At 43.0% G+C, this 144,179-nt stretch overlaps 1 protein-coding gene and 3 non-coding genes across 6 annotated transcripts; 3 read left to right on the plus strand and 1 right to left on the minus strand.

Moving 5' to 3' along the window:
* Positions 1-28,423: 28,423 nt before the first annotated feature.
* On the minus strand, positions 28,424-86,664 carry GUCY2D (guanylate cyclase 2D, retinal). Of its 3 annotated transcripts, none has more exons than XM_069767403.1 (19): positions 86,149-86,652; positions 84,742-85,466; positions 83,709-84,007; positions 83,255-83,606; positions 80,707-80,791; positions 79,035-79,128; positions 78,831-78,962; positions 76,811-76,891; positions 56,542-56,718; positions 43,883-44,039; positions 43,641-43,790; positions 43,411-43,559; positions 34,438-34,601; positions 34,127-34,319; positions 33,867-34,041; positions 31,619-31,717; positions 31,275-31,369; positions 31,105-31,190; positions 28,424-29,054 (listed from the first exon to the last, which is right to left on the minus strand). In XM_069767403.1, the coding sequence occupies exons 2-19, from the start codon at positions 85,400-85,402 to the stop codon at positions 28,955-28,957; spliced, it is 3,249 nt and encodes a 1,082-aa protein (XP_069623504.1). In that variant the 5' UTR covers positions 85,403-85,466; positions 86,149-86,652; the 3' UTR covers positions 28,424-28,954. The 3 variants fall into 3 exon arrangements, with proteins under 3 accessions (XP_069623504.1, XP_069623506.1, XP_069623505.1); XM_069767405.1 differs by having other exon boundaries at positions 28,435-29,054; positions 78,831-78,959; positions 86,149-86,664; XM_069767404.1 differs by lacking the exon at positions 86,149-86,652 and having other exon boundaries at positions 28,844-29,054; positions 84,742-85,510.
* Positions 86,665-127,638: 40,974 nt separating this feature from the next.
* Positions 127,639-127,720, plus strand: TRNAS-AGA (transfer RNA serine (anticodon AGA)). Its single transcript has one exon. It is a non-coding gene; the product is annotated as a tRNA-Ser (tRNA).
* A 7,003-nt stretch (positions 127,721-134,723) lies between these two features.
* Positions 134,724-134,797, plus strand: TRNAI-AAU (transfer RNA isoleucine (anticodon AAU)). The gene has a single exon. It is a non-coding gene; the product is annotated as a tRNA-Ile (tRNA).
* Positions 134,798-140,180: 5,383 nt separating this feature from the next.
* Positions 140,181-140,252, plus strand: TRNAQ-UUG (transfer RNA glutamine (anticodon UUG)). The gene has a single exon. It is a non-coding gene; the product is annotated as a tRNA-Gln (tRNA).
* Positions 140,253-144,179: the final 3,927 nt, after the last annotated feature.

Consider the following 144,179-nt stretch of genomic DNA (forward strand, 5'->3'; position numbering starts at 1 on the left):
GGATGCAGAGTGGCACCTCCGCACCGTGAGTCGGTGCGGAGGTCTTTTTGCACACTCTGCGTGGTTTTTTGTATTTTTTTGTGCTGACCGCAAATATACCTTTTCTATCCTCAGTCTGTTTAGTAAGTCTGGCCTCCCTTTGCTGAAACCTGTTTCATCTCTGTGTTTGTGACTTTCATCTTAACTCACAGTCAATATATGTGGGGGGCTGCCTTTTCCTTTGGGGAATTTCTCTGAGGCAAGATAGGCTTTATTTTCTATCTCTAGGGCTAGTTAGCTCTTAGGCTGTGAAGAGGCGTCTAGGTCGTGTTAGGTACGCTCCACGGCTATTTCTAGTTGTGTGACAGGATTAGGGGTTGCGGTCAGCAGAGTTCCTACTTCCCAGAGCTTGTCCTGTGTGAGTTTAACCATCAGGTCGTTCCTGGTGCTCTTAACCACCAGGTCCATAACAGTACAGCTGGCCCAAAGTATTAATGCATCTCAATAGAGGGATAAGAGAAGTTCTGAGACCATTTTTTTTTCTCTGCAGTGTTTTTTGTCTTTCTTTTCCCCTTAACCTCTGGGTGGTTCAGAACACAGGTGTAGATATGGACATTCAGGGTCTGTCCTCTTGTGTGGATCATCTCACGGTAAGGGTACAAAACATTCAAGATTTTGTGCTTCAGAATCCGATGTTAGAGCCTAGAATTCCAGTTCCTGATTTGTTTTCTGGGGATAGATCTAAATTCCTGAATTTCAAAAATAATTTTAAACTGTTTCTAGCTGTGAAACCCCGCTCCTCTGGTGACCCCGTTCAACAAGTAAAAATCATTATTCTTTGTTGTGTGGTGACCCTCAAGACTGGGCATTTTCCCTTGCGCCAGGAGATCCTGCATTGCGTGATGTTAATGCGTTTTTTCTGGCACTTGGATTGCTTTATGATGAACCAAATTCAGTGGATCAGGCAGAGAAAATCTTGCTGGCTTTGTGTCAGGGTCAGGATGAAGCGGAGGTGTACTGTCAGAAGTTTAGAAAGTGGTCTGTGCTTACTCAGTGGAATGAGTGTGCCCTGGCGGCAATTTTCAGAAAGGGTCTTTCTGAAGCCCTTAAGGATGTCATGGTGGGATTTCCAACGCCTGCTGGTCTGAATGAGTCTATGTCTTTGGCCATTCAGATCGATCGGCGCTTGCGTGAGCGCAAAGCTGTGCACCATTTGGCGGTATTCTCTGAGCATAGGCCTGAGCCTATGCAATGTGATAGGACTTTGACCAGAGCTGAACGGCAAGAACACAGACGTCGGAATGGGCTATGTTTTTACTGTGGTGAGTCCACTCATGCTATCTCCGATTGTCCTAAGCGCACTAAGCGGTTCGCTAGGTCTGCCACCATTGGTACGGTGTTATGAAAGGCAATTCAGTACTACAATGGACATAGCGGTTAGAGCACATACAGTGATCTGACAATAACCCAAAATCATAGAACGAGCTCTGAGACATGGGAACTCTGCAGACCGCAATCCCTAATCCTCTCCAAACAACACTAGAGGCAGCCGTGGATTGCGCCTAACTCTGCCTATGCAACTCGGCACAGCCTGAGAAACTAACTAGCCTGAAGATAGAAAATAAGCCTACCTTGCCTCAGAGAAATACCCCAAAGGAAAAGGCAGCCCCCCACATATAATGACTGTGAGTTAAGATGAAAAGACAAACGTAGAGATGAAATAGATTCAGCAAAGTGAGGCCCGACTTTCTTAACAGATCGAGGATAGAAAAGGTAACTTTGTGGTCTACACAAAACCCTAAAGAAAACCACGCAAAGGGGGCAAAAAGACCCTCCGTACCGAACTAACGGCACGGAGGTACACCCTTTGCGTCCCAGAGCTTCCAGCAACAAATTAGACAAGCTGGACAGAAAAAATAGCAAACAAATTGCAAAGAAGAACTTAGCTATGCAGAGCAGCAGGCCACAGGAATGATCCAGGGAAAAGCAAGTCCAACACTGGAACATTGACAGGAAGCCAGGATCAAAGCATTAGGTGGAGTTAAGTAGAGAAGCACCTAACGACCTCACCAGATCACCTGAGGGAGGAAACTCAGAAGCCGCAGTACCACTTCCCTCCACCAACAGAAGCTCACAGAGAGAATCAGCCGAAGTATCACTTGTGACCACAGGAGGGAGCTCTGCCACAGAATTCACAACAGTACCCCCCCCTTGAGGAGGGGTCGCTGAACCCTCACCAGAGCCCCCAGGCCGACCAGGATGAGCCACATGAAAGGCACGAACAAGATCGGGAGCATGGACATCAGAGGCAAAAACCCAGGAATTATCTTCCTGAGCATAACCCTTCCATTTAACCAGATACTGGAGTTTCCGTCTAGAAACACGAGAATCCAAAATCTTCTCCACAATATACTCCAATTCCCCCTCCACCAAAACCGGGGCAGGAGGATCAACAGATGGAACCATAGGTGCCACGTATCTCCGTAACAATGACCTATGGAATACGTTATGTATGGAAAAAGAATCTGGAAGGGTCAGACGAAAAGACACAGGATTAAGAACCTCAGAAATCCTATACGGACCAATGAAACGAGGTTTAAACTTAGGAGAGGAAACCTTCATAGGAATATGACGAGAAGATAACCAAACCAGATCCCCAACACGAAGTCGGGGACCCACACGGCGTCTGCGAATAGCGAAACGTTGAGCCTTCTCCTGGGACAAGGTCAAATTGTCCACTACATGAGTCCAAATCTGCTGCAACCTGTCCACCACAGTATCCACACCAGGACAGTCCGAAGACTCAACCTGTCCTGAAGAGAAACGAGGATGGAAAGCCGAGGAAAAAGACAAGTCAATGCCCAACCTACCACAAAAGGCTCGCCAAAACCTAGAAACAAACTGGGAACCTCTGTCAGAAACGATATTCTCTGGAATGCCATGTAAACGAACCACATGCTGGAAGAACAATGGCACCAAATCAGAGGAGGAAGGCAATTTAGACAAGGGTACCAGATGGACCATCTTAGAAAAGCGATCACAGACCACCCAAATGACTGACATCTTTTGAGAAACGGGAAGATCAGAAATAAAATCCATAGAGATATGTGTCCAAGGCCTCTTCGGGACCGGCAAGGGCAAAAGCAACCCACTGGCACGAGAACAGCAGGGCTTAGCCTGAGCACAAATCCCACAGTACTGCACAAAAACACGCACATCCCGCGACAGAGACGGCCACCAAAAGGATCTAGCCACCAACTCTCTGGTACCAAAGATTCCAGGGTGACCAGCCAACACCGAACAATGAACCTCAGAGATAACTTTATTGGTCCACCTATCAGGGACAAACAGTCTCTCCGCTGGACAACGATCAGGTTTATTAGCCTGAAATTTTTGCAGCACCCGCCGCAAATCAGGGGAGATGGCATACACAATTACTCCTTCCTTGAGGATACCCGCCGGCTCAGACAAACCCGGAGAGTCGGGCACAAAACTCCTAGACAGAGCATCCGCCTTCACATTTTTAGAGTCCGGAAGGTACGAAATCACAAAGTCAAAACGGGCAAAAAACAGCGACCACCGAGCCTGTCTAGGATTCAACCGCTTAGCAGACTCAAGATAAGTCAAGTTCTTATGATCAGTCAATACCACCACGCGATGCTTAGCTCCTTCAAGCCAATGACGCCACTCCTCGAATGCCCACTTCATGGCCAGCAACTCTCGGTTGCCCACATCATAATTTCGCTCAGCAGGCGAAAACTTCCTGGAAAAAAAAAGCGCATGGTTTCATCACTGAGCAATCAGAACCTCTCTGCGACAAAACAGCCCCTGCTCCAATCTCAGAAGCATCAACCTCGACCTGGAACGGAAGAGAAACATCTGGTTGACACAACACAGGGGCAGAAGAAAAACGACGCTTCAAGTCTTGAAAAGCTTCCACAGCAGCAGAAGACCAATTGACCAAATCAGCACCCTTCTTGGTCAAATCGGTCAATGGTTTGGCAATACTAGAAAAATTGCAGATGAAGCGACGATAAAAATTAGCAAAGCCCAGGAACTTTTGCAGACTTTTCAGAGATGTCGGCTGAGTCCAATCATGGATGGCTTGGACCTTAACAGGATCCATCTCGATAGTAGAAGGGGAAAAGATGAACCCCAAAAATGAAACCTTCTGCACACCAAAGAGACACTTTGATCCCTTCACAAACAAAGAATTAGCACGCAGGATCTGAAAAACTGTTCTGACCTGCTTCACATGAGACTCCCAATCATCCGAGAAAATCAAATTGTCATCCAAGTACACAATCAGGAATTTATCCAGGTACTCTAGGAAGATGTCATGCATAAAGGACTGAAACACTGATGGAGCATTGGCAAGTCCGAATGGCATCACTAGATACTCAAAATGACCCTCGGGCGTATTAAATGCAGTTTTCCATTCATCTCCTTGCCTGATTCGCACCAGATTATAGGCACCACGAAGATCTATCTTGGTGAACCAACTAGCCCCCTTAATCCGAGCAAACAAATCAGATAACAATGGCAAGGGGTACTGAAATTTAACCGTGATCATATTTAGAAGGCGGTAATCTATACAAGGTCTCAGCGAACCATCCTTCTTGGCTACAAAAAAGAACCCTGCTCCTAATGGTGACGATGACGGGCGAATATGCCCCTTCTCCAGGGATTCCTTCACATAACTGCGTATAGCGGCGTGCTCAGGCACGGATAAATTAAACAGTCGGCCTTTTGGGAATTTACTACCAGGAATCAAATTGATAGCACAATCACAATCCCTATGCGGAGGTAGGGCATCGGACTTGGGCTCATCAAATACATCCCGGTAATCAGACAAGAACTCTGGAACCTCAGAAGGGGTGGATGACGAAATTGACAGAAATGGAACATCACCATGTACCCCCTGACAACCCCAGCTGGACACCGACATGGATTTCCAATCTAATACTGGATTATGGGCTTGTAGCCATGGCAACCCCAACACGACCACATCATGCAGATTATGCAACACCAGAAAGCGAATAACCTCCTGATGTGCAGGAGCCATGCACATGGTCAGCTGGGTCCAGTATTGAGGCTTATTCTTGGCCAAAGGCGTGGCATCAATACCTCTCAATGGAATAGGACACTGCAAGGGCTCTAATAGAAACCCACAACGCTTAGCATACTCCAAGTCCATCAAATTCAGGGCAGCGCCTGAATCCACAAATGCCATGACAGAATACGATGACAAAGAGCAGATCAAGGTAACGGACAGAAGAAATTTTGACTGTACCGTACCAATGGTGGCAGACCTAGCGAACCGCTTAGTGCGCTTAGGACAATCAGAGATAGCATGAGTGGAATCACCACAGTAGAAACACAGCCCATTCAGACGTCTGTGTTCTTGCCGTTTAACTCTGGTCAAAGTCCTATCGCACTGCATAGGCTCAGGTTTAAGCTCAGGTAATACCGCCAAATGGTGCACAGATTTACGCTCACGCAAGCGTCGACCGATCTGAATGGCCAAAGACATAGACTCATTCAAACCAGCAGGCGTAGGAAATCCCACCATGACATCCTTAAGGGCTTCAGAGAGACCCTTTCTGAACATAGCTGCCAGCGCAGATTCATTCCATTGAGTGAGCACGGACCACTTTCTAAATTTCTGACAATATACAGTGGGGCAAAAAAGTATTTAGTCAGTCAGCAATAGTGCAAGTTCCACCACTTAAAAAGATGAGAGGCGTCTGTAATTTACATCATAGGTAGACCTCAACTATGGGAGACAAACTGAGAAAAAAAAATCCAGAAAATCACATTGTCTGTTTTTTTAACAATTTATTTGCATATTATGGTGGAAAATAAGTATTTGGTCAGAAACAAACAATCAAGATTTCTGGCTCTCACAGACCTGTAACTTCTTCTTTAAGAGTCTCCTCTTTCCTCCACTCATTACCTGTAGTAATGGCACCTGTTTAAACTTGTTAGCAGTATAAAAAGACATCTGTGCACACCCTCAAATAGTCTGACTCCAAACTCCACTATGGTGAAGACCAAAGAGCTGTCAAAGGACACCAGAAACAAAATTGTAGCCCTGCATAAGGCTGGGAAGACTGAATCTGCAATAGCCAACCAGCTTGGAGTGAAGAAATCAACAGTGGGAGCAATAATTAGAAAATGGAAGACATACAAGACCACTGATAATCTCCCTCGATCTGGGGCTCCACGCAAAATCCCACCCCGTGGGGTCAGAATGATCACAAGAACTGTGAGCAAAAATCCCAGAAGCACGCGGGGGGACCTAGTGAATGAACTGCAGAGAGCTGGGACCAATGTAACAAGGCCTACCATAAGTAACACACTATGCCACCATGGACTCAGATCCTGCAGTGCCAGACGTGTCCCACTGCTTAAGCCAGTACATGTCCGGGCCCGTCTGAAGTTTGCTAGAGAGCATTTGGATGATCCAGAGGAGTTTTGGGAGAATGTCCTATGGTCTGATGAAACCAAACTGGAACTGTTTGGTAGAAACACAACTTGTCGTGTTTGGAGGAAAAAGAATACTGAGTTGCATCCATCAAACACCATACCTACTGTAAAGCATGGTGGTGGAAACATCATGCTTTGGGGCTGTTTCTCTGCAAAGGGGCCAGGACGACTGATCCGGGTACATGAAGGAATGAATGGGGCCATGTATCGTGAGATTTTGAGTGCAAACCTCCTTCCATCAGCAAGGGCATTGAAGATGAAACGTGGCTGGGTCTTTCAACATGACAATGAGCCAAAGCACACCGCCAGGGCAACGAAGGAGTGGCTTCGTAAGAAGCATTTCAAGGTCCTGGAGTGGCCTAGCCAGTCTCCAGATCTCAACCCTATAGAAAACCTTTGGAGGGAGTTGAAAGTCCGTGTTGCCAAGCGAAAAGCCAAAAACATCACTGCTCTAGAGGAGATCTGCATGGAGGAATGGGCCAACATATCAACAACAGTGTGTGGCAACCTTGTGAAGACTTACAGAAAACGTTTGACCTCTGTCATTGCCAACAAAGGATATATTACAAAGTATTGAGATGAAATTTTGTTTCTGACCAAATACTTATTTTCCACCATAATATGCAAATAAAATATAAAAAAAACAGACAATGTGATTTTCTGGATTTTTTTTTCTCAGTTTGTCTCCCATAGTTGAGGTCTACCTATGATGTAAATTACAGACGCCTCTCATCTTTTTAAGTGGTGGAACTTGCACTATTGCTGACTGACTAAATACTTTTTTGCCCCACTGTACCTCTATCTCATCCTGACCCTGACAAAGAGCCAGCAAATTTTTCTCTGCCTGATCCACTGAATTAGGTTCATCGTACAGCAATCCGAGCGCCAGGAAAAACGCATCGATATTACTCAATGCAGGATCTCCTGGCGCAAGAGAAAATGTCCAGTCCTGAGGGTCGCCGCGCAAAAAAGAAATAACAATCAAAACCTGTTGAACTGGATCACCAGAGGAGCGAGGTTTCAAGGCCAGAAATAATTTACAATTATTTTTGAAACTCAGAAACTTAGTTCTATCTCCAAAAAACAAATCAGGAATAGGAATTCTTGGTTCCAACATAGCTTTCTGATCAATAGTGTCTTGAATCTTTTGTACTCTTGCCGAGAGCTGATCCACAAATGAAGACAGACTTCTAATGTCCATCGCTACACCTGTGTACTGAACCACCCAAATGTCTAGGGGAAAAAAAAGGCAAAACACAGTGCAAAGAAAAAAAAATGGTCTCAGAACTTCTTTTTTCCCTCTATTGAGAATCATTAGTACTTTTGGCTTCCTGTACTGTTATGAAAGGCAATTCAGTACTACAATGGACATAGCGGTTAGAGCACATACAGTGATCTGACAATAACCCAAAATCATAGAACGAGCTCTGAGACGTGGGAACTCTGCAGACCGCAATCCCTAATCCTCTCCAAACAACACTAGAGGCAGCCGTGGATTGCGCCTAACTCTGCCTATGCAACTCGGCACAGCCTGAGAAACTAACTAGCCTGAATATAGAAAATAAGCCTACCTTGCCTCAGAGAAATACCCCAAAGGAAAAGGCAGCCCCCCACATATAATGACTGTGAGTAAGATGAAAAGACAAACGTAGAGATGAAATAGATTCAGCAAAGTGAGGCCCGACTTTCTTAACAGATCGAGGATAGAAAAGGTAACTTTGCGGTCTACACAAAACCCTAAAGAAAACCACGCAAAGGGGGCAAAAAGACCCTCCGTACCGAACTAACGGCACGGAGGTACACCCTTTGCGTCCCAGAGCTTCCAGCAACAAATTAGACAAGCTGGACAGAAAAAATAGCAAACAAATAGCAAAGAAGAACTTAGCTATGCAGAGCAGCAGGCCACAGGAATGATCCAGGGAAAAGCAAGTCCAACACTGGAACATTGACAGGAAGCCAGGATCAAAGCATTAGGTGGAGTTAAGTAGAGAAGCACCTAACGACCTCACCAGATCACCTGAGGGAGGAAACTCAGAAGCCGCAGTGCCACTTCCCTCCACCAACAGAAGCTCACAGAGAGAATCAGCCGAAGTACCACTTGTGACCACAGGAGGGAGCTCTGCCACAGAATTCACAACAGTACGGTACAGTCGAAATTTCTTTTGTCCGTTACTCTGATTTGCTCTCTGTCGTCCTATTCTGTGATGGCATTTGTGGATTCAGGCGCTGCCCTGAATTTGATGGACTTGGAGTTTGCCAGGCGCTGTGGTTTTCTCTTGGAGCCCTTGCAGTATCCTATTCCATTGGGAGGAATTGATGCTACGCCTTTGGCCAAGAATAAGCCTCAATACTGGACTCAATTGACCATGTGCATGGCTCCTGCACATCAGGAGGATATTCGCTTTTTGGTGTTGCATAATCTGCATGATGTGGTCGTTTTGGGGTTGCCATGGCTACAGGTCCATAATCCAGTATTGGATTGGAAATCTATGTCTGTGTCCGGCTGGGGTTGTCAGGGGGTACATGGTGATGTTCCATTGCTGTCAATTTCGCCTTCCACTCCTTCTGAAGTCCCTGAGTTTTTGTCAGATTACCGGGATGTATTTGAAGAGCCCAAATCCGGTGCCTTACCTCCTCATAGGGATTGCGATTGTGCTATTAATTTGATTCCTGGTAGTAAGTTTCCTAAGGGCCGACTGTTTAATTTATCTGTGCCAGAGCACGCCGCTATGCGGAGTTATATAAAGGAATCCTTGGAGAAAGGTCATATTCGCCCGTCGTCATCACCGTTGGGAGCAGGGTTCTTTTTTGTGGCCAAGAAGGATGGCTCTTTGAGACCTTGTATTGATTACCGCCTTCTTAATAAGATCACAGTCAAATTTCAGTACCCTTTGCCGCTGCTGTCTGATTTGTTTGCTCGGATTAAGGGGGCTAGTCGGTTCACCAAGATAGATCTTCGAGGGGCGTATAATCTTGTGCGAATTAAACAGTGCGATGAATGGAAAACAGCATTTAATACGCCCGAGGGCCATTTTGAGTACCTGGTTATGCCATTCGGGCTTTGTAATGCTCCATCTGTGTTTCAGTCCTATATGCATGACATCTTCCGAGAGTACCTGGATAGATTCATGATTGTATATTTGGATGATATTTTGGTCTTTTCGAATGATTGGGAGTCTCATGTGAAGCAGGTCAGAATGGTGTTTCAGGTCCTTCTTGCGAATTCCTTATTTGTGAAGGAGTCGAAATGTCTCTTTGGGGTTCAGAAGGTTTCATTTTTGGGTTTCATTTTTTCCCCTTCTACTATCGAGATGGATCCTGTTAAAGTTCAGGCCATTTATGATTGGACTCAGCTGACATCTGTGAAGAGCCTGCAGAAGTTCCTGGGCTTTGCTAATTTTTACCGTCGCTTCATCGCTAATTTTTCTAGTGTTGTTAAACCATTGACTGATTTGACCAAGAAAGGTGCTGATGTGGTCAATTGGTCCTCGGCGGCTGTAGAGGCTTTTCAGGAGTTGAAGCGTCATTTTTCTTCCGCCCCTGTGTTGTTCCAGCCAGATATTTCGCTCCCGTTTCAGGTCGAGGTTGATGCTTCTGAGATTGGAGCAGGGTCTGTTTTGTCACAAAGAAGTTCTGATGGCTCGGTGATGAAATCATGTGCCTTCTTTTCCAGAAAATTCTTGCCTGCTGAGCGCAATTATGATGTTGGCAATCGAGAGTTGTTGGCCATGAAGTGGGCATTCGAGGAGTGGCGACATTGGCTTGAAGGAGCCAAGCATCGCGTGGTGGTCTTGACGGATCACAAGAATTTGACTTATCTCGAGTCTGCCAAACGGTTGAATCCTAGACAGGCTCGATGGTCGCTGTTTTTCTCCCGTTTTGATTTTGTGGTTTCGTACCTTCCGGGCTCTAAGAATGTGAAGGCTGATGCCCTGTCAAGGAGTTTTGTGCCTGACTCTCTGGGTGTTCCTGAGCCGGCGGGTATTCTCAAAGAGGGGGTAATTTTGTCTGCCATCTCCCCTGATTTGCGGCGCGTGCTGCAGAAGTTTCAGGCTGATAGACCTGACCGTTGTCCAGCGGAGAAACTGTTTGTCCCTAATAGATGGACTAGTAGAGTTATCTCTGAGGTTCATTGTTCGGTGTTGACGGGTCATCCTGGAATCTTTGGTACCAGAGATTTGGTGGCTAGATCCTTTTGGTGGCCTTCTTTGTCACGGGATGTGCGTTCTTTTGTGCAGTAATGTGGGATTTGTGCTCGGGCTAAGCCCTGCTGTTCTCGTGCCAGTGGGTTGCTTTTGCCCTTGCCGGTCCCGAAGAGGCCCTGGACGCATATTTCCATGGATTTTATTTCAGATCTCCCTGTCTCTCAAAGGATGTTGGTCATTTGGGTGGTTTGTGATCGCTTCTCTAAGATGGTCCATTTGGTACCCTTGTCTAAATTGCCTTCCTCCTCTAATTTGGTGCCATTGTTTTTCCAGCATGTGGTTCGTTTGCATGGCATTCCGGAGAACATCGTCTCGGACAGAGGTTCTCAGTTTGTTTCGAGGTTTTGGCGGTCCTTTTGTGCTAAGATGGGCATTGATTTGTCTTTTTCTTCGGCTTTCCATCCTCAGACAAATGGCCAAACCGAACGAACTAATCAGACTTTGGAAACATATCTGAGATGCTTTGTTTCTGCTGATCAGGATGATTGGGTGTCCTTCTTGCCTTTGGCTGAGTTCGCCCTTAATAATCGGGCCAGCTCGGCTACTTTGGTTTCGCCCTTTTTCTGTAATTCTGGTTTCCATCCTCGTTTCTCTTCAGGGCAGGTTGAGCCTTCGGACTGTCCTGGTGTGGATACGGTGGTGGACAGGTTGCAGCAGATTTGGACTCATGTGGTGGACAATTTGACATTGTCCCAGGAGAAGGCTCAACGTTTCGCTAACCGCCGGCGCTGTGTTGGTCCTTGTCTTCGTGTTGGGGATTTGGTTTGGTTGTCATCTCGTCATGTTCCTATGAAGGTTTCCTCTCCTAAGTTTAAGCCTCGTTTCATTGGGCCATATAAGATTTCTGAAGTTCTTAATCCTGTGTCATTTCGTTTGGACCTTCCAGCTTCTTTTGCCATCCATAATGTGTTCCATAGGTCGTTATTGCGGAGATACGTGGCGCCTATGGTTCCCTCCGTTGATCCTCCTGCCCCGGTGTTGGTCGAGGGGGAGTTGGAGTATGTGGTGGAGAAGATTTTGGATTCTCGTATTTCGAGACGGAAACTCCAGTACCTGGTCAAGTGGAAGGGTTATGGTCAGGAAGATAATTCCTGGGTTTTTGCCTCTGATGTTCATGCTGCCGATCTAGTTCGTGCCTTTCATTTGGCTCGTCCTGATCGGCCTGGGGGCTCTGGTGAGGGTTCGGTGACCCCTCCTCAAGGGGGGTACTGTTGTGAATTCTGTTTTCGAACTCCCTCCTGTGGTCATGAATGGTACTTCGGCGAGTTCTGTCCATGAACTCCCTCTGGTGGCTGTGAGTGGAGCTGCTGCTTCTGAGGTTCCTTCCACAGGTGACGTAGTTTATTCTTTGGCTGGCTGTTCTATTTAACTCCACTCAGATCGTTACTCCATGCCAGCTGGCAATGTTCTTGTACTGGTTCAGTTCGCTCTTGGATCTTTCTGGTGACCTGTCTACTCCAGCAGAAGCTAAGTCCCTGCTAGCTAATTATTTGTTCATTGTTTCCTTGTCCAGTTGGCTATCATGATTTTGTCTTGCTAGCTGGAAGCTCTGGGATGCAGAGTGGCACCTCCGCACCGTGAGTCGGTGCGGAGGTCTTTTTGCACACTCTGCGTGGATTTTTGTAGTTTTTTGTGCTGACCGCAAATATACCTTTTCTATCCTCAGTCTGTTTAGTAAGTCTGGCCTCCCTTTGCTGAAACCTGTTTCATCTCTGTGTTTGTGACTTTCATCTTAACTCACAGTCAATATATGTGGGTGGCTGCCTTTTCCTTTGGGGAATTTATCTGAGGCAAGGTAGGCTTTATTTTCTATCTCTAGGGCTAGTTAGCTCTTAGGCTGTGAAGAGGCGTCTAGGTCGTGTTAGGTACGCTCCACGGCTATTTCTAGTTGTGTGACAGGATTAGGGGTTGCGGTCAGCAGAGCTCCGACTTCCCAGAGCTTGTCCTGTGTGAGTTTAACCATCAGGTCGTTCCTGGTGCTCTTAACCACCAGGTCCATAACAGGTAAGTGATGGAGTGACCGGCTTTGTGCTCCGTCACAACTGTTAACAGTATGGGTGTCTTGAGAACATTGATTCTGTTAACAACATAGCACACAAGGCAGCCCACAACAAGACCGGCCCTTCTGGCATTTGCCAGAATTGCCAAATGGCCAGTCCGGCCCTGCTTATGCTACTGTACAGTACCTCTAAGGCCGACATCACACTAGCCGTAAGTAAATATGGTCCATTTTTTGCAGCCGTAATACGCAGTAATTGTCCCAAAACACTGTTCCGTATTCAATGCAAGGATGCGATTTTTACGCACAAATTTATCCGTGTGTCATCTGTATGGCATCCGTATGGCTTCCGTACAGCGATTTTTTTCTCGCAGGCTTGCAAAATGGACATATCATGGATCCATCGGCTCAAATATTCTAAAAATCATATATAGTCTATATACAGTTAGGGCCAGAAATATTTGGACAGTGACACAATTTTCACGAGTTGGGCTCTGCATGCCACCACATTGGATTTGAAATGAAACCTCTACAACAGAATTCAAGTGCAGATTGTAACGTTTAATTTGAAGGGTTGAACAAAAATATCTGATAGAAAATGTAGGAATTGTACACATTTCTTTACAAACACTCCACATTTTAGGAGGTCAAAAGTAATTGGACAAATAAACATAACCCAAACAAAATATTTTTATATTCAATATTTTGTTGCAAATCCTTTGGAGGCAATCACTGCCTTAAGTCTGGAACCCATGGACATCACCAAACGCTGGGTTTCTTCCTTCTTAATGCTTTGCCAGGCCTTTACAGCCGCAGCCTTCAGGTCTTGCTTGTTTGTGGGTCTTTCCATCTTAAGTCTGGATTTGAGCAAGTGAAATGCATGCTCAATTGGGTTTAGATCTGGAGATTGACTTGGCCATTGCAGAATGTTCCACTTTTTGGCACTCATGAACTCCTGGGTAGCTTTGGCTGTATGCTTGGGGTCATTGTCCATCTGTACTATGAAGCGCCGTCCAATCAACTTTGCAGCATTTGGCTGAATCTGGGCTGAAAGTATATCCCGGTACACTTCAGAATTCATCCGGCTACTCTTGTCTGCTCTTATGTCATCAATAAACACAAGTGACCCAGTGCCATTGAAAGCCATGCATGCCCATGCCATCACGTTGCCTCCACCATGTTTTACAGAGGATGTGGTGTGCCTTGGATCATGTGCCGTTCCCTTTCTTCTCCAAACTTTTTTCTTCCCATCATTCTGGTACAGGTTGATCTTTGTCTCATCTGTCCATAGAATACTTTTCCAGAACTGAGCTGGCTTCTTGAGGTGTTTTTCTGCAAATTTAACTCTGGCCTGTCTATTTTTGGTATTGATGAATGGTTTGCATCTAGATGTGAACCCTTTGTATTTACTGTCATGGAGTCTTCTCTTTACTGTTGACTTAGAGACAGATACACCTACTTCACTGAGAGTGTTCTGGACTTCAGTTGATGTTGTGAACGGGTTCTTCTTCACTAAATTAAGTATGCGGCGATCATCCACCACTGTTGTCATCCGTGGACGCCCAGGCCTTTTTGAGTTCCCAAGCTCACCAGTCAATTCCTTTTTTCTCAGAATGTACCCAACTGTTGATTTTGCTACTCCAAGCATGTCTGCTATCTCTCTGATGGATTTTTTCTTTTTTTTCAGCCTCAGGATGTTCTGCTTCACCTCAATTGAGAGTTCCTTTGACCGCATGTTGTCTGCTCACAGCAACAGCTTCCAAATGCAAAACCACACACCTGGAATCCACCCCTGACCTTTTAACTACTTCATTGATTACAGGTTAACGAGGGAGACGCCTTCAGAGTTAATTGCAGCCCTTAGAGTCCATTGTCCAATTACTTTTGGTCCCTTGAAAAAGAGGACACTATGCATTACAGAGCTATGATTCCTAAACCCTTTCTCCGATTTGGATGTGGAAACTATCATATTGCAGCTGGGAGTGTGCACTTTCAGCCCATATTATATATATAATTGTATTTCTGAACATGTTTTTGTAAACAGCTAAAATAACAAAACTTGTGTCAATGTCCAAATATTTCTGGCCCTAACTGTATACAGTATATATATGTCAGTGAGACACATATATATTTCATACAGCGCTAGATAGCAGAAAAGCCGGTAATTCAATTGCGGCTTTTGCTATCTCCTTAACAAACCCGACAGGATATGACATGGTTTACATACAGTAAATACAGTAAACCATCTCATATCCCTTCTTTTATTACATATTCCTCTTTAGTAATGTAAGAAGTGACTTTGTGTCAAATGTGGCGTCTCTAGCTATTAAATTAACGGGTTAAATCCTGGAAAAATTGTCGTTAGCTCTCGCGCAATTTTCTCCGCCAGAGTGGGAAAGCCAGTGACTGAGGGCAGAGACTAATAGCCTGGAGAGGGTCCATGGTTATTGCCCCTGCCCCCCCCCCCCCCGGCTAAAAACATCTGCCCCCAGCCACCCCAGAAAAGGCACATCTGGAAGATGCGCCTATTCTGGCACTTGGCCACTCTCTTCCCATTCCCGTGTAGCGGTGGGATATGGGGTAATGAAGGGTTGTCACCTTGCTATTGTAAGTAAGTATTGGGGTAATGAATGTCACCTTGCTATTGTAAGGTGACATTAAGCCAGGTTAATAATGGAGAGGAGTCAATTATGACACCTATCCATTATTAATCCAATAGTACGAAATGGTTAATAAGACACATTATTAAAATGTATTTTAATGACCCCTTCAGATGGAATTACAGCGTGGAACAAGACTGTAACGACGGAAGGTATGGAATATTGTTGTTTGTTTTTTTAACTTTGTTTCAGGTGACAAGGGTCTTCAGGTGGATTAAGAGTATAATAAAATATTACAACACCCTGTGTCTTTATTTCATTAAAATACTTTTTAATAATGTGTGTGTGTTTTATTATCCATTTCGTACTATTGGATTAATAATGGATAGGTGTCATAATTGACACTTCTCAATTATTAACCTGGCTTAATGTCACCTTACAATAGCAAGGTGACATTAACCCTTCATTATCCCATATGAGATGGTTTACTGTATTTACTGTATGTAAACCATGTCTTAAATCCTGCTGAGTTTGTGAAGGCGATAGGAAAAGCCAGCAATTGAATTATCGGCTTGTCTGCTATCTAGCGCTGAATTAAATATATATATATATATATATATATATATACATATATATATATATGTGTGTGTCTCAAATATAAATATATATATATATATGTGTCTCATTTATATATATATATATATATATATATATATATATATACCTATACTATGTGTACACATTTATTCTACGTTTTCTATTCTATTCTGTCAGTGTGATTTTACTGTACATCGCACTGAATTACCGGCTTTTCTCTCTAACAGCGCTGCGTATTTCTCGCAAGTCACACGCATGGTCCGTGTATAATCCATAATTTTCTCGCCCCACAGACTTTCATTGGCGTATTTTTTGCGCAATACGCTGACAAACACAGCATGCTGCGATTTTCTACGCCCGTAACATACTGTATATTACGGATGCGTAATATACGGCAGATAAGAGCTGCCCCATAGAGAATCATTGGGCTGTGTGCAATGCGTATTGTCTGGATGTATTTCCTGCACTCATACGTTCGTAAAACTCGCTAGTGTGATGCTGGCCTAAGGGTGAGAGCAATGACAAAATTTAAAAGTGACCAAAACAACAGCCATAAATGATGAGAACACAGAAATGGTCTGTGGTCATCCCCTGAAGAACCGCTCCTTTATAGGGGTTGTCTTCCTAATTGCCGATCATTTCTACCTGTTGTCTGTTCCATTTGCACAACAGCAGGTTAGATTGATTCACAATCAGTGTTGCTTTATAACTGGACAGTTTGATTTCACAGAAATGTGATTGGCTTTGGAGTTGCATTGTGCTGTTTAAGTGTTCCCTTTATTTTTTTGAGCAGTATATATGGAAGTAGGTTGCAGGATGCAGTAATGGATAGGAGGCATCATAACAAGCGTTAAAATTAACTTTACTATAACAGGTGTATACTTCACGCAGGGAGGAGAAAGGATATAGACAGGTGGTATTAACACTTTCGTTACGCCGATGGAGAGAGTGAGGGCAAAGGGTATAAACAATGGTCAACAGTAGTAAACTTATCAGTTTGGCAGCTTCAGAGTGAGGAATCTCAGATGTGCATGGTGGTGCCGACACAGTCAGCAACGGGCGGAAACGGTTCTCCGGTCACAATCTTTGTAAGGAGCAGCTGGAACTATGTAGTGCTGTCCAGCTCTGTCATGGTGCTCAGAGGACGGAGTAACCAAATTCCCCTGCTGCACTCTGCGTTTTTCTCTCAAGTCTGCCTGCCGTTTCACGCGCTCTGCCATTTTTATCCCCACTCCGCCCCCTGCTGTCCACTGCAAAGGTCTGTCAGGGTCTCTAAACTTTACCCCAGACACAAAGGTGACTGTACCGACAGTTCCGGCCCTGGCATGAAAAAGGTACCCCCGTTCCGGGCCCTCCTCTTACACTCCCCGTCTCCTTTTGTTCACTATTCCACTGGCGAAAGTTCTGGTAGTTTGTGTTGCCAGCCTGCTGAGCCTTGGATGACTTGTTGCCAAATAAATTGGTCCTGATTATATCTATTGGGGGGTCCCTCTCGGAGCGCCTTAAGTCAGAAGGGGTAGTTGAATCAGGTTGAGTAGTTGATTTGGGATAAATAGACGATGGCATGGAGGGGCCCATTTCCACAGGAATTAACATTTCGGGAGCTTTAGAAGCTTCAGGAATCTGTCCTACTTCCGAATCTGCAGGCGACTCTTCATCTTCACAATCAACAACAGGTGAAGGGGGAATTTCAGGAGCTCTTTTCTCTTCTTCGATTTGATCGGGATCTCTTGACATACAAGGGCATAGCATATTTCGATGGACTACTCGAGTGGGAGCATCCTACTCTCCTTCAGGTTGGATTTCATAGACGGGCCCTTCCGAGCTGATTCTTCGCTTTAATAGATACAGGGTCTATTCCCACCAGTCCTCCACTCCACCCCCTGCTGTACAGTGCAAAGGTCGGTCTGGGTCTCTATGCTTTCCCCCAGACAACAAAGGTGACATTCCCGACAATTCCGACCCCGGCGTGAAAAAGGTACCCCCAATCCGGGCCGTCTTCTTACATATTTATAATTATACAGATGGAGGAAAGACTTTAATTGTTTGCCTAAATTGATCCTAAAAAAGTCTAAACCACAACGAAGGCAATCATAGAGGTTGTCCCATGTTAAAGTGAACCTGTCAGAATTGTGCACAGTAACCTACAGACAATGTCAGGTCACTGATTGCAATGATACCTGGTGATGAAATCGGTTTTGTGGTTGTTGTTTAATCTTTATTTTCTGTTTCGAGTTAATGAAATGCTTGTGCTCTGGGGCGGCCTGTGGGGGCCTTCATGTGGTGCCCTGCTTAGGTATTCACCAGTATGGCTTCTGCCAGGTCACTGATCTCTCACTGACCTGCCCCCTAATTTACATAGTGAATATTATATATATATATATATATATATATATATTGGAAAAAAAAATCACTTGCAGCAGGTATATAATTATTTTATTTTATGCTATATATAAATTCATTAAAAAAAAAATATATATATATATATGTATCTCAAAATTGCACTGGCAGCACCTGCGCTGTAGCAGCTGTCAGCGACACCATCTTGCTGGAGGAAAAAAAATTGCCTCCTTCAAGATGGCGCTGCCGGTGCCTGCGCAATAGCAGCTATCGATGATCGCCAATAAATGCCAATGCTCAGGCGCCAATGGCGCCATATTGCTAGAGAAAAAAAAATGTCTCCACTATGATCGCGCCGGCCACACCTACGCAGTAGCATCTATAGGCGATCCGATAGATGCTACTGCACAGGGGCCGGCAACGCAATCTGGTGCCATTTTGAGACACTTTTTTAAAAAAATGAATTTGTTTATAGCATTAAATAAAATAATTATATGCACATTTTACATCTGATAATGCTGCAGCGCAGGCGCCGACGCCTGCCTGCTTTTTTTCTAATATATATATATAGTATGCAAAATAATGGGCAGGTCATAGGTACAAGGTACCTATTTAGATATCTGTCTCGGTCCATGTCGAATTCAATATCTACTAATAAAGGGGCATGAAGAGAGGGATTGAATGTGTCCAAAAATCAATATCCTATTGGACACAAAAGATAGTTCATATTAACTCCTTTCCAACATATGCCATAATAGTACGCGCATGTTGGATTCCCCCGCGCACATGGCAGCTGATCTATACAGCTTACATGTGCCTGTAATGGAATCACGATCCACCGGCGGTTGTTAACTAGTTTAATGCCACAGTGGCATTTACCTCACACTTTCAGGAAGCGCATCACTAATCACGCCCATCGGTGACCCGTCATATGATCGTGGGTCACTGATGGGTCAGCTTAGCAACCAGAGGTCTGCAGCAAACCTCTGTGGTTCTCATAGCCAGATTGCTATCAGCGCCATCTTGCGACGCTAGGTGGGGAATAGAGCTGGTGTGACAGAGGCTTCAGACCTTAAAATAGCTCTTCGGCCTCATTTGCATATCACTTCAAAGCTGATTTCTCAGTAATGGAGGAGCAGACTGGCCATGTTAAGGTATTGCTGGACTTGTCTTTGAAAGAGCTACATGTGCATATAGTTTGGGGGTGAAATCCTGCCGACAGATTTTCTTTAACAACGTGAGACTCAATTAACTATTCAGTTTTATTTTTTGTGTGTCTCTTAAGCTTTTTATTTCTATGAATATACAATCATGAAAAGAAGAAATGTCCAGCTTCACCGAATCCGTAAAAAATCATGTCATGATTAAGGGAGCTTAGTCTCCAGAAACGCGTTGAGATTCACACCCATATGGTTCGTGCTGAAGTCTGTATCCTCCATGTTTATAGTTTGTGAATAAAGAAAATTCTTTTTTACGGATTCGGTGAAGCTGGACATTTCTTCTTTTTTTGATTCTACACGCCTGGACACAGCGGGTCCGTGCTCCCGAAGATTGGCTTATGCATCACGGGTGAGCTGGCTTATTTTTCCTCATATACAATCATGGCCAAAAATGTTTGCACCCTTCACATTTTCTCCCAGAGAATTCTTGCAATTACACATTTTGTATACACCTGTTTATTTCCGTTCTGGGTATTGGAACAACACAAACAAAACAGAGGAAAAAAAAGTAAATTGGACATAATGTCACACAAAACCCCCAAAATGCGGCTGACAAAATTGTTGGCACCTTTTCAAAATTGTGGGTAAACAACTTTGTTTCAAGCTTGCGATGCTCATTCAAACTTAATTGTGGCAAGTAACATGTGTTGACAATATGAAAATTACTCCTGAACCAGGTTAAAAGGGGAGAACTTGACTCAATGTTTGCATTGTCAGTCTGTGTGTGCCACACTAAGCATGGAGGAAAAAAAAAATTGTCTGAGTACTTAAACCAGGGATTCAAGCTTCAGGAGGCTAATTTGCATATTCCAGGTGCCTTCTGGGAGAAGCGAAGTCTCCCTAAGCTAGAAGATCGTTGGGTACAGCCGGGACCAGCTGCTTCGCAAGCATCACCAAACCAGGGATTCAAGCTTCAGGAGGCTAATTTGCATATTCCAGGTGCCTTCTGGGAGAAGCGAAGTCTCCCTAAGCTAGAAGATCGTTGGGTACAGCCGGGACCAGCTGCTTCGAAAGCATCACCAAACCAGGGATTCAAGCTTCAGGAGGCTAATTTGCATATTCCAGGTGCCTTCTGGGAGAAGCGAAGTCTCCCTAAGCTAGAAGATCGTTGGGTACAGCCGGGACCAGCTGCTTCGAAAGCATCACCAAACCAGGGATTCAAGCTTCAGGAGGCTAATTTGCATATTCCAGGTGCCTTCTGGGAGAAGCGAAGTCTCCCTAAGCTAGAAGATCGTTGGGTACAGCCGGGACCAGCTGCTTCGCAAGCATCACCAAACCAGGGATTCAAGCTTCAGGAGGCTAATTTGCATATTCCAGGTGCCTTCTGGGAGAAGCGAAGTCTCCCTAAGCTAGAAGATCGTTGGGTACAGCCGGGACCAGCTGCTTCGAAAGCATCACCAAACCAGGGATTCAAGCTTCAGGAGGCTAATTTGCATATTCCAGGTGCCTTCTGGGAGAAGCGAAGTCTCCCTAAGCTAGAAGATCGTTGGGTACAGCCGGGACCAGCTGCTTCGAAAGCATCACCAAACCGCGCGCCTTATGGCGCGCGAATTTTTGCCTGTAGGACATTATTGCAAGAGAGCTTGGCTGAGTAGATTACACAAGAAGGAAAACACACAGCAAGTCAGCAGGATCTAGGAGCAACATGGCAGATGTGACAACCTACATGGTGAGCTGCAGCATGTGCTACATGTTCACAGATCGACCAGAAGAAGAATCCAATTTCACCTGTCAGAAGTGTAGACTAGTGGCCCTTTTAGAAGAAAAGGTGCGGGGTCTGGAAGAAAGAATAGCAACTTTGAAACTCATCAAAGAGAATGAAGACTTTCTAGACAGAACAGAAGCATCTCTACTGGTCACAGAAGGTGAAAAAAGTGTCAGAGAACCTCCAAAAGCAGATGAGTGGAAGCATGTGACCAAAAGAAGCAAGAAGACCATGGAGAAATCACCAACCACACAACTGAAGAACCGATATCAAATCTTTGTAGAGGATGAAGATGGCACACCTAAGAATGAAGCAATACCAGCAAGCAAAAAAGAAAAGGGCACACAGCAACAAGTGACAGCAAAAAGTACAGCCAAGAAGCAATGAAGAGTGGTGGTGGTGGGAGACTCACTACTGAGAGGCACAGAAGCAGCCATCTGCAGACCGGACATAACTGCAAGAGAAGTATGCTGCCTTCCAGGTGCGATGATCAAGGATGTGACCGATAGGATACCAAAGCTCTTCAGCTCCAAGGACGTCCACCCATTTCTTCTGATACATGTTGGCACCAATGACACGGCAAGGAAGGACCTACCGACAATCTGCAAGGACTTTGAAGAGTTGGGGAAGAAAGTAAGGGAACTGGATGCACAGGTAGTTTTTTCTTCTATCCTTCCAGTAGACGGGCATGGCACCAGGAGATGGAACAGGATCCTTGATGCAAACAACTGGCTAAGACGATGGTGCAGACAACAAGGATTCGGATTCCTGGACCACGGTGTGAATTACTGGTATGATGGACTCCTCGCCAGAGACGGACTACACCTCAACAAACCTGGGAAACACACATTCGCCAGAAGACTCGCTACACTCATCAGGAGGGCGTTAAACTAGAAGAAGAGGGGACGGGAAGAAAAACATTAGACTCGAACAAAGACGACCCAGGAAAACATACTCTGAAGGGAGGTAAGAACATTTCTAAAACAATCCACAGTGAGGAGATTGGAACAAAACAAAATCCTCTAAACTGCATGCTCGCAAACGCCAGAAGCCTGACAAACAAGATGGAAGAACTAGAAGCAGAAATATCTACAGGTAACTTTGACATAGTGGGAATAACCGAGACATGGTTAGATGAAAGCTATGACTGGGCAGTCAACTTACAGGGTTACAGTCTGTTTAGAAAGGATCGTAAAAATCGGAGAGGAGGAGGGGTTTGTCTCTATGTAAAGTCTTGTCTAAAGTCCACTTTAAGGGAGGATATTAGCGAAGGGAATGAGGATGTCGAGTCCATATGGGTTGAAATTCATGGAGGGAAAAATGGTAACAAAATTCTCATTGGGGTCTGTTACAAACCCCCAAATATAACAGAAAGCATGGAAAGTCTACTTCTAAAGCAGATAGATGAAGCTGCAACCCATAATGAGGTCCTGGTTATGGGGGACTTTAACTACCCGGATATTAACTGGGAAACAGAAACCTGTGAAACCCATAAAGGCAACAGGTTTCTGCTAATAACCAAGAAAAATTATCTTTCACAATTGGTGCAGAATCCAACCAGAGGAGCAGCACTTTTAGACCTAATACTATCTAATAGACCTGACAGAATAACAAATCTGCAGGTGGTCGGGCATTTAGGAAATAGCGACCACAATATTGTGCAGTTTCACCTGTCTTTCACTAGGGGGACTTGTCAGGGAGTCACAAAAACATTGAACTTTAGGAAGGCAAAGTTTGAACAGCTTAGAGATGCCCTTAATCTGGCAGACTGGGACAATATCCTCAGAAATAAGAATACAGATAATAAATGGGAAATGTTTAAGAACATCCTAAATAGGCAGTGTAAGCGGTTTATACCTTGTGGGAATAAAAGGACTAGAAATAGGAAAAACCCAATGTGGCTAAACAAAGAAGTAAGACAGGCAATTAACAGTAAAAAGAAAGCATTTGCACTACTAAAGCAGGATGGCACCATTGAAGCTCTAAAAAACTATAGGGAGAAAAATACTTTATCTAAAAAACTAATTAAAGCTGCCAAAAAGGAAACAGAGAAGCACATTGCTAAGGAGAGCAAAACTAATCCCAAACTGTTCTTCAACTATATCAATAGTAAAAGAATAAAAACTGAAAATGTAGGCCCCTTAAAAAATAGTGAGGAAAGAATGGTTGTAGATGACGAGGAAAAAGCTAACATATTAAACACCTTCTTCTCCACGGTATTCACGGTGGAAAATGAAATGCTAGGTGAAATCCCAAGAAACAATGAAAACCCTATATTAAGGGTCACCAATCTAACCCAAGAAGAGGTGCGAAACCGGCTAAATAAGATTAAAATAGATAAATCTCCGGGTCCGGATGGCATACACCCACGAGTACTAAGAGAACTAAGTAATGTAATAGATAAACCATTATTTCTTATTTTTAGTGACTCTATAGCGACAGGGTCTGTTCCGCAGGACTGGCGCATAGCAAATGTGGTGCCAATATTCAAAAAGGGCTCTAAAAGTGAACCTGGAAATTATAGGCCAGTAAGTCTAACCTCTATTGTTGGTAAAATATTTGAAGGGTTTCTGAGGGATGTTATTCTGGATTATCTCAATGAGAATAACTGTTTAACTCCATATCAGCATGGGTTTATGAGAAATCGCTCCTGTCAAACCAATCTAATCAGTTTTTATGAAGAGGTAAGCTATAGACTGGACCACGGTGAGTCATTGGACGTGGTATATCTCGTTTTTTCCAAAGCGTTTGATACCGTGCCGCACAAGAGGTTGGTACACAAAATGAGAATGCTTGGTCTGGGGGAACATGTGTGTAAATGGGTTAGTAACTGGCTTAGTGATAGAAAGCAGAGGGTGGTTATAAATGGTATAGTCTCTAACTGGGTCGCTGTGACCAGTGGGGTACCGCAGGGGTCAGTATTGGGACCTGTTCTCTTCAACATATTCATTAATGATCTGGTAAAAGGTTTACACAGTAAAATATCGATATTTGCAGATGATACAAAACTATGTAAAGCAGTTAATACAAGAGAAGATAGTATTCTGCTACAGATGGATCTGGATAAGTTGGAAACTTGGGCTGAAAGGTGGCAGATGAGGTTTAACAATGATAAATGTAAGGTTATACACATGGGAAGAGGGAATCAATATCACCATTACACACTGAACGGGAAACCACTGGGTAAATCTGACAGGGAGAAGGACTTGGGGATCCTAGTTAATGATAAACTTACCTGGAGCAGCCAGTGCCAGGCAGCAGCTGCCAAGGCAAACAGGATCATGGGGTGCATTAAAAGAGGTCTGGATACACATGATGAGAGCATTATACTGCCTCTGTACAAATCCCTAGTTAGACCGCACATGGAGTACTGTGTCCAGTTTTGGGCACCGGTGCTCAGGAAGGATATAATGGAACTAGAGAGAGTACAAAGGAGGGCAACAAAATTAATAAAGGGGATGGGAGAACTACAATACCCAGATAGATTAGCAAAATTAGGATTATTTAGTCTAGAAAAAAGACGACTGAGGGGCGATCTAATAACCATGTATAAGTATATAAGGGGACAATACAAATATCTCGCTGAGGATCTGTTTATACCAAGGAAGGTGACGGGCACAAGGGGGCAGTCTTTGCGTCTGGAGGAGAGAAGGTTTTTCCACCAACATAGAAGAGGATTCTTTACTGTTAGGGCAGTGAGAATCTGGAATTGCTTGCCTGAGGAGGTGGTGATGGCGAACTCAGTCGAGGGGTTCAAGAGAAGCCTGGATGTCTTCCTGGAGCAGAACAATATTGTATCATACAATTATTAGGTTCTGTAGAAGGACGTAGATCTGGGTATTTATTATGATGGAATATAGGCTGAACTGGATGGACAAATGTCCTTTTTCGGCCTTACTAACTATGTTACTATGTTACTATGTTACTTGAGAACCAAAATTGTTGAAAAACATCAACAATCTCAAGGTTAGAAGTCCATCTCCAGAAATCTTGATGTTCCTTTGTCCACAGTGTGCAACATATTCAAAAAGTTTGTGCCTCATCCCATAGCACTGTGGATAATCTACGTGAATGTGGAAGGCAGAGAAAAATTGATATAAGGTTGCAACACAAGATGGTCCAGATGGCAGATAAGTGGCCACAATGAAGTTAAAAAAATAAAGCTGTCCTGCAGGCTCAGGATACATCAGCACAAACTATCTGTTGAAATTTCAATAAAAGGAGGAACCACTTCTGACACAGAGACATAAAAAGAGCTAGACTGCAGTACATGAATAAGACAAAATCCTTCTGAGAAAGCATCTTGCAGACAGATGGAACCAAGTTAAAGCTTTTTGGTAAATCATATCATTCTACTGTTTATCATAAAGCAGAATGAGGCCTTCAAAAAAAGAACACAGTACCTACAGTCAAAAATGGTGGAGGTTAAAATATGTTTGGGTTTGTTTTGCTGCCTCTGGTACTTGGTGCCATGAATTTGTGCAAGGCATCATGAAATCTGAAGATTGCTAAAGGATTTTGGGTCGCAATGTAGTGCCCAGTGCCAGAAATCTGAGTTTGCGTCTTAGGACATGGGTCTTCCAGCAGGAAAATGACCTCAAACATACTACAAAAAGCACCCAGAACTGGATGGAAACAAAGCACTGGAGAGTGCTGAAGTGGCCAGCAATGAACCCAGATCTAAATCCCATTGAACACCAGTGGAGAGATCTTAAAATTGCTGCTGGGAGAAGGCATTCTTCAAATATGAGAGATCTGGAGCCGTTTGCAAAAGAAGAATGCTCCAAAATTCCAGGTGAGAGATGTAAGAAACTTGATGATGGTTGTAGGAAATTATTGAGCGCAGCTATTTATTCCAAAGGGTGTGCAACCAAATATTAACTTGTGCCAACAATTTTGTCCAGCCCATTTTGGTTTTTTTTTATGAAATGATGTATAATCTGATTTTTTTCTCTGTTTTTTGTGTTGTTCAAATATACACAAAGGAAATAAACATGTGTATAACAAAACATGTGTAATTGCAATCATTTTATGGGAGAAATACTTCATTTTCTGGAACAATTTCAAAGGTGTCAACAATTTCGGCCATGACTGTAGGAAAAACGATAAACAAAACCTAAAATTTAATCAGCCTAGGCAGTTAGTAATTGATTCACTTATCTCCACTAATTAAATTAATTTGTTATGAATTTCCCCCCAAATTTTGATTTGTCTAATTCAAAATATTTTGGGATTGAATTCGTACAACTCCAACAATGTTATGGCCATTCGGCTGACATTTCGCTTAATTTTTTTTAACTGCTGAGAAGGAGTTGAAAAAATAAAATAATGCTTTTCTGTACTAGTCCCAGCCCTCAACTGCTCTTCCACAGAAGCTTCCCATGTGATCCCCCGTTCCTCTTAACTTACACCTCACTTTTTCTGCCACAGTAGCTCACTTCTGATTGATCTTTCCTTTGGTTTTCAGGTTGGTTTTCTGTCCTAATCTTTGATTGCTGGCTAGGCATTATTTCATCACATGGGACCTGACGCAAATCATTTTCATGCATCTTGTTTCATGTGAGCAAGTGAAAAAATCCACAACGAAGACTCATCCGAAAACAAAAAAAAAATGGATTCAAAGTGAGCTGCAGATGCTGGACAAGACCTAGGACTGGTAAGTATAATCTTTTAATATTTTTAACCCCTATCAGACCCTCTGTTTATTTTGGTTTGAGTGCATAAGTTCATCGCTCTATATTATATGTTTTCTTCCTTTGAGCACCATCCTCTTATACATTAGAGTACACCAGTTTTAACCGATTTGATATTTTGCTTTGGAGTCTGGAAAGACCCCCGAACTTAATAAATTTCTTTTGGGGGCAATACAGAACTAACTTTTTTCAGAGAAGATATGATCTACCAGCTGAATTAAGAAAATCAACCTGAAACAAATTTGGAGAGATCCACTCCTCATTAGTATTTAGGTTCAACCTTCGGAAAGTTTAAGCTATTTAGGTTTAGTTATGGATTACATCTAGCACCAGGGATTGTTTTGTTTTTTTTATAAAGTGATTCATTGTAGTTTGCCACTCGAGACTGTTAGTGGGTTTTATTTTATTAGAAAAAGAAGAAACTATATTATATAATTGATTTCACCATAAAGAAATGTAGAATTTGGAACAGGTACTGAAAAATTACTGTTAGAGTAAACAGTTTTGGGGTACATAAAAATAATAATAATAATAATAATGACCATGAAACAACCAAAAAATGTAATATACTGAATAAACCGTAGATATATATGAAATTAGAGGTTTCAATTATTACCTTTGACAAGAGTCAGATACTGAATATTATGCCCCAAAAGAGCTTTAGAACTAGCACTGAAACAGTCCATGAACCATTTTTTCCTGTAGACCCTGAAGACACAATGGAGATGTTTACATTTTGAAAAATTTAACCCGTAAAAACAAAGAATGAAAATCGCCTGATACTTATCATCTGTCCGGGAAGAATCAGGAACACCTACATACACATGATGGTTGTCCAGTCAAATTTAACAGGTGCAGACAACTTTAATCTAAAGCTCAGTCCGGTTGATTTTTCTTCCCTTCCCCTATATATTTTATATAGGGATATTCCAATGTTAACTTTATTATACAATATGGTTTCCATTACTCTTGGTGAAAAATTCTAGTTAAGTTAAAAAATGAAAATATAATTGAACATTCTACGTTTCCTTCTACATATCTGCCCCTGGACAGGTTTATTTACAAAGTCACGTACAGAATAATCCGAAGACCATCATTTTACAAACTTCAAGGTACGCCCAAAAAGTCTCAAAATCTTAATAAAATACAATCACTTTGTGGCCTCCAGCTCACGATCGTAATATAGTTATGTGCAAGTTACATAATACACCATCCTTTGAAATATATGGGCCCATAGTGTACCTCTAACATGGCTGTGATTTGTTTCTGGAGGCTGGAAACCCTTTTACATTTTTTAAGAAAACAAAAATGAACCATGTTTCATGATATCATTGACGTATTATGCAGGTTTTGCACCTAGAAGCTCTGCTTCAGGAAGAGAATACCCCCTTAAATGTGTTGTCTCATCAAGATGAGGACAGTCCATATGCCCAATTAAGATTTGAGAGCCCCATTACCCTTCTTGAGTCAAAACGGAGACTTCTGACAAGGAGCAGGTCTTGTTGTGCTGGACTCAAGCCATGGATGGCCGATCATCTCATGAATAAAGAAAACATGGTAATTTAAGTAATAATGAACAATATTGAAGAAGTTTTCCACTTTGATTCAATTGCTATACGTTTTATTAGATCCCCATGCATTAGTTCAATGTACCCATTGATGTCTCATAAACTCATCTTAAAAAGTCCTTCAGTATTATGAAAACTAAACTCAGTCCAGTGACTCCACGTACAGAATGCCGGGCGCTCAACGATCTTACAAAGAAATGTGGCTTAGATTATCTTCAAAGAGGAACATCTACATTGTTCTACTGAATGACTTCCATGTAGTGGGAAGGATGTCCTTCCTTTGAAGACATAGTCATTGGGCTGCTGAGAGCACCTTCACATTTGATAGACAGTAGAGGAATGCAGTTCGATAACCATGTTATCAGACAGGACTACTTGGGTCACATGTCTGACAAAGTCAACTTTGGATTCATGACTTGTATTTGATCAAGTCAAAGCATATGAGAAGATGTCATTGTTATGGTTTCCATAAAAAAAATAACTTTAACAAAGTCGCATTATGTTCATATGATTCTCCAAAGGCTTTTGTTGGTAGAGTCACGGACATAAGACAAGTCAATCACTTCATTTTTTGTTTGTTGACTATGTCTCTCTCCATCTCAAGCTTCTTTCTCCTGTTCTCGGGAATTTCATCAAGGCTGATTCCATGATTACCTGCCCTGTGAGGGTTAAAATTGAAAGAATAGCAGCATTAAAGCGTTAATATAAGGACCTGACTTCATCAAAGCTATGAGACAAATATACCACGGGACTTTTTAAATCATGGCTTCAATAGAATAAACCAGGATGTTCCCAAGACTACATATATACTTAAAGGGAACCTGACCCCCAAAATCGAACGTGAGCTAAGCCCACCGGCATCAGGGGCTTGACTACAGCATTCTGTAATGCTGTAGATAAGCCCCTGATGTATCCTGAAAGATGAGAAAAAGAGGTTTGATTATACTCAACAAGGGGGTTCTCTGCTGTGGTCCGGTCCGATGGGCGTCACGGTCCGGTCCGGGGCCTCCCATCTTCTTACGATGATGTCCTCTTCTTGTCTTCACGCTGCGGCTCCGGCGCAGGCGTACTTTGTCTGTCCTGTTGAGGGCAGAGCAAAGTACTGCAGTGCGCAGGCGTCGGAAGAGGTCAGAGAAGCCCAGCACCTGCGCACTGCAGTGCTTTGCTCTGCCCTCAACAGGGCAGACAAAGTCCGCCTGCACCGGAGCCGCAGCGTGAAGACAAGAAGAAGATGTCATCCTATGAAGATGGGAGGCCCCAGACAGGACCGCGACGCCCATCAGATCGGACCGCCCCCCAGGTGAGTATAATCTAACCTCTCTTTCTCATCTTTCAGGATACATTGGGAGCTTATCTACAGCATTCTGTAATGCTGTAGATAAGCCCCTGATGCCGGTGGGCTTAGCTCACCTTTGATTTTGGGGGTGACAGGTTTCCTTTAAGATATAGCATCGAACATTTAAAGTGCAGAAAGGTTTGATTAATCTGATGGCTAAACTCAAGATACAAAGGTTTTTCCAAAAAGTTGCTCACTAAGGTGCTGAGCACAGAAGAGAGAATCAATTTGAAGAACTCCGGTCCAGGCAGGTCAGTAATCTATGACCACTAGATGGGACGTTTGAGAATCTACTTACCTCTTGGGATTTCTAGCTCCCTTTTTAATTAGCTGCGCTAGCGCAACATCTTCATTGTGGTATGACACACACAAACAACATTGCACCAACATGACTAATCAAAAAAAAAGCTGGGAATGCCTAGACAGGAATGGAAGGAAATTTTCAGGCCTCTGAACCAGCAGCCAAAGATTATTGACCTAGCCGATGGAGCGGACTGCGAAACTCCAATCTATAATGCAGTGAGTTGGACTCGATATGGATTACTTATTTTAAGGAAAGTCCTTTAAATGTTTGATTCTAGAAAACTCCTATATGGTAAACTCTCTTAAGGCCTCTGTTTTACAGATCATAGAGACCTGCCTGTGGCTTTAATTCATCAATTCTTACCCGTCACATTCTCCATACATTTTACTGAAGAGGTGTAGTATATGGGAGATACATATAGAGTCAAGCCTTGCTTTCTTAGGCTGGGTTCACATTGCGTTATGGCGCTACATTTAACGGACTACGTTACACTGCGGCATAATGTGGTGTAGCGTAGTCCGTTAACGCTGCCATAGACTGCAATGTCGAACGCATCGCTAGCGCACGCCCCCAAAATGGGCATGCGCTAGCGATGTGCCATCATTTGAGTGATGGACCCAAGACACGGGCTGCAAGCTCCATCTGCGCTAGCGCTGTGCCAAATTCGGCACTTGCGTTAGCGCAGTCCGTTCAACGTATGCGTTGAACGGACTGCACTAACGCAATGTGAACCTAGCCTTAGCTTCCCTGTACCTTTCAAATCTACAATGAGTGAATAGAATTGGTTATTGAGGATCAATAGATGATTAAAATGTGAGTATCCCTCAAGAGTGAGTTCACACATTGCATTTTTACTAAAACGGTATAGAATCACACATGTAAGAAATGACTAAAATGTCTAACAAAAATGTCATCCCGAAGGCATCCTTTCAACAAATACTTGATATTCATTGAGTTTGCTCACAAACTCTCCCCACGGCACTCCAAAAAAAGTCACAAAAAATCATGTGAGAAGTAAGCCTTATTCAGAAGAGAGGTTGAGGATGAGGACCAATATAACCATACTTACCCTGGCCCGACATCAGGAGGTTTTGGTATAGGTTTATCATATCCTTCTCTTCCTACAAGCCAAAAGGTATCTTCTACACCTTTTCCCTACAAACCAACCAAAGTTTAATTGTTAATCGTATGAAAGTAACATGTAAGGATTGAGCTACCTAGGGAAGAATAACCATTTACCTTGAGTTCAGTTTTACCCCGTGTTTCAAACTTGTATCCTTCTTTTAATGAATTCAAGATGTTGACAGTGCTGAGATTGACATGAATACGGTACGCTAGAATGAATGGGACAAGAGTCAATATGTATTTCCATTACACCAAGATTCTATCAAGTACTGAAATCCCCTTTAACTTAAGATTTATTATTTGTTACATACTAAGGATTATACACTGCTGTGATGAAGGATATGAGCATTTAATAGATTAGCTTGTATGCATAAATCTTGAATCCATTGATTGTAATAACTGGAAAAACAAAGGGTTAACAAATCTTTACTGAATAATATTTCAAGATGAACACTCACGAAGCCCGGTGGATTCCATACGGGATGCTGTATTCACAGTATCACCAAAGAGGCAATATCTTGGCATTGTGAGCCCAACCACTCCAGCTACACATGGTCCTGTGAAGGAAACATTAATATTATTTTTATTATTGTTATTATTATTTTTTCAGCACCATCATATTCCACAGGCCTTTACAGACATTATCATCATTGTTCCCATTGGGTCTCACAATCTAAATTCTCTTTCGTATGTCTATTGAGATGGTGCAAGATTCTAAATATGAGTGTTAGACAACAGAAAGTCCCTATTTAAGAACTGAATTTATTCAAGTGGAATAGGAAAGATATATATCTTTGTACTGTGTTAGCCAGTAGATGCAAAAATACCTTTTAATGGCTAACTGAAAAGATGGTATCAAATTGAAAGCTTTCGAGACTTCCCAGGTCTCTTCATCCGGCATAGACTAATACAAAATCTGAAGAATCACTTATTTACACAGAACACAGCAGAGAGATAATGCAATAGATAAGAAAATAGACGTGAAGCAGAACTATCATTATGGGAGAGTGATAAACATAAATATTGTAACAGTTCATAGATAATGAGTGTGAATGTTTTATTGTCCTCTGATTGGGGTCTGGTTCTGTGTTGTGATCCCCCCACAAGGTCTGAGGAACAAATTCCTTAATTGATGTAAAAAGACATAAATTCATGCGACACATTCATTCCTGCACTGAGAGTGTCAAAGGTTATTCTATGTTTATACTCCCAGACTCTTCTGTCTCTCTGAGATTTGAAGTTACCTTTTAATACAAGTAATCTCATGTCCATGGTGCTGTGATCTGAGATGCAAAAATGTTTTGCCACAGGTAGATCCATTCTTTTTTCTCTTATTGTGTGGCAGTGAGAATTCATCCTTGTTCTAAGCTTTTGCCCTGTCTCCCCAACATACAGATCCCCAGTTGGACATTTAGTACAAATAATTAAGTACACCACATTAGAAGTGACACATCTGAAAGTACTTGTATTTTATACTCCCAGACTCTTCTGTCTCTCTGAGACTTGAAGTTACCTTTTAATATAAGTAATTTAATGTCCATGGTGCTGTGATCAGGGTCCATAGCACCATGGGCATGAAATTACTTGTATTGAAAGGTAACTTCAAATCTTAGAGAGACAGAAGAGTCTGGGAGTATAAACTTATGACAACCTTTAACACTCTCAGTGCAGGAATGAATGTGTCACATGGATTTATGTCTTTTTACATCAATTAAGGAATTTGCTTCTCGGATCTTGTGGGGGTATCACAACACAGAACCAGACCCCATAATGATAGTTCTGTTTCACGTCACTTGTCTTATCTATTGCATTATCTTTCTGCTGTTGTGTATAAATATGTGATTCTTCAGAATCTGCATTAGTCTATGCCTGATGAAGAGACCTGAGTAGTCTCGATTTGTTACCATTTTTTCAGTTAACCATTAAAAGGTATCAACCACTGAGGACTTTCAATTCTAAATAATTTTCAAGTGGAATTGAATTCTACTCAAATTTTACAAAAATCCATATTTTCAAGAATTTGCTCCTCGTGAATTCAGTAAGAAGATAGCTGCTATTTTGCTGAAACACAGAACGTAAGAAGTTAAAAAAATAAAAGAAATAATTTTAACCACTTGCTGTCTGATCACCTCCACAGCATGCTCTCCTCCATGGTTCTTGCCACCTCTTTTTACTGGGTACTACAGGCCTCTTTATGCTTGGCCAGAACTTTGGACTGTGTCTCTTCACATGAGCATCGTAAAATCACTGTGTCATCGTTACATCAAAACATCTGCCATGACCATATGACACATATTCTAGCTGAGGCTTCTGGCCACAATTAGACCCAGATTGTGTCTGAGCATGTGCAGGGACAATCCGGGTCTAATCGAGGCCAGTAGTCCCAGCCTAGAATGAAGATTCTTTGAGTTTCAGCATGAGGTGATGGTAAAAAGAGGTACTGAGGACCGTAGGGTGTATAGTGAATGGTTGAGGTGAACAGTGAGGGATTGTTTATTTTATTTTGTTTTTATTTAAATATTATATTTATTATGTTGTGGGTTCCCTCTACACCCCATAATATGTTAAGGAACATTCAATTTGCAGAGAATACATTTGAGAGTATCAAATTTCCTGGTAAAATATGGCAGTTTTAGCAAATTCAAATCTCGTCATATCCCCACTTCTCTACTGCCCATGATTATAATATGTTGAATCTCTGCTCACCAGAATGGAGCCCAATGCGTATTTTGACTGGCACTTCAGGCATATGCCTCATTTTAAATGACCCTACAGAGCTTAGGATATCCAGAGACATGTTGGAAATTTCAGCTGCATGACGTGTCCCATTTCTTTTAGGCAATCCAGATGCCACCATGTAGGCATCGCCAATGGTCTCCACCTTTTACAAGAGGGAGACAGAAATGACAATCTTAGAAATACCTCTATACTAGACAGTAAAAAAAAAGCTGAATCTTTCACCCCACCTTGTAGACATCGTGAGATCCAATGATGGCATCAAATAATGTGTATAGATCATTGAGAAGGTCCACAACTTCAATGGGATCACTCAGGGAGGAGATGGTTGTGAAACCTACAATGTCACTAAAGTAAATAGTGACTTGGTCAAAGTACTCTGGTTCTACCGGAGCACCTGTCTTCAGAGCTTCAGCTACAGATCTGAAAAATAAAAGTGCACCACAAAAGTAAAACAATGGATATTGCATATAAGCCTCAATAATATCATGTCAAATGGTTCATCTGTATTTGTTTTGTATATTGCATCAATGCCACTTACGGGGGAAGCATCTGAGTGAGAAGTTTGTCTGTTTTCTGTTTTTCTACCTCTAGTTCTTCTGTTCTTTCTCGGATCAGGTCCTCCAAGTTACTTGAGTACTGCTCTAGCATTCGAAGCATTGAGTCGATGATATTTGTTTTACGCCCACGGTTTATCGTTTTAAACTAAAGATGGTGACCCAAGAAGGAAAGTTTGAGAATAAAGGAAAAAAGAGCAAATAACACATTTGCTTTAACAAAGGTTAGTTCGATATTGGATAGAATGAGGTTATGTAAACATTTGAAGGGTTTCAATCGTATTTTTGTTACTTACATTTTGCACATATTTTAAATAATAATACAAGCAGGAAAGTACCATAAATAGTGATGAGCAAATCTGAAATTAGGAAATTTGATTTTCGTGAAACTTCTCAAATACATGTTATAATGCTCTGTGGTCTCTCTTGATCTTAGGGTTAATTAAAGGCAAGGAGAAAATAATCAAATAAATCAATACTCACATTGTCTGCACAGCTTCCCACTTGTTCCTTGGGTGCTCAGGTTTCATTTATACCCAACTGTTCTTCTTGACCAGAGTTTGTGGCTTCATGTCATCGTGGCTCAATGAATGTCATGATGTTAAGTGACGCCTAGTCAGTCTAGGCCTTATGTGACATCATGGCTGGTTTTCTTCCTGCCATGGGTCCTACATGTCTTAGCCCAACTCACATCATGATGTGGCATGAAGCCTAGACTGACTAGGTCCCATGAGACATCATTGATATTTGTCAGGCAACAACATCATGATGTTACAAGGCATTGTGGGCGCTAGAGGCACCAACAGGACCTGTGGCTTGAAGAAAACCAGAAGCCTAAGACTAAAGATTGATGTAAAACGACTAAGTGGGGGCCAGGTAAAGGCCACGGAAATATGATTATTATTTTTTTTACTTAACTCCTTCCCAACACTCTTAAATTTAGCAAAATGGTGGCCAATTACTATTTTAAAGATGTAAGCGAATTGTAAAAAATTTTGATCCTGGTAATTCCAAATTTTTGCTGAAATTCAAGGCAAATTTGATTATTTTTGAAGCGATTTGCTCATCTCTATCATTAAACCTGAACTTACTGGGTGACAAACTGGTAATGAGGAGAAAGTACCCAGCCTGCGGAGACATACATTTTATGTTGGAAAAGTAAGTGTGGCTGAAAGTTTTTCAACACAGCAAGTTTATCGGAAAAAGGGTTGGTTTCAGGTTTCATTCAGGGGTTTGGATGGTTGTAGAGAGTGTAATTTGGACAATAAACTCCAGAACATGGAGGATGCATAGGTAAAATGTGATGATGTGAGGACCAGAGATTAAATATGAGGTGGTATCAGAAGATTAGGGATGAGATGTATGAAGAGTACAGGTTGGGGACTGGAGATTACACATTGGAGGACACTGGTAAAATGGAAGGATTTATAACAGGTGGACATTTTGTGATGCGAGGGTAGTAGGAAGGCATGGGAAGATTGGCGCAGAGATGAACAGAGGATGCAGTTTTTAGACTGCTTGGCAATCAGTAGCCTGTGAAGGAACTGGTAGAGAAGAGATGCGGTAAAGCAACAAAGGGAGATATGAAATTGATTGGAGTGGTGTAAGAATATACAGTATAAGGCCACAAAGTTGATGTTGTAGTCTGGATGGGAGATGATGATGGCACATACAAGTCTGTTTGATGATTCAACGTAAATTCAAGATTTAAGAAATATTTTTCAGATGGAGAAGGCAGGAAGGTTGAGGCTTCTACGTGTGTTCTGAGCTATAGGCAGAGCAGAATCAAAGGTTATCCAGTAGAAAGTGTGGAATTATTTATGGATTTTTTGGATTATAAGGCACACATTTTTTTCCCCAAAGTTTGGTGGAAAAATGGGAGTGCATCTTATAATCTGAATGTAGCTTATTGGCTGCAGTGGAGAGGGGTCCCAGGATCGCTGCTGCAAGAAGCTTTTGGCAGCGACGGCAGAAGTAGGGCGATGCTGTGAGTCTCGGGCCGGTAGGAGGTGGTGCTCAGCAGTGCAGGGCCTCTGCCGACATTTTGTTAAAGCCCGGAGCTCCCTCAATTTCTATGCTTTTCAATGTAGTGGACTCACGGAAAATGGCTGCCTGCAGATTGAGATCTCAACACCAAGATCTCGTCTCTTGACATCTCAATTGCGCATGCGTCGGCTACGGCTGCCATTTTCCCAGAGGCTCAAGGCTTTCACAAAATGTCAGCGTAGCCCCCCCCGAGCCTTGGGCATTGCCCTACTCTTACAAGCCTGAGGCCTGCAGCATCTCCTTCCAGCTTTATGCAGGAGCCACCCTGCCACCTGGGACCCCGCTCCACCGTTGCCGCCCCCTAGGTAAGCTACAGTAAAAGTGGATTATAAGACGCACCACCATTTTATTCCAAAAATATCCTATTTTCCTCCCAAATTTTGGGGTGCATCTTAAAATCCTGTACATCTTATAATGCGCAAATTACGATATTTCTAGTAGTGAGATATAATGGCACGGGAAAGTTAATTGATTCAGTTTATACAAGAAGGAGAGCACTATTGGGCGTTTTGTAATCAAGGATTGCAGATAGGCGATATCAGGGCCTTACACACAAAAATTGTAGAGTTTGGCTCTAGTAAACAATATACCGGAGATGAATCTGTCGGAATTCAAATTTTGCCAGAAAATTTAATTTGCATTGAATTTATCCTGTGTGAATCAAATGAGTCTTATTATTCTCTGAGATAGTAATAATGGTAATGTGAAAAAAATGTTTTAAAAACATCCGGTTTCGGCGCTCCTCGCCGCATATAACACAGCGTCATGGGGGCTGCAGGCACGCTGCTGTCCATAGCAAGGCGCGGGAGCGCCGCTGATATCCACTACTCCGCAGGTAATGTGCGCCTCCACACTATCTAGGACACAGTAGCGCCAAAACGGCCTTTCATTTGTCCCTATACACATTGATTTATTTGGCCTTTTCCCCTTCCCCCCATAGGCTACAACATATATTGCATGCAGGCCAGCACCCTTGAGGACTCATAACCTTTACCTCAGCTATAGGTACCCCATTCCCTCTGATCTCTATATCTCAGTCTATAACATAGTGGGCTAGATCTCTTTTCTAACTATGATGCCATTCTTTGCAGCTGTAATCTTGGCACTGAGGGATATCTACCCTTTCCACTTCACTCCACTTCTTCTTGTGGATAAGGTAACCATATGTTTCCTGTTTTCATTTGCCAGAACTAGTCTACCTATGAGCCTATTACTGTATATAATGTATATATTATTCGTTTATTGGTTTATATGTTGTCTTTTACTCCTAGGATCACGGGATTTTTTCAAATAAGTACACCATCACTATACTACATTTGTGTATTATTTTTTAGTTTGTTATTTTGTCATTTGGTGATTTATGATTTTTTTGTTCTTTCAGCGATTCAATGAATAAGGCTCTGGTTGAGCCGAAACATTTGCTTTTTATACATATCGCTTCCAGCATTATATTTCTGTTTCGCTCCCCTATCCAAATTTATTTTGTGACTAATAAATATTTAAGCGTTAATCACACGTTGTCATTAGAGTGTGCGGTGTATACATATTTATTAGTATTCAGGATCTTCTGATCCATTACACCAGCACCTCGCAAATTCTGACTGAGTGCACGCCATTATTATATTTGTGACGTACCATTTTGGCGCTTTTGCACCGGTTTTTCCGTTACTCCCCTAGTCTCCCCTGCAGTATACATGTCTACTGACACGTTTGCCTACGATTTGGCAACCACCTCGAATATTTTATCCCAGGTGACTGGTTCTAACGAATTTTTGAGGACCCCCGCTCAGGAATTACGAACCAGGGATTATGAAAAAGAAAGACGCAAGCTGATCTCCTATGATCTGCATTGCACAACTCTGGCCGAATATCACAGGCAGAGTAAAATTCCCAGAGGGCTTAGGAGTAACCTTCGCCCAACCCTCTTTTCTGACAACCCTGATTACTGTGAGAAATACAAAAGAATACTGAATAAGTGCTCTCTGGATATAATATTACTCACCATAGAGTATCTACAAAAAACTATTGTGGAGACCAAACAGAATATACAGGCTATCGAAGCACAACTATCAACCGCTCTATCTTCTACGGAGTGGACCTCTCTCAAGAGCAAGACAGAGAAATCACTCACGGAACATCAGAAGTCTCTACAGGAACGCAAGAGACAAAAATTCCAACGTGACACGGAGGACTATTTGTTGAACAAAGTCTACAAATGGAACGATACTTCCGTCAATACAGGAACATGGCGCCGACCCCGAAACCAACGGAGATATGGATCATTCAGCTCAGGGAGCGATTCCTCCACGACCTCCGGCAGACAGCATTTTTTATCAAAGGGCCGCAAGGGAGGACAACCAACCGCAGACCCACCAGGAGATCAAGGGGAAAGAATGGCCACCCGCTCACAGGTGAGACACCGGATCTAGTTATTAACATCTCGGACTATCTCCTCTCCCCGGCTGAATTGACTGTCCTACAAAAGGGCTTATCATTCTGCCCCACCCCGGCATGGGACTCCTTCCAACTGGAGAAAGACCTCGAACGTTTTTTTCGGACTATAAGACTGAAAACACATTTTGGGCTATCAGATAATACTAGGGGGGAGGTGACACATGATCCTGTTAATATTGTGACTCCTAAACTCTCTATCACGTCTCTGGGCCTCCGTACACCTAGTAAGTATAATCCTCCACGCGTTTACCATGCAACAGAAACTTTTATTTCACTGGTGGACCGTGAGGTCAAACAATTCTCTCATGAACAACATCTGGGCTTCTATCCTGTCCACTCCAATCTTTCCTTGGTGGAGAAACAGGCTCTCTCATCTCTTCAAAACAATAAAAACATCACAATTAAGCCAGCTGATAAAGGGGGCGCCATAGTGGTGATGAACCACATGGATTATAAGAAGGAAGTCATTAGACAACTGTCCGACTCCAATACCTATGGCATTATCCAAAGGGACCCAGTGACCAACATCACCACTAGAATCAAGAGCGTCCTAAATGATTATCTTGATCGCCACACGATTGACCAAAAAACTGCTTCCTTTCTCATTAATCCCCATCCTATTACACCAGTTTTTTATATCTTACCCAAAATCCACAAGTCCCTCCAAAATCCACCAGGACGACCGATAGTCGCCTCAACTGACTCAGTTTTATCTCCACTCTCGGTTTTCCTTGAAAAAATACTGACACCTCTGGTGAAAAATACCAAATCATACCTCCTGGACACAGGACATTTTTTAAGGATCATACGAAATTTGAGTACTGTACCTACAGAGAGTATCTTAGTGACCTTAGACGTCAACAGTCTATATACCTCGATTACACACGACAAAGGGGTTGAAGCTACTAAATTTCTTCTCGAATCATCAGATATGTCTGCTGATTCTATACAATTTTGTCTAGACCTACTCGACATAGTACTACGGGAAAATTATTTTCTATTCGAGGACACATTCTATGTCCAGAGATGCGGCACTGCGATGGGCGCGAACGTAGCGCCGGCTTACGCTAATGCCTATATGAATTTCTTTGAAATCAATCATGTCTTTCCTAATGATCTCTTTTCACGATTTGCCTTGGGATATCATCGATATATCGATGATATCTTTTTCATCTGGACAGGTACATCTAATTCTATGCTTGAATTTTTTTCACAATTGAATTCTATCTATCCGGAGTTACAGTTTACACTACACCATAGTATGGAATCAGTCCCATTCTTGGACACACTGGTTGTGAAGGACATTGAAGGTAATCTTTCCACAGACCTTTACTGCAAGCCCACCGACAGTAATAGCCTCTTGCACTACTCAAGTTGCCACCCTAGGACTACGAAAAATAGCCTGCCACGCTCACAATTCGATAGAGTGTCACGTATCGTTTCCAACCCTGAAATTCGCAAAGAAAGATTGGATACCACGGCCCATAAATTCGAACAGAGACACTACCCACCCAAATTACTGGATTCTGAAAAGACCAGGGCTCTAAGTCCGCCTTCCCCTCAACCTCCTATGTACCCCAGGGATCGGATTCCCTTTGTACATACATTTCATCCGACAATGCCCAGGGTATACTCTATCATTAGGAAACACTGGCCACTGCTGTCTAAAGCATATCCTGAAATAGACTCATTTAAGGCACCCACCCTGATCTGTACCAAACGACCTTCTAATATCCGTGACAAATTAGTTAGAGCTGATGTGGGGAGCTCTAGGCCTACTTCAATACAGAGGACACTGACGACTCGCCGACAGGGGACATTCCCCTGTCTCAATTGTGCAGCTTGCTCTAACGTCATCAAATCTGACAGTATAACCCATCCTAGGACAGGCAAATCTTTTCTCATCAAAGGTTTTCACACATGTAATTCTAATTTTGTAGTGTATCTGGTGAAATGTCCGTGTGGTCTCCTCTATGTGGGGGAGACTACCCAACATGTGAGGGATCGCATTGCGAGCCATAAATCGACCATCCGTTGTAATAAAAATTGGCTCCCCATACCAGAACATTTCTCTAAATCGGGACACTCTGTGGCTCAACTCCGCTTCCAGGTTATAGAACATGTCCCCCGCCCCCGTAGGGGTGGCAATCATGTAAAACTACTCAAGTTAAGAGAGACATATTGGATCCATAAATTAGACACTCTAGCCCCTAAAGGTCTTAATAGAGACATAGATTGGCTCCTATGAATAATCTCTTATCCCATTGCTTTTACAGACCCGCTAGACTACTATCTGTGTAGGTGAGTTTCATATATAGCTCTTTTTTCCCTCCCCCCCTCCCACTCCTTTCCCCCCCCCCTCCCGTTCTTTCCCTCCCCAACCAACCCCTACCCCTCTTTTCCCCCCCTCCCTCCCCTTTCCCCCCCTCCCTCCCCTTTCCCCCCCCCCCCCCCCCCCGCCTCCCTTTGCTTTCTTCCCCCTCCACCCTCTGGTTTCTGTCTCTGGATTTCCCTGTTCCCTCTTAGCCATATACCCCGGGTCTAGTCTTCTCCACACTATGTCCTTATCCTCTGGACACTATTGATAATAGATATATATCCATTAGGGACTCCAGTACCTTAGCTCTTTCCCCTTATGATTTATCCTTTCATCATCTTACTTAGCTTCCCATGTTGTACTTTCACTCAGCCCTTTATGTAGCCCTCCTTCCTATTTCATACTGTTAAGTCTCACACACTGCAGCGTCCTGTGGCCACTACACAGCGCTCTCACAGCGCTACCGCTCTCCTCTGGGTTACCCTGACGACAGGATACACACAGGCACCTGCGCAGTGTGTCCCGGCCAGTCAGCGCCACGTCACTTCCGGTCCGGGACTTCCGGTTTCGGCGCTCCTCGCCGCATATAACACAGCGTCATGGGGGCTGCAGGCACGCTGCTGTCCATAGCAAGGCGCGGGAGCGCCGCTGATATCCACTACTCCGCAGGTAATGTGCGCCTCCACACTATCTAGGACACAGTAGCGCCAAAACGGCCTTTCATTTGTCCCTATACACATTGATTTATTTGGCCTTTTCCCCTTCCCCCCATAGGCTACAACATATATTGCATGCAGGCCAGCACCCTTGAGGACTCATAACCTTTACCTCAGCTATAGGTACCCCATTCCCTCTGATCTCTATATCTCAGTCTATAACATAGTGGGCTAGACCTCTTTTCTAACTATGATGCCATTCTTTGCAGCTGTAATCTTGGCACTGAGGGATATCTACCCTTTCCACTTCACTCCACTTCTTCTTGTGGAGAAGGTAACCATATGTTTCCTGTTTTCATTTGCCAGAACTAGTCTACCTATGAGCCTATTACTGTATATAATGTATATATTATTCGTTTATTGGTTTATATGTTGTCTTTTACTCCTAGGATCACGGGATTTTTTCAAATAAGTACACCATCACTATACTACATTTGTGTATTATTTTTTAGTTTGTTATTTTGTCATTTGGTGATTTATGATTTTTTTGTTCTTTCAGCGATTCAATGAATAAGGCTCTGGTTGAGCCGAAACGTTTGCTTTTTATACATATCGCTTCCAGCATTATATTTCTGTTTCGCTCCCCTATCCAAATTTATTTTGTGACTAATAAATATTTAAGCGTTAATCACACGTTGTCATTAGAGTGTGCGGTGTATACATATTTATTAAAAATAATACTGACCTCTCTACCACTGCAGTCACTATCTATCCCTCTGCACACCTCCCTCTAGCATAGCTTCAATTTTTAAGTGGACCGCTAAAGTCACAAGGGCTCCACATCTGTCAAACAGTAACGTTGGTGTCCAAGAGCGAGTTCAAAGAGACCAGAAACCTCCCGTGGGTAAGAAGGGCTATAGTCTGTTTTGTGGGGTGACCTTCAATAGATTGCATTTCTAGGACAAAACCTCAAGAAAGAAGCAGGCTGCATATGTATGATTTAGATTGGCAGTTTTCATCAAAACTTGATCCCTGAGCTTGTCATCTAACACTGGCGTTATTGAATGACATGGAAAATGAGGACGTTATGGGACATTGAAAAGTAAAGAAGGGGCTGGAGGGAGCTGCAAGAAGAACTGGATGGATTCAGTTGGTGAGTATAATTTTTTTTTTTAAACCTTCTCTATGCCCTCTTAAAGTCAGTGAAATGGTGGCAAGACATCTAGGTTCTCATGAAGTGAATCACGAAAACAACATTATATCATATGTATATACCACAAGTCTATATATCAAGTGGAGGGTCTGAGGCTGTGAAACACATCTTGCCACTAATACAAAATGTTTTCCACAAACAAGTGTCCGGCGGTGCTAGAAGTCCCTCATCAGGCGTCATTGTCCACAGTGAGATGTTTGTAGGCGGTATATATAACCCAATGATTGTCTTAGTGATCTCATGGGTGTTCACATTTCTATTCACTACTCACCTGATCAAAAATCTGATCTATGTTCGGTCTTCGATCTGGATGCTCACTCCAACACTGTTTCATTAGGTGAATACATTCAGGAGGGGCTTGGTCTAGAGATACCGATGGGCGGCAAAGTGGAGGAGGACGGCGTACCTTACGTATTATATCTGCAAGGAGAAAAATCTGTAAACATTTTTGGGAAAGATTGATGGAAGAGAAGAGGAAATGCAATATATTAGTGTTCTTACCCTCTGCAGTAAGTTCCAACATACAATAAGGTGTCCCTCGTATAATAACCTCCTGCATTATAATGGCAAAGCCATACACATCTCCACGATATGAACCTTTATGGCATGCAACTGGGTCACGTAAGAGTTCTGGGGCTGTCCAAAAAAGATCTAAAATGGTAACAAACTTTATGAAGTGATGAAAATACAAAACACTTGGGGTGTTAGAAAATATAGGACACATTTACATCTCAGAGTGTTACCTTCAGGTCTGGATTCAGCTCCAGTTAGTCTTTGAGCTTCATACAGTTCATTAACACCATGATCTGTCACTTTAAGGACAAATCTACCATCTACTACACAGTTTCTAGACTTCAGACGTCCATGAGCAACTTCCCGATGGTGAAGGAACTTCAAACCCTTCAATATAAAATAGTAAAACATGGACTCTAAGTGATATGTCTATTAAAACAAATAAAACCTCAAAGTACAGCCAGGTATGTATCTAGGGACCTACAAGAAAAAAAATCATTTTCAAAATAATTGAAAAAGTCCAAAAAATGCATAAGTGGTAGGGCTCCTTTCCAAAATTTTCTATGTGGCCCAGTATTTTTTAATTAAATGAGTTGTCCACTACTAGGACAACCCCTTCTAGAGCTAAATTTTTGGTCCTAATAAAATAAAAAACCTATACTCACCTCATGTGCCATCACAGCAGTGTCAGAAGAAGAAGACAGTTGCGCCAGCGCTGATTGGACCCCGGGCACTACGTGCCATAACACATGAAAGCTCCAGGACCACGAATGCTGACACCACTGGAACAGTGCAAGCATGGTAGGTGAGTATAGTTTTTTTATTTTATTGGGGCCAAACATTTTGTTCAAGAAGCAGTTGTCCTAGTAGTGGACAACCTCTTTGAGCAGGTTTGCACCAAGTATGTTAGCTATCGATAGGATAGGAGATCACTTGCTGAGTCCTGGAAATCCATCCATTTAGATTCATATTGAACCTGAGAACAGGGCTCTGCAGAGTCTCATCTGAACTAAGTAAAAGTCAAGCATGTGCACCTTTGCTCCATTAATTATCCATGGAAGAGTCAGAGATTGGATGGTTCTGGGCTCACAGTCACAATATTTGTGGTATGTCCTGATGACGGGGTCACCTGAACCCTGAAACGCGTAGAATAAACCACGTTGAAACCTCTACAATTTTTGAAATTCTTCTTGCGGCAGCACGGGGATGATCCTTTTTTCTCCTATCTAAGTGTGTGCTTCAATCAGGTCCTGCACTGACCTGTGGATCTGCAGCAGCCGCCATTAATATATGTCCTTCCTTCAATCTCACCAGGTGAGTAGTTCTCTTGGTGGGCAACTTTGTGTAACATTTGATAAGACCCTATTGGCGCTTTTGTGTCTCCCTCTTTTCACTGAATGTGCAGGATCTGTGAGGCAGCAGTGTGGACAGCAACAGCGACAGGTGGTGAAATCTTTGCCTGCATTGTAAGCAGAGCTGCTGAGACACATCTACAGCCCCGACTGTACACTGGCATCGTCATGTGTGGCCATTATACAGCATCATGTGGGGCCATTATACAGTTTGGAGTACTGTGTGGCCGTTATACAGTATTGAGCATCATGTGTGGCCATTATACAGTATTGAGCATCATGTGTGGCCATTATACAGTATTGAGCATCATGTGTGGCCATTATACAGTACGGAGCACTGTGTGGCCATTATACAGTATTGAGCATCATGTGTGGCCATTATACAGTATGGAGCACTGTGTGGCCATTATACAGTATTGAGCATCATGGGTGGCCATTATACAGTATTGAGCATCATGTGTGGCCATTATACAGTATGGAGCATCATGTGGGGCCATTATACTGTATGGAGGACTGTGTGGCCATTATACAGTATTGAACATCATGTGTGGCCATTACACAGTATTGAGCACTGTGTGGCCATTATACAGTATTGAGCATCATGTGTGGCCATTATACAGTATGTCACACTGTGTGGCCATTATACAGTATTGAGCATCATGTGTGGCCATTATCCAGTATGGAGCATCATGTGTGGCCATTATACAGTATGGGGCACTGTGTGGCCATTATACAGTATTGAACATCATGTATGGCCATTATACAGTATGGAGCACTGTGTGGCCACTATACAGTATTGAGCATCATGTGTGGCCATTACACAGTATGGAGCACTGTGTGGCCATTATACAGTATTGAGCATCATGTGTGGCCATTATACAGTATGTCACACTGTGTGGCCATTATACAGTATTGAGCATCATGTGTGGCCATTATACAGTATTGAGCACTTTCTGGCCATTATACAGTATGGAGCACTGTGTGGCCATTATACTGTATTGCGCATCATGTCTGGCCATTACACAATATGGAGCACTGTGTAGCCACTATACAGTATTGAGCATCATGTGTGGTCATACAGTGTGGAGCATCATGTGGGGCCATTATACAGTATAGAGCATCATGTGTGGCCATTATACAGTATGTAGCATCATGTGTGGCCATTATACAGTATGGAGCATAATGTGTGGCCATTATACAGTATTGAGCATCATGTGTGGCCATTATACAGTATGGAGCATCATGTGTGGCAATTATACAGTATTGAGCATCATGTGTGGCCATTATACAGTATGGAGCACTTTCTGGCCATTATACAGTATGGAGCACTGTGTGGCCATTATACTGTATTGCGCATCATGTCTGGCCATTACACAATATGGAGCACTGTGTAGCCACTATACAGTATTGAGCATCATGTGTGGTCATACAGTGTGGAGCATCATGTGGGGCCATTATACAGTATAGAGCATCATGTGTGGCCATTATACAGTATGTAGCATCATGTGTGGCCATTATACAGTATGGAGCATAATGTGTGGCCATTATACAGTATTGAGCATCATGTGTGGCCATTATACAGTATGGAGCATCATGTGTGGCAATTATACAGTATTGAGCATCATGTGTGGTCATACAGTGTGGAGCATCATGTGGGGCCATTATACAGTATAGAGCATCATGTGTGGCCATTATACAGTATGTAGCATCATGTGTGGCCATTATACAGTATGGAGCATAATGTGTGGCCATTATACAGTATTGAGCATCATGTGTGGCCATTATACAGTATGGAGTATCATGTGTGGCAATTATACAGTATTGAGCATCGTGTGTGGCCATTATACAGTATGGAGCATCATGTGTGGCAATTATACAGTATTGAGCATCGTGTGTGGCCATTATACAGTATGGAGCACTGTGTGGCCATATTTTGTTCTGTTTAAAATTATTGTTTATGAAACAGTGTGATCAGCAGTGCTAAACGGGTGTGTTTGGGGTGTGGATATGGGTGTGGCTAGTTGTGAAATGAGTGTGTCCATGGACGTGGCCTAAAATTTAATGCTGCGCGCCGCTACCTTTGTCCTTCTTTGCCTTCTTCAAAAGTTGGGAGGTATGCATTAAATACATATCTTCCTACTTGTTGGAGAGGGGTAAAGGGAACAATTGAGGAAGGCTGCGGAAGTATGCAGGACCTGAGGAGAATGTACTGCACATGAAGGCTGTATACAGGGGGTGATGAGACTGTACTGCACATGTATACTATAAACAAAGTATGAGGAGTGATGTCCTGCAGATTGAGGCAGCATATGTAGGCTGTGGAATATGTATTGCAGGTGGAGGCTGTAAACAAGGGGTGAGGAGTGATGTCCTTCAGATGGAGGTTGTATCTAGAGAAGTTGAAGAGCAATGTTCTGCAGGGTGGGATTTTATGTAGAGGGGACTGAGAGGAGTAAATCTGCAGCCACACTACATCAGAGTGACTAAGACGCAGCCACACAGCAGGACCCCTCATCATGCTTCCTGCTGGAGCCCTGCACTCGTGGCTGGGGAGAGGCCATTGCCTGTGGCTGTGACACCAGGTGAGGCTGATCAGTCATACACTAGTCATCAGCTTGATGAGTGCTGCTGTCAGATGACAACTGCTCTATGTTCATCTGGTTGTGTCACACTAGTGGCGCCACTGTACTGGTTATGTATGGAATGCGCAATGTGAAGCAGCTGTGATCTGCGTCTCTTAGGATGGGGGATGTGCTGATTGATTTTGATGAAATGTGTATAATTATTAGTGATGAGCGAGTATACTCGTTGCTGGGGTGATCTCCGAGTATTTGTTAGTTTTCGGAGATTTAGTTTTCGTTGACTCAGCTGCATGATTTACGGCTGCTAGCCAGCCTGAGTACATGTGGGTGTTGCCTGGTTGTTAGGGAATCCCCACATGTATTCAAGCTGGATAATAGCCGCAAATCATGCTGCTGAGGTGATGAAAACTTAATCTCCAAGCAGTTACAAATACTCGGAGACCACCCGAGCAACGAGCACACTCGCTCAGCACTAATAATTATACAAAAGGGGTGCATGTGGGGAATGTTATTATAATTTGTGGTGGGGAGTGATTAACCCCTTTTTTAATTTTCACAAGGGTTACAGGAGAAATTGCACTATGCAATATTTGCAATTTCTCTTGAGTATGCCAATACCCCATATGTTGAGGAAAACTACTAAACTACTTTTGAGAAACGGTGCAAAGCTCAGAAGGGACGAGGTGCCATATTGGAGTTCAGATTTTGCTGGAATATTTTGACGGTGCCATGTCACATTGGCAGAGCCCCTGAGGTGCCAGAACAACAGAAACCCCCTATATGTGACCTCATTTTACAAACTACACCCCCCAATGAATTCATCTGGGGGTGCAGGGATCATATTGACCCCACATGTGCCGCACAGAATTTTATACCATTAAGTGGTGAAGAAAGAATGAATTACATTTTTACTACTAAAATAAATGTTGTTTTAGAGCAAACTTTTTAATGTTTCTACGGGCCAATAGGAATTTTTTTTTACAAAAAACTGGGGTCCATTTTTTCCTGAGTGCGCCAATACCCTACATGTAATCGGGAAATACTTTTCAGGCACAGTGCAAAGCTCCGAAGGGAGGGAGCGTCATACTATCGTGCAGATTTTACTGTTATGGTTTGCAGAACCCCCCATAAGTGACCCCCATTTTACAAACTACACCTCTCAACGAATTCATCTAGGGGTGCAGTGATCATATTGACACCATGGGTATGTCAGAGAATTTTACACCATTAAGCAGTGAAGAAAAAAAAAGTACATATTTACCACCAAAATTTTGTTTTAGCCCCAGATTTTAAATTTTCACACAAGAACTGTGTAAAAATGGCACCATAATTTGTCCCACAATTTCTCCTGAATGTGCCCTTAATTGTTAGAAGAGCAGAATTCCCCCTTAACCCCTTCCCGACCTTTGACGCATACGCTGCGTCATGAAAGTCGGTGCCATTCCGACCCATTACGCAGCATATGCGTCATGGAAAGATCGCGTCCCTGCAGATCGGATGAAAGGGTTAACTCCCATTTCACCCGATCTGCAGGGACAGGGGGAGTGGTAGTTTAGCCCAGGGGGGGGTGGCTTCACCCCCTCGTGGCTACGATCGCTCTGATTGGCTGTTGAAAGTGAAACTGCCAATCAGAGCGATTTGTAATATTTCACCTAAAAAAATGGTGAAATATTACAATCCAGCCATGGCCGATGCTGCAATATCATCGGCCATGGCTGGACACACTAATGTGCACCCATCCCACCCCACCGATCGCCCCCCCAGCCCCCCGATCTGTGGTCCGCTCCCCTCGGTCCTGTGCTCCGCTCCCCCGTCCTCCTGTCCGCTCCCCCCGTGCTCCAATCACACCCCCCGTGCTCCAATCAAACCCCGCCGCACTCTGATCCCCCCCCGCGCACCGCGATCCTCCCCGCACAGCGATTCCCCCCCCGTGCTCCGATCCACCCGCCCGCACAGCGATCCCCCACTCCGTGCTCCAATCCACCCCCCCGTGTTCCGATCCACCCCCCCGTGCTCCGACGCCCCCCCCCCCCGTGCCCTGATCTCCCCCCCTTATACTTACCTGGCCTCCCGGGGACCGTCCGTCTTCTTTCCTGGGCGCCGCCATCTTCCAAAATGGCGGGCGCATGTGCAGTGCGCCCGCCGAATCTGCCGGCCGGCAGATTCGTTCCAGAGTGAATTTTGATCACTGAGATAGGTTATATCTCAGTGATCAAAATAAAAATAAAAAGTAAATGACCCCCCCCCTTTGTCACCCCCATAGGTAGGGACAATAAAAAAAATAATTTTTTTTTTTCCACTAAGGTTGGGGTAAGAACTAGGGTTAGGGTTAGGGTTAGGGTTAGGGGTAGGGTTAGGGGTAGGGTTAGGGTTAGGGTTAGGGTTTCGGTATGTGCACACGTATTCTGTTCCTCTGCGGATTTTTCCGCTGCGGATTTGATAAATCCGCAGTGCTAAACCGCTGCGGATTTATGGCGGATTTACCATGTTTTTTCGGCGCATTTCAATGCGGTTTTACAACAGTGATTTTCTATTTGAGCAGTTGTAAAACCGCTGCGGAATCCGCAGAAAGAAGTGACATGCTGCGGAATGTAAACCGCTGCGTTTCCGTGCAGTTTTTCTGCAGCATGTGTACAGCGATTTTTGTTTTCCATAGGTTTGCATTGAACTGTAAACTCATGGGAAACTGCTGCGGATCCGCAGCGTTTTCCACAGCGTGTGCACATACCTTTAGAATTAGGCTATGTGCACACGGTGCGGATTGGCCGCTGCGGATCCGCAGCAGAGTTCCATCAGGTTTACAGTACCATGTAAACATATGGAAAGCCAAATCCGCTGTGCCCATGGTGCGGAAAATACCGCGCGGGAACGCTGCGTTGTATTTTCCGCAGCATGTCAATTCTTTGTGCGGATTCCGCAGCGTTTTACACCTGTTCCTCAATAGGAATCCGCAGGTGAAATCCGGACAAAAAACACTGGAGATCCGCGGTAAATCCGCAGGTAAAACGCAGTGCCTTTTACCCGCGGATTTTTCAAAAATGGTGCTGAAAAATCTCATACGAATCCGCAACGTTGGCACATAGCCTTAGGGCTAGGGTTGGGTTGGAATTAGGGTTGTGGTTAGGGTTAGGGGTGTGTTGGGGTTACGGGTGTGTTGGGGTTAGGGTTGTGATTAGGGTTACGGCTACAGTTGGGAAAAGGGTTAGGGGTGTGTTGGAGTTAGAATTGAGGGGTTTCCACTGTTTAGGCACATCAGGGGGTCTCCAAACGCAACATGGCGCCATCATTGATTCCAGCCAATCTTGTATTCAAAAAGTCAAATGGTGCTCCCTCACTTCCGAGCCCCGACGTGTGCCCAAACAGTGGTTTACCCCCACATGTGGGGTACCAGCATACTCAGGACAAACTGCGCAACAATTACTGGGGTCCAATTTCTCCTGTTACCCTTGTGAAAATAAAGAAATGCTTGCTAAAACATCATTTTTGAGGAAAGAAAAATTATTTTTTATTTTCACGGCTCTGCGTTGTAAACGTCTGTGAAGCACTTGGGGGTTCAAAGTGCTCACCACATATCTAGATAAGTTCCTTGGGGGGTCTAGTTTCTAAAATGGGGTCACTTGTGGGGGGTTCCTACTGTTTAGGCACACCAGGTGCTCTGCAAACGCAATGTGATGCCCGCAGACCATTCCATCAAAGTCTGCATTTCAAAAGTCACTACTTCCCTTCTGAGCCCCGACGTGTGCCCAAACAGTGGTTTACCCCCACACATGGGGTATCAGCGTACTCAGGAGAAACTGGACAACAACTCTTGGGGTCCAATTTCTCCTGTAACCCTTGGGAAAATAAAAAATTCTGGGCTAAATAATTATTTTTGAGGAAAGAAAACGTATTTATTATTTTCACGGCTCTGCATTATAAACTTCTATGAAGCACTTGGGGGTTCAAAGTGCTCACCACACATCTAGATAAGTTCCTTTCGGGGTCTAGTTTCCAAAATGGGGTCACGTGTGGGGGGTTTCTACTGTTAAGCCACATCAGGGGCTCTGCAAACGCAACGTGACGCCCAGAGAGCATTCCATCAAAGTCTGCATTTCAAAACGTCACTACATCACTTCCGAGCCTCGGCATGTGCCCAAACAGTGGTTTACCCCCACATATGGGGTATCAGCGTACTCAGGAGAAACTGGACAACAACTTTTGGGGTCAAATTTCTCCTGTTACCCTTTGTAAAATAAAAAATTGCAGGCTAAAAGATCATTTTTGAGAAAATAATTTTTTTTTTTTATTTTCATGGCTCTGCGTTATAAACTTCTGTGAAGCACTTGGGGGTTCAAAGTCCTCACCACACATCTAGATTAGTTCCTTTGGGGGTCTAGTTTCCAAAATGGGGTCATTTCTGGGGGATCTCCAATGTTTAGGCACACAGGGGCTCTCCAAACGTGACATGGTGTCCGCTAATGATTGGAGCTAATTTTCCATTTAAAAAGCCAAATGGCGTGCCATCCCTTCCAAGCCCTGCCGTGCGCCCATACAGTGGTTTACCCCCACATATGGGGTATCAGCGTACTCAGGACAAACTGGACAACAATATTTGGGGTCCAATTTCTCCTATTATCCTTGGCAAAATAGGAAATTCCAGGCTAAAAAATCATTTTTGAGGAAAGAAAAATAATTTTTTATTTTCATGGCTCTGCGTTATAAACTTCTGTGAAGCACCTGGGGGTTTAAAGTGCTCAATATGCATCTAGATAAGTTCCTTGGGGGGTCTAGTTTCCAAAATGGGGTCACTTGTGGGGGAGCTCCAATGCATAGGCACACAGGGGCTCTCCAAACGCGACATGGTGTCCGCTAACAATTGGAGCTAATTTTCCATTCAAAAAGTCAAATGGCGCGCCTTCCCTTCCGAGCCCTGCCGTGTGCCCAAACAGTGGTTTACCCCCACATATGAGGTATCGGCGTACTCGGGAGAAATTGCCCAACAAATTTTATGATCCATTTTATCCTACTGCCCATGTGAAAATGAAAAAATTGAGGCTAAAAGAATTTTTTTGTGAAAAAAAAGTACTTTTTCATTTTTACAGATCAATTTGTGAAGCACCTGGGGGTTCAAAGTGCTCACTATGCATCTAGATAAGTTCCTTGGGGCATCTAGTTTCCAAAATGGGGTCACTTGTGGGGGAGCTCCAATTTTTAGGCACACGGGGGCTCTCCAAACGTGACATGGTGTCCGCTAAAGAGTGGAGCCAATTTTTGATTCAAAAAGTCAAATGGCGCTCCTTCCCTTCCAAGCCCTGCCGTGCGCCCAAACAGTGGTTTACCCCCACATATGAGGTATCAGCGTACTCAGAACAAATTGGACAACAACTTTCGTGGTTCAGTTTCTCCTTTTACCATTGGGAAAATAAAAAAATTGTTGTGACTAAAAAGTTAAATGTTCATTTTTTTCTTCCATGTTGCTTCTGCTGCTGTGAAGCACCTGAAGGGTTAATAAACTTCTTGAATGTGGTTTTGAGTACCTTGAGGGGTGCAGTTTTTAGAATGGTGTCACTTTGGGGTATTTTCAGCCATATAGACCCCTCAAACTGACTTCAAATGTGAGGTGGTCCCTAAAAAAAATGGTTTTGTAAATTTCGTTGTAAAAATGAGAAATCGCTGGTCAAATTTTAGCCCTTATAACTTCCTAACAAAAAAAAATTTTGTTTCCAAAATTGTGCTGATGTAAAGTAAACATGTGGGAAATGTTATTTATTAACTATTTTGTGTCACATATCTCTCTGGTTTAACAGAATAAAAATTCAAAATGTGAAAATTGCGAAATTTTCACAATTTTCGCCAAATTTCCGTTTTTATCACAAATAAACACAGAATTTATTGACCTAAATTTACCAATAACACGAAGCCCAATATGTCACGAAAAAACAATCTCAGAACCGCTAGGATCCGTTGAAGCGTTCCTGAGTTATTACCTCATAAAGGGACACTGGTCAGAATTGCAAAAAACGGCAAGGTCTTTAAGGTCAAAATAGGCTGGGTCATGAAGGGGTTAAGTGACACATTTTAGGAAATTATACGCCTTTAGGAATTTATCTACAGGTGAAGTGAAGCTTTTGACTCCATGGGTGTTTTCCAGGAACAGGCAGCAGTGAATGTTACCGAGTGAAATTTGCAAACTGCCGTTGTAGTGACCAGTATGATGTAGTGACTAGTTCATTGCAGTCACCAGTACGTTATGCCCAACTCATGCTTCTGGAGACACGCACCCGTATGTTAGGTGGGCTCTCATCACTACAGAAATGGCAAATATGTGGACGCTATATGTGGTTTAGGTACACTGTGGAGCTCAGAAGGGAGGGGAAGCATTTGGATGTGGGAGCCCAGAATTTGCGGAATTTGTTTTGAGAGATGAGGAGCAATTTTGCTTTAACAGAGTCTTTGCACTACCAGTAACAAGGAAGCCCCTATATTTCCGTTAACTGATGACAGACCCGAGGGAGGACTTGCTTTTTTGTGGATTGATTTGAAGCTTTCATTGGTAACATTTTACAAAACACTTGGGATCACATTTATCTATGCTAAGCACTTACTTTAGGGTTTCCATCTAAATCTCCAAGGGACCTGATTCAAATGAAACCCCCCAGGGATCGATTCACTATAATGAGGCAGCAGAGTTACTCTGGACTCCACCTGGCCTTTGTTCAGCATTATTCCTCTTTTCAGAAATGCACAAAACTGTGGCCGACACCACTTTTATGCAATCCTAAAAAGACGGACACCGCCGGATCAGAGTGCCTCCGTCTGGCTCATTATAAGGAATATGCCAGGGGTTTCAATCTGAATCACGTATTTCAGAGATTTACATGGAAACCGCAGGGTCAGCGCTCAAAGCAGAGCACAGGATAAATGTGAGCTGAGCTTTACTGCGATCTTTGGGAGGCAGAATTAATAAAACAACAGCATGTGAAGAATTGGTTTTATTTATTTTTCACGCCATTCCTCGTGCGGTATAAGTAATTAGGCAACTTTATTTTCAGGTCGATGTGATTACAGCGATACCAGATTTATATTGGGGTTTTATGTTTGGCTGCTGTCACACACTTAAACTGGCTTTTTATTGCAAAAACTAGTTTTTTGCATCACCTTATTTTGAGAGCTATAATTTTTCCATAGTTTGGCCCACAGAGTCATGTGAGGTCTTGTTTTTGACACTTTTATTGGTACCGTTTTCAGACACGTGACAGTTTTTGATCACTTTCTATTCCAGTTTTTGGGAGACAGAATGAACAAAAATCAGCAGGAATTGTTTTTTTGTTTTGTCTATTTTTTATGTTGTTCCACGTATGGTAAAATTGATAAGACAGCTTTATTGCTTAGGTCAGTACGATTACAGCGATACCTTATTTATATCGTTATTTTATTTTTTGGCGCTATTACACAATAATAATTATTTTTGCAACGCTTTATGCTGAGAGCTAAACCTTTTCTATTTTTCCGCTGGTGAATGTATGGCGGCTTGTTTTTTGCGGGACAAGATGACGTTTTCAGCGCTACCATTTTTATTTATATTTGTCTGTTTGATTGCGCTTTATTCCACTTTTTGTTCGGCGGGATGATGATAATGCATTGTTTTTTGCCTTGTTATTTATTTTATGGTGTTCACTAAAGGGGCTAACTAGTGGAACAGTTTCATAGGTCAGGTCGTTCCGGACGCGACAATACCAAATATGTGTAACTTTTATGGTTTATATTTTGTTTTTCATGAAAATATTTAATAATGGGTGCAATTTTTTTTAATTCTTTTATTTTTTTAACATTTTTACAATTTTTTCAAAACTTTTTTTCACTTTTTTACTTTGTTTCGCTATGGGACTTTTTGCAGGCTGATCTCTTTTAGCACTTGTATACTGCTGCACTGTATATAGACAACCTTGCTTCATCATGCTCTGAGCATGATAACTTCAATTTTTCGGGAATAACCTTTTTATTATTAAACTCTCATGGAGAGGGGAATGATTATTGTAAGGGGGTAGGTTACACTTATGGGGGTTGATGAATTATTATGCAACAGGAGATGTGTGATTTTAATCAGTAGTGATTACTGCAGGGTGGGGACATGTTATAACCTTGATGGGGTGAACATTGCTAGGGAACGTGAAATTATAATGAAAGGGATGATTTATTATTATACTATGGTTATTACTGCACGGATCTAGGTCATTTTGATGGGGGTTCCTCACATCATAGCGTCTTTCAATGTAAAATTGGAAATCAAGTACAAATTGCTTATTGTTAGTGGCTGCATTATGTTACTGAAATTGTGCAGCGATTAACAATAATAAAGCATTTGTGATTAAAGGGGTTGTCCACTACTAGGATAACCGCTTCTTAAACTAAATAAAGATGTCCAGCAGCCAATCAGCAGAGGCACCACTGTCTCCGCCTCCTGTCGAAATGAACATGAAGAGGAAGTTTGAGATCAGCAGTAGCCCAGACTTCGGCTTCATGTTCAGTTTGTCCGAAGGCGGAGACAGTGATGCCAGTGCTGATTGGGTGCTGGACATCATGTGTCATTTTACCGCCTTAGCCCTTGGACTGCAAATGCTAACACCGCTGAAACGGAGCCGACATGGGAGATGAGTACAGGTTTATTTATTTTATCAGGGCCGAACGTTTAGTTTAAGAAGGGGTTGTCCTAGTAGTGGACAACCTTTTTAATCTGTAACCAAGTACTACATGACACCCAATCCTAAAGATGAGCCACTAATGCGTCAGTGCGTTGGGCTTGCTCTGCAAGCAAAAAATTGCCATCTAGACTCTGAATGTCATGGCATAGATCTTACCATCGCAAACACAAATATAGTAGACAAGAGCTGTTGCTTGTTGGATGGTAAGTCCACACTGATGCTCTAAGAGTATCAAGCTTGAACACTCACAATATTTTCTTTGCCATGTCCCCACCTTAATAAGATCGAGAAGAAGTGAAGATTTGAACATCCAGTCGAGCTTCATATCCTGGTTCTGGATGAGATCCTCCAGGCTTCCTCGAGAGCAATGTTCTGCCACTACTCCAAGGACTCCCATGTCATTAAAGATACCCAAATAGAGATTCACATTTTCATGTCGTAGTTCACGAAGCTGAAAAAATATTAGAATAAGTATTCAAAGGAAAATTAAATTACAGTTTTATTAGATTTACTATAGATAATCTGCAATCTCTCATTCTGCTTCAGCTGCAGTGGAGCCTGCTCAGCGGAGACATCAGTCCCAGCATCTCGCTCAGCCTAATACTGTGCAAAGGGTTACTGCTGCCTTTCCAGATTCTGCTTTTGTAGCCAGCACTGGTCAGCAGTGTGCAGGATTTTCTGGGACTAAGTCCTGCATTGCACACACTGAGCATGCCCATGGGAGGACCTCTCATTGGAGGTCGGGAGCCACACGCTCAGGCCCTGTAGCAGCTCCTATTGGACCGCTAGGAAGGTCCTTGTCTGCTACAGCTATAAAAGGTTCGCATTGTGTTAGTATCAAACCAAAGTCTATGAGCTCAGCGTCAGTGTGTTCATGTCTGGATGTGGTTAGGGTTGGGCTGAAATAAGCCCCTAGAATACCAGCACCTCCATTGAGGAGTTGTTTGCCTGTTTCTCTGACTGCATGACCACAGTTTTGCTCTGTTTGGTAGCTTTGTACCTCTGTGAGGTTAACAGGGCACAGTATCTTGTTTCTAGCGAATCTGTGGAGTTGGCTTATACCGCCATGGGCGCGGGAGGCCTCCACATCATCCTGACTTGAACGCACAGACTCCTGACATCTATACTTTTCAGGTAATTACTTTACCCATTGAATTTAGACAGGCGAAATACCATATACCCCACCAGCATATATAGTGTTCTGTTCACTCCCCAGAGTTTTTCACAGCATACTGAATGCTAATACACTGGGTATTTATGCTTCTGGCTAGGTGGTCATACGCCCCTTCTGTTCTATATACCACCACCTGATATTCAGCTCTGTGCGCTAAGCACCAACTCTTGGTACCTTAAAATCCTTTAAGCATATTTCCACTCTCCAGACACACATGTGATTGATTTATTTAGCTGCTTCTCTTGGATTATCTGCGGTACCTCAGGACTGTGGTGCGCCTCCCCTGGTATCTGGAGGTTTCTGTTCTGAATAAATTTACTGTTTTAATTCGTACTTTCTCCTTCACTTCATTTTTTTCTCTTGGTACCCACCATTTGGAAATGTGTTTATACTCTATGTTGAAGTGACTCTAGCCATTGTTAAATATAGGACTATGGGAATAATTATACCGCCATTTGCCAGCAGCAGGTTCCTGTCCTGTACGGTGGACCCCGGGTTGCGAACGCACCTATTAATACATATATATATATACTCTGTGCGTTCCTCCAACCTTAACATATGATTTCTCCCAGAATTCAGGCAAATCAAAATTTTGGGAGGTTGCTACATGTGAATCCAACAAAATAGCGTTCAGCCCTCTCCTGCCCAAAGGCACAGGCCCTCCCAATTCTCCCATCTTTAGTCCCTTCATGGTGACTAGGCCTCAAAACATTATGGTATCACGCAAGTGGGTGATATTTTAACTTTTTGAGGCCTAGTCATGGGGCAAGGTCATGACATTTTGAGGGTTACTCAACATGGAGAGATCAAAGATGTCGCAACACGGTGGGAGTACACAATTTAAGACCGCAGCAGAGGACATATGTTTTTGATGCTCTCGGGTCTCGAAGTATAAGGCACATTCAATTCGCAGCTAACAAAGTGGATGAAAAACAAATTTGCTGACCAAATTTGAGCGGATTTATAAATCTCTATAAAATACAAAATACTGTAAGGTCCAATTTTTGCAAATTTTGCTTTCCAATTATCCATAGCTCCACACTGAAATTCAAAAGTCTAGTGTTGATGCCCACCTTTTCTGTTACTTTCCCTGCTACTAGGAATTTTTACACATCAGTGCAAAACATCCCTTACATGACTCTTGTTTCACGATAATCATGCAGTCAGGCTGCCAATCACCGAACAAATGAGCAAAGCAAAATGCTCGTTCATTGGGTTAAACTAGTTTTTGTGCTGCTCAAAAGTTCAAGGTTCTCGGCAGCACATTGTCACACTGAGCACTGAATGATCTATGACCAATAAAAGTGTCAGCTGCATAAGCCATTTTAACGACCGTCAACCAGAACTCTGACAGGCAGCAGTCGTTTCACATTGTGCAGTATAATCACATCGCACAGTGTAAACGTACCCCAATGAGAAAAGATATCATCACAGGAGGGTGGGACGTGTCATCAATGGAGCGAGTTGTTTTTAGTTTTTGTTTAATTTGGCTGTTGAAGCTTGCATGGGAATCAATTCCCAATATGCAGGATTTTCCTATAAATATTAGGAGATCAACTACTGGACTTATCCATGCATTGTTACACCACAGCTTAACCCCTTAACGAACTGAAGTATTTTTGTTTTTGTGTATTCGTTTTTTACTCCCCTTCTTCCCGAAGCCATAACTTTTTTACTTTTTTGGTCAAAATGGCCATGTGAGGGCTTGTTTTTTGCAGGATAAGTTGTTATTTTGAACGACATGATTGGTTTTAACATATCTTGTACTGGAAAATAGGAAAAAAATTCCAAGTGCGGTGAAATTGCAAAACAAGTGCAATTCCACAGCTTTTCTTTACCATCTTCGCTAAGTGCTAAAACTAACCTTCCATTATGATTCTCCAGGTCATTATGAGTTTATAGACCCCAAACATGTCAAGGTACTTTTTTTATTTAAGTGGTGAAAAAAATTCAAAGCGGAGATTCTTTTTTTTATTTTTTTTATATTTTTTATATTTTTTTTTACTTTTTGCATGCTTCAATATTCTCCATGGGAGGCACTCATAGCAAACTGGCTATGACTAAGATAGAGGTCTGACGGAGACCACTGGCTGTCATGCCAACCCATCGGTGACCCGCGATCATGTGACGGCGTCATGCATGGGCGGGATTTCTGGTGCGCTTGCCAGAAGCGCAAGTTAAATGCTGCTGTCAGAGATTAACAGTGACATTTAATGGGTTAACAGTCATGGGTAGATCACGATTCCACCAGCGGCTGTTGGAAGCACATGTCAGCTAGCACATGTCAGCTGTTCAAAATAGCTGACGTGCTGGGAAAGATGAGGGCTCAGCACCGGAGCTCATATCAAAGGGAGGGATTCTGACATGGGCTATTACACCCAACATTGGAAAGGGGTTAATGCAGCATAAAATATCTGCCCGGTCACAATGACTCACCCCGTCACCACCTTGGAAATTTCCATATTGCGTTTTTGTTTTTTGCTCCCCTTCTTTCCAGAGTCATAACTTTGTTTGTTCTTTTGATCGACATCACTGATTTGGCCAAATTACCAAATCGTGTACTGAGAAATGGGAAAAAAATTCCAAGTGCGGTGAAATTGCTAAAAAGTGCAATTCCAAAATTGTTTTTTGTTTTGTTTTTTACCATGTTCATGAAATACTAAAACTGACCTGTCAATATGATTCTCCCGGTCATTATGAGCATGCAGATATCAAACATGCATAGATTCTATTTTAATTAATAGGTGAAAAAAAATCCAAAATTTGTAAAAAAAAATTGCTCCATTTTTCAAGACATGTATCGTCCATTTTTCGGGATCTGGGGCAGGGTGAGGGCTTATATTTTGCGCACCGAGCTAACATTTTTATTGATACCATTTTGGGGTAGAGATGATGCTTTGATCGTCTGATATTGCATTTTATTGCAATGCTGCATAGACCAAAAAAACTTAATTCTGGCATTTTCATTTTTTTTCTCGTTACGCCGTTTACCGATCAGATTCATTCTTTTTATATTTTGATCGGGTCTTTCTGAGCTAAACAATACCAAATATGTGTATTTTTTTTTTACTTTTTTTATTGTATTATTTTGAATGGGGGGTGATTTGAACTTTTTTAAAAATGTTTTAAATATTCTTTAAAAACATTTTTTTTACTTTTTATTTGCTTCAATAATCTCCATAGGAGACTAGAAGCTGTGATCTTCTGATCACTTGTGCTGCTTGAGCCCCGCTATGTTATTAGTAATGCTCATTTGCTATGAACGCTGGCCACCAGGCAGCACTCAAAGCAGAACGGCAATAACAACCACAGGCATCTCCTGCAGACCCTGGGTTACCATGCCAACCTGCCGGCGCCCCGCGATCATGTGACAGGGGCGCCGATGGGCGGAGCTAGTGACACGCTTCCTGCACAGGCATGTTAAATGCCACTGTCAGAGATTTATAGTGTCCTTTAACATGTCAACAGCCATGGGTGGTTCATGATTCCACCCACGGCTGTTAGGGGAACATGACATCTGATCAGATCAACTGTTATGTGCCTGAAAACATACGGGCTCAGCGCCAGGGGAGGAGGCGACCTATGACGTACCTATACGTCATAGGTCGTAAATCGGTCAATTACCTGGGACCTCCATTCTCCATATAGGTAGAAACTGACTTCCAAGAGCCCTACCTATCAGTGTAAAACCCCTTACAAATTAAAGTGATTGTCTGCTTTTAATAAGCTCTATTAAGACATAACAGTCTAAAAAAAATGAATTCCACTGCATCAAAGAGAGGTTCCTGTGAATGAATTAGACCAACTGTATACTCATCTTGCATAGACGCTGTACATTGCTTCTCATAATTAAGTCACCATCAGAGGACCTATTCCATGATGAAAGGTTGTCCAAACCACACATAAAACTGTAGCACCTCCATAAAATGGCTAAAAATACCAAACACATTAATCACAAGTCCAGGTGTCTGTTAAAACTAGTTGTTGAGGGTGTGAATAACTTTTAGCACTAAATTTCACATATACTATAACTTAAAGGGATTCCGTCAGTAGGATCAACTCTAATACACCATCTACATGGGCATGCAGGTCTCAAAAAGCTGAAAAAAAAACTGAAAAAAACGATACCTTGCTATCTGTGATCCGATGTCTCATTCGTGAGAAATCCAGGTTTTTCTTAGTATGTAAATGAGCTGTTAAGATCTTTGGGATGGATATAGATCTCCCCGAGAATCTGCATCCAGAGCTTATTTTAAATGAAAGAGGACAGGAGACATTTACGTCAGGAGAGCAGACAGTCTGTCATTACATGTCTCACACTGTCCCCTTTTATCTAAAATTAGCTCTGGAGGCAGATTCTCAGGGAGATCTATCTCCAGCCCATAGATCTTAACAGTTCATTTACATATCTAAAAAAATGGATTTCTTGGGAATAAGACATCTGATTGCAGATGTCAAAGTATCATTTTACTTAACTTCCTATGACCTACATGGCCATATAGACGTCTTAGGAGGGTTGATAGTACTTACACATTCCCTTTAACACATTTTCACCCCAAGACTACAGTATATAGTATATGTATACACGAGACAGCTAGAGTTATACCAAATTGTTTCCGCATCACTGTTGGAAGTTTTTTGTGTATAGCTTCTCATCACTTACCACATTTGTACACTTTGAGGTACACATCATATCTACAATGGCTTGTGAAAGTATTCACTCCATTGGCTCCTACCTATTTTGTTATATTACAACTTGTGCTTAAATATATTAAAAATCCGATTTGTGTGTCAGTGAAGTGAGAAAAATTTAGCCATAAATTAAATTTGTGTGATCAAGTAACTAAAAATTGTCATGTGCATATGTATTGACCCCTTCTGCTAAGAAGCCCCTAAAAATATCTTGTGTAATCAATTCCCTTCATAAGTCCCATGCTTAATAACAGGAAATCGACCTGTGCGCAATCTAAGTGTCACATGTCTGTCAGTATATACACTTTACCCATTCTAAAAGGTCACAGAGGCTGCAACACCATTAACAAGAGGCTCCACTAACCAAACAACACCATGAAGACCAACAAGATCTCCAAACACCACGCTGAAGACCAAAGAGATCTCCAAACAACACCATGAAGACCAAGAAGATTTCCAAACAACACCATAAAGACCAATGGGATTTCCAAACAAGTCAAGGACAAAGTTTTTGAGAAGTACATGTCATGGAAGGGTTATAAAAAAAATCCCAATTTCTGATGATCCCTCGGAGCACCATCAAATTCATTATCATCAAATGGAAAGAACATGGTACCACCACAAACTGCCAAGAGAGGGCCACCCAAGTAAACTCTCAGCCCAGGCAAGGAAGGCATTAATCAGAGAGGAAGCACAGAGACCAAAGGTAACCCTGCAGGAGCTGCAGAGTTCCCAAGTAGAGACTGGAGTATCTGTTCATAAGACCATAATCAGCCGTACACTCCAAAGAGGTGACCTTTATGGAAGAATGGGCAGAAAAAAGTCTTTAATTACACACAAAAATTGTAAGGCTTGCTTTGAGTTTGCCAAAATACATGTGGGCGACTCCTCAAATGTATGGAGGAAGGTACTGTGGTCAGATGAGACCATAATTTACCTTTTTGGCACCAAGCTAAATGCTATATCTTGTGCCAAAAAACACAACTCATCATCCCAAAACACCGTTCCCACAGTGAAACATGCTGGTGGCAAAATCATGCTGTGGGGATGGTTTTCGGTAACAAGGACAGTGCAAATAGTCCGAGTCGACGGGATGATGGGTGGTGTGAAATACAGGGATATTTTCAGTTTGTCAGTGATTTAAGGCTGGAATGGAGGTTCACCTTCCAATAAGACAATGACCCAAAGTATACTGCTAAAGCAACACTCGAGTAGTTAAAGGGGAAAGGTGTAAATGTTTTGGAGTGGCCTAGTCAAAGCCTAGCCCTTAATCAAAAAGTTCACCAGAGTAATCCATTTAGCTTGAATGAGCTGGGGCAGTGTTGCCATGAGGAACTAGCAAAAATCCCAGCCGCAAGATTTGGAAAGCTCATAGAGACTCATCTAAAGCAACTTGCAGCTATACTTGCAGAAAAAGGAGGCTCCACAAATTACTGAATCTAGTGGGTGAATAGTTTGCACTGAAGTTTTCAGTTATTTTGTTCTGTTTGCTTCACAATAAAAAGAAAACCAAATGTTCACAGTTATTGGCATGTTCTTTACATGAACTGATGTAAACCATTAAAAAAACAGTGAAATTCCTGGTTGTGAGGTAGCAAAACACTACAAAATGTCAATGATGTCAATACTTTTGCAAGCCACTGTATAAGGATAACATAGGAAAACTGGGCCCCATGTTCTTCTCAAAGGGTCCCTTTAACTCAGATCTCTCAACTAATCTGTCATCAAATGTATATAGACACTTGATGGTAATAATAATAATAATAATCTTTATTTATATAGCGCCAACATATTCCGCAGCATTTTACAGTTAAACAGTTTCAAACACAACAGTCATAAGTAACAACGTTAACAATACAATAATTAAAGAGAAATAAGACGCCCCTGCTGGTGAGAGCTTACAATCTACAATGTGGTGGGGGAGATACAAAGTACAGGTGTGTATTTACAATGATGTATTTACAATGATGGCCGAGCCGTCTCCAGGGGGTGGGGGATAGATGGAGATAGTGAATGGGATACACACAAACATAAAATGACTTTGATTACTGAATGTGATAGGCCGCTCTGAACAAATGTGTTTTGAGCGAGCACCTAAAACTATGCAAATTGTGGATGGTCCTAATATCTTGGGGTAGAGCATTCCATAGGATTGGCGCAGCACGGGAGAAGTCTTGGAGTCGGGAGTGGGAGGTACGGATTAGTGCAGAGGTTAGTCGAAAGTCATTTGCAGAGCGCAGCGGTCGGTTAGGCCGATAGACAGAAATGAGGGAGGAGATGTATGGGGGTGTCGCACTGTGGAGAGCTTTGTGGGTGAGAACAAGTACTTTGAATTGTATCCTGTAATGAATGGGCAGCCAGTGTAACGACTGGTGAAGAGCGGACACGTCCGAGTAACGATTAGCCAGATGGACGACCCTGGCTGCCGCATTAAGGATGGACTGGAGAGGGGAAAGTCGAGTAAGGGGGAGGCCAATTAATAGAGCTTTACAGTAGTCCAGGCAGTAGTGGATCAGGGTGACAGTGAGGGTTTTTGTTGTTTCCATGGTGAGAAAAGGGCGGATTCTAGAGATGTTCTTTAGGTGTAAGTGGCATGAGCGGGTAAGAGATTGTATATGGGAGGTGAAGGAGAGATCGGAGTCAAACATAACACCCAGACAGCGCGCCTGCTGTCGGGGTGTTATTATGGTGCCACCCACGGAGAGGGAAATGTCAGATTTAGGGAGGTTAGTAGATGGCGGGTGCAGAAGAAGTTCAGTTTTGGAGAGGTTGAGTTTCAGATAGAGAGCAGACATGATGTTGGAGACTGCAGACAGACAGTCACTGGCGTTCTGTAGTACAGCGGGGGTAAAGTCAGGGGATAATGTGTATAGTTGTGTGTCATCAGCATAAAGATGGTACTGAAAGCCAAATCTGCTGATGGTCTGTCCAATTGGTGCCGTGTAGAGAGAGAAGAGAAGGGAGCCAAGGACTGAGCCCTGAGGTACCCCGACAGCGAGAGGAAGAGGAGATGAAGTGGAGCCAGAGAACAGAACATTGAAGGAGCGGTCAGAAAGGTAGGAGGAGAACCAGGAGAGAGCAGTGTCCTTAATGCTTAGTGACTGGAGCCTAGAGAGTAGGAGAGGGTGGTCAACAGTGTCGAAAGCTGCAGAAAGGTCGAGAAGAAGGAGCAGAGAGTGGTCACCCTTACGTTTTGCTGTCAGAAGGTCATTGGTCACTTTGATAAGTGCAGTTTCTGTCGAATGTAAGGGGCGGAAACCGGACTGTGAAGGGTCTAGGAGGGAGTGAAGGGGGAAATGCAGGGAGGGATGGGAGTCACTGAACTTGGTGATTGGGAGCGGATTTAATGATGGATATTGTCTATTTTCTCTATAAAGTGGGAGGCCAGGTCATCAGCACAAATGTCTGTGATAGGGGCTTGTGCTTTTGGCCTGAGGAGGGAGTGAAATGTGTCAAAAAGTTTCTTGGGGTTGTTGGATAGTGAGGAGATCAGGGTGGTGAAGTAGGTCTGTTTGGCGAGGTGAAGGGCGGAGTTATAGGTCCTTAGCATAAATTTGAAGTGTATGAAGTGTTCTGGTATGCGTGTTTTCCTCCATAAGCGTTCAGCACACCTAGAGCATCGCTGGAGAAATCGGGTTTGCGATGTGAGCTGTTATGACCTGGTGGTCAGGACAATAATGGACCTGGTGGTTAAGAGCACACGGAATGACCTGATAGTTACTGATAATAAAGGACGAGCTCTGGGACGTGGGAACTCTGCTGACCGCAATCCCTAATCCTATCAAACACACTAGAAATAGCCGTGGATTGCGCCTAACGCTCCCTATGCAACTCGGCACAGCCTAAGGAACTAGCTAGCCCTGAAGATAGAAAAATAAAGCCTACCTAGCCTCAGAGAAATTCCCCAAAGGAAAAGGCAGCCCCCCACATATAATGACTGTGAGTAAAGATGAAAATACAAACACAGAGATTAAATAGATTTAGCAAAGTGAGGCCCGACTTACTGAACAGACCGAGGATAGGAAAGGTTACTTTGCGGTCAGCACAAAAACCTACAAAAAGACCACGCAGAGGGCGCAAAAAGACCCTCCGCACCGACTCACGGTGTGGAGGCGCTCCCTCTGCGTCCCAGAGCTTCCAGCAAGCAAGACAACAATAAAAATAGCAAGCTGGACAGAAAAATAGCAAACCAAAGAAATACAAGCTGAAACTTAGCTTCTGCTGGGAAGACAGGTCACAAGAACGATCCAGGAGTGAACTAGACCAATACTGGAACATTGACAGGTGGCATGGAGCAAAGATCTAAGTGGAGTTAAATAGAGCAGCCAGCTAACGAATTAACCTCATCACCTGTGGAAGGAAACTCAGAAACACCCACCAGAGGAAGTCCATGGACAGAACCAGCCGAAGTACCATTCATGACCACAGGAGGGAGCCCGACAACAGAATTCACAACAGTACCCCCACCCCTTGAGGAGGGGTCACCGAACCCTCACCAGAGCCCCCAGGCCGACCAGGATGAGCCAAATGAAAGGCACGAACCAGATCGGCAGCATGAACATCAGAGGCAAAAACCCAGGAATTATCTTCCTGACCATAACCCTTCCACTTGACCAGGTACTGGAGTTTCCGTCTCGAAACACGAGAATCCAAAATCTTCCCCACCACATACTCCAACTCCCCCTCAACCAACACCGGGGCAGGAGGATCAACGGATGGAACCACAGGCGCCACGTATCTCCGCAACAACGACCTATGGAACACATTATGGATGGCAAAATAAGCAGGAAGGGCCAAACGAAATGACACAGGATTGATAACCTCAGAAATCCTATACGGACCAATGAAACGAGGCTTAAACTTAGGAGAGGAAACCTTCATAGGAACATAACGAGACGACAACCAAACCAAATCCCCAACACGAAGTCGGGGACCCACACAGCGCCGGCGGTTAGCGAAACATTGAGCCTTCTCCTGGGACAATGTCAAATTGTCCACCACATGAGTCCAAATCTGCTGCAACCTATCCACCACAGTATCTACACCAGGACAGTCCGAAGACTCAACCTGCCCTGAAGAAAAACGAGGATGGAAACCAGAATTGCAGAAAAACGGCGAAACCAAAGTAGCCGAGCTGGCTCGATTATTAAGGGCGAACTCAGCCATCGGCAAAAAGGACACCCAATCATCCTGATCAGCAGAAACAAAGCATCTCAGATATGTTTCCAAAGTTTGATTAGTTCGTTCGGTTTGGCCATTTGTCTGAGGATGGAAAGCCGAGGAAAAACACAAATCAATGCCCATCCTTGCACAAAAGGATCGACAAAACCTCAAAACAAACTGGGAACCTCTGTCAGAAACGATGTTCTCCGGAATACCATGTAAACGAACCACATGCTGGAAAAATAATGGCACCAAATCAGAGGAGGAAGGCAATTTAGACAAAGGTACCAGATGGACCATCTTAGAAAAGCGATCACAAACCACCCAAATGACCGACATCTTTTGAGAGACGGGGAGATCAGAAATAAAATCCATAGAAATATGCGTCCAGGGCCTCTTCGGGACCGGCAAGGGCAAAAGCAACCCACTGGCACGAGAACAGCAGGGCTTAGCCCGAGCACAAGTCCCACAGGACTGCACAAAAGAACGCACATCCCGTAACAAAGACGGCCACCAAAAGGATCTAGCCACCAAATCTCTGGTACCAAAGATTCCAGGATGCCCAGCCAACACTGAACAATGAATCTCAGAGATAACTCTACTAGTCCATCTATCAGGGACAAACAGTTTCTCCGCTGGGCAACGGTCAGGTCTATCAGCCTGAAATTTTTGCAGCACCCGCCGCAAATCAGGGGAGATGGCAGACAAAATTACCCCCTCTTTGAGAATACCCGCCGGCTCAGGAACACCCGGAGAGTCAGGCACAAAACTCCTTGACAGGGCATCAGCCTTCACATTCTTAGAGCCCGGAAGGTACGAAACCACAAAATCAAAACGGGAGAAAAATCACGACCATCGAGCCTGTCTCGGATTCAACCGTTTGGCAGACTCAAGATAAGTCAAATTCTTGTGATCTGTCAAGACCACCACGCGTTGCTTGGCTCCTTCAAGCCAATGACACCACTCCTCGAATGCCTACTTCATGGCCAACAACTCACGATTGCCAACATCATAATTACGCTCAGCAGGCGAAAACTTTCTAGAAAAGAAAGCACATGGCTTCATCACCGAGCCATCAGAACTTCTTTGCGACAAAACAGCCCCTGCTCCAATCTCAGAAGCATCAACCTCAACCTGAAACGGGACCGAAACATCTGGCTGGCACAACACAGGGGCAGAAGAAAAACGACGCTTCAACTCCTGAAAAGCCTCTACAGCTGCAGAAGACCAATTGACCACATCAGCACCCTTCTTGGTCAAATCAGTCAACGGTTTAGCAACAATAGAAAAATTAGCGATGAAGCGCCGATAAAAATTAGCAAAGCCCAGGAACTTTTGCAGGCTCTTCACAGATGTCGGCTGAGTCCAATCGTAAATGGCCTGGACTTTAACAGGGTCCATCTCGATAGTAGAAGGGGAAAAAATGAAACCCAAAAATGAAACCTTCTGAACTCCAAAGAGACACTTTGACCCCTTCACAAACAAGGAATTCGCACAAAGGACCTGGAACACCATTCTGACCTGCTTCACATGAGACTCCCAATCATCCGAAAAGACCAAAATATCATCCAAATACACAATCAGGAATTTATCCAGGTACTCTCGGAAGATGTCATGCATAAAGGACTGAAATACTGATGGAGCATTGGAAAGCCCGAATGGCATAACCAGGTACTCAAAATGGCCCTCGGGCGTATTAAATGCTGTTTTCCATTCATCGCCTTGTTTAATACGCACAAGATTATACGCCCCTCGAAGATCTATCTTGGTGAACCAACTAGCCCCTTTAATACGAGCAAACAAATCAGACAGCAACGGCAAAGGATACTGAAATTTGACTGTAATTTTTTTAAGAAGGCGGTAATCAATACAAGGTCTCAAAGAACCATCCTTCTTGGCCACAAAAAAAGAACCCTGCTCCTAACGGTGATGACGACGGGCGAATATGGCCTTTCTCCAAGGATTCCTTTATATAACTCCGCATAGCGGCGTGTTCTGGCACAGATAAATTGAACAATCGGCCCTTAGGAAACTTACTACCAGGAATCAAATTAATTGCACAATCGCAATCTCTATGAGGAGGTAGGGCACTGGCTTTGGGCTCATCAAATACATCCCGATAATCCGACAAAAACTCTGGAACTTCAGAAGGAGTGGAAGACGAAATAGGCAAAAATGGAACATCACCATGTACCCCCTGGCAACCCCAGCTGGACACAGACATAGATTTCCAGTCCAATACTGGATTATGAACCTGTAGCCATGGCAACCCCAAAACGACCACATCATGCAGATTATGCAACACCAGAAAGCGGATATCCTCCTGATGTGCAGGAGCCATGCACATGGTCAATTGGGTCCAGTATTGAGGCTTATTCTTGGCCAAAGGCGTAGCATCAATTCCTCTCAATGGAATAGGATACTGCAAGGGCTCCAAGAAAAAACCACACCGCCTAGTATACTCCAAGTCCATCAAATTCAGGGCAGCGCCTGAATCCACAAATGCCATAACAGAATAGGATGACAAAGAGCAAATCAAAGTAATGGACAATAGAAATTTAGACTGTACCGTACCAATGGTGGCAGACCTAGCGAACCGCTTAGTGCGCTTAGGACAATCGGAGATAGCATGAGTGGAATCACCACAGTAAAAACATAGCCCATTCCGACGTCTGTGTTCTTGCCGTTCAGCTCTGGTCAAAGTCCTATCACATTGCATAGGCTCAGGCCCATGCTCAGATAGTACCGCCAAATGGTGCACAGCTTTACGCTCACGCAAGCGTCGATCGATCTGAATGGCCAAGGTCATAGACTCATTCAGACCAGCAGGCATGGGAAATCCCACCATGACATCCTTAAGGGCTTCAGAGAGACCCTTTCTGAAGATTGCTGCCAGGGCACATTCATTCCACTGAGTGAGCACAGACCACTTTCTAAACTTCTGACAATATATCTCCGCTTCATCCTGACCCTGACACAGAGCCAGCAAGATTTTCTCTGCCTGATCCACTGAATTAGGTTCGTCATAAAGCAATCCAAGCGCCAGGAAAAACGCATCAACATCACGCAATGTCGGATCTCCTGGCGCAAGGGAAAATGCCCAGTCTTGAGGGTCACCACGTAACAAAGAAATAATGATCTTTACTTGTTGAACAGGGTCACCTGAGGAGCGAGGTTTCAAGGCAAGAAACAATTTACAATTATTTTTGAAATTCAAGAACTTAGATCTATCACCAAAAAACAAATCAGGAATTGGAATCCTAAGCTCTGACATCGGATTCTGAACCACAAAATCTTGAATGTTTTGTACCCTTGTAGTGAGATTATCCATCCAAGAGGACAGACCTTGAATGTCCATGTTTACACCTGTGTCCTGAACCACCCAGATGTAAAGGGGAAAAGAGAGACAAAACACACTGCAAAGAAAAAAAAATGGTCTCAGAACTTCTCTTATCCCTCTATTGAGATGCATTAGTACTTTTGGGCCACCTGTACTGTTATGACCTGGTGGTCAGGACAATAATGTGCCTGGTGGTTAAGAGCACACGGAATGACCTGATAGTTACTGATAATAAAGGACGAGCTCTGGGACGTGGGAACTCTGCTGACCGCAATCCCTAATCCTATCAAACACACTAGAAATAGCCGTGGATTGCGCCTAACGCTCCCTATGCAACTCGGCAGAGCCTAAGGAACTAGCTAGCCCTGAAGATAGAAAAATAAAGCCTACCTAGCCTCAGAGAAATTCCCCAAAGGAAAAGGCAGCCCCCCACATATAATGACTGTGAGTAAAGATGAAAATACAAACACAGAGATTAAATAGATTTAGCAAAGTGAGGCCCGACTTACTGAACAGACCGAGGATAGGAAAGGTTACTTTGCGGTCAGCACAAAAACCTACAAAAAGACCACACAGAGGGCACAAAAAGACCCTCCGCACCGACTCACGGTGCGGAGGCGCTCCCTCTGCGTCCCAGAGCTTCCAGCAAGCAAGACAACAATAAAAATAGCAAGCTGGACAGAAAAATAGCAAACCAAAGAAATACAAGCTGGAACTTAGCTTCTGCTGGCAAGACAGGTCACAAGAACGATCCAGGAGTGAACTAGACCAATACTGGAACATTGACAGGTGGCATGGAGCAAAGATCTAAGTGGAATTAAATAGAGCAGCCAGCTAACGAATTAACCTCGTCACCTGTGGAAGGAAACTCAGAAACACCCACCAGAGGAAGTCCATGGACAGAACCAGCCGAAGTACCATTCATGACCACAGGAGGGAGCCCGACAACAGAATTCACAACAGTGAGCCAGGGCTGTTTCACTCTGTGTTTGGAGGTTCTGAGGGTGAGGGGAGCCACTTGGTCAATGGTGCTTCTAAGAATGTCATTGATGTGATGTACAGCCAGATCAGGACAGTAAAAAGAAGAGATTGGGGACAATGATGAGTGTAAGGAGTCTGAAAGTGTATGAGGGTTAATGGCTTCTAGATTTCTGACTGAATGGTAGGTAGGAGGGTGCTGGGGTGAGCGAGGATTTGTGAGTGTGAAGGAGAGAATGTTGTGGTCAGAGAGGGGTGCAGTGAATTATCTAGGTAGGGGATTGAGCGAGCCGGGCGAAAACCAGGTCCAGGGTGTTACCGTCTTTGTGTGTTTCAGAGGTTGAGAGCTGTGAGAGGCCTAGAGAAAATGTTAGTGATAGAAGATGGGATGCAGATGTGGAAGTAGGGCTGTTAATGGGGATGTTGAAGTCTCCCAGGATAAGGGTTGGTAGTTCTGAGGACATGAAGTACGGCAGCCAGGCAGAGAAATGGTCCAGGAAGTGGGTGGGTGAGCCTGGGGGCCGGTATATGACCGCTACTCTGAGGGAGAGGGGACGAAAGAGCCTGATGATGTTGACTTCAAAAGAAGGGAATGAGAGTGATGGAACTGGGGGGATGACCTGGAAAGTGCATTGTGGGGACAGGAGTATGCCGACTCCACCACCAGGTCTGTTTGTCGGTCTCGGGGAATGGGAGAATTGTAAGCCACCATGGGAAATGGCAGCAGGAGAGACAGAGTCAGAATCCTGAATCCAGGTTTCTGTGAGGGCCAACAGATTCAGAGAGTTTTTCAGAAAGTAATTGTGTAGGAAAGGAAGCTTGTTGCATACAGACCGTGGGTTCCAAAGGGCACAATTAAAAGAAGAAGATGGAGTGCAAGTAATATTAGTGAGATTATTAAGGTTTCGATGTGAGGTAGGGTAGGGGTTGAGGTTGGGGGATGGTGGACCCTGAAATCAGTAGGAGCAGGAAGATAAAGAGCAAGTAGGTTTTGGAATTGTATGAAGATTTTTTGTGCAGTGTGTTTGGGCAATTACCCAGAACTTATGACATTCAATGGGCCCATTTAACTACTGAATTTGAAAATTTTTGTTGGCTAGTTTCTAGGCATTTCTGTCTGTTTTTCACTTTCCTAATTCTTCTTTTCATTCAAGTTTCTTTTAAAGAGTACCAGTTAAACAATGGGCAGAATGGATCAGACCCTGACTACTCAAATCATGAGCAGCATTGATCAGAACGCTTCCTGTCAAAACCATGAGCAGTATCAATCACAGTCTTGCTGTCCAAACCATGGTCAGCTTATATTAAAGACTGACTGCCTTAACAAGGGGCAACATGGATCTTAGCCTAGCTGCCCAATCCATGGGCAGCATGGATCAGAGACTGGCTGCCCAAACCATGGGCATTATGGATCAAAGCCTGCCTGCCCAAACTATGGGGAGCATGGATCAGAGATTGGCTGCCCAAACCATGGGCACCAAGGATCACAACCAGGCTGCCTAAGCCATGGGCAGAATGGATGAGAGCCTTGCTGACCAATCTATGGGCAGCATGGATCAGAGCCTAGCTACACAAGCCACGTGCAGCATGGATCAGAGACTGTCTGCCTAAACCATGGGCATCATGGATCACAGCCTGGCTGCCCTAGTTATGGGCAGAATGGATCAAAGCCTGTCTGACCAAACCATGGGCAGCATGGACCAGAGCCTGGCTGTCCAAGCCGTGACAGCATGGATCAGAGTCTGGCCACCCAAGCCATGGGCAGCGTGGATCAGAGACTGGCTATACAAACCATGGGCATCATGGATCACTGCCTGGCTGCCCAAAATATGGGCTGAATGGATTAGAGCCTAGTTGCCCAAGCCACGGGCAGAATGAATCAGACCGTTTCTGCCCAAATTATAGGCAACATGGATCAAAGCCTCAATGACGAACATAAAAAAAGATCATGCATCACTACTGTTTTAGGATTGATGGCTTTCAATAAGCTGACCCCCCAGCTGCCATTGCTGAAAATCTGGGGGACCTTTGCTATGACTGAGCAGAATTTAGGGACTCATAATCCTGTTGAAGATCCAGAATTTTTCAAAATGATTCCAAATAAAAAATAAACAGAATGGAAACCTGTGCTGCTTGTAAGTCATTGTATAGCGGCTAATGGCGGCAGAAGTGCACAAAGTCACATCGCTGCCCCTACTTTACTCACAGGTAGTCACATTAATTAGGAATTAATTTATTGTGTTTGCCTCTGCAAAAAAAAATTGAATAAAAGGCAAATTAAAAAGTCAAATGTACCCCAAAATGGCACTAGCAAAGACTGTCTCCCTGAAAAAACACAAATCTTCACACAGCTTCATCAATGGAAAAATGCAACATTACAAACCACTTTTTTTTGCGGGGGAGTAGTTTTTTATTTTTTGAAACAGTTAAAAATTATTCAGTTTTGTAATCACTATAATCATGCGTATGCAGTAAAATTTAAACTTGGACAACAATGGCGTAATTTTGTTTTTGATTGATTTACTCTGTTAAGACATTTTTATCTTATTTTTCAGCATATTTTGTGATAAAATAAATGGTAGCAATCCAAACAACAAATTTCCCTGCAAAACTCAAGCACCATGTCAAAGGAAAAAAAAAACAAATCTGTCTCTTGAAAGAAGGGTTTTACTCTTATTTTGGTCTGTACAGTTAGGTCTATATATATTTGGACAGAGACAACATTTTTCTAATTTTGGTTATATACATTACCACAATGAATTTTAAACAAGACAATTCTGGTGCAGTTGAAGTTCAGACTTTCAGCTTTCATTTGAGGGTATCCACCTTAAAATTGGATGAAGGGTTTAGGAGTTTCAGCTCCTTAACATGTGCCACCCTGTTTTAAAAGGGACCAAAAGTAATTGGACAGATTCAATAATTTTAAATAAAATATTCATTTTTAGTACTTGGTTGAAAACCCTTTGTTGGCAATAACTGCCTGAAGTCTTGAACTCATGGACATCACAAGACGCTGTGTTTCTTTCTTTTTGATGCTCTGCCAGGCCTTCACTACGGTGGTTTTCAGTTGCTGTTTGTTTGTGGGCCTTTCTGTCTGAAGTTTAGTCTTTAACAAGTGAAATGCTGCTCAATTGGGTTGAGATCAGGTGACTGACTTGGCCATTCAAGAATATTCCACTTCTTTGCTTTAATAAACTCCTGGGTTGCTTTGGCTTTATGTTTTAAGTCATTGTCCATCTGTAGTATGAAACGGCGACCAATCAGTTTGGCTGCATTTGGCTGGATCTGAGCACACACTATGGCTCTGAATACCTCAGAATTCATTCGGCTGCTTCTGTCCTGTGTCACATCATCAATAAACACTAGTGACCCAGTGCCACTGGCCGCCATGTATGCCCAAGCCATCACACTGCCTCCGCCGTGTTTTACAGATGATGTGGTATGCTTTGGATCATGAGCTGTACCACGCCTTCGCCATACTTTTCTCTTTCCATCACTCTGGTAGAGGTTGAGCTTGGCTTCATCTGTCCAAAGAATGTTCTTCCAGAACTGTGCTGGCTTTTTTAGATTTTTTTTAGCAAAGTCCAGTCTAGCGTTTTTATTCTTGATGGTTATGAGCGGCTGCACCGTGCAGTGAACCCTCTGTATTTACTTTCATGCAGTCTTCTCTTTATGGTAGATTTGGATATTGATACGCCGACCTCCTGGAGAGTGTTGGTCACTTGGTTGGCTGTTGTGAAGGGGTTTCTCTTCACCATGGAGATAATTCTGCGATCATCCACCACTGTTGTCTTCCGTGGGCGCCCAGGTCTTTTTGCATTGATGAGTTCACCAGTGCTTTCTTTCTTTCTCGGGATGTACCAAACTGTAGATTTTGCCACTCCTAATATTGTAGCAATTTCTCGGAAGGGTTTTTTCTGTTTTCGCAGCTTAAGGATGGCTTGTTTCACCTGCATGGAGAGCTCCTTTGACCGCATGTTTACTTCACAGCAAAACCTTCCAAATGCAGGCACCACACCTCAAATCAACTCCAGGCCTATCATCTGCTTAATTGAGAATGACATAATGAAGGGATTGCCCACACCTGTCCATGAAATAGCCTTGGAGTTAATTGTCCAATTACTTTTGGTCCCTTTAAAAACAGGGTGGCATATGTTAAGGAGCTGAAACTCCTAAACCCTTCATCCAATTTTAATGTGGATACCCTCAAATGACAGCTGAAAGTCTGATCTTCAACTGCATCTGAATTGTTTTGTTTAAAATTCATTGTGGTAATGTCTATAAGCAAAATTAGAAAAATGTTGTCACTGTCCAAATATATATGGACCCAACTGTAGCTTTTTTTTAATCCTCCATACCGTTCCAGAGATATAGGCCTTTTAATTTAGTGAGAATTCATTTGACTTTACAAGGGGGCGGAGCTCACGGGGTAATTATGCATAACATATTAAAGCCACACCCCCAGAAGGTATACACCCACTGGGTAAAGACCATAAAATTTTACACTTAATATTAAGGCCCTTATCTCTGGAACCATATGGTGGATTTTAAAAAAGAAAAAAGCTAAATACTCATGAAAGTAGCTGGAATAAAAGAGGAACAAAATCTGGCCTGTTTTGATTTTGTGACAGGACCTCATTAAATAACCATTACAATCAAAATACAGGTCAGTTTAGGAATTTATTAAGTGAAGTGACATAAAGTTTCAACAGACAGATATTATTGTGAAAAACATGGGAAGAAAGTTTTCATGAATTGTAGATTTATAGGATGATCTTATGGATTAGAGATGACCTAAAGGGGTCAAACTAATTGCCTTACGTTGTAAAGATAGAGGAATATTGAAAAGTTTTTCTACCTATTGACCACCCAAATTGATAAACCGTATCTATTACTCTACCATACGTAATTAAGATGCCTCAATATATTTTTGGTATGTGTTCGAAGAGACTGGATGACAACAAGGCCTACTTAGCAGAAGAGCCTAGCACAGGATTTAATGCTCTCAACCTTTCTACTCTAATTACTTTGGACTTATCTTCTGTCTTAGTAAAAGTCCTCATTCCAGGGTTAAAAACTCATCACAATATAAAGCTGTTCTCTTGTGGATTTAACACATATTGAACAATATGAGGGTCTTAAGAAAATGATCTCACACTCATTGAAACTAGAAAATGTAACAGACCACTTATTTACCTTACAGAAAACGTTCCTCGTGGATGGCCTGATGTCTCCTTGCTTCTCGCCAGGAAATCTTTTCAGCCATATCCAATCTCCCTGGAGAACAGTAGCATAAGCTGTCACTGGAAATATTAGTCACAAATCATGCCCACAAACAAAGAACATTAAGGTGAAAGTATTGAGATTGTGGATGAAAGAAAGAAGGTTCTAGAAAGCATACCAATACAGGCATGGTATAATCTTTGTGTTCCACTTCGATTTGTCATCCAATTTAAGCTCCCCTACACAATAGATAGCTGTTAGTCAAACAATGGTTTGGCCGACAGCTATCTTTCATGATTCCTCCATACACAGGAGACTACTTCAGTGACAGCTTATGTCACAGAGTAACAACTAATCAGAAGTCAAAACTAATCAGAGTTGAAACACTTCTCTCTTACAAAATCTTTGGAGAGTCTGAAAGCCACCATACACATTATATTGTCGGCTGATCCTATCAATATAGAATCCTATTGATTTTGGCATATTTGGACAACGTTAGTCTAATGTATATATGTAACCTTTACAATGAAGATCTGTTCAGTCATGGTTATGGAAGATATTACCATCCTTAGTCAAGGCCATTGAGTAACCTCAGGTCTCCAAATGCATATAGCATATAACAGATAGTAACTATTCAGTTTAATAAAAATACATCGATAAAACTTACTTCGATTTTACACTTTTCTTTAGCCATTACCAAAATAAGCCATGGTCAACTTTTCAAACGCGTGGCAGAAAAAGCAACACAAAATTGTAATGGTGCCAAAAAATACCTCTTCGTAGGGTGCTTTTACATTGTGTTTAAAGGGAACCTGTCACCTGAATTTGGCAGGACCGGTTTTGGGTCATATGGGCGGAGTTTTCGGGTGTTTGATTCACCCTTTCCTTACCCGCTGGCTGCATGCTGGCCGCAATATTGGATTGAGGTTCATTCTCTGTCCTTCGTAGTACACGCCTGCGCAAGGCAATCTTGCCTTGCGCAGGCGTGTACTAGAGGACAGAGACTGAACTTCAATCCAATATTGCGGCCAGCATGCAGCCAGCGGGTAAGGAAAGGGTGAATCAAACACCCAAAAACTCTGCCCATATGACCCAAAACCGGTCCCGCCAAATTCAGGTGACAGGTTCCCTTTAAGGACACGCTCAGTGGCCCTATTGGGACATACGTCCAAACACCATACAAAATGGGATTCTGATGTATGTGCTGACGTTTTCATAGACTGTAATGGTGCCAGCAGATTGAACATTCAGTCTGCTGCCCCCCTCCCTACAGTCTATGACCCCGTCGACATATATGAGCGAATTCTGTTTTGCGGTGTGTTGGAGCATATTTCCCGATGGGGCCACCGAGCTTGTCCCTAGATGCAATGTGAAGCACCCTTACCCTTGTTCTATCATCTATCTAGTTCTTATATTTTTGTTTTAGGTGTAGATAACAACTAAAGCTAAGTCATCGAATGTAAGAACTGTTTAATTGGAGCCTTTCTTGCAATTGGCATAGTCATGAAGAAGACATTAAATATGTTTCTACAATATTGAGAAACCTTAGGGATCTCAATAATTTTCATTAGAAATAACTCATAAATGGAAATAACGTAAAGTCATACATGATTATATTTTCCATTTTTTCTATCCTGTGAAAATGGACCCATTCTAATTCTCACGATACTTAACAGTGATAGTGCTTAAATTGTTTTAAATTTTTTTTTTCCATTTATTCTTTTATCTGTTCCAAATTATTACACATAACAATATCCAAATTCACCAACCTTTCTCTCACAAACTGAGGAATAATAATTGTTCAAGAAACGTAACTTTCGTCATTTAGATTTTGGTCCCATTTGGATATTAAATATTGAGATAATTACTCATTGACAAAACCTCAACTTGGGTGTAAAATATGAGAAACCTCAGTTCAATAAGAAGTCTAAAAATCTAAATAGATTAATGAAAGAAAATGATTACAGGTCGTGCCATGATGGCCAATGCTTACCTCATAGACTGCAACATTCGTTGTGTAAGGAGTAGCTGCGGCCTCACTTTTCCCAGATACAGAATGACGCGGGGTCCTTATTTCACTGACACTTTTTCCCAGTATACTGGACCTGCTGTCATCCCCTAACTTCTGTGAAGAAATAGGAAGTCTAGATTAAGATGTACTTTCGTCTTCTTCCCACCATGATTCACTAAGTTATACCTTTTTGCTCTGGGTGTAGATAAAAACCAAGTCATCCATGGTAAGAATAATTTTATTGGGACCTTTCAGGAGCTTGGCATGCTGGATCCTTTTCCTGCATGGAGAAAAAAATAGTCTTGGATCAGGCCTACACTGCAACATGTATTATGACTCTACAAAAAACCTACAAAAAAACTCTACAAAAAACCTTCATGTTATCGCAACTCTGATATTAGGTAACATTGAGGAGTGGTATCTCTATCTACCATCCCATCATGCACACATAGTGGTCGGCCACTTTTCAAGAGGTACACAGAGTGAATTTGACACTTGAATACTTGGTACAACCATCCACGACATCTCCACCATATATATTTTTTACAGCTAGTTCCGAGAACATTTTATATTACACCTATCTAAGTCTTTCTACTTAACGTAAAACTCAAGGGAGGAATCCAACCGATAGACCTCCCGCTAAGATCTACTAATGGACTTTATGGTCAAGAGTTGTAACCACAATACAACTCCTGTAAATAGCCATTCAGTCCTAGTCATCCACAGTACCATATTAATAAGATATCTTATATATACATTTGCTGGTTCCTTAACCAGTTCAACATCAGGCCAATTCCACCGCCCCACCCCCATTCCTGACCAGGCATAGTTTGTGTTCTTTTCGCACATGCGGTTTAGGGAGCTGTAAATAAAATTCTTATTTGGATATTCATATGATTTTTAAATCTTTTTTCATGCTACAGGAGGCTTCATTTTTCTGTCATTGTCATACTCTCTTTTTTTTTTATCTTTCTGTGCTTATCAGGAGATAATAGTGGGCTAATAAAAGAACATAATTGTCTGCTTTTCTTACGTTATTCTTTATTTTTTAATTACCATAAAAGATCACTAAAATACATTTAAAAATGTTTTCCCATTTCTATGGCAAATATTTTTATATTTTCAGATACACTTTTTTACAACAGGGTGGCTCTGGTATCGGTGATTTGGCAGAGGCTTTTTATTTATTTTCCTGATTTTTATTTCCTTTTTTATTTTACGTACTATGTCCCTCGAAAGGTCATAAAAAGCCTTTTGAGGGAAGGATTTCAATATGTAAATCCCTTTTTAACCTGATTTCTCTTGTAACTGGGGCTGGTACATTAGTCGCAGAGGTATCATAGAATGTTAAAGTTGGAAGGGACCTCCAGGGTCATTGTGCTCAATTCCCTGCTCAATTCAGGGGGTTGGTAGCGAAAATGCAGCCTCCTGGCTACATAGAAAAACTGACTGGGGCTTCCATGACCCAGCAGCAACTGCTTTCTCCTCCCTATTTTAGAACATCACTGCAGGGTAGAACAAGGACCGCCCAGAGGGTTATCATCTACTGGCGGTCTGGAAGTAATTCATTAGTTTGGGGCAATAACACTGATAAAGGTATTACCTCCGCTCCCTAAATATTTTGGACATATAATAACATATAATAAAAACCCAATTGGTGAAACTGTGCGAGTGACTACAGGGAAAAAAGGCATCAAGTTGTATAATGAGGCTTTGAAGCTTCAAATCTCAAAACATTACACAATCCTCCTACATCCCCAAGGCCTTCACCATGAACACAAGTCACATAAAATTAATTGACCCTGAAAATATTAAAGTTTGTTAATATTGTAAAACAGAGGTACGAAGGTATGCTTACCTAATATAGCAAGCAAGCGAAGCTCCTACAAGCACGAAACTTGTGATAAGTATGAACATCAGGAGAACAAAGGTAGGATCCACACCTGTAAATAGAAGGACAAATGAACCCTAAGGGAACAATTCACAGAAGCAATATCTGGGTGACCCAAACTGTAAGGAAAAGGCAGAGGAAACCTCAACTCATTATGTGAATAATCAGTTGAATCTTTTCTATGTTTGCTGGTCAACACTCTTGGTGTACCGTTACACTAAACGACTTACCAACGATCACGACCAGCGATACGACCTGGCCATGATCTTTGGTAAGTCGTTGTGTGGTCGCTGGGGAGCTGTCACACAGACAGCGCTCTCCAGCAACCAACAATCAGGGAAAAGACTTCGGCATCGTTGAAACTGTCTTCAACGATGCCGAAGTCCCCGGGTAACCAGGGTAAATATCGGGTTACTAAGCGCAGGGCCGCGCTTAGTAACCCGATATTTACCCTGGTTACCATTGTAAAAGTTAAAAAAAAAAAACAGTACATACTCACATTCCGATGTCTGTCACGTCCCCCGGCGTCAGCTTCACGCACTGACTGTGTCAGAATCGGCCGTAAAGCAGAGCACAGCGGTGACATCACCGCTGTGCTCTGCTTTACGGCTGGCGCTGACAGTCAGTGCAGGGAAGCTGACGCCGGGGGACGTGACAGACATCGGAATGTGAGTATGTACTGTTTTTTTTTTTTTTTTACTTTTACAATGGTAACGAGGGTAAATATTGGGTTACTAAGCGTGGCCCTGCGCTTAGTAACCCGATATTTACCCTGGTTACAAGTGAACACATTGCTGGATCGGCGTCACACACGCCGATCCAGCGATGACAGCAGGTGATCAGCGACCAAAAAAAGGTTCTGATCATTCCCCAGGGACCAACGATCTCCCAGCAGGGGCCTGATCGTTGGTCGCTGTCACTCATAACAAGATCATTAGCGGGATCGTTGCCACGTCACAAAAAGCGTGACGTTGCAACGATATCGTTAACAAAATCGTTGTATGAAGGTACCTTTGCTTGACAAAAGTAATTTGAGAATTTATGATGTAGGAAATGGTAAATATTGCACTGTACAGTCCGACCGCCCCATATCAGTCCCAGAGTAATCATTTGGCCAGTTTGTTTGGGTCCCAACCAAATGCGCACAAAACTTTTTGCCTGACGTGTTAACTAAATGTGAGCAGCCAAACACACTGAAGAGTTGGGGGAAACATCCTAGAACCTACCATATACTAATGGCTCATAAACTAAGAGAATGGGGTTTCTCGGCCCATTTGTCACTCAAGTCTTGGCGTTCAGTGCATGTGGCTCTCTCCAGAGAAGCTTACGGGAGATGTGAAATGATAGGCAGTAAGCACAAAATAACATCCACTTCCATGTGAATACCTGACCTTTTTCTCAATAGGATACATTCACATGATGTTTTAAGAGGATCTGGAAGGGGACTTTACCGGAAATACAGAAAGAAGAAGCTTCCTATTGATTCTAACAGTTAATGTTCAAAGTAACGTGCACTATGTGCACAATAGGAGCCTTTTCTCCTTTCAATTCATATTCAACTTATTTAAAGTCTATCTGAAATGGTTTTTGATGTAGATTTTGGAGCAGAATCGATTTCAAAATTCTTTCCCCCAAAAAACTCTGTGAATGTACTACTTGAGTGCTGATTGCTGGAGGTGGGGGTCCCGTAAGTAGAATTTCCATCTATCAGACATTTATTATATATTTTTTTTCAATATTTCACAATTGTGGCTCCTATGATTGGTTCAGTATGACAATGTTGTCGTTGTACAAATAAAATGTTGTGCACCCCTGCTCCAAAATAGTACACAATTAATTACATATATTCCAGCAGAAGTCCCATTTGGAGCTCACTTTGGAGATCCCATTAGATCTAAAGGTACCGTCACACTCAGCAACTTTTGAACGATAATGATAGCGATCCGTGACGTGTTGTGTTTGACACGCAGCAGCGATCTGGATCCTGCTGTGCCATCGCTGGTCGGAGCTAGAAGGCCAGAACTTTATTTTGTCGCTGGATCACCCACTGTCATCACTGGATCGGCATGTGTGACGCCGATCCAGCAATGTGTTCACTGGTAACCAGGGTAAACATCGGGTTACTAAGCGCAGGGCCGCGCTTAGTAACCCGATGTTTACCCTGGTTACCCGGGGACTTCGGCATCATTGGTCGCTGGAGAGCTGTCTGTGTGACAGCTCTCCAGCGACCACACAAGGACTTTCCAACGATCACGGCCAGGTCGTATCGCTGGTCGTGATCGTTGGAAAGTTGCTGAGTGTGACGGTACCTTAACTTTGGAGAACACCAGTGACCACTAGGATCTATTCCGTATGAATAATATATAACCTAGACGTGTAACTATAGGGAGTGTAGAGTTAGCAGTCTTACCAAGGCCCCAGGGCCTAAGGACACCCAACCGATAAGAAGAAGCCATTTTAATGAGCTGTGGGACCCAGAAGAAAAGCATAAATAGAATGTAACACAAGGTCATACCTCCAATGCAAATTGAGCTACCATCAAACCAACAATCAGAGTCAGTGCCAGGATGATGATTGTATGGAAATCTAATTTTCTTAATGAAATGTAGGTCTCCTGTGACTGGATTAATATTGTATACGGGAGAAAGTATTCTGCTCTCTCCATCTGTATCCAAAATGACATATGGTGTCTGTGACTCCCCATCTTCATCCAAGTTTAGAGGGTAACCAAAACCTTCCACTTGTAAATTTCCAACATGCCTTTCAATGGATGTTGCTGTCACTTTCTGTCCTGCTCGGTAAGTTCTTTCAATTAATCTGGCCATAAGGTAAACGGAGTTGTAGATGGTTGCAAAAAGTGGTGACACCTAAAAGGTAGGAAAACAAAACACAAATGTAAATTAAAATAGGACACTGTTGTTAAATTGAAAAAAGTACTATTGAATGATCTAAAAGCAAATATTAGTTACCTCCATGGGATCGATATCTCGTGGAATGTCATCATTGGCCTTCGCATCTTGAAAAGTATTATAAAAGTTGCCATTTTCAGAGGTAATGGTGACTGTGAGGACAGCATCATATGCACGTCGTAGATTAGAATTGTTGGTGAAGACGGGGAAAGGACGGTCATATGGAAGACTGTACAGAAGGGTGTCATAGGGAATAAAAACTGTTGAACCATCTGTCATGCGAAGTTCGTTAGCTATTTCTAGAATATGACGTTGCTCTTCTCCACCAATCAAGACGGAGTGCATGCACATGACCACCACTATGGAAGATAAAAGAGATTATTCTACTATTTTTATATATGTTGACTTGTATAATTTTTTTAAGGTTTCTCAAGGGCATTCCTTCAATTTTTTGGTAATCTTTTATAGTAGCGGGACACTAACTGTAATACTACCAAACTAAATAAAAAAAGTGTGGTTTGGACTGTTTTATAATATAAGAAAGTGGAGCAGTAGATTAAAAAAAAAAGGATGGCGAAGCAAATCAAAAGGAATATACATATGCATGTATGTTAATACAGTCCAGACAACATGTTGAATATGAGATTATAAAAACAGATATTGGAAAAACGATTGAGGATTCAAAGGTGGTCAACTAAACTGTTAAATATGATGGAGAGGCTAGGAAAATAAAATTGGGCTTGCTCGGCTTAGGAAATAGAAACCTTAGAGGTTTGTACAATGCAAATAATTGGCACACACATAATTTTTTCCTACTAAAGACTTTACAAAATGAATGTGGAACATTCAATATGTATAGAGGCAAGGAATTACATACATCTATATAGGAGAGGGTTATTTTCTGTTCAAGAAGTCAAACTATAGAATGTCCTATCCCAAGAGGTAGTAATGAGAGATACTATGTCAGCATTCAAAAAGGACTAAATACAGGTCTCAAAACAAATGGATGAACATCTTAAAGCTGACCAAGAATGGTTGAACTTGAAGAATGCGTCTTTTTTCAACTTATTACATATATAAAATCACAACTCACCTTTTACTCTTTTCCGCCTTTTAATCCTCTTTAATGCTTCCCTTGCTCCAATCGCCCCCTCTTCCATGGTAACAACTGGTCCAACAGGAAGGCCCCAGTTGCGGAGAGCATCAGCTAATTCCCTACCAGCATCAATCCAATGTTCTTGTGGGGCCATCACCACAGCTACTCCAGCCCATTGAAAGAAACTTAACACAGCATAAATTATGTGTACTGGATGTGGAAGGGGGCTCAGAACTCCAAGGCAAGACCAAGATAACATTGGTTTGTTCCAACCTTTTGCAAGGAGGCTCGCAGCAGAACAGTAGGCAGGGTTGGCTGGTCCAACAAAAGCAGCCACTGAATGTTCCATAAGAGCAAATGCCGCTAATGCACGAGGTGCAGAACATCCTTGGGTCAATAACGCATGGTCAAACCAAATACCAGACACAAGTCTATGGTCTGAGTGTAAGTCAGAGATTGCTAGACGAGCTGCAACATCAGGAAGAGCCTTTGCTATCAGTGGGTCACATGTCCAAGGACCCACTAAACCAATTCGAAAGGTGGCTGCCAAAATTGGGTTTGGTAAAATGATCAAAATGAGCAAGTATAAGACAGTTGAAGATGATAAGGTCCACCTTGGGTGGTTTGACAGGAAAAGTAGAGATCTTAGATGAGGCATGGTGTCAGCACAATCTCAAAGATGATTGGAAGTCATCGTAAGAGGTTGACGCGTAGATTCTTTGCTATTGGTTTCATGATTTGACAGATGAGAGATCAAAGAGGAAGAGTCAAGAAGAATCAAAGCAAAGAAATAAAAATAAGAAGGTTTAGTACATTATAGTAGAAATCTTCTAGGATTAGCAGTTATGGACCTGGAGAAGGCTGCATGATACTTAGATCCAGGGATTTTCCTTACAAAGGCCATAGAGAGGTCAAACGGGATTTGGACAACCTTATCATTGTCACATCTGTTTTTTAACCACAGCACAATTTCACTCGGCTTACCTTTATACATTTCTTGAATTTAAGAATAAATAATATAGAATCCTTACTAGACACATAAGGCCCAGCAACAAAAAATGAAAAACCTCTTTATTATTACAAAATATTCTGGTAATATGGAATACAGTGATGACTCTCCAAAAATAGTCAATGTTTTGCCCAAACAAGTTTAGCAATGGCTTTTTTTTTCTGAACACAACCCCTCTCAAAGACTATATTCCAGTGTAATTTTGGGTTGCGATCTCATAAATGATTTCACTACACATAATCTTCATCTATTAATTCCTTTTGGCATAAACGATGGAATCATAACAACTATAGCCATTTATTAGGAGCCTTTACACAAACAAATTTCAATTCTACCAAATATCCCCACACCATTTTCTAGATTTGGAATTGCAAGTTTTAGAAATATGCACTAACCTGGACATCCTGAGTTTTGATTGGAAAATTTGGCGTCTTAATTGTGTAGTTTGAAAGGTTGATTCCTAGAGATTCACAGATCTGAGCAGCGACAAGAAGATGGAGAGAGCCAGAAAGACACCTAATCCTGATCTTTAATCTGCTTTTTTTTCCTTACCCTATCTTCTACTTATCGGACAGTTCTTTTTCTTCTCTCTCCTCCTCCTAATCTCTCCTCATTCTCTATCTGCTGTCACATTCTCTTGTACTTCTACTCAGTTATTAAATTATGTGCTATCTTTTAGTCTTTAATATGACCTTGTCATATTCTGACATCTTGCAATGTGGCTTTCTGACCTTGGCTCCAAACGTTAATCCAAAAAATAAGTCGTTTGTTCATGCAAAAATTGCCTTTTCCCATTCATTCATGGATATTTTCCAACCAACAACTGGTCTAATAACGGAGAGACAAATATTCTTCCTTTTTCTTCATAGTTGAATGTCAGGGCTCTTTCTCCACCTGTCACACTAACCCCCTCTGTAGCGATTCTCTCAGAACTCATTAAGCTGATTAGCCAAAGCACTGTTGAAGGGGGGTAAAGATTAGGTCACCTCTTACTGTGTGTTAGAATAGCATCCGCCCTCGGAGGTCTGTAGCTTTTTATTATACAGAGGAGGAGTGAGAGATAGTTGTGTACTTTATACAATAGGTCAATATATTTTAGAGAAGAGAGAAGCTTATACCAAGAGAAGTCGAATGAGTGACGGTGTGACCATACAAATCTTTTAACCACATACAGCCCAATCGTTGGGTTTACTGGTTCTTATATAAGCATTGTATTAAGTAATCCATCCTCAAGATCTTATATATCAACTGTCCATGTGTCATAGCTGTAGGCAGTGCGGATGTAGCAGTCTCGCCCTCCTCAAGGATGCCCGAGGTCTTCACTGCTGCATAAGGAGATACCAGAATTATACAATTCACGTGATTGATAGGGTCACCATAACAGATTTTGCATCGGAAGCTTCTGTAAGAGAGGCTGACACTGAGACTTACAGACTGAAGACATTGTTCACGGGGTTTAGGGAAAAGTGCAACTTAGCTTCCAAATTGATACTCCCTAATGGAAATAAACCAAGTTTTATAGACGTAAAAACATGCTTTATCCTCCATACCCGGTTAATCTCTACATTTGTACCAGTGTGGTTAAGGTAATAGATTAGAAAACAATTTGTGTACTCCTGCATTGCTTCAAATTTTCAAAAACTTCTCTTAGAAATCAATTTGTGTCCTCCTGCGTTGCTTCAAATTTTCAAAAACTTCTCTTATACTATATTAATTTTTATTAATAATCCATGAAAGCTAGTTTGAATGTTTTTACTTTACATTTCTTTACTTTCATCAGTTTTGTAAGAACTTTTCAAACTTTGTTAGGTAGACAATTATTTAGGTACTGAACGTTTTGGCCTTTGAATTCAAGTAATGTATGTATTGTTTTTATCTTTTTCAGATTTCAATTGTTTGAAGAAAAAAAACTTACTGACCATTTCGATCTTGAACATCTCATAGTTTTAAGATTTTTCATTACATTTAAAGACATGGATATGAAAGACCAAGGGCAGACCATAGACCAGTGTTTCTCAACTCCAGTCCTCAAGTCCCCCCAAAAATGTCATGTTTTCAGGATTTCCTTAGTATTGCACAGCTGATGGAATTAATGCTTAATACTAAAGATATCCTGAAAACTTAACCTGTTTGTAGGTCTTGAGGACTGAAGTTGAGAAACGCAGCCATAGACAATTGTGGTGCTCAATCTTGAAAAGTTCAGATTTTCTCATTTCAAACAATCTCTTAGATTAGGTCATTGTAAGATTCTAGTATAGGGCTGGTTGCCCTAATACTCTTCTAACAATATGAATAAATTATGGCTGGAGATTCTGGAGATTCCCTCTAAAAAGATTACTACCAGTTTTCTATAAAAGTTGCTTGTTAGTAAAATGGTTAGTATTCAAACCATTTTATCATGAATATGAGAGGGCTTCAATTCCCCGAGAAATTGTAAAATTGCCACTGATGTGTCAGATGCAACAGACAGTCGCTCTGCATCTGGCTGCAGAAGGTCTCTGCGCTTGGCAATGCAGACTGTCTCTTAATCCTTCTGAATTTGGATGCTGCAGCAACCTCCCTCTGGCTCTAAATTACACACCTGGATCTGTGTGTGTATAGACTCTCATTCTGCTTCAGGGAGCCACGGGTGATATTCACATTTTCCCTTTGTTAAGGCTTGGAGTTATAGAAGTCAGCTTACTTCCTCTCTGGCATCTTGGAGGATGTTTGGTGTTACCTCTCTGGAGTCTGCTCAAGTTAAGTTTCTTCACCCTTGCTTGCCTCCCTTCTTGTCTTTAGTGTACAGTTGGGACTGACCATTGCTCATCCCACCTTCCCTATTCAGGACCTAACTCCAGGGATATACTGGGCTCAGGTTTCCTATTTGGCGATTGGTGTGGAACCAATATAGGGATGGTAGGTAAGCAGAATCCTATTAGATCTGCCTAGGGGTCTCCACTCCCAAATTTAGTAGTGTTTTGGCTTCCTTCCCCTCATCCCTTCATATTGCAATTTGTCCTCCCACACTGTACGTGACATTATCACCAGCCAAGCATATTAAGAATGAAAAATAAAAAAAAACTGACACGTGATTTTATTTGTTTGTGTTTTTTTCCCTTGGGCATGTTTTTTTCTCTTTATCCCTTGGTTATGGATCCAGTTGCAGCTATGCTGTCTGTTTCTGGAGGTGAATGACCTCTGCTACGAGGTACAGCAGCAGCAACAACGGCTGCAGGCCATTAATGTTGGGGGTCTCTGCAGGTACGCAGGTCCAGCTGGAACCCAAGCTTGCCCTCCCGGACAGGTTTTCAGGAGGTATAGACAAGTTTTTTTTGTGTTCAAGGAAGCTTGAAAACTGTATTTTAACCCCTTCACCCCGAAGCCTGTTTTCACCTACCTGATTAGGCCAATTTTTGCAATTCTGACCACTGTCAATTTATGAGGTCATAGCTCAGCCCACTGATTCTGAGACTATTTTCTCATGGTATATTGTACTATATGATAGTGGTAAAACTTCTTTGATATGACTTGAGTTTAATTGTTAAAAAAATGGAAATTTAGCAATTTTTTAATTTTAAATTTTTAAGCCCTTAAATCAGAGAGTCATATCGCACAAAATAGTTAATAACTAACATTTCCCACATGTCTACTTTACTGCAGCACAATTTTGGAAGCATGATTTTTTCTGGTTAGGAAGTTATAAGTGTTAAAAGTTGACCAGCGATTTCTCATTTTCCAACAAAATTTGCAACACCCTTTTTTTAGGGGCCACCTCACATTTGAAGTTTCTTTGAGAGGCTTATATGACAGAAAATACCAAAAAATGACAATCATTCTAAAAACTGCACCCCTCAAGGTACTCAAAACCACATTCAAGAAGTTTATTAACCCCTCAGGTGCTTCACAGGAATTTTTGGAATGTGGAAGAAAAAATAAACATTTACTTTTCTTTCACAAAAATTTTCATTTTTTTTTTTTACTTTGTGCTATTTCTCTTGAGCATGCCGATACCCCTTACGTGACACATGGCGGGGCTCTGAAGGGAAGGAGCGCTATTTCATTTTTTAATGTAAAATTTGCTGGTATAATTAGCAGTTGCCATATCATGTTTGGAGAACCTCTGATGTGACTAAACAGTGGAACCCCACACAAGTGGCCCCATTTTGGAAACTAGATTCTTTAGGGAAGTTATCTAGATGTGTATTGAGCACCTTGAATCCCCAGGTGCTTCTCAGAAATTTATAACGTTAAGCAGTGAAAAAAAATTACATTTTTCCCAGATAAATCTTTTTAGCTCCAAATTTTGCATTTTCATAAGAGTAGCAAGAGAAATGAGTCCATACAATTTGTTGTGCGATTTCTCCTGAGCATGCCTCAAATGTGGGGGAAAACTACTGTTTGGGCGCACGGCAGAATTTGGAAGGAAAGGAGCGCCATTTGACTTTTTGAATGTAAAATTTGCTAGAATAATTAGCAGTTGCAATGTCGCGTTTGGAGAGCCCTTGATGTGCCTAAACAGTGGAAACCCACCACAACTGACACTGTTTTGGAAACTACACCCCTTATGGAACTTATCTAGATGTGTATTGACCGCCTTTAACCCCCAGGTTCTTCACAGAAGTTTATAACGTTATGCCGTGAAAATAAAAAAAATCCAATTTTTCCCACAAAAATATTTTTTAGCTACAAATGTTGTATTTTCACAAGGGCAAAAGAAGAAAATGGACCCCAAAGTTTGTTGTGCAATTTCTCCTGAATTCACCAATACTTCATTTGTGATCAAAACTACTTTTGAGGCACAGTGCAAAGCTCAGAAGGGAAGTAGCACCATATTACAGTGCAGACTTTGCTGCACTTGTTTGAGGGTGCCATGGTACATTGGCAGAGCCCCTGAGGTGCCAGAACAGCAGAACCCCCCATAAGTGACTGCATATTATAAACTAAACCCCTCAATTAATTCATCTAGGGGTGCAGTGATTATATTCACACCACAGGTGTTAGGGTTGGCGGGACGCATCGAATATATTTATTAAGTGAGATTGGTGCGTTCGCAACCCGGGATCCACCGTGCAGGAAAGAACCTGCTGCTAAGTAAATGGCAGCATTATATGGCGGTATGAACCAGCTCTGTTAGCTTCACAGAGCAGCCGAGAAGGCAAGGCTCTGTGCCCTGTTAGACTTTCACAGAGGCACAGGCTAACTACCCAAATGAGAGCAGTCAGTGGTCATACATGCCCACAAAACTCCTCGCCGGAGGTGCCAGCATTCTAGGGGCTTATTTCAGCCGGGTCCCTGAACACACATAAACACAATCTCCTCGCCGGAGGTGCCAGCATTCTAGGGGCTTATATCAGCCAGGTCCCTGAATACACACAAACACAAACTCCTCGCTGGAGGTGCCAGCATTCTAGGGGCTTATTTCAGCCGGGTCCCTGAACACATGCAAACACATGACCACAATGGCGCAAAGCACAAAACATAAGAAGATACTAGCGCATGGCCGTGCGGCCATGCGAGCCTTAAATAGCTACAGCACGTATAGGACCTTTCAAAGAAGGACCAATGGAATTGCTGCAGTACCTGAGCATGTGACCCTAGATCTCCACTGAGAGATCTTGCCCTGGGCATCCTCAGTGTGCGAAGCAGAACTTAGTCCTAGCACCTACAGGACCTTCTGTGAGAAGGACCAATGGAAGTCGCTGCAGTACCTGAGCATGTGACCCTAGATCTCCACTGAGAGATCTTGTCCTGGGAATGCTCAGTGTGTGCAAAGTAGGACTTAGTCTCAGAAAAGCCTACTCGCCGTAGATCAGTGCAGGGTACAAAAGCAGAGCCAGGAGAGGCAGTAGTAACCCTCTGCACAGAATCAGTCTTAGTGAGACGCTGGGAGTGACACAACAACAGTTGTGTCACAGACTTTTATACCATTGGGCAGTGAAGAAAAAATAATTTTCATTTTTACCACCAACATTTTGTGTTAGCCGCAAGTTTTACATTTTCACACTGGGAAATGGGTTAAAATGGCACCAATATGTGTCCCACAATTTCTTCTGAATGTAGAAATACCCCATATGTGGATGTACAGCACTACTTTGCCATACGGAGAGACTCGGGAGGGACGGAGCGCTATTTGCTTCTTGGAGCGCAGATTGTCCTAGACTAGTTTGCGGATTCCATATAATGAGCACCTAAGTGCTAGAATTAGCAGAATCCCCCCTCGAGTGACTGCATTTTGGAAATTATACCCCTTGGGGAATTTATCTACAGATGTAGCAATGATTCTTACTCCATGGGTGTTTTCAACAAACAGGCAGCAATGGAATTTGCTGAGTGAAATTTGCAAACTGTCGTTGTAGTTACTAGTACGCTGTAGTGACCAGTACGTTATACCCAGCTCATGCTTCTGGAGACATGAACCTGAAAATTAGTTGGGTTCTCATCATTACAGAAAGGCCAAACATGTTTGTGCAAACTGGGGCTCAGAAGGGAGGGAGGGCGTTTGGACTTGAGAGCGGAGAATTTGCTGAATTTCTTTTGGGGAGCATGAAGCCATTTCGCTTTTCCAGAGCGTTTGTGCTACCAGAAACGTGGAAGCCAACTATATTTCCGTTAACAGGTGACGGGCCTGAGTGGGGACTTGCTTTTTTGTGGATTTAGTTGAAGTTTTCATTGGGAACATTTTACATAGCATTAGGGAACACATTTATCCGTCACTCTACGCTGAGCTCTTTGGGGTTTCCATCTAAATCTCTGAGTGGCGTGACAGATGAAACCCCCGAGGGATCCATTCACTATGGATTTACTCTGGACTCCATCTGGCCTCTGTTTAATGGTGTCCTTTTTAAAAGTGTACAAAACTGTGGCCAACAGCACTTTTGTGCAATCCTAAAAAGACGGACACCGCAGGATCACAGGTCCTATGGCACCCACAGTTCCTCCATCTGTCTCATTATAGGGAATCTTCCACAGCGGGTTCTGTCTGAATCATGTATTTCAGAGATTTACACAGAAACCCCGGTGTAAGCGCTCAGCGCAGAGTGCAGGATAAATGTGCGCCAAGCCATACTGCGATCTTTGAGAGGCAGAATGAAAAAATCAACAGCATGTGAAGAATTGATTTTATTTATTTTTTCCGCCATTCCTCATGCAGTATAAGTGATATGGCGACTTTATTCTTCGCGCGGTGCGATTACAGCGATACCAGATTTGTATCGGGTTCTTATGTTTGGCTGCTGTCACACGCTAAAAGACGCTTTTTATTGTGAAAAATAGTTTTTGTATCACCATATTTTGAGAGCAATAATTTTTTTCATAATACGGCCGACAGAATAATGTTGTCACTTGTTTTTTGCAGGACGAGCTGACGTTTTTATTGGTATCATTTTTGGGCACATTACTTTTTATCGCTTTCTGTTCTGATTTTTGGGATTACAGAATGAACAAAAAACAGCTATTCAGGAATATATTTTTCTTTTTTTATATACCGTTCCGCCTGTGGTAAAATTGATGACAGCTTTATTCTTTGTGTCAGTACGATTACAGCGATACCACAATTATAGCTTTTTTTAGGTTTTCACGCTTTTACACAATAAAAACTATTTTCTAGAACAAAATATTATTTTTGCATTGCTTTATTCTGAAAGCTATAACTTTTTTATTTCTCTGCTGATGGAGCTCTGTGGTGTCTTGTTTTTAGAAGAACAACATGACGTTTTCAGCGGTACCATTTTTATTTACAGCCGTAGTTTTGATTGCGTTTTATTGCACTTTTTGTTCGGCAGTATGATAATAAAGCATTGTATTTTGCCCCATTTTTTTTTTACAGTGTTCACTGAAGGGGTTAACTAGTGGGAGTTTTATAGAGCAGGTCGTTTCAGAAGCGGTGATACCAAATATGTGAAATATGTGTACTTTTATTGTTTTTTTATTTGCAGAAATAAATGTATTTATTGCAAAAAAAAATTTTTCTTTATGTAGAAATTTTAAAAAAATATTTTTACGCATTCTAATTTTTTTTTTTTACTTTTTTTACATTGTGCCATCCTGGGACATCACTATATAATGTCAGTTTGCTGATCTGACACTCTGCAGTGCTGAGTATCAGATCAGCGATTTGACAAGCAGAGAAGGAGGCATGCCAGCACCTGCACTCAGCAAGTGCTCACAAGCCATCTCCCTGCAGGACCCGGAAGAATTCCATGGCATTTTGGTGCTGGGGGTCTCCATAGAGACCATCAGGCCAATGCGATCGTATTGCGATGTCCTGATGAAGCGCGCAGGGAGCCCCCTCCCTGTGCGATGCTTCTCTATGTCGCTGTCACTACTGACAGCAGCATCAGAGGGGTTAAATGTCCGCGATCGGTGCTAGCACCGATCGTGTGCATCGCTAATGGGTATCAGCTGCCACATGCAGCTGACAACCGCACCCGATCACCGCAAAATTCGGCATGAGGCCACGCGATCGATGCTCTGTACTAGTACTGGTGTTTGCGGGAGCACAATTCCTGCAGAGCAGTATCAGTATGGCGCATGTCGAGATGGGGTTAATCTTCATCCTCGTTTCTCCATAAATGAGGAGGAAAGCGTTGGAATTGTGATCTCTCTGCTACAAGGAGATCCTCAATACTTGGATTTCTCCTTGCCTCAGGATTCGGTTTGTCTCCAGTCTGTGGAGGGATTTTTGGTAGCTCTAACCCTTATCCATGATTATCCTGACTGAGTCTCCTTGGCTGAGTCCAGATTGGTCGCCTTTAATAGGGATATCAGAGAGTGGAGACGTATAGCGCCGAATTCTGCAGATGAGCAACTGATACAAAATGGAATGACCCGGCTCTCAGAAGCCATTTTCTTCATGGCCTTACCCAAAGGTTGAAAGATACTCTGGCAGTGTATGAAACCCCTGATTCCTTGGAGGCTGCTATGTTGTTGGCTATATGTGTTGATAGATGACTTCAGGATAGGTGGGTTAGACCACCTTCTCCAGAGCCTCCTTTTCAGGGTATTGCCGTCTGACTGTGAACCAGCTCTGGGGAGGGTGGAGGAACCCATGCAGTTAGGGGGGTGCCTCTCCATCGTATATTTCCCTGGAGATTCGCAAAAAGAAGGGAGTGTGTTTTTTTTGTGAAAAAAGGGACATTTTAATGGGGCCTGTCCTTCGATGCCTAAGCAAAAGGAGACTCGTTTACCATTGGTATTCTGGAGTTGAATAAGCAAAGGGGGCATTTATCTTCAACCTGCAGTTCCTAGTTTGTCCTGAAAGCAAAGGTGGTGCTGGAGAGCAAAACCAAGATATTTATGTGTTGACAGTGGAGCTTGAGTCAGCATGGTTCATGCCGAGTTTGCTAGAACTCATGGGCTTGCCTGGTTTACATTAGAAAAAACAGCAAAATAAGGCAGAGATGCTTACCTGCCTAGGCCTCAAACAAATGCCATTTGTTTAGCGCTGGGCAGGCCCGCCTGATCTAATAGAAGGGTGTCACTACTAGGCTTGCCTGGATGCTGTGCATCTCCATTGTGTGAACGGCGCCGCATGCAAATCTTTTATGTGCAGCAATGTGCCAAGCAGCCACCCCCTCCATTAGTTTGGCAGGTCGAGAGTGGCTGCCTCATCGGTTATGCTGCACCTGTGTTTTTTCTATCTTAACCACTTCATGACCTGTGACACAGCGTATGCGTTATGAAAGTCGGTGCCAATCCGACCTGTGACGCATATGCTGTGTCACAGAAAGATCACGTCTCTGCAGATCGGGTGAAAGGGTTAACTCCAATTTCACCCGGCCTGCAGGGACAGGGGGAGTGGTAGTTTAGCCCAGGGGGGGTGGCTTCACCCCCCCGTGGCTACGATCGCTCCGATTGGCTGTTGAAAGTGAAACTGCCAATCAGAGCGATTTGTAATATTTCACCTAAAAAACTGGTGAAATATTACAATCCAGCCATGGCCGATGCTGCAATATCATCGGCCATGGCTAGAAACACTTATGTGCACCCACCCCACCCCACTGATCGCCCCCCCAGCCCCCCGATCTGTGGTCCGCTCCCCTCCGTCCTGTGCTCCGCTCCCCCGTCCTCCTGTCCGCTCCCCCCGTGCTCCAATCACACCCCCCGTGCTCCAATCAAACCCCCCTGCACTCCGATCCACCCCCCACACTGCGATCCCCCCCCCGTGCTCCGATCCACCCCCCCGCACAGCGATCCCCAACCCCGTGCTCCAATCCCCCACCCCGTGTTCCGATCCACCCCCCCGTACTCCAATCCACCCCCCCGTGTTCCGATCCACCCCCCCGTGCTCCGACGCCCCCCCCCCCCGTGCCCTGATCTCCCCCCCTTATACTTACCTAGCCTCCCGGGGTCCGTTCGTCTTCTTTCCTGGGCGCCGCCATCTTCCAAAATGGCGGGCGCATGTGCAGTGCGCCCGCCGAATCTGCCGGCCGGCAGATTCGTTCCAAAGTGAGTTTTGATCACTGAGATATAACCTATCTCAGTGATAAAAATAAAAAAAATAGTAAATGACCCCCCCACTTAGTCACCCCCATAGGTAGGGACAATAAAAAAAAATAAAGAATTATTTTTTTTTTTGTTCCACTAATGTTGGGGTAAGAACTAGGGTTAGGGTTAGGGGTAGGGTTAGGTATAGGGTTAGGGGTAGGGTTAGGGGTAGGGTTAGGGTTAGGGGTAGGGTTAGGAATGTGCACACGTATTCTGGTCCTCTGCAGATTTTTCCGCAGAGGATTTGATAAATCCGCAGTGCTAAACCGCTGTGGATTTATCGCAGATTTACCGCGGTTTTTCTGCACATTTCACTGCAGTTTTACAACTGCGATTTTCTATTGGAGCAGTTGTAAAACCGCTGCGGAATCCGCAGAAAGAAGTGACATGCTGCGGAATGTAAACCGCTTCGTTTCCGTGCAGTTTTTCTGCAGCATGTGTACAGCGATTTTTGTTTTCCATAGGTTTACATTGAACTGTAAACTCATGGGAAGCTGCTGCGGATCCGCAGCGTTTTCCGCAGCGTGTGCACATACCTTTAGAATTAGGCTATGTGCACACGGTGCGGATTTGGTTGCGGATCCGCAGCAGAGTTCCATCAGGTTTACAGTACCATGTAAACATATGGAAAGCCAAATCCGCTGTGCCCATGGTGCGGAAAATACCACGCGGAAACGCTGCGTTGTATTTTCCGCAGCATGTCAATTCTTTGTGCGGATTCCGCAGCGTTTTACACCTGTTCCTCAATAGAAGTCCGCAGGTGAAATCCACACAAAAAACACTGGCAATCCGCGGTAAATCCGCAGGTAAAACACAGTGCCTTTTACCCGCGGATTTTTCAAAAATGGTGCTGAAAAATCTTATACGAATCCGCAACGTTGGCACATAGCCTTAGGGTTAGGGTTGGAATTAGGGTTGTGGTTAGGGTTAGGGGTGTGTTGGGGTTAGGGTTGTGGTTAGGGGTGTGTTGGGGTTAGGGTTGTGATTAGGGTTACGGCTACAGTTGGGATAAGGGTTAGGGGTGTGTTGGAGTTAGAATTGAGGGGTTTCCACTGTTTAGGCACATCAGGGGGTCTTCAAACGCAACATGGCGCCACCATTGATTCCAGCCAATCTTGTATTCAAAAGGTCAAATGGTGCTCCCTCACTTCCGAGCCCCGACGTGTGCCCAAACAGTGGTTTACCCCCACATATGGGGTACCAGCATACTCAGGACAAACTGCGCAACAATTACTGGGGTCCAATTTCTCCTGTTACCCTTGAGAAAATAAAAAATTGCTTGCTAAAACATCATTTTTGAGGAAAGAAAAATGATTTTTTATTTTCACGGCTCTGCGTTGTAAACGTCTGTGAAGCACTTGGGGTTCAAAGTGCTCACCACATAACTAGATAAGTTCCTTGGGGGGTCTAGTTTCCAAAATGGGGTCACTTGTGGGGGGTTTCTACTGTTTAGGCACACCAGGGGCTCTGCAAACGCAACAAGACGTCCGCAGACCATTCCATCAAAGTCTGCATTTCAAAAGTCACTACTTCCATTCTGAGCCCCGACGTGTGCCCAAACAGTGGTTTACCCCCACACATGGGGTATCAGCGTACTCAGGAGAAACTGGACAACAACTTTTGGGGTCCAATTTCACCTGTAACCCTTGGGAAAATAAAAAATTCTGGGCTAAAAAATTATTTTTGAGGAAAGAAAACGTATTTATTATTTTCACGGCTCTGCGTTATAAACTTCTGTAAAGCACTTGGGGGTTGAAAGTGCTCACCACATATCTAGATAAGTTCCTTTGGGGGTCTAGTTTCCAAAATGGGGTCACTTGTGGGGGGTTTCTACTGTTTAGCCACATCAGGGGCTCTGCAAACGCAACATGACGCCCGCAGAGCATTCCATCAAAGTCTGCATTTCAAAACGTCACTACTTCACTTCCGAGCCCCAGCATGTGCCTAAACAGTGGTTTACCCCCACATATGGGGTATCAGCGTACTCAGGAGAAACTGGACAACAACTTTTGGGGTCAAATTTCTCCTATTACCATTGGCAAAATAGGAAATTCCAGGCTAAAAAATCATTTTTGAGAAAAGAAAAATTATTTTTGATTTTCATGGCTCTGCATTATAAACTTCTGTGAAGCACCTGGGGGTTTAAAGTGCTCAGTATGCATCTAGATAAGTTCCTTGGGGGGTCTAGTTTCCAAAATGGGGTCACTTGTGGGGGAGCTCCAATGTTTAGGCACACAGGGGCTCTCCAAACGCGACATGGTGTCCGCTAACAATTGGAGCTAATTTTCCATTCAAAAAGTCAAAAGGCGCGCCTTCTCTTCCGAGCCCTGCCGTGTGCCCAAACAGTGGTTTACCCCCCACATATGAGGTATCAGCGTACTCGGGAGAAATTGCTCAACAAATTTTAGGATCCATTTTATCCTATTGCCCATGTGAAAATGAAAAAATTGAGGCGAAAAGAAATTTTTTGTGAAAAAAAAGTACTTTTTCATTTTTACGGATCAATTTGTGAAGCACCTGGGGGTTTAAAGGGCTCACTAAGTTCCTTGGGGGGTCCAGTTTCCAAAATGGGGTCACTTGTGGGGGAGCTCCAATGTTTAGGCACACAGGGTCTCTCCAAACATGACATGGTGTCCGCTAAAGAGTGCAGCCAATTTTTCATTCAAAAAGTCAAATGGCGCTCCTTCCCTTCCAAGCCCTGCCGTGCGCCCAAACAGTGGTTTACCCCCACATATGCGGTATCAGCGTACTCAGGACAAATTGGACAACAACTTTCGTTGTTCAGTTTCTCCTTTTACCATTGGGAAAATAAAAAAATTGTTGCTGAAAAATCATTTTTGTGACTAAAAAGTTAAATGTTCATTTTTTCCTTCCATGTTGCTTCTGCTGCTGTGAAGTACCTGAAGGGTTAATAAACTTCTTGAATGTGGTTTTGTGCACCTTGAGGGGTGCAGTTTTTAGAATGGTGTCACTTTTGGGTATTTTCAGCCATATAGACCCCTCAAACTGACTTCAAATGTGAGGTGGTCCCTCAAAAAAATGGTTTTGTAAATTTCGTTGTAAAAATGAGAAATCACTGGTCAAATTTTAACCCTTATAACTTCCTAGCAAAAAAAAATTTTGTTTCCAAAATTGTGCTGATGTAAAGTAGACGTGTGGGAAATGTTATTTATTAACTATTTTGTGTCACAAAACTCTCTGGTTTAACAGAATAAAAATTCAAAATGTGAAAATTGCGAAATTTTCAAAATTTTCGCCAAATTTCCGTTTTTATCACAAATAAACACAGAATTTATTGACCTAAATTTACCAATAACACGAAGCCCAATATGTCACAAAAAACAATCTCAGAACCGCTAGGATCCATTGAAGCGTTCCTGAGTTATTACCTCATAAAGGGACACTGGTCAGAATTGCAAAAAAACGGCAAGGTCTTTAAGGTCAAAATAGGCTGGGTCATGAAGGGGTTAACCACATGGGTCCACTGCATCCTGATAGTGCATTTGTTTGAGGCCTAGGCAGGTAAGCATCTCTGCCTTATTTTGCTGTTTTTTTAATTTTTGGAGGATCTCTGAATCCTCTTTTTGTTCTCTTGCTATTTAGAATGAGGACTCATGAGCATGGGGACCCTTGTCGCGGGTCATGAGCTTCCGTATTTTGGCCAAAATGTCAACTAATACCTCACATATATTTTTTTATGTGTTTTTTGCACTTTTTTCCGGGGTGCCTTTAAGTGTTGTTTGTCATTTTGTATTTAACCCCTTAAGCCCCGAGGGTGGTTTGCACGTTAATGACCGGGCCAATTTTTACAATTCTGACCACTGTCCCTTTATGAGGTTATAACTCTGGAACGCTTTAACGGATACCGGTAATTCTGACATTGTTTTCTCGTGACATATTGTACTTCATGGTAGTGGTAAAATTTATTCGATATAACTTGCGTTTATTTGTGAAAAAAATGGAAATTTAGCAAAAATGTAGAAAATTTCGCAATTTTCCAACTTTAAATTTTTATGCCCTTAAATCACAGAGATATTTCATGCAAAATACTTAATAAGTAACATTTCCCACATGTCTACTTTACATCAGCACAATTTTGGAACCAAAATTTTTTTTTGTTAGGGAGTTATAAGGGTTAAAATTTGACCAGCAATTTCTCATTTTTACAACACCATTTTTTTTTAGGGACCACATCTCATTTGAAGTCATTTTGAGGGGTCTATATCATAGAAAATACCCAAGTGTGACACCATTCTAAAAACTGCACCCCCCAAGGTGCTCAAAACCACATTCAAGAAGTTTATTAACCCTTCAGTGGTTTCACAGGAATTTTTGGAATGTTTTAATAAAAATGAATATTTAACTTTTTTTCACACAAAATTTATTTCAGCTCCAATTTGTTTTATTTTACCAAGGGTAACAGGATAAAATGGATGACAAACGTTGTTGTACAATCTGTCCTGAGTACGCTGATACCCCATATGTGGGGGTAAACCACTGTTTTGGCGCATGTCAGAGCTCGGAAGGAAAGGAGCGCCATTTGACTTTTCAATGCAAAATTGACAGGAATTGAGATGGGACGCCATGTTGCGTTTGGAGAGCCCCTCATGTGCCTAAACATTGAAACCCCCCACAAGTGACACCATTTTGGAAAGTAGACACCCTAAGGAACTTATCTAGATGTGTGGTGACCACTTTGACCCACCAATTGCTTCAAAGAAGTTTATAATGCAGAGCCGTAAAAATAAAAAATCATATTTTTTCACAAAAATGATCTTTTCGCCCCCAATTTTTTATTTTCCCAAGAGTAAGAGAAGAAATTAGACCTCAAAAATTGTTGTCCAATTTGTCCTGAGTATGCTGATACCCTATATATGGGTGTAAACCATTGTTTGGGCGTATGGCAGAGCTCGGAAGGGAAGGAGCGCCATTTTACTTTTCAATGCAAAATTGACTGGAATTGAGATGGGATGCCATGTTGCGTTTGGAGAGCCCCTGATGTGCCTAAACATTGAAATCCCCACAAGTGACACCATTTTGGAAACTAGACCCCTTAAGGAACTTATCTAGATGTGTGGTGAGCACTTTGACCCAACAAGTGCTTCACAGAAGTTTATAATGCAGAGCCGTAAAAATAAAAAATCATATTTTTTCACAAAAATTATCTTTTCGCCCCCAATTTTTTATTTTCCCAAGGGTAAGAGAAGAAATTAGACCACAAAAGTTGTTGTGCAATTTGTCCTGAGTGCGACGATTCCCCATATGTGGGGGTAAACCACTGTTTGGGCGCATGACAGAGCTCGGAAGGAAAGGAGCGCCATTTGACTTTTCAATGCAAAATTGACTGGAATTGAGATGGGACGCCATGTTGCGTTTGGAGAGCCCCTGATGTGCCTAAACATTGGATACCCTCACAAGTGACACCATTTTGGAAAGTAGACCCCTTAAGGAACTTATCTAGATGTGTGGTGAGCACTTTGACCCAACAAGTGCTTCACAGAAGTTTATAATGCAGAGCCGTAAAAATAAAAAATCTTATTTTTTCACAAAAATGATCTTTTCGCCCCCAATTTTTTATTTTCCCAAGGGTAAGAGAAGAAATTAGACCACAAAAGTTGTTGTGCAATTTGTCCTGAGTGTGACGATACCCCATATGTGGGGGTAAACCACTTTTTGGGCGCATAGCAGAGCTCGGAAGGGAAGGAGCGCCATTTGACTTTTCAATGCAAAATTGACTGGAATTAAGATGGGACGCCATGTTGGTTTGGAGAGCCCCTGATGTGCCTAAACATTAAAACCCCCCACAAGTGACACCATTTTGGAAACTAGACCCCCTAAGGAACTTATCTAGATGTGTTTTGAGAGCTTTGAACCCCCAAGTGTTTCACTACAGTTTATAATGCAGAGCCGTGAAAATAATTTTTTTTTTTTTTCGCAAAAATTATTTTTTAGCCCCCAGTTTTGTATTTTCAAAGGGTAACAGAATAAATTGGACCCCAAAAGTTGTTGTCCAATTTGTCCTGAGTACGCTGATACCCAATATGTGGGGGAACCACTGTTTGGGCGCATGGCAGAGCTCGGAAGGGAAGGAGCGCCATTTGGAATGCAGACTTAGATGGATTGGTCTGCAGGAGTCACGTTGCATTTGCAGAGCCCCTGATGTACCCAAACAGTACAAACCCCCCACAAGTGACCCCATATTAGAAACTAGACCTCCAAAGGAACTTATCTAGATGTGTTGTGAGAACTTTGAACCCCTAAGTGTTTCACTACAGTTTATAACGCAGAGCCGTGAAAATAAAAATTCTTTTTTTTTTCACAAAAATGATTTTTTAGCCCCCAGCTTTGTATTTTTACACGGGTAACAGAATAAATTGGACCCCAAAAGTTGTTGTCCAATTTGTCCTGAGTACGCTGATACCCCATATGTGGGGGGGAACCACTGTTTGGGCGCATGGCAGAGCTCGGAAGGGAAGGAGCGCCATTTGGAATGCAGACTTAGATGGATTGGTCTGCAGGCGTCACGTTGCATTTGCAGAGCCCCTGATGTACCAAAATAGTATAAACCCCCCACAAGTGACCTCATATTGGAAACTAGACCTCCCAAGGAACTTATCTGGATGTGTTGTGAAAACTTTGAACCCCCAAGTGTTTCACTACAGTTTACAACGCAGAGCCGTGAAAATAAAAAATCCTTTTTTTTCCCCACAAAAATGATTTTTAGCCCCCCAAATTTTTATTTTCCCAAAGATAACAAGAGAACTTGGACCCAAAAAGTTGTTGTCCAATTTGTCTCGAGTACGCTGATACCCCATATGTTGGGGTAAACCCCTGTTTGGGCGCACGGGAGAGCTCGGAAGTGAAGGAGCACTGTTTTACTTTTTCAATGCAGAATTGGCTGGAATTGAGATCGGACGCCATGTCGCGTTTGGAGAGCCCCTGATGTGCCTAAACAGTGGAAACCCCCCAATTATAACTGAAACCCTAATCCAAACGCACCCCTAACTCTAATCCCAACTGTAACCCTAACCACACACCTAACCCTGACACACCCCTAATTCTAATCCCAACCCTAATCCCAACCGTAAATGTAATCCAAACCCTAACCCTAGCCCTAACCCTAACCCTAGCCCTAACCCTAGCCCTAACCCTAATGGGAAAATGGAAATAAATAAATTTTTTTTAATTTTATTATTTTTCCCTAAGGCTAGGTTCACATTGCGTTAGGGAAATCCGTTTAGCGCTAGCGGATTGCGCTAACGCAATGTCTTTTTAGGTGACGCGTTTAGGGGTCGCGTTAACGTCCCCGCTCTGGAAGATCGGGGATCGGACCTCGGGCGTGCCGCGGACGCGCCACAAAAGAACGGCACCTTGCTAGCGCGAGCCGAAAATGGCACGCTCTAGCGATGCGCTACATCCGAAAATCACATTGCTGTCAATGGGTGTGCTAACGGACCCGTTGCACGGCGTTAATTGTGACATTTTCGCCGTGCAACGCTGTCCGTTAGCGTTAACCCATTAACGCAATGTGAACCTAGCCTAACTAAGGGGGTGATGAAGGGGGGTTTGATTTACTTTTATAGCGTTTTTTATATCGGATTTTTATGATTGGCAGCCGTCACACACTAAAAGACGCTTTTTATAGCAAAAAAGTTTTTGCGTCTCCACATTTTGAGACCTATAATTTTTCCATATTTTGGTCCACAGAGTCATGTGAGGTCTTGTTTTTTGCGGGAAGAGTTGACGTTTTTATTGGTAACATTTTCGGACACGTGACAGTTTTTGATCGCTTTTTATTCCGATTTTTTGTGAGGCAGAATGACCAAAAACCAGCTATTCATGAATTTCTTTTGGGGGAGGCGTTTATACCGTTCCGCGTTTGGTAAAATTGATGAAGCAGTTTTATTCTTCGGGTCAGTACGATTACAGCGATACCTCATTTATATCTTTTTTTTATGTTTTGGCGCTTTTATACGATAAAAGCTATTTTATAGAAAAAATAATTATTTTGGCATCGCTATATTCTGAGGACTATAACTTTTTTTATTTTTTTGGTTATGATGCTATATGGTGGCTCGTTTTTTGCGGGACAAGATGACGTTTTCAGAGGTACCATGGTTATTTATATCCGTCTTTTTGATCGCGTGTTATTCCACTTTTTGTTCAGCATTATGATAATAAAGGGTTGTTTTTTGGCTCATTTTTTTTTTTTTCTTACGGTGTTCACTGAAGGGGTTAACTAGTGGGCCAGTTTTATAGGTTGGGTCGTTACAGACGCGGCGATACTAAATATGTGTACTTTTATTGTTTTTTGTTTTTTTTTTTAGATAAAGAAATGTATTTATGGGAATAATATTTTTTTTTTCTTCTTTATTTAGGATTTTTTTTTTTTTCTTTTTACACGTGTGGAAATTTTTTTTTTTTACTTTTTCGCTTTGTCCCAGGGGGGGACATTACAGATCACCGATCTGACAGTGTGCACAGCACTCTGTCAGATCGGTGATCTGACATACAGCCGGGCAGGATTAGAGCTGCAGATGCAGCCTGATCCTGACCCGGAAGTACTCCCTGCAGGACCCGGATGCAGCCCCGCGGCCATTTTGGATCCGGGGCCTGCAGGGAGAAGATGCTCGGTACACGGTGAGTACATCACCGTGTACCAATCGTCTCAGGGAAGCCCGCAGGGAGGCCCCTCCCTGCGCGATGCTTCCCTGCACCGCCGGCACACCGCGATCATCTTTGATTGCGGTGTGCTGGGGGTTAATGTGCTGGGAGCAGTCCGTGACCGCTCCTGGCACATAGTGCCGGATGTCAGCTGTGATAGGCAGCTGACACCCGGCCGTGATCGGCCGCGCTCCCCCCGTGAGCGCGGCCGATCGCATATGACGTACTATCCCGTCACTGGAAATTAAGTCCCAGGTCACCTTGACGGGATAGTACGTCATATGGGATTAAGGGGTTAATAAAGATAATACAGGGTGGAGCGCGGTAATTTGCTGATTTGGGAATGAAATAAAAAAATTATGATCATTAGAAAAATTTAATTTATATTTTAATTATACTGAACAGTAATGGAATTTTTAAATTACATGGTTTTAAATAGTGTATCTGGCAAATGTCGACCTTCGCTATCCACACACTGCTGCATACGTTTTCTGAAGTTTTCATGAACTCTAACAAGCATGTCCACTGGTATTCTGCCAATTTCAGCTTCAATATTGTTCCTTAGGTCTTCCAAGGTGTTGGGACGGTTGATATACACCTTAGACTTCAGGTAACCCCAAAGGAAAAAATCGCATGGGGCTAAATCTGGTGAGCGTGCTGGCCAGTTCACATCTCCCCTCAAAGAGATAAGCCGTCCAGGAAACATTTGCCTCAAACAATTTATGGTAACCCTCGCTGTGTGTGCAGTGGCACCATCCTGTTGGAACCATGTATCCTCTAGTTCCATTGCCTCAAGAGCCGGCTGAAAATAATCCTGTATCATAGACAAGTACCGTTCGGAGTTCACAGTTATGGCACGACCATTATCCTGAAAAAAGTAAGGACCAATGATGCCTACTCGTGATATGGCGCACCACACAGTGACGCGGTCCGAATGCAGAGGTCTCTCGTGAACTTCTCTGGGGTTTGTTTCACTCCAGTAACGCATATTTTGTTTGTTTACACACCCACTGAGGTAAAAATGTGCCTCATCAGAAAAAAACACAATTGCGTCACGGGGTATCGTTGCTAACATGTCTTCACAAGAGGTCCGCCGTGTCAAATAGTCCCATGCTGACAAATGTTGGACCACGCACATTTTATACGGGTGAAAATTCAGTTCATCATGAAGAATCCAGTGGAGAGAACGTCTTGAAATGCCAAGAGCAAATGATTGCTTCCGAGCAGAGCGTTTCGGAGATTGCAGTACTGCTGCTCTAACTCTCTCGATGTTTTGTGGTGTTGTAATCCTTCTCTCAGGTCCCCTTCGTACACATGACACATTCCCTGCTGTTCTGAATGCATTCACCCAATTTACAATTGATTGCCGTCCAGGAACACGTCCGCGTGGAGGAACAGCGAATTGTAAACGAAAAGCACGCTGCACTGCAATGATCGAGTGGGCATTTGAAAAATACGCTTCAACACAAAATGACCTCTCCTCACGTGTCCACTGCATGATGGCAACTGAAAGGCAGAGGAATACAAATCTCCCATCAGCCACTGTAAGCCACACCCACTCTCCCCTCTCTTCGACCGACAGTGCCGCCACAGCATGCAGTGCAAAAAAGCAAATTACCGCGCTCCACCCTGTACATTTTACATATTAGTATATGTTAGCTCAATTTGAATTCTATACCTGTATATCTAGCTTTTGGTTTATAAAGTAAAAACCACTAAACGTTTGTTTCCAGATGATGGACTTGAGTGGGGATTGTTTTTTTTGTGGGTTGAATTGAAGCTTTTATTGGTACTATTTTGGAGTACATAACACTGTGGATCACTTTTAAGACTAAGTTCATATTTATCCTTTGCTCTATGCATTAATTAATGATAATATACCTAGTCTTACCGTATATACTCGAGTATGAGCCGAGATTTTCAGCCCATTTTTGGGGGCTGAAAGTCCCCCTCTTGGCTTATACTCGAGTCATACCCAGGGGTCGGCAGGGGAGGGGGAGCGGGGGCTGTCTAATTATACTCACCTACTCCTGGAGCGGTCCCTGCATGTCCCTGTTTCTTCCAGCGCTGCAGCTTCTTCCTGTAGTGAGCGGTCACATGGTATCGCTCATTACAGTAATGAATATGCGGCTCCACCTCCCATAGGGGTGGAGCCGCATATTCATTACTGTAATGAGCGGTTACGGTGACCGCTCAATACAGGAAGAATATGCAGCGCCGGGAGAAGCAGGGACTGCACCGCGCCAGGGGCAGGTGAGTATACGGGGAGGGGAGCACTGTGCGATATTTACCTCTCCTCATTCCGATGCGGCTCCATCTTTAGCGTCCTCTGGCTGTGACGCTCAGGTCAGAGGGCGCGATGACGTCAATTCGCACCCTCTGCCTGAACGTCAGTGCTGAAGACAGAACCGCACCTGAATGAGGAGCAGGTGAATATTGAACGTGCCGGGGGCCTGAGCAAGGAGAGGTGAGTATGTGATTTTTTTTTTTTATCGCAGCCACAGGATATGGGGCAAGTGACTGTATGGATCGTCTTATGGGGCCATAACGTTTGTGCAGCAGTATAAGGGGGAAGTGACTGTATGGAGCATCTTATGGGGCCATAACGTTTGTGCAGCACTATAATGGGCAAGTGCCTATACGGAGCATCTTATGGGGCCATAACGTTTGTGCAGCACTATATGGGGCAAGTGTCTGTATGGAGCCTCTTATGGGGCCATAACGTTTGTGCAGCACTATATGGGGCAAGTGTCTGTATGGAGCATCTTATGGGGCCATAACGTTTGTGCAGCACTATATTTGGCAAATGTCTGTATGGAGCCTCTTATGGGGCCATAACGTTTGTGCAGCACTATATGGGGCAAGTGTCTGTATGGAGCATCTTATGGGGCCATAACGTTTGTGCAGTACTATATGGGGCAAGTGTCTGTACAGAGCATCTTATGGGGCCATAACGTTTGTGCAGCACTATATGGGGCAAGTGTCTGTATGGAGCATCTTATGGGGCCATAACATTTGTGCATCCTGAAAGATGAGAAAAAGAGGTTAGATTATACTCACCCTGTGACGGTCCCGCTGCAGTCCAGTCCGATGGGCGTCGCCTCTCTGACCTTTCCCAGCGCCTGCACACTGCAGTATTTTGCTCTGCCCTCAACAGGACAGATCAGTACGCCTGCATCGGAGCCGCAGCGTAAAGACAAGAAGAGGACGTCATCGTAAGAAGATGGGAGGCCCCAGACCGGACCGCGACGCCCAACAGATCGGACCGCCCACCCAGGTGAGTATAATCTAACTTTTTTTTCTCATCTTTCAGGATACATTGGGGGCTTATCTACAGTATTCCAGAATGCTGTAGATAAGCCCCTGATGTCAGTGGGCTTAGCTCACCTTCGATTTTGGGGGTGACAGGTTCCCTTTAAAAAGGAATTGAATACAGATGATCCGCTTGGAATAAAATTTCCTTTCTGCACTGATAGACTTGAATAGAAACCTGTATTTTCTTATACACAGTAGGAGCTCAATATTTAGTAATTAGGCAGGACAAGCTTTTACACTTAATGGCAAGGGCGTTACTCCTGTAAATAGTGTACAGAAACCTAGCTCAGCAGGTTCCACAATGTAATGGTTAAGGTACCTTCACACATAACGATATTGTTAACTATATCGTTGCTTTTTGTGACGTAGCAACGATATCGTTAATGAAATCGTTATGTGTGACAGCGACCAACGATCAGGCCCCTGCTGGGAGATCGTTGGTCGCTGAATAAAGTCCAGAACTTTATTTCGTCGCTGGACTCCTGCTGACATCGCTGGATCGGCGTGTGTGACACCGATCCAGCGATGTCTTCACTGGTAACCAGGGTAAACATCGGGTAACTAAGCGCAGGGCCGCGCTTAGTAACCCGATGTTTACCCCGGTTACCATCCTAAAAGTAAAAAAAACAAACACTACATACTTACCTAACGCTGTCTGTCCTCCAGCGCTGTGCTCTGCACTCCTCCTGTACTGGCTGTGAGCGTCGGTCAGCCGGAAAGCAGAGCGGTGACGTCACCGCTCTGCTTTCCGGCCGCTGTGCTCACAGACAGTACAGGAGGAGAGCAGAGCACAGCGCTGGAGGACAGACAGCGGTAGGTAAGTATGTAGTGTTTGTTTTTTTTTACTTTTAGGATGGTAACCAGGGTAAACATCGGGTTACTAAGCGCGGCCCTGCGCTTAGTAACCCGATGTTTACCCTGGTTACCGGCATCGTTGGTCGCTGGAGAGCTGTCGGTGTGACAGCTCTCCTGCGACCAAACAGCGACGCTGCAGCGATCCGGATCGTTGTCGGTATCGCTGCAGCGTCGCTTAATGTGAAGGGGCCTTTAGAGTGGTGGACTTTAAATACTTAAATCTGAGTTTGAATCTTGGTGGAGCTTTATTCAATTTCTCTTTTTAAGCCCTGAAAGTAAAGTCATAAGCATCTCTGCCTGTCACACAGGAGACCAGGGTTCAAATCCCTGGCATGGAGGAAACCTTTAATTTTCAAGTATGATGAACGCATTACAGTAAAAAAAAGAAAAGGAAAAAAAATTACAGCTGATATCACGGTGTGCCCTTTTATTCTAGCAATTTCAGAATGGTAGGTACTTTTATACACCTCAAAGTTTTGCTGTAAAGACCTGGTTAACCATTTATCATACATTTCCAATTTATATCACTGACAATATGATAATATTTAAATTACTTCATATACTTTCCTTTGAAGATCCTTGAAAAGCTACATAGAGTGTCAAATTGATTTATTTTTGATTTTCAAATGTTATGGAAGTGGTAAAGGTTTTATCCAACAATGCAATTAATTTAGTTTTAGGCATGACTTAATACTACAGAAGTAAATGGAGGCATACTCAATCTTTTAGTCACACAACCGCTGTAACTAATGGGTTGCAGTGGTCTTTTAACTTCTGAGTAAAATGGACATCACTTCAGAAGCCAGTGGAAATCTTCGGAGTGGCCTGTGCTGGATTCACAGGGTGCTGAAAGGCAAGTTTGCCTTAATTTATTTTAAAACCATCTATACCTAGAAAAAACTTTCAGTGTCCGTCTTTTACTTTAAAGAGAACTTGACACTTAATACATGCTGTCCAATTCGAGGACAACAGGTATCAGGCTCTGGCTGTATGATCTCAGCCATGTATGTTTTACTCTTAAACACTGTGGCGTTTCAGTGAAAAATGTACTTTTAATAGTTGCCGGGAAATGAACCATCCAATCATATCTCATAAATTTGATATCTACTTTCATAGAAGAACACAAGAGCTTGTAGAGTGAGCAAATTTCTGACCATACAGGTGGGTTCCTATGTCATGACTGCCAATATCTAAATTGTTTCATCCTTTGTAACTGTGTCCACAGATTGAGATCTTCACGAGTATGGCCTTTAATGAGGATGAACTCAAACAATATAGGAAATTATAATCTTACTCAGCCACAACGGAAAGCCCTGAGAGATTTGCAATCTCTGGATGATATTGTAATTATCCAGCATACAAGAGATGGAAAGTTGTGATCTGGCTAGTTCTTCTATATGAGAAGGAGTCTTTCAAACAGTTGAGAAACATATACACCCCTACCTCAGAACCTGATCAATGCCTATTTAAGGGAATTACATGAAATCCTTGAGACACCTGTAGACCAAGGCATCATTCCCAAGAACGTTCTTGATGGCCTTATGGCTAAGCATCCAGTGGTTCCCACTTTCTATTTTCTCCTGAGGGTGCACAAGGTCCTACATGATCCCCCAGAACGTCCAATTGTCTCTGGCAATGGAGGGCTGTGCAATTCCATTTTTGCAAGTTCACCGAGCACTATCTACATCTAATTGTGGAAACCCTGCCCTGCTATGTCAGAGACACAATGAACGTCCTGTTCAAGATAAATAGCATTTTTCTTGAACATGACATGTTTTTGGTCATGGCTGATGTGGAGATTCTCTACTCGACTATACGCCATGAGGTTGGATAAGAAGCAGTCCAGTTTTTTCTTATCAAGAGCAGTTTGGACCCTGTTATGTGTGACTTGGTCTTGGAGCTGCTGCAGTTCATATTAGCACAAAACTTCTTAAACCTTTAAAGACAGTTTTTTTCTACAAAAGCAAGGCATGCAATGGGCGCAGAGTGTGCTTCGTCATATGTGAACCTCTATCTAGAGTACTGAGAGAGGGAGGTTGTCTATGGAAGCACCCATGCCACTTCCCTTGTGCAGTGCTGGTACAGGTATATCGATGATGTGCTTATCATCTGGCAAGGGATGACCTGCTTATCATCTGGCAAGGTACAAAAACTGAATTGAGAGATTTTATGACATCTTTGAACCTCAACAGCTCTAACATCAGGCTCAAATATAGGTAACATCAGCAAATAATTTACTTTGCAGACATTTAGTTGATGGTATCAGATAATGGTCTGAAACAAATTGATGTCTTTAAAAAAATTTCTTCAGTTAACTCTCTGCTATACGCATTCTCAGCACATAATGCGTCAATAATGCAGGCGATTCCAACTGGCCAATTATTAAGGATTTGGAGGATCTCTTTCTCAGATGAAAATTTTGAGGAACAAGCAGAGAACCTCAGAGAAAGATATTTGTCTCAAGATTACAGTAAGATAACCATAAAAATGGATAATGTAGGGCAAAATTTACAGCTCAGTCCAAACTGCTTACAAGCACTTAAAAAAACACAGGATGAGAACACAGTAAGATTTATTTCCACATATAATTCACAATTGGAAGGTATTCAACATTTCCTAAATAAAAATTGGGGTGTTTTCAAGATGCACTCCACATTAGCCTTGACCCTACCAGTCAAATCTTTATTAACAGCAAGAAAGAATAAGGACATCAAGGATTTACTTGTCAGAAGACATTATGTGGCAAAAACAACCACGTTATTTAATGCCAAAAGACCAAGATGGGAATTTTTCCATGTGGATATGGTATGGCATGTAAAAGAATGGTGAGGGCATTTACATTTGACTCTGCTGATGGTGAAAAATAATTTTGCATTACTATGTTTCATACAGTTCCACACATGTTGTATACTATGCCACCTGTTCATATAATTTGATATATATAGGTCTAACCTCACGGGAACTGTGAATAAGGAGAAGGGAACATTTGAGGGACATTGTGGCAGCAAGAGAAGGAGATGATTCAACAATGCTCAAAACGATTCCGAAGCATTTCAGAACCTCTCATGGCTGTGATCCTTATAAAGCGCCATTAATTCCTCAACGCTTTACTGACATTATCGGCATTTATACCTTAATTTAATAAGCTGCAGGTGTATATTCTCCCATATCACCAGTAAACCACCATATATAACCATAAAAACTAAGGGTATATGCACACGAAGCGGTTCTCTGCCTCCTGAATTATATTAGTTATTATTATAGTGCCATTTATTGCATGGCGCTTTACATGTGAAAAAGGGTATGCATAACAAAAAACAAGTACAATAATTGAGAAGAAAAAAAGATACCAAGTGGTGCAGGAGAGAGGACCTTGGTCATGAGTTTTCAAAGTCTACAGGGGGTTCATGCAGCAGTATGATGGAACGAGGGTTAAGGTACCTTCACACATAACGATTTTGTTAACAATATCGTTGCAACATCATGCTTTTTGTGACGTAGCAATGATCCTGCTAACGATCTCGTTATGTGTGACAATGACCAACGATCAGGTCCCTGCTGGGAGATCGTTGGATACCCCACTCCACCCAAAGCACCCCCCCCTGTTATACGCATTGTGATTCCGCATCGTATTCATAGACGGGGTTATTTATCTTGTGGAGACAGAGCGTCTCCGCATGATAAATAGACATGCTGCTGTGGTCTGTAAAGACGCGCCGCATGTCCGGTTACGCAGAGCCGCTAGATGTGGCCCTGCACACATAGTGGAGACAGGATTTCATAAAATCCCCTCCACTATACTGTAACATCTGGACACTGCGGATTGGACACTGCGTCTGTATGCAGCGTCCAATCCGCAGCAAATACTGAACAAATCCTTAAAGTGGAAACATACCCCAATAGTCAGTTTACACAAGCCGACCGATGTTCTAATGTGCTCTGCCTTATCTGTAATTGACTGGGCAGTGCACATAGGCTGCCATTGTTCTTAGCAGCACTGCCGAGAATGATGATCTTTCGCGCAAAATTAAAGATCATTTCACCTGACAAATGATCAGTTTCCTCACTCATCAGGCGATCAGCAGTTGTCTACAATGTAAACTTATAGTGAATCCTAGAAATGCTGATTTACCATAATTGAGCAGTGTAAATAGACCATTAGATCAGGACAAAAAGCCCATAGTAGGGTCTGTATATACAACATTAAAAGATATGCTTTTTCCATAGACACCTCCAAAATCTTGTAGAATAGCTTCACAGAAGTTACCATATTTTTCGGACTATAAGATCCACAAGACACACCTAGGTTTTAGAGGAGGAAAATCGGAAAAAAAATTGAAGCAAAAAATATGGTCAATTCTGTACTAATATCCCCCATCCTGGTATATACTCTATATGCCCCAAATCCAGGTATACATGGCCCCCTTGTTATGAATAGGTAATTCAGAACCACAATGGACCTTGAAGTTCAGAGCACACAAAGTGACCTGACAATAACCAAAAAACATAGGACGAGCTCTGAGACGTGGGAACTCTGCTGACCGCAATCCCTAATCCTATCACACCACACTAGAGGTAGCCGTGGATTGCGCCTAACGCTCTTTATGCAACTCGGCACAGCCTGAGAAACTAGCTAGCCCTGAAGATAGAAAAATAAGCCTACCTTGCCTCAGAGAAATTCCCCAAAGGAAAAGGCAGCCCCCCACATATAATGACTGTGAGTTAAGGTGAAAATACAAACACAGAGATGAAATAGATTTAGCAAAGTGAGGCCCGACTTACTGAATAGACCGAGGATAGGAAAGATAGTTTTGTGGTCAACACAAAAACCTACAAACAACCACGCAGAGGGGCAAAAAGACCCTCCGCACCGACTAACGGTACGGAGGTGCTCCCTCTGCGTCTCAGAGCTTCCAGCAAGCAAGAAAAACCAATATAGCAAGCTGGACAGAAAATATAGCAAACAAAAGAAACACAAGCAGAACTTAGCTTATGCTGGGCAGACAGGCCACAGGAACGATCCAGGAGGAAGCAAGACCAATACTAGAACATTGACTGGAGGCCAGGATCAAAGCACTAGGTGGAGTTAAATAGAGCAGCACCTAACAACTTAACCTCATCACCTGAGGAAGGAAACTCAGAAGCCGCAGTACCACTCACATCCACCAACGGAAGCCCATAGACAGAATCAGCCGAAGTACCACTTGTGACCACAGGAGGGAGCTCGACCACAGAATTCACAACAGTACCCCCCCCCCTTGAGGAGGGGTCACCGAACCCTCACCAGAGCCCCCAGGCCGACCAGGATGAGCAATATGAAAGGCACGAACAAGATCGGCAGCATGGACATCAGAGGCAAAGACCCAGGAATTATCTTCCTGACCATAACCCTTATAATAATCTATCTATCTTTATTTTTTATATAGCGCTAACATATTCCGCAGCGCTTTACAGTTTTGCACACATTATCATCACTGTCCCCGATTGGGCTCACAATCTAGAATTCCTATCAGTATGTCTTTGGAATGTGGGAGGAAACCGGAGTGCCCGGAGGAAACCCACGCAAACACGGAGAGAACATACAAACTCTTTGCAGATGTTGTCCTGGGTGGGATTAGAACCCAGGACCCCAGCGCTGCAAGGCTGCAGTGCTAACCACTGCGCCACCGTGCTGCCCACGGTGGCGCAGTGGTACCGAACCCTTCCACTTAACCAGATACTGGAGTTTCCGTCTCGAAACACGAGAATCCAAAATCTTCTCCACTATATACTCCAACTCCCCCTCCACCAAAACCGGGGCAGGAGGATCAACAGATGGAACCATAGGTGCCACGTATCTCCGCAACAATGACCTATGGAATACGTTATGGATGGAAAAAGAATCTGGAAGGGTCAAACGAAAAGACACAGGATTAAGAACCTCAGAAATCCTATATGGACCAATGAAACGAGGCTTAAACTTAGGAGAGGAAATGAGATGACAACCAAACCAAATCCCCAACACGAAGTCGGGGACCCACACAGCGTCTGCGATTAGCGAAACGTTGAGCCTTCTCCTGGGACAAGGTCAAATTGTCCACTACATGAGTCCAAATCCGCTGCAACCTGTCCACTACAGTATCCACACCAGGACAGTCCGAAGACTCAACCTGCCCTGAAGAGAAACGAGGATGGAACCCAGAATTGCAGAAAAATGGCGAAACCAAGGTAGCCAAGCTGGCCCGATTATTAAGGGCGAACTCAGCCAACGGCAAAAAGGACACCCAATCATCCTGATCAGCAGAAACAAAACATCTCAGATATGTTTCCAAGGTCTGATTGGTTCGTTGAGTCTGGCCATTTGTCTGAGGATGGAAAGCCGAGGAAAAAGACAAGTCAATGCCCATCCTAGCACAAAAGGCTTGCCAAAACCTCGAAACAAACTGGGAACCTCTGTCAGAAACGATGTTCTCTGGAATGCCATGTACACGAACCACATGCTGGAAGAACAATGGCACCAAATCAGAGGAGGAAGGTAATTTAGACAAGGGTACCAAAAGGATCATCTTAGAGAAGCGATCACAAACTACCCAAATGACCGACATTTTTTGAGAGACGGGGAGATCCGAAATAAAATCCATAGAGATATGTGTCCAAGGCCTCTTCGGGACCGGCAAGGGCAAAAGCAACCCACTGGCACGAGAACAGCAGGGCTTAGCCCGAGCACAAATCCCACAGGACTGCACAAAAGAACGCACATCCCGCGACAGAGACGGCCACCAAAAGGATCTAGCCACTAAATCTCTGGTACCAAAGATTCCAGGATGACCAGCCAACACCGAACAATGAACCTCAGAGATAACTTTATTCGTCCACCTATCAGGGACAAACAGTTTCTCCGCTGGGCAACGATCAGGTTTATTAGCCTGAAATTGTTGCAGCACCCGCCGCAAATCAGGGGAGATGGCAGACAAAATTACCCCCTCTTTGAGAATACCCGCCGGCTCAGGCAAACCCAGAGAGTCGGGCACAAAACTCCTAGACAGGGCATCCGCCTTCACATTTTTAGAGCCCGGAAGGTACGAAACCACAAAGTCAAAACGGGAGAAAAACAGCGACCAACGAGCCTGTCTATGATTCAACCGTTTGGCAGACTCGAGATAAGTCAAGTTCTTGTGATCAGTCAAGACCACCACGCAATGCTTAGCTCCTTCAAGCCAATGATGCCACTCCTCGAATGCCCACTTCATGGCCAGCAACTCTCGATTGCCAACATCATAATTTCGCTCAGCAGGCGAAAACTTCCTGGAAAAGAAGGCGCATGGCTTCATCACCGAGCAATCAGAACCTCTTTGCGACAAAACAGCCCCCGCTCCAATTTCAGAAGCATCAACCTCGACCTGGAACGGAAGCGAAACATCTGGTTGACACAACACAGGGGCAGAAGAAAAACGACGCTTTAACTCTTGAAAAGCTTCCACAGCAGCAGAAGACCAATTGACCACATCAGCACCCTTCTTGGTCAAATCGGTCAATGGTTTAGCAATACTAGAAAAATTACAGATGAAGCGACGATAAAAATTAGCAAAGCCAAGGAACTTTTGCAGACTCTTCAGAGATGTCAGCTGAGTCCAATCATAAATGGCCTGGACCTTAACAGGGTCCATCTCGATAGTAGAAGGGGAAAAAATGAACCCCAAAAATGAAACCTTCTGAACACCAAAGAGACACTTTGATCCCTTCACAAACAAAGAATTAGCACGCAGGACCTGGAACACCATTCTGACCTGCTTCACATGAGACTCCCAATCATCCGAGAAGACCAAAATATCATCCAAGTATACAATCAGGAATTTATCCAGGTACTCTCGGAAGATGTCATGCATAAAGGACTGAAATACTGATGGAGCATTGGCAAGTCCGAATGGCATAACTAGGTACTCAAAATGGCCCTCGGGCGTATTAAATGCAGTTTTCCATTCATCGCCCCGTTTCCCGTTTAATACGCACAAGATTATATGCACCACGAAGATCTATCTTGGTGAACCAACTAGCCCCCTTAATCCGAGCAAACAAATCAGATAGCAGCGGCAAGGGGTACTGAAATTTGACCGTGATTTTATTTAGAAGGCGATAATCAATACAAGGTCTCAGCGAACCATCCTTCTTGGCCACAAAAAAGAACCCTGCTCCCAATGGCGATGACGACGGGCGAATATGACCCTTCTCCAAGGATTCTTTTACGTAACTCCGCATAGCGGCGTGCTCAGGTACAGATAAATTAAACAGTCTACCCTTAGGAAACTTACTACCAGGAATCAACTCGATAGCACAATCACAATCCCTATGTGGAGGTAGGGCATTGGACTTGGGCTCATCGAATACATCCCGGTAATCAGACAAGAACTCTGGGACCTCAGAAGGGGTGGATGATGAGATAGACAGAAATGGAACATCACCATGTACCCCCTGACAACCCCAGCTGGACACAGACATTGATTTCCAATCTAATACTGGGTTATGGACTTGTAGCCATGGCAACCCCAACACGACCACATCATGCAGATTATGCAACACCAGAAAGCGAATATCCTCCTGGTGCGCAGGAGCCATGCACATGGTCAGCTGGGTCCAATACTGAGGCTTATTCTTGGCCAAAGGCGTAGCATCAATTCCTCTCAATGTAATAAGACACTGCAAGGGCTCCAAGACAAACCCACAGCGCCTAGCAAACTCCAAGTCCATCAAATTCAGGGCAGCGCCTGAATCCACAAATGCCATGACAGAATAGGAAGACAAAGAGCAGATCAAAGTAACAGACAAAAGAAATTTCGACTGTACCGTACCAATGGTGGCAGACTTAGCAAACCGCTTAGTGCGCTTAGGACAATCGGAGATAGCATGAGTGGAATCACCACAGTAGAAACACAGCCCATTCTGACGTCTGTGTTCTTGCCGTTCAGCTCTGGTCAAAGTCCTATCGCACTGCATAGGCTCAGGTTTATGCTCAGATAATACCACCAAATGGTGCACAGATTTACGCTCACGCAAGCGTCGACCGATCTGAAGGCCAAAGACATAGACTCATTCAGACCAGCAGGCATAGGAAATCCCACCATGACATCCTTAAGGGCTTCAGAGAGACCCTTTCTGAAAATAGCTGCCAGCGCACATTCATTCCATTGAGTGAGCACGGACCACTTTCTTAACTTCTGACAATAAATCTCTATCTCATCCTGACCCTGACACAGAGCCAGCAAATTTTTCTCTGCCTGATCCACTGAATTAGGTTCATCGCACAGTAATCCGAGCGCCAGAAAAAACGCATCAATATTACATAATGCAGGATCTCCTGGCGCAAGGGAAAATGCCCAGTCTTGAGGGTCGCCACGTAATAAAGAAATAATGATCTTAACTTGTTGAACTGGGTCACCAGAGGAGCGAGGTTTCAACGCCAGAAACAGTTTGCAATTATTTTTGAAACTCAGAAATTTAGCTCTATCTCCAGAAAACAAATCAGGAATAGGAATTCTTGGTTTTAACATAGAATTCTGAGCCACAAAGTCTTGAATATTTTGTACTCTTGCAGTGAGATGATCCACACATGAAGACAGACCTTTAATGTCCATGACTACACCTGTGTCCTGAACCACCCAAATGTCTAGGGGAAAAAAAGGCAAAAAAAATGGCCTCAGAACTTCTTTTTTCCCTCAATTGAGAAGCATAGTACTTTGGGTCTCCAGTACTGTTATGAATAGGTAATTCAGAACCACAATGGACCTTGAAGTTCAGAGCACACAAAGTGACCTGACAATAACCAAAAAACATAGGACGAGCTCTGAGACGTGGGAACTCTGCTGACCGCAATCCCTAATCCTATCACACCACACTAGAGGTAGCCGGGGATTGCGCCTAACGCTCCCTATGCAACTCGGCACAGCCTGAGAAACTAGCTATCCCTGAAGATAGAAAAATAAGCCTACCTTGCCTCAGAGAAATTCCCCAAAGGAAAAGGCAGCCCCCCACATATAATGACTGTGAGTTAAGATGAAAATACAAACACAGAGATGAAATAGATTTAGCAAAGTGAGGCCCGACTTACTGATTAGACCGAGGATAGGAAAGATAGCTTTGCGGTCAACACAAAAACCTACAAACAACCACGCAGAGGGGCAAAAAGACCCTCTGCACCGACTAACGGTACGGAGGTGCTCCCTCTGCGTCTCAGAGCTTCCAGCAAGCAAGAAAAACCAATATAGCAAGCTGGACAGAAAATATAGCAAACAAAAGAAACACAAGCAGAACTTAGCTTATGCTGGGCAGACAGGCCACAGGAACGATCCAGGAGGAAGCAAGACCAATACTAGAACATTGACTGGAGGCCAGGATCAAAGCACTAGGTGGAGTTAAATAGAGCAGCACCTAACGACTTAACCTCATCACCTGAGGAAGGAAACTCAGAAGCCGCAGTACCACTCACATCCACCAACGGAAGCCCATAGACAGAATCAGCCGAAGTACCACTTGTGACCACAGGAGGGAGCTCGACCACAGAATTCACAACACCCCCTCATCCCTATCCTGGTATACATGGTTCCCTCTTCCCCACCCTGGTGTACATGGTTCTCTTATCCCCATCCTTGTATACATGGCCCCCTCATCTCCATTCTGGTATACAGTATATGGTTCTCTCATCCCCATCCTGGTATAGATCGTCCTCTAATCCCCATCCTGGTATACATGGTTCCCTCATCTCAGTCCTTGTATACATGGCCCCCTCATCCCCATCCTTGTATACATGGCCCCCTTATCCCCATCCTGGTATACATGGTTCTCTTATCCCCATCCTGGTATTTGTTGGTTCTCTTATCCACATCCTGGTATACATTGTACCCTCTTACACATCCAGGTATACATGGCTCCCCCATCCTTCTATACATGGCCCCCTCATCTCCATTCTGATATACATGGTTCTCTCATCCCCATCCTGGTATAGATCATCCTCTAATCCCCATCCTTGTATACATGGTTCCCTCTTTCCCATCCAGGTATACATGTTTCCCTCATCCCAGTCTTTGTATACATGGCCCCCTCATTCCCATCCTTGTATACATGGCCCCTTATGCCCATCTTGGTATGCATGGTTCTATCATCCCCATCCTTGTATACATTGTACTCTTATCCCCATCTTGGTATGCATGGTCCTCTCATCCACATCCTGGTATACATTGTACCCTCTTCCCCATCCAGGTATACATGGTAACCCCATCCTTCTATATATTGCCACTTCATCTCCATTCTAGTATGCATGGTCCTCTCATCCATATCCTGGTATTTATAACCCCTACCCACAACCTGGCATGCATCAGAAAAATAAACATAAACCATTCTACTTACCTTCCCTGTGCTCCTTGACAATGTCCTGTTGTGATGCCAGCAGCTGATTCATTCTTGTAAGCATCCCAGTGATGCCATGCGCTGCTTACAGGAATAGGACAGCTGCCAGAATACTTACTGCTCCCCATGCCAGGGACTATGGGCATGTGGAGCAGTAAATATCCATCTTCTTTAACCCCTTAGCGACCGCCGATACGCCTTTTAACGGCGGCCGCTAAGGATACTTAAAGCAAAAAAGTGAAAAAGTGAATAGCGCCCCCCAGAGTCGGATTTTCTCTGGGGTCTCGGCTGCCGGGGGTAGCCGAGACCCCAGAGAACATGATTCAGGGGGTTTTTAACCGACCCTGCATTTGCGATCTCCGGTAATTAACCGTTTACCGGCGATCGCAAAAAAAAAAAAATGCGATCTCTTTTTAATTTCTCTGTCCTCTGATGTGATCGCACATCAGAGGACAGAGAAAATGGGTCCAAGATAGCCCCCCGATACTTACCTACCTCCCCCGGTGCTCCTCGTGGCTCCCACAGCCACCATCTTCAAAATGGCAGGCGCATGCGCAGTGCGCCCGCCGGCCGGCACCGGGAGAATCTTTGGGGTCTCGGCTGCCGGGGGTAGCCGAGACCCCAATGAACATGATCGGGGTCGGTTTTACCGACCCCTGTTTTGCGATCGCCGGTAATTAAATGTTTACTGGCGACCGCAAAAAAAAAAAAAATCAAAGTATAATTCTCTGTCCTCTGATATAATCGCACATCAGAGGACAGAGAAATAGGGGGATTCGGGGACCCTATTATACTTAACGGTGTCCCTGGGTCCTCCTGCTGTTCCTCCTGGCCGCCGGCATCTTCTGGGCAAAAGAAAATGGCGGGCGCATGCGCAGTGCACCCGCCATCTATCGCCATCTGCCGGCCGACATGAGAAGAGCAGTTGGGGCTAAAATTAGGGTTAGGATTGGGTTAGGGCTAGGGTTAGGGCTAGGGTTAGGGCTAGGGTTAGGGCTAGGGTTAGGGCTAGGGTTAGAGCTAGGGTTAGGGCTACGGTTAGGGCTAGGGTTAGGGCTAAATTTAGGGTTAGGGTTGGGGCTAAATTCAGGGTTAGGGTTCTTTCACACTTACGTCGGTACGGGGCCGTCGCAATGCGTCGGGCCGACATACCGACGCACGTTGTGAAAATTGTGCACAACGTGGGCAGCGGATGTAGTTTTTCAACGCATCCGCTCCCCAATCTATGTCCTGGGGAGGAGGGGGCGGAGTACGGCCACGCATGCGCGGTCAGAAATGGCGGACGCGACGTACAAAAAAACGTTACATTGAACGTTTTTTGTGCCGACGGTCCGCCAAAACAAAACTGATCCAGTGCACAACTGACGCGACGTGTAGCCATCTGTCACGATCCGTCGGCAATACAAGTCTATGGGCAAAAAAACGCATCCTGCGGGCACATTTGGAGGATTCGTTTTTTGTCCAAAACGACAGATTGCGATGGATGCCAAACGACGCAAGTGTGAAAGTAGCCTTAGGGCTAGGGTTAGGGTTGGGGCTAAAGTTAGGGCTAGGGTTGGGGCTAAAGTTAGGGTTAGATTTGGGGTTAGGGTTTGGATTAGAGTTGGTATTAGGGTTAGGGTTGGCATTAGGGTTACGCTTGGGATTAGGGTTAGGTTTGGGATTAGGATTAAGGTTAGGGTTGTGATTAGGGGTGTATTGGGATTAGGGTTAGGTTTGAGGTTAGGGTTGAGATTAGGATTAGGGGTGTGTTGGATTTAGGGTTTTGATTAGGGTTATGGTTAGGGTTGACATTAGGGTTGTTTTGGGGTAAGGGTTGTGATTATCGTTAGGGTTAGTGATTAGGATTATGGATCGGGTTGGGATTAGGGTTAGAGGTGTGTTGGGGTTAGGGTTGGAGCTAGAATTGGGGGGTTTCCACTGTTTAGTTACATCAGAGGGTCTCCAAACACAACAGCCAATTTTGCACTCAAAAAGTCAAATGGTGCTCCCTCCCTTCTGAGCTCTGCCGTGCGCCCAAACAGTGGGTTACCCCCACATATGGCGCATCAGCGTACTCGGGATAAATTGGACAACAACTATTGCAGTCCAATTTCTCCTGTTACCCTTGTGAAAATAAAAACTTGGGGGCTACAAAATCTTATTTGTGGAAAAAAAATTATTTTATTTTCACGACTCTGCATTCTAAACTTCTGTGAAGCACTTGGGCATTCAAAGTTCTCACCACAAATCTAGATAAGTTCCTTGGGGGGTCTAGTTTCCAAAATGGGGTCACTTGTGGGGGGTTACTACTGTTTAGGTACATCAGGGGCTCTGCAAATGCCCACAGACCATTCTATCTAAGTCTGCATTCCAAAACAGCGCTCCTTCCCTTCCGAGCTCTGCCGTGCGCCCAAACAGTGGTTTACCCCCACATATGGGGCATCAGCATACTCAGGATGAATTGGACAACAACTTTTGGGGTCCAATTTCTCCTGTTACCCTTGTGAAAATAAAAACTTGGGGGCTACAATATCTTTTTTGTGGAAAAAAAATATTTTTTTTATTTTCACGACTCTGAATTCTAAACTTCTGTGAAGCACTTGGGCATTCAAAGTTCTCACCACACATCTAGATAAGTTCCTTGGGGGGTCTAGTTTCCAAAATGGGGTCACTTGTGGGGGGTTACTACTGTTTAGGTACATCAGGGACTCTGCAAACGCAACATAACGCCCACAGACTATTCTATCAAAGTCTGCATTCCAAAACAGCGCTCCTTCCCTTCCGAGCTCTGCCGTGCGCCCAAACAGTGGTTTACCCCCACATATGGCACATCAGTGTACTCGGAATAAATTGGACAACAACTATTGCGGTCCAATTTCTCCTGTTACCCTTGTGAAAATAAAAACTTGGGGGTTACAATATCTTTTTTGTGGAAAAAAAATATTTTTTTATTTTCACGACTCTGCATTCTAAACTTCTGTGAAGCACTTGGGCATTCAAAGTTCTCACCACACATCTAGATAAGTTCCATGGGGAGTCTAGTTTCCAAAATGGTGTCACTTGTGGGGGGTTTCCACTGTTTAGGCACATCAGGGGCTCTCCAAACGCGACATGGCGTCCAATCTCAATTCCAGACAATTCTACATTGAAAAAGTAAAACGGCACTCCTTCTCTTCCCAGCTCTGCGGTGCACCCAAACAGTGGTTTACACCCACATATTGGGTATCGACATACTCAGGAGAAATTGCACTACAACTTTTGTGGTCTAATTTCTCCTGTTACCCTTGTGAAAATAAAAATTTGGGGGCAAAAAGATCATTTTTGTAGAAAAAATGCGATTTTTTTATTTTCACTGCTCAACGTTATAAACTTCTGTGAAGCACATGGGGGTTCAAGGTGCTCACCACACATCTAGATAAGTTCCTTAAGGGGTCTAGTTTCTAAAATGGTGTCACTTGTGGGGGGTTTCCACTGTTTAGGCACATCAGGGGCTCTCCAAACGCGACATGGCGTCCAATCTCAATTCCTGCCAATTCTACATTGAAAAAGTAAAACTGCACTTTTTATTTTCACGGCTCAACGTTATAAACTTCTGTAAAGCACATGGGGGTTCAAAGTGCTCACCACACATCTAGATAAGTTCCTTAAGGGGTCTAGTTTCCAAAATGGTGTCACTTGTGGGGGGTTTCCACTGTTTAGGCACATCAGGGGCTCTGCAAACGCAACATGGCGTCCAATCTCAATTCCTGCCAATTCTACATTGAAAAAGTAAAACGGCGCTCCTTCACTTCCAAGCTCTGCGGTGCGCCCAAACAGTGGTTTACCCTCACTTATGGGGTATCAACGTATTCAGGAGAAATCGCACAACAACTTTTGTGGTCTAATTTCTCCTGTTACCCTTGTGAAAATAAAAATTTGGGGGCAAAAAGATCATTTTTGTAGAAAAAATGCGATTTTTTATTTTCACGGCTCAACGTTATAAACTTCTGTGAAGCACATGGGGGTTCAAAGTGCTCACCACACATCTAGATAAGTTCCTTAAGGGGTCTAGTTTCCACAATGGTGTCACTTGTGGGGGTTTTCCACTGTTCAGGCACATCAGGGGCTCTCTAAACGTGACATGGCGTCCGATCTCAATTCCAGCCAATTCTACATTGAAAAAGTAAAACGGCGCTCCTTCACTTCCAAGCTCTGCGGTGCGCCCAAACAGTGGTTTACCCTCACTTATGGGGTATCGACGTATTCAGGAGAAATCGCACAACAACTTTTGTGGTCTAATTTCTCCTGTTACCCTTGTGAAAATAAAAATTTGGGGGCAAAAAGATCATTTTTGTAGAAAAAATGCGATTTTTTATTTTCACGGCTCAACGTTATAAACTTCTGTGAAGCACATGGGGGTTCAAAGTGCTCACCACACATCTAGATAAGTTCCTTAAGGGGTCTAGTTTCCACAATGGTGTCACTTGTGGGGGTTTTCCACTGTTCAGGCACATCAGGGGCTCTCTAAACGTGACATGGCGTCCGATCTCAATTCCAGCCAATTCTGCCTTGAAAAAGTCAAACGGTGCTCCTTCACTTCCAAGTTCTGCCGTGCGCCCAAACAGTGGTTCACCCCCACATATGGGGTATTGGCGTATTCAGGAGAAATTGCATAACAAAATTTATGGTTACATTTCTGTTTTTACACTTGTGAAAATAAAAAAAATGGTTCTCAATTAAAATGTTTCCAAAAAAAAGTTAAATGTTCATTTTTTCCTTCTACATCGTTTCAGTTCCTGTGAAGCACGTAAAGGGTTAATAAACTTCTTGAATGTGGTTTTGAGAACCTTGAGGGGTGTAGTTTTTAGAATGGTGTCACACTTCGTTATTTTCTATCATATAGACCCCTCAAAATGACTTCAAATGTGATGTGGTCCCTAAAAAAAAAGGTGTTGTAAAAATGAGAAATTGCTGGTCAACTTTTAACCCTTATAACTCCCTAACAAAAAAAATTTTGTTTCCAAAATTGTGCTGATGTAAAGTAGACATGTGGTAAATGTTATTTATTTACTATTTTTTGTGACATATCTCTCTGATTTAAGGGCATAAAAATACAAAATTTGAAAATTGCAAAATTTTAAACATTTTCGCCATATTTCCGTTTTTTTCATAAATAATCACAAGTAATATAGAAGAAATGTTACCACTATCATGAAGTACAATATGTCACGAAAAAACAATCTCAGAATCAGCGGGATCCATTGAAGCGTTCCAGAGTTATAACCTCATAAAGTGACAGTGGTCAGAATTGCAAAAATTGGCTCGATCATTAAGTACCAAATTGGCTCTGTCACTAAGGGGTTAATAGCGGGCACACTGTTAGCTGAAGCCAAAAGCTTCCTGCAGCAACTGGGCTATCACTTATGCCCGCTACTAAAGAAAATTAATATTCACTACTCTCTACTCACATGGAGTGAATATTCATTCTGTTTAATAGTGGGCATACTGTGAGCTGAAGTCGCCAGCTTCCTGCAGCAGCTGGGCGATGATGTGTGCCTGCTACTAAAGAGAATGAATATTTACTGCTCTCTACTTGCATGGAGTGAATATTCATTGTTTTTAATAGTGGGCACATGTGATCACCCAGCTACTGCAGGAAGACGACACCTGTGGCTAACAGTGTTCCCGCTATTAAAGATCAATGAATATTCACTGCTCTCCACTACTATAGTCCCTCCCACCTTGTGGCTTTGGCATCAGTGGGAGGAATTATGGGCATGTGGAGAAGTGAATATTCATTTCTCTTTAACAGCAGGAACAGGTGTTAGTCGCAGCACATGGCTCCTGCCCCCTGTAACCTACTCTTCCATATAAGCTATATAATGCTATAAGACACCCCCCCCCCCCATTTTACTCCAAAATTTGGGGAGGAAAAAATGTGTCTTATACTTGCAGTCTGAAAATTATAGCATATCTGTAGGGAGGAGAGCCAAGCTAACGGTCTCTCCTGCGTGTCTGGGCAGGGAACCATCGGGGCTGTCACCAGTGTTTCAGGGGGAAGAGATTGCTGACCAGAGCAGTTCAAGGCACCTGACTGATGGGGGTGGGTCCAACATATATAGCAGTTTGAGCGGGAAGATGGGACACTTGGCGGGAATGAATTTGTGAGAAGAGAGATGGTTAACTCCCTCTCCACGGACCCACACCTGCTAGCTATGCCTCTACACGGGCCGGAACGGTGGTGCAGTGGTTAGCACAGCAGCCTTGCAGCGCTGGAGTCCTGGGTTCAAATCCCACCAAGGAACACATCTGCAAAGAGTTTGTATGTTCTCTCCGTGTTTGCGTGGGTTTCCTCCGGGTTCTCCGGTTTCTTCCCACATTCCAAAGACATACTGATAGGGAATTTAGATTGTGAGTCCCAACAGGGACAGTGATGATAATGTGTGCAAACTGTAAAGCGATGCGGAATATGTTAGCGCTATATAAAGATTATTATTATTATTATACTCCAGCTAGCCAGACTGCCGACACATCCTACCCTCAGCCCAGAGAGACTCCTGCACCAGGTAGTGACCAGGATAGAGTACGTACCTTGGCCCCGCTCATCACCGTGGAGGCACCGCTTAGTCCCATCCTTGGGTGCCTGCTAAGGACCGGCCCGTGTCCGCTGGACTGTGTACTTCTACTGCGGCCTTGCCTACTGAACTTTCCACTTCTTTTTCTGTGAGGCCGAATATCACCTCTACTCCACCATGTGCACGGATCAGGAGATCACATGCCGAAGAACCTGGAGGATTTGCCATCGCAAGGAGAAAGTGCATCACTCATCTGCGGGACTGGATCAAAGACATCTCGTGCCGCCTGCGGCGCTGCCGAGGGATCATCCAGCCACCTTTCTCCAGCGCACAGAGACTGAAAAGTTAACTTGTTATATTCTATTGCATTTGACTTTCCCCCATCTTCCAATCACATCCGTTACCCCCCTGCTTGTACCAATACTGTTCCTATATATAAAGAACCTGTTAACCCTTGCTCTGTCTCTTGTGTGTCACTGCATCCTACGCACCTGCTAGCATCCTACATATTTGTAAAGGGGAGATTTCCATATTAATGCCTATGGACTCAAGATGTGATAAAAGTTCCAGTACTCTGAATGTTGAAAACAGCAATACTATTATTCATATAATATATTTGCAAATAAATTCTCACATCTGTACTGTACAATGTACAATGGTGTTTACAGTCAGGTGGTCGTGGCCGAGTGGTTAAGGCGATGGACTAGAAATCCATTGGGGTCTCCCCGCGCAGGTTCGAATCCTGCCGACTACGCTTTTAAAAAAGTCTTTTCAAATCAACACAAAGTTAAGTTTTTTACATACCTTATTACACAAGATCATTGAAAATATTTTAAAAAAGTCACAAACACTTAAAATAGTTCCACAGCATGATCACACAGTAAGATTTATATCCACAATTAATTCAAAAAGGGGAAAATATTTGTCACATCCTAAATAAACATTGGGGTGTTCTCAAGATGGATTCCACGTTGGCTGTGACCCTAAAAGACAAACCTTCACTAACAGCAAGAGGGGAAAAAAATCAAGGATTTACTTGTCAGAAGTCATTTTGTGGCAAAAAAAAACACAATATTTAATGCCAAAAGACCAAGATGGGAATTCTGTCCTGTGGAGATTGTATGGCATGTAAAGGTATGTGCACACGTTGCAGATTCTCTGCGGATCCGCGGCGTTTTTTGCGGTGCAGAAACGCTGCAGATCCGCAATTGATTTACAGTACAATGTAAATCAATGAGAAAAAAAATGCTGTGCACACTGTGCGGAAAATCCGCTGAGGAAACGCTGCGGTTTAAAAGAAGTCGCATGTCACTTCTTTTTTGTGAATCTGCAGCGTTTTTGTACCCATTCCATTATAGAAAACCGCAGGGGTAAAAAAACACAGCAAATCCGCAAGAAAACCGCAGCAAAAAAGCACAAAAAGCACTGTGGAACTGCACAAAAAATGCAACAAATCTGCAGCTGCGTTTTCTGCCAGGAGAGGCAGAATCCGCACCAGAAATTCCTAAGCCTAATTCGCAATGTGTGCACATAGCCCAAAAGTATGGTGAGGGCTTTTACCTTTGACTCTGCCGATGGTGAAAAACTATTTGCATTATTAACAATATTTCATGCAGCTCCACTCATGTTGCCACATGTTGATACATGTAGGTCTAACCTCACAGGAACTGCAAGTAAGGATAAGGAGCATGTGAGGGACATTTTGGAAGTATGAGAAGTTGATGATTCGAAAATGCTCAGAATGATTCCGAAGAATTTCAGGTCCTCTCATGGCTGTGATCCTTCCACTTTTAGGCTATGTGCACACGTTCAGGATTTCTTGCAGAAAATTCCTGAGAAAAACTTGATATTTTCTGCAAGAAATCGGCATGCGTTTTTGGTGCGTTTTTACCACGTTTTTCGTGCATATTTGAAGCGTTTTTTCTCCCGACATTTCCCAATGCATTTTATAGTGGGAAATCCGCAAAAAAAACCCGCAAAATTAATGAACATGCTGCGTTTTTTACCGCGATGCGTTTTTTTCGCGGAAAAAAACGCATCACGTGCCCAAAAATTGCAGAATTCATTCTAAATGATGGGATGCATATTGTATGCTGTTTTTTTTGCGGTTTTATAGCATTTTTATCACACAAAAAAACGCAAAAAATCAGCAAAGTGTGCACACAGCTTTAAGGTACAAGGTATTGGTAGGCTTCGTAGTGGCGTCAGAGGGGCTGTTTATGAACGTTTCCTGTCCCAATTAGAATGCCATTTCATTGTAACCATTGGCACTATGGCACCGAATGGGCTGAAAGAAAAGTGTAGTTTTACATCATTTATTTAGGACACCTTTGATTCTGTATTTTAACTTTTTTATTAATGTTGTTTGCATTCATGTTTAGATTTAATCCATAATTGTGATGATCGATGGTTACATCTCCGTCAAGATGTTCATAATGTCAGAGTCTATGACTTATTTATCCATTAATATCTTTTGGTATATATTAATATGTACAGCATATTATGCACATAAGGGGTCTCATGTAGATGTGTTCTTTATATGAGGACACTGTATATTGAAAATTTCTATTATTCATTTATTAATTTTTGTTTATATCATGTTTGTGAACATATTTGGTTGAAGCACTACACTTATGCAGCTATGTGATGACAGGTGACGTGAAGCAGAACTACCAATAGGGGAGAGTGATAAACAGTCATGTCCATAAATATTGGAACAGTTCATAGATAACGAGTGTGAATGTTTTATTGTCCTCTGATTGGGGTCTGGTTCTGTGTTGTGATGTCCCCACAAGGTCTGAGGAGCAAATTCCTTAATTGATGTAAATAGACATAAATCCATGCGACACGGGGACGGGAAGAAAAACATTAAACTTGAACAAAGAAGACCCAGGAAAACATACTCAGATGGGAGATAAGAACATTTCTAAAACAATCCACAGCGAGGAGATTGGAACAAAACAAAATCCTCTAAACTGCATGCTCGTAAACGCCAGAAGCCTGACAAACAAGATGGAAGAACTAGAAGCAGAAATATCTACAGGTAACTTTGACATAGTGGGAATAACCGAGACATGGTTAGATGAAAGCTATGACTGGGCAGTTAACTTACAGGGTTACAGTCTGTTTAGAAAGGATCGTAAAAATCGGAGAGGAGGAGGGGTTTGTCTCTATGTAAAGTCTTGTCTAAAGTCCACTTTAAGGGAGGATATTAGCGAAGGAAATGAGGATGTCGAGTCCATATGGGTCGAAATTCATGGAGTGAAAAATGGTAACAAAATTCTCATTGGGGTCTGTTACAAACCCCCAAATATAACAGAAACCATGGAAAGTCTACTTCTAAAGCAGATAGATGAAGCTGCAACCCATAATGAGGTCCTGGTTATGGGGGACTTTAACTACCCGGATATTAACTGGGAAACAGAAACCTGTGAAACCCATAAAGGCAGCAGGTTTCTGCTAATAACCAAGAAAAATTATCTTTCACAATTGGTGCAGAATCCAACCAGAGGAGCAGCACTTTTAGACCTAATACTATCTAATAGACCTGACAGAATAACAAATCTGCAGGTGGTTGGGCATCTAGGAAATAGCGACCACAATATTGTACAGTTTCACCTGTCTTTCACTAGGGGGACTTGTCAGGGAGTCACAAAAACACAACTTTAGGAAGGCAAAGTTTGACCAGCTTAGAGATGCCCTTAATCTGGTAGACTGGGACAATATCCACAGAAATAAGAATACTGATAATAAATGGGAAATGTTTAAGAACATCCTAAATAGGCAGTGTAAGCTGTTTATACCTTGTGGGAATAAAAGGACTAGAAATAGGAAAAACCCAATGTGGCTAAACAAAGAAGTAAGACAGGCAATTAACAGTAAAAAGAAAGCATTTGCACTACTAAAGCAGGATGGCACCATTGAAGCTCTAAAAAACTATAGGGAGGAAAATACTTTATCTAAAAAACGAATTAAAGCTGCCAAAAAGGAAACAGAGAAGCACATTGCTAAGGAGAGTAAAACTAATCCCAAACTGTTCTTCAACTATATCAAAAGTAAAAGAATAAAAACTGAAAATGTAGGCCCCTTAAAAAATAGTGAGGAAAGAATGGTTGTAGATGACGAGGAAAAAGCTAACATATTAAACACCTTCTTCTCCACGGTATTCACGGTGGAAAATGAAATGCTAGGTGAAATCCCAAGAAACAATGAAAACCCTATATTAAGGGTCACCAATCTAACCCAAGAAGAGGTGCGAAACCGGCTAAATAAGATTAAAATAGATAAATCTCCGGGTCCGGATGGCATACACCCACGAGTACTAAGAGAACTAAGTAATGTAATAGATAAACCATTATTTCTTATTTTTAGGGACTCTATAGCGACAGGGTCTGTTCCGCAGGACTGGCGCATAGCAAATGTGGTGCCAATATTCAAAAAGGGCTCTAAAAGTGAACCTGGAAATTATAGGCCAGTAAGTCTAACCTCTATTGTTGGTAAAATATTTGAAGGGTTTCTGTGGGATGTTATTCTGGATTATCTCAATGAGAATAACTGTTTAACTCCATATCAGCATGGGTTTATGAGAAATCGCTCCTGTCAAACCAATCTAATCAGTTTTTATGAAGAGGTAAGCTATAGGCTGGACCACGGTGAGTCATTGGACGTGGTATATCTCGATTTTTCCAAAGCGTTTGATACCGTGCCGCACAAGAGGTTGGTACACAAAATGAGAATGCTTGGTCTGGGGGAAATTGTGTGTAAATGGGTTAGTAACTGGCTTAGTGATAGAAAGCAGAGGGTGGTTATAAATGGTATAGTCTCTAACTGGGTCGCTGTGACCAGTGGGGTACCGCAGGGGTCAGTATTGGGACCTGTTCTCTTCAACATATTCATTAATGATCTGGTAGAAGGTTTACACAGTAAAATATCGATATTTGCAGATGATACAAAACTATGTAAAGCAGTTAATACAAGAGAAGATAGTATTCTGCTACAGATGGATCTGGATAAGTTGGAAACTTGGGCTGAAAGGTGGCAGATGAGGTTTAACAATGATAAATGTAAGGTTATACACATGGGAAGAAGGAATCAATATCACCATTACACACTGAATGGGAAACCACTGGGTAAATCTGACAGGGAGAAGGACTTGGGGATCCTAGTTAATGATAAACTTACCTGGAGCAGCCAGTGCCAGGCAGCAGCTGCCAAGGCAAACAGGATCATGGGGTGCATTAAAAGAGGTCTGGATACACATGATGAGAGCATTATACTGCCTCTGTACAAATCCCTAGTTAGACCGCACATGGAGTACTGTGTCCAGTTTTGGGCACCGGTGCTCAGGAAGGATATAATGGAACTAGAGAGAGTACAAAGGAGGGCAACAAAATTAATAAAGGGGATGGGAGAACTACAATACCCAGATAGATTAGCGAAATTAGGATTATTTAGTCTAGAAAAAAGACGACTGAGGGGCGATCTAATAACCATGTATAAGTATATAAGGGGACAATACAAATATCTTGCTGAGGATCTGTTTATACCAAGGAAGGTGACGGGCACAAGGGGGCATTCTTTGCGTCTGGAGGAGAGAAGGTTTTTCCACCAACATAGAAGAGGATTCTTTACTGTTAGGGCAGTGAGAATCTGGAATTGCTTGCCTGAGGAGGTGGTGATGGCGAACTCAGTCGAGGGGTTCAAGAGAGGCCTGGATGTCTTCCTGGAGCAGAACAATATTGTATCATACAATTATTAGGTTCTGTAGAAGGACGTAGATCTGGGGATTTATTATGATGGAATATAGGCTGAACTGGATGGACAAATGTCTTTTTTCGGCCTTACTTACTATGTTACATTCATTCCTGCACTGAGAGTGTCAAAGGTTGTTCTAAGTTTATACTCCCAGACTCTTCTGTCTCTTTGAGATTTGAAGTTACCTTTTAATACAAGTAATCTCATGTCCACGGTGCTGTGATCTGGAATACAAAAATATTTTGCCACAGGTAGATCCATTCTTTTTTCTCTTATTGTGTGGCCATGAGAATTCATCCTTGTTCCAAGCTTTTGCCCCGTCTCCCCTACATACAGACCTCAGTTGGACATTTAGTACAAATAATTAGGTACACCATATTAGAAGTGACACAGCTGAAAGAACCTAAGATCTTATAGTCTTGATGTGAATTGGGGATTTTTGTCTTGTCCATGGTCATTATAAACGGACAGGTTTTACATTTTTTTCTGGTTGCAAGGAAAGGTTCCTGCAGCTGTTGGAGAGGACAGGGAGCTTCTGACAATGATGCTTCTTAGATTTAGGGCTGCCTAAAACACAGTAGTGGGGGGTCTGGAAAAATGGATTGTAATCGGGCATCTTTTTGCAGTAAAGGTTGTAATTTCCGTGCAGCTCCCCTTAGCACCTCCAGATTTGGATTGTAGGTAACTACTAGAGGTACCCGGTTATTTTCTTCTTTAGTGTTGTAATGTAGCAGGTGATTCCTTGATATTCTGGTGGCTCTTGTAATCTGGTTTTCAATTGTTCTTGGATGGTAGCCCTGATTCAAAAAGTTCTTTGAGGCGACCAAGGTGTTCATCTCTATCTATGGGGTTGGAACATATACGATTGTATCCGATGGCTTGGCTGTAGACAATAGAGTTTTTATGTGTTTTGGATGGAAACTGTCCCATTTAAGGTATGTTGGGCGGTCAATTGGCTTCTGATACAGGGATGTCTCTATTTCATTGTTCTGCAGCTTAATGATGGTGTCCAAAAAGTTAATTTCAGTACTGGAATAGTTGAGTGTTAAGTTGATGGTAGGATGAAATTGATTAAACTGTTCATGGAACGTCTTTAGCTGCGGCTCAGACTCCGTCCAGATGATTAAAATGTCATCAATGTAGTGGTAGTAAGCCAGAGGCCTGACGGGACATGAAGACAAAAAGTCGCTTTCAAGATTGGCCATGAAAATATTTGCATACTGTGGAGTTGGGGCACTCAAGTGTACATCTTGGGACAAGGGTAAGATATTGTTTCTGATTACTTGCTTGGTCTGTGTTTGCCATGCTTACAGCTGATATGTGCTGATGTTATATGGCTACACATAGATGTGTGCGATACGGACAATAGACCTAGCATACTTGTACCCACTTGCATTGTTTTGCCATATATACATTACAAACTGCTCTTTTTATTAATTTTTGAGTGATAGTAACGCCTATATTACTACAATTTTTTACTTTGTCAGGTGTTAGCTGCATACAGATATATAGACCTGAATCCGAATGAACACATCTGGAACATCATGTCTTGCAGCATCCACCAATGTCACATTGCACCACAGACTGTCCAGGAGTTGGCGGATGCTTTAGTCCAGGTCTGGCAGATCCCTCAGGATCCGCCGCCTCATCAGGAGCATGCCCAGGCATTGTAGGGAGGTCATACAGGCACATGGAGGCCACACACACTACTGAGCATCATTTCCTTGTCTTGAGGCATTTCCACTGAAGTTGGATCAGCCTGTAACTTCACTTTCCACTTTTGATTTTGAGCATCATTCCAACTCCAGACCTCCATGGGATATTAGTTGTGATTTACACTGATAATTTTTAGGTTTTATTGTTCTCAACACATTCCACTATGTAATAAATAAAGATTTACAACTGGAATATTTTATTCAGTGATATATAGGGTGTGGAATTTTAGTATTCCCTTAATTTTTTTGAGCAGTGTTCTTATCGTCACAATCCAAAAACACACAAATGGCCGGTTAGCTCAGTTGGTTAGAGCGTGGTGCTAATAACGCCAAGGTCGCGGGTTCGATCCCCGTACGGGCCAGTATGTATTTTTTCAAAATATTGCCTTTTCATGAGAATATTACCTTATTCAGACAGCTGTAATGTGGGCATATTTTTAAATTTATATAACGCATGCATGTTTTGACCCGATTCTGAGCTTAATTCATGTAAACAGAAACACGTGGGCTACTTGCACAGTGAACAAGTCTGTAGGAACATGTTCACACAGACTTGTTCACTGTGCAAGTAGCCCATGTGTTTGTTTCCATAATTGTTCTCTTGTGTCTACGAGACTGGGGAGTTATCCACCACTCCTTGTGGGCCATTTGCACAAAAGCTGTTCCGTTCAGCATGTCCACATGGACATTTCCTCTCTGAACCCGGCTTATACAGGTAATATACAGATGATCAGGTTTTTAAATACATCAGATAGGGATTGTATTCATCAGTTAGGACTGTTCTATATGGTTATACCTTTATGTTTGGTGGAGCAACTTAGTATACATTTTTTGCAAAAAACGTATCAACCAAATACCCTGTTTCTGTCATCTTTTTGCTAGCACTTGCTTATTACTGTGATTTTTTTTTTTTGCAACAGAGTGTTTTTGGTCTTACTGTGCTCTTTTGTGTCAATTCATGTAAGTAGCAACATCATAAAACCATGCTATAACTATGAAAGTGTATTTACACTAGATGATTTTGTGTTAAATGACAGCTGATCAGTAAATATTTACTCATCGGTGATTGTTTAATAGCCAGTTTACACAAGCACATAGGCTGCCATTGTTCTTAACAGTACTGCCAAGAACCATGATCTTTCCTGCAAAGGAAGAGATTATATCACCTGATGAATGGTAATTTAGCTTGTTTAGCAGGAGCTCAGCAGCCAGTCTAGACTAAAGCCCCCCCCCCCCCCCCCCGTCACACATAGCGAGATCGCTGCTGAGTCACAAGTTTTGTGACGTAACAGCGACCTCAGTAGCGATCTCGCTATGTGTGACACGTAGCAGCGACCAGGCCCCTGCTGTGAGATCGCTGGTCGTGTCGGAATGGCCAGGACCATTTTTTGATCGTTGAGGTCCCGCTGGGTAGCACACATCGCTGTGATTGACACCTTACCAATGACCTCGTTGACAGGACGTCCCATTGAATCGTCATGAAATAGCATCGTTGTACAGGTCGCTACAGGTCGCCGCATCGCTGCTGCGTCGTTGGGGAGATCTCACTGTTTGACATCTCAGCGACCACATAGCGACGCAGCAACGATCCCTGAAAGGTCGTATCGTTGTCGGGATCGCTTAAGCGTAGCTATGTGTGACGGGGCCTTAAAGGTACCATCACACTCAGCGACGCTGCAGCGATATAGACAACGAGCCGATCGCTGCAGCGTCGCTCTTTAGGTCGCTGTAGAGACGTTAAACACAGCAGCTCCAGAACGATGCAGGAGCGATCCAGTGACGTAACGGCGACTCACTTATCGTTCTCGCTGATTGTTAGCTCCATGTAAAACATTGCTGGCATTGTTGCTTTTGATGTCAAACATGACGATACACTCCGACCTGATGACCAAATAAAGTTCTGGACTTCTGGAGATCGCTATCCAGGACGCTGCAACGTCACGGCTCGTTGTCGTTCTCGTTGTAAAGTTGCTGAGTGTGAAGGTACCTTTAAACCTTTTGTGAAATCTAGGAACACTCATTTACAATAATTGAGTAGTGTAAATTGACCTTAAGATCAGGACAAAAAGCCTATAGTAAGGTTCGTACATACGGCATTATTAGACATGTTTTTTGCACAGACACCTCCAAAATCATGTAGAAAGGCTTCCCAGAAGTAATATCTGTAAGTCCTGTCCCACACATCCCGATAATTCCGGTACCGGAAAAATCGGTGCCACCTGAGGACCACACGGACTGTGCAGGAGAGACAGCGCTACACTAAGCGCTGTCCCCCCTGCGTGGTGCTGAATCCGGCATTCATCTCTTCTCCCCCGCAGGAGAGAAGAGATGAAAAGATCAAATTTTTGTTATTTTTTGTTAAAAATAAAGTTTGCTGGTGAGCTCCCGCCTCCCATTTCCCGTGCGCTGCCCGGCCCCTTGCATAGAAATACTCACCTAGCTCCCGCGATGTCTCCTCTCTCCTCTCAGCGCTGGCAGCTTCTCCTGTATGAGCGGTCACGTGGTGCCGCTTATTACAGTGATGAATATGTGGCTCCACCCCTATGGGAGGTGGAGCCGCATATTCATCACTGTAATGTGCGGCACCACGTGACCACTCATACAGGAAGAGCTGCGATGCTGAGAGGATGGAAGCGCCGAGGGAGCTGGGTAAGTATTTTAATGCCAGCGGGCGGGCGCACAGGGGGTGGGAGGGGATAGATTACCGGGAACTTTATTTTAAAAACAAAAAAAATTTAAAAAAATGATTTTTCATTCCTTCTCTCCAGCGAACGCTGGAGAGAAGAAATGAATGGGGCTTCAGCACCACAAGCTGGGGGACAGCGCCTACAGTAGCGCTGTCTCCTGCACGGCACACGGACTGCACATGGTGTGCGGTACGTGTTTTACATGGACCCATTGACTTTAATGGGTCCGTGTGATCCGTGCGTTCCCACAAACACTGACATGTCTCTGTGTTTTCCAAACGGACACACGGTCCGTGAAAACACGCTGACATGTGCAGAGACACATTGATTTTAATGTGTCTACATGAGTCAGTGTCTCCGGTACGTGAGGAAACTGTCACCTCAAGTACTGGAGCCACTGACGTGTGAAACCGGCCTAAGGCTATGTTCACACTAGGAGTATTTTCAAAGCGTATTTTATACAAATTTTTAGCTGTGCTTTACAGTATCAGCAAAGCCTATGAGATTTCAGAAATCTCATGCACACACCTTGGTTTTTTTGTCATCAGTATTTTGTGCTTTGCATTTTTTTTGCATAGTAGAGCAAGTCACTTCTTTCAGCGTTGTTCATCCACTGAAACCAATTGGTGGTGAAAAAAGCTGCAAAAATGCAGGTATCCGGTTTTGAGTGTTTAATGAAAAAAACAAGTAGAGCAGCATTTGAAACCCATTTATGTTTGTGATTTTTCCAGATTTAGGGTACCGTCACACTATAACATTTCGATCGAAACGACGGTACGATTCGTGACGTTCCAGCGATATCGTTACGATATCGCTGTGTCTGACACGCAGCAGCGATCAGGGATCCTGCTGAGAATCGTACGTCGTAGCAGATCGTTTAGAACTTTCTTTCATCGCTGGATCTCCCGCTGTCATCGCTAGATCGGTGTGTGTGACACCGATCTAGCGATCTAGCGATGCAATCCAGCGATGCGTTCGCTTGTAACCAGGGTAAACATCGGGTAACTAAGCGCAGGACCGCGCTTAGTTACCCGATGTTTACCCTGGTTACAAGCGTTAAACTAAAAAAAAACAAACAGCACATACTTACATTCTGGTGTCCGTCAGGTCCCTTGCAGTCTGCTTCCAGCACTGTGACTGCCGGCCGTAAAGTGAAAGCAGAGCACAGCGGCTGTGCTTTCACTTTCACTTTACGGCCGGCAGTCACTGAGTGCGGGAAGCAGACTGCAAGGGACCTGACGGACACCAGATGTAAGTATGTGCTGTTTGTTTTTTTTTAGTTTAACGCTTGTAACCAGGGTAAACATCGGGTACTAAGCGCGGTCCTGCGCTTAGTTACCCGATGTTTACCCTGGTTACCCAGGGACCTCGGCATCTTGGTCGCTGGAGAGCTGGCTGTGTGACAGCTCCCAGCGACCACACTACGATTTACCTACGATCACGGCCAGGTCATATCGCTGGTCGTGATCGTAGGTAAATCGTATAGTGTGACGGTACCCTTACCATCTTGTCTTGGTCACCTAATATGGCAGTTGGGATTAGTACAGTTTAATTAAATTAGTGACTAGTAAACATTGGCTGACCAAGGTGTGAAATTGCACAATGCCTGAGCAACTCAGTGACAGACCAAAGTGTGAAAGCGTGTCCTACAAATTCAATGCAGTGCCAGTGTCTTATTATTATTATTTATATAGCACCATTAATTCCATGGTGCTGTACATGTGAAAAGGGGTTACATACAGGGTTATAGATATCGTTAACAGTAAACAAATTTACAGTGACAGACTGGTACAGAGGGGAGAGGACCCTGTCCTTGCAGACTTACATTCTTAGGTAAGTTATTCCAGATCCATTCACCTCCCTCAGCTGTTACATTTATATGTGTATTTTTTCATTAACACATGTCTTGCATTGATGACCTGTGTTCATGCTTCTGTGGTGGAAGCAAAGCTGAACTTTGGGACACTGAAAAACGCACTAAGGGCTCATACTCACCTGCAGGAAACTCGGATGAGTCTCACATGTCAATACCCGGCGCTGCACCCGGCACTCAGGAGCGGAGCGTGCAGCTGCATGTATTCCTATGCGCCCGCACGCTCCGATCTGAGTGCCGGGTGCAGCGCCGGGTATTAACATGCGAGACTCATCTGAGTTTCTCGCAGGCGAGTAAGACCCCAAAACTGAGTATTTGACACTGCTTCTTTTCTGCTAAGAGTGCAGGTTTTGATTCAGAAAATAAACGCCTAGTGTGAACATAGCCTAAAGAGGTAGAATATCATATTAATACCTATGGACTTGAGATGTGACAAAAGCTTTTGTACCCACAATGTAGAAAATAACAATATTATTATCTATATAGTGTAATTATAATTTACATGCTCATATCTGCAGAGGTTTAACAGCTTCAATCAGTCGTAGCCGAGCAGTTAAAGTGAACCTATCAGCAGGATTTTGTGGTGGTCTCCCCTGTTCACATCCTACATACTATGTTCACATCCTGCCGATTGTGATTTTTGAAAAGAACCTTTCACATCAACTCAAATTTCGGTTTTTGCATATCATACTGTACAACATAATTGAAAATGTTCAAAAAGTCAAATGTAATTTTTTTTTTCAGCGTATAAACCTAGCCTATGTTATGAACATAGGAAATAAAACATGAATTCATGGGGGGCTTGGGTATAGTCCCCTTGGAGGATAATACTACTACAGTTATCCTTAGAAGGTCAACCTTTGGCTAAGTACGCATGAGAATATAAATAAAAAAGTCCAACTCTTATTCAGAAAAAAATGGATGATGTTTCACCTGTATTGTGATCTACATAGAGCCCTCGGGCCTGTATTTTGTATCAGTATGGCAACCATTTTTTTTTTATAAGCAGTTATTAAAATTTACAAGATCAATTAGTTTCCTACTAATAATTGCATTGTATCCATTAAAATCTAATGCAATACAGATGATTTGCATGGATTAAAATGTATTTTCTGCACACAGACTTGATTGGGATCAGTAGGATCTCAATTTTAGTAGCTAGACAGATTTTTGCTTAATGGCAAGGGTTCCATGGTGTAATGGTTAGCACTCTGGACTTTGAATCCAGCAATCTGAGTTCGAATCTCGGTGGAACCTCATTCAATTTCTCTTTTTAAGCCCTGAAAATTGCATTGCACATTTCTAATTTCCTAGCATACCAGATAGTCACAAGCCAACTCCTTGTTAATATAGTGGCAAGTATCACTACCTGTCACAAGTGGGACTGGAGTTCAGTTCACCGACAGAGGTAAACGTTCACTTACAAGTATGGCGAAAGCATTATGAAAAAAAATATATGTAAAGAAAATTACTGCTGATGTGGTGCTCACTTTAATCCAGCAATTCCTGCTTTTTTTTTTTTTTTTTACACACCTCAAAGTTTCATTGTAAAGGTCGGGTTAACCATTTGTCATACATCTCCAATTTAGATTTCTGAAAATAGACAAAATTACTTAATATACTTTCCTTTGAAGATCCATGAAAGCTACTGCTAGTGTCAGATTTATCTTGGATTTGCAAATATTATGGAAGTGGTAAAGGTGTTATCCAGCACTGCAATTAATTTTATTTTTTGGCATGAATAATAAAAAAAATAGTAAAAGGAGGCATACCCAAACTTCAACAACATAATCGCCTAGTCACCTGACCGCTGTAGTTAATAGGTTGCAGTGGTTCCCTAAGGCCGGGATCACACATGTGAGAAATACGTCTGAGTCTCGCATGGTAATACCCGGCATTGCCGCCCTCACTCAGGAGCAGAGCGTCGGCCGCATAGCAATACATGCGGCCGCACGCTCCGCTCCTGAGTGAGATCATCCGGAGATCTCAATATGAGCGTGCACGGCCTCCCAGTGGCCATTTTTCTGGAGACCACTGCACCGCAGCAACGGATCTGTGGGGGCCTCAGGGCTTTCACAAAATGCCGGCGGAGCCCCGCCACACCAGAGCATCCCCGCCACACCAGAGCATCCCCACCGCACCTGTCGCAAAATTCTGGCGGAGCCTCACCACACCACAGAGCACCACCACCGAACCTGTCGCAAAATACTGATGGAACCACTTGGAACCTCAGAGCACCACCCCTGCACCAGCCTGGGATGGGATTTACTGGAGGCCATCACACCAGCTTGGACCACTGAAAAACCACTGTGACCACACTCTCCTCTCACCACTCCTCCACCTGTGCTGATCCCCCTGGTGACCTGAAATCAGACTGTATGATGGACCCCCATTTGACACATTATTTTCTTTTCCCTATTTGCCTTCTGAAAATCTGGGGTGCGTCTTATTGTACAAAAAATATGGTAAATCCTTTCCATCTTTGGAAATGCTGAAACATGCCATCTGGAAAATGAAACACAAACACGAGACAACTGGAGCAGTTTGTTCTTGAGTTGGCCAAAATACCTGTCGAGAGGTGCAGAAGTCTTATTTACAGTTACAGGACTCGTTTGATTGCAGTGATTGCCTCAAAAGGTTGTGCAGCAAAATATTAAGTTAAGGGTAACATCATTTCTGTCCAGGCCTATTTCATGAGTTTTATTGCTTTTTTAAATTCTGTGGAAGCATAGATTTTTGATTTATTATTACTTTTGTCAGATTCAAGTTATTTCTGTGACCATTGTGGGTTTTTCTGTCATTAAATGAGGGGTACCAACAATTTTGACCATGTGTGTATATTGTTTCATTCTCTGATACATGTAATTAACAGTGATGAGCGAATAGCATTGTGTTCGGGTCTCCCCGAGCATGCTCGGGTGATCTCTGAGCAATTTGTAGTGCTGGGGCATTTAGTTTTCATCGCCTCAGCTGCATGATTTACGGCTGCTAGCCAGGCTGAATACATGTGGAAATTCCCTAACAGGCATTCCTCACATGTATTCACCTGGCTAGCAGCCGTAAATCATGCAGCTGAGGTGATGAAAACTAAATCTCGGAGCACTACAAAATACTCGGAGATCACCCGAGCATGCTCAGGGAGACCCGAGCACAATGCTATTCGCTCATCATCACTGGTAATTAACATCTCACCACATATTGGATTTGAGATCTCTCCATGACATGTGCACATGTCCACATTTGTGGTTGTACATTATTAAATTCTTTTTCTCATATTTCAACTATTCTAGATCATCTGTTTGTATTACGTTTCCTATAATTTATTTTAAATGGGCAATCTTTTGTGCTAGTAGCACTTATAACCAAGAGTGAGTGTACCTTATGTTACCATTTTTACCTGTATGACTCCTGACTAAACTATATATTTTATTATGTTGTGTAGTTATTATATGTGTGGATACTCTTTTTCAGTAATGCCACCATTCACTGTCTGTTCTAATAAAGGTGTTTTATTTCTACCTACGCAAGTTTTAGAATATTTTTGGCCACACGTTTGGCGTTTCCTCTTGTGGTTTTCCTGTTGAATGGTCTACTATTTACTTTCCTTAGTACACATATATATTACTATTTTTACTACATCCTCAATTAGTTTTCAGTTGATATATATGAACTGCTCTCATTCAGCAGTTATTGTCTCCTGAATTATTAAATTAGTTATTATAGCAGTTTATTCCATGGCGCTTTACATTTGAAAAATGTTGTATGCGGTTCTGAGAAGGAAGTAGACAAGGAGATAATGTAAAGATCGGAAGGCTACGTATAGGTAAGTCCTGGGAGACTAGGTCACAGATATATGGAGACAAGTTGAGGATGGCTTTATGTGCAAAGCAGGGCCTCCATCAGGGAATTACTGACCTTACTACTATATGGGGCCCGGTGAGCAGAAGTACGGAGGGGGTGGGGGCGGCACCCCCTCTTACGCTACCGGTCACGGGACCCCAGGGTGCAATAAAGTGCTGTGTCTGGTGCACACCTCAGCGCTGGAAGATTTTCTGGAGCTCAACATCCATCTAACCTGAACGGTTGCGCAGCTGTAGCTCCCTCCGTGTTTTATGGACATCTGATAAGGAGATGGTACGCACTCGATGATATCATCATGTATGTGCCGGTAAGTACGTGCACCACTTCTTACTCAGTTGCCAGGACACCAGAATCAGAGTTATACCTACAAGGGATAGTGAGTGAGGTAGTTATGAAATGTTTTCTTTCTTTATAAAATAAATGGGTGAGGGTGACTGCAAATGTTGAAGTGGGGGAAGGAGGAAGATTGCAAAAGATTAAGTGAGGGGAACTGCAAATGGTGAAGTAGGGGGAGGACTGCAAATAGGTAAGTAGGGGTAGGCTGACTGAAAATGAAGAAGTTTCCATAATGCAATGAGCCAGTTGAGGATCCTAAGAAGTGTGGACACATCCTGTTAGGCATGTTAGCCATGTTAACTAATGGCATGGCTGTGATTGGCTGCTGAAATGTCGGTGGTGGGCGGTGCGTGGCAGAGACTGCGCGTCTGTGTGTGCAGGCAGGGTCTGTGCGTGACCATGGGGAGTCTGTGCGGGCCTGCCGGGGGTCTGTGCGGGCTGCCAGGGGTCTGTGCAGGCCTGCTGGGGGTCTGTACAGGCCTGCCGGGGGTCTGTGCAGGCTGCTGGGGGTCTGTGAGGGCTGCCGGGGGTCGTGTGTGTGTGCAGGCATCGTCCGATGGGACTATAAGTCCTATTGGGCTATGCCTGCTACAATGACAGTGATTGACACATTAGCCAATGATGGGACAGTAGTAGTCTCATCATCCGGCTAATGTGTTAAATGTAAAAAAAACAACACAAACATACATACTACATACAAAATACTACATACATACTACATACATACAACATACATACTGCATACATACATACAACATACATACTACATACATACTACATACATACAACATACTACATACACACTACATACACACTACATACACACTACATACATACTACATGCAAACTACATAAATACATACAACATACATACTACATACAACATACATACATACAACATACTACATACAATACATTCATACATTACATACAATACATATATATAAACATGCAGTACATATAACAGAGTACCTTCTCACCATCACT

This window comes from Ranitomeya imitator, chromosome 4 (genome assembly GCF_032444005.1).
Source record: "Ranitomeya imitator isolate aRanImi1 chromosome 4, aRanImi1.pri, whole genome shotgun sequence".
Classification (NCBI taxonomy): domain Eukaryota; kingdom Metazoa; phylum Chordata; class Amphibia; order Anura; family Dendrobatidae; genus Ranitomeya; species Ranitomeya imitator.

Bases quoted from the DNA above. Each gene is read 5' to 3' on its own strand.
- GUCY2D (XM_069767403.1), bottom strand. From the start codon at position 85,402: ATGCCTCATCTAAGATCTCTACTTTTCCTGTCAAACCACCCAAGGTGG. The intron at 44,040-56,541 runs GTGGGGACATGG...TTTATATTGAAG, and splicing joins TTCTTCTCGATCTTATTAAG to GGTTTGAAGTTCCTTCACCA. The intron at 31,370-31,618 runs GTGAGTGTTCAT...CATTCATTCTAG, and splicing joins TATGGAATCCACCGGGCTTC to CGTACCGTATTCATGTCAAT.